At 45.3% G+C, this 144,179-nt stretch overlaps 1 protein-coding gene across 1 annotated transcript; it reads left to right on the top strand.

Annotated features, from left to right (window-relative positions):
* The first annotated feature begins 62,065 nt into the window (after positions 1 to 62,065).
* On the top strand, positions 62,066 to 143,204 carry C3H8orf74 (chromosome 3 C8orf74 homolog). Its single transcript, XM_029596154.1, has 4 exons — positions 62,066 to 62,455; positions 92,689 to 92,881; positions 125,097 to 125,500; positions 141,945 to 143,204. The coding sequence occupies exons 1-4, from the start codon at positions 62,405 to 62,407 to the stop codon at positions 142,170 to 142,172; spliced, it is 876 nt and encodes a 291-aa protein (XP_029452014.1). The 5' UTR covers positions 62,066 to 62,404; the 3' UTR covers positions 142,173 to 143,204.
* Positions 143,205 to 144,179: the final 975 nt, after the last annotated feature.

The raw sequence follows: 144,179 nt of genomic DNA, 5'->3' as shown, positions 1-144,179 counted from the left end.
TTCAAATTGTCCACATTGGAAAAAAGTCTACACATTCTTTTTACCCACAGGCTTCATACCAATTTTCAAAAGAAAGACACGTGCATACTTTCTCTTTGAAAATAGCCTATGTTCCTAAATCTCTCCTAGCCTCTCTTCTATTCCAGAAGCCATCCCATACACAGTTATTGTGAGTTCTATTTCAGACTGCCTACAGGAACCAGTATTCGCCTGCGGCTCCTGTTACTGAATACTGAAGACTCTCTATCGCATAAGAAGACATTACAGATATCTACAAGTGTGAGTGTATCATCTACCACTGGTTATATGTCCAGCATACCCTGTCTACTCACTACTTATAGTCTCTCCTTACAGCTCAGCAACTCAGAGATCGTATTCCAGGGCATATCAGCTCACTACTGCCACCTCTGGTGGTTCTATTTCCAGTCTAATAAAGAACTATCTGTGTTTGTCTCAATACTCCAGGATCTGTGTTTGTCTCAATACTCTCAGGATCTCCACTTGAGGGCGCTGTCATCTGCCATCAGCCCAGGGATTCACTATTTCTAAGTGTTACTCCTTACACTAATAGAGTGGTATCATCATATGCCACTCTGTGGGAGCCAACCCACATCAGACCATATCAGATAGCTAACTCCCCGTGAGGATCATACAGATTGCTGGCTCCTCTTTCTACAGGAACAAAGCATACACGTTGCCTACTCCTCCCTTCTGGGGGAGCAGAGCACTAACAGATTGCTAACCTCTCCTCCTACAGGAGCCAAGCCTATCAGAATGCCAACTCCTCCTCTTGGGAGGAGCTGATCGATACCAGATCGCTCAATCCGCCCTCCTGGCGGGGTGAGCGCTAACAATTTTATTCTCCCTAACACTCTCCCAGTGACATCAGCCTCAGGACCCCAGGTAGCTCACCACAATGCCCTCAAAGATCTCATCGAGCTAGGAAGGGCAAGGATAACGTCTCACAGCTAGTAAGCTGGTTGTCTTTTCTCACAGACGTTGATACAAAGAGTTAAACTTGTGCAATGTGCTTCCTAGTGATATTCTAGCTGGCCTGCTGGTTTGTAAGGTTTATTTTCTCCCTTTCTTTTGGGTTTTGTTTCCCCCCTTAGATAACTGGAGGGGTGATTATAAGTGCTTCTAGCCTCCTGCCTTTTGTCTGTTTTGACTGAGTAGAGTTATTGTTTCCTTATATGCAGTTGTTTGCATTGCAATTTTCCTTTGTGTTTATGAAAAAAAAATAAAAAATACAATTTTAAACACCCAAACAAACCCAAAACACATACTGCCAAGAGACGTGTTGAAGTCTTTTTCTGCATCGAAACTCACAAAGCTCTACTGCCTGCTCCCTTCAACACCTGCATGGTTGCCAAGAATTTCATGTTAGGGATAAAGCCAGACTGATCCCATTTTACAAAATTAAGAATAATCTCAACAAGTCTTTGAGCTAGAATCTTAGCTAAAACTTTTGAATATTTATCCTTGTATACTGCAAAAAAAAAAAAGAATTGCTGGCAAGAGCAATAAATCCCATTCCAACTTAGTAAGATTGACTAACACTGTGCAGAAATGTTCCTTAGCTGTGATTAACTAGCATAGGCATCAAATGCTTTAGTGTGACCTGATTGACTGGCTCATGTGCTTTTTATAGAGTTAGGCCCTTTCCTTAAGACTCAGACAGGCTTATATTTGTGACCGCTGAACTGAAAAGTGGAGCAAGCTTTGTTGCAAATCAATATATTTCTGTCTAGGCTTTTTCTGATCTAAAATATCTAAAACTATGAAGAAATCACAAGACTCACTGTAAAGTGAAATCACTCTTTTAATGATTAAAGGAAAGTTCTCTCCAGTTTATTATGCTGGCAGGGGAACGTGCCTACCTGACTAGACAAGTTTTAAGCTGGAATGGGTCCTGAGATAAGTGGCCTGAAAAAGAGGGTACCAGTTGTTGGATGCATATAAATTGTACCTGCAGCCAAAAAGAAGAAGTAGCTGGGGTGCTACTGAGACCATCAAGCCACTGAGTACCAAAACAATTGATAAGACAAGAAAGGGTCCAGCCATACCCCACATGTCTCACATCCCCTTAGCCTGCCAGAAAGCACCTGAAGTATATCTTTATTTTTAATTTTTTTTTTATATAAATAAAATATTTATATTATTATATTTCTAGTGAACCTGGTGTCAGTTTCTATATGTATTGTTTTGTATGTACCGGAAGATCAGAAGATGTATTTGTAAATGGAGGTATTGTTTATTTGGTATAAATGAAATGTGTGCGCAGTCAGTTGTATGCTACAGATATGACTGCATAAAATAGTGCTGTCTAGTATTAAATAGTTAGTGCAAGTAATACGAAACATAAAAACTGCCATACTCGGTTAGACAAAGGGTCCATCAAGCCCAGTATCCTGTTTCCAACAGTGGCCAATCTGGTACCTGACAGGATCCCAATAATTGATAGTTTCCATGCTCTTATGCCCAAGGATACACCCAGGAACTTGTCCAAACCTTTTTAAAATCCAGCTATACCAACTGCCTTTACCACATCCTCCAGCAATAAATTCTACAGCTTAATTGTGCATTGTTTGAAAAAAGAATTTTCTCCAATTTGTTTGCTTCTTTCCCCCCTCCCGTGTGGGAACTCTGGGAGACCATGGGGCCACACCTAGTCCATGAGCTTCCCTGTGTGCGCCCGAGCCCAAGAGCAAACTAGGATGGGGGCTACACATTTATAAATGTTTTAGTAGCAAGTCTAATGGCTTGGCTTCTCTAATGAGAGTGGTGAGAGCTAGGTTATGTTTTCAGGCTGGTAATGTATTTTGTATTAATTGATTATATATATTTGTTGTATTAATGACACTGGGAAAAAAGTTTTAACATAATTCCTGTTGAGTTCGATTTTTTAGATGTTTTAGACTTAAATAGGCATGCTGATTTCAAAACTGCAGTTAGTTTTCTTCTATTACGTCAAGTTTTTTCTCTACAGCCTATCTTAGGCCTGGATTTATCAAAATGCACTAAATTTCGCATACGATAGGAAAAGGGGTGTGTTTTATGGTAATAGGCTGTTTATCGCAAAGTGCGCTATCTTAGCGCTTCGCATAGGTATTACCGCAAACTGCGATAACTCATTAAAGATGAACATTTCATCGGGACAATGTCAGAACTCCAAAAGAATGCTTGGTTGTCATTCAAAAACCTTGTCAAGGACTTTCTTGGAAATACACGAGTACAGAATTACACCAAAATTGTCCAGAAACTCTTGGAGAGCTTCAAAATGCTTCGTTGTAACATGAGCATTAGGGATGTGAATCGTTTTAGGACGATTAAAATTATCGTCCGATAATTTTAATATCGTCTTAAACCGTTATGGAACACAATACAATACAGATTCTAACGATTTATCGTTATAAATCGTTAGAATCGTGAGCCGGCACACTAAAACCCCCTAAAACCCACCCCCGACCCTTTAAATTAAATCCCCCACCCTCCCGAACCCCCCCCAAATAACTTAAATAACCTGCGGGTCCAGCGGCGGTCCGGAACGGCAGCGGTCCGGAACGGGCTCCTGCTCTGAATCTTGTCGTCTTCAGCCGGCGCCATTTTCCAAAATGGCGCCGAAAAATGGCGGCGGCCATAGACGAAAAAGATTGGACGGCAGGAGGTCCTTCCGGACCCCCGCTGGACTTTTGGCAAGTCTCGTGGGGGTCAGGAGGCCCCCCACAAGCTGGCCAAAAGTTCCTGGAGGTCCAGCGGGGGTCAGGGAGCGATTTCCCGCCGCGAATCGTTTTCGTACGGAAAATGGCGCCGGCAGGAGATCGACTGCAGGAGGTCGTTCAGCGAGGGTTCCGGCGCCTCGCTGAACGACCTCCTGCAGTCGATCTCCTGCCGGCGCCATTTTCCGTACGAAAACGATTCGCGGCGGGAAATCGCTCCCTGACCCCCGCTGGACCTCCAGGAACTTTTGGCCAGCTTGTGGGGGGCCTCCTGACCCCCACGAGACTTGCCAAAAGTCCAGCGGGGGTCCGGAAGGACCTCCTGCCGTCCAATCTTTTTCGTCTATGGCCGCCGCCATTTTTCGGCGCCATTTTGGAAAATGGCGCCGGCTGAAGATGACAAGATTCAGAGCAGGAGCCCGTTCCGGACCGCTGCCGTTCCGGACCGCCGCTGGACCCGCAGGTTATTTAAGTTATTTGGGGGGGGGTTCGGGAGGGTGGGGGATTTAATTTAAAGGGTCGGGGGTGGGTTTTAGGGGGTTTTAATGTGCCGGTTTTTCGATTTTTCGATTTTTCACGATTTTTAACGATTTTTCACGATATTTTACCCCCCCAAACGGCAACAATACGATTCCCTCCCCCTCCCAGCCGAAATCGATCGTTAAGACGATCGAGGACACGATTCACATCCCTAATGAGCATCAAGGTGTATTTTCTGCATAGCCATTTTGCTGACTTCCTGAAAAACCTTGGTGCAGTCAGTGATGAGCAAGGTGAACGATTCCACCAAGATTTGAAGGTCATGGAGGCATGGTATCAGGGTAGATGGGATGTACATATGATGGCTGACTATTGTTGGAGCATCAGGCGAGATTGTCCACAGATTGAACACTGCCGGAAAAGCTATAAGCATAAATTTTTACCTTAATATGTATGTTTGGTAGCAGAACTTTACTACTTGTACACAATTTGTCATACAGTAACAATATATTGCCTTTGTATGAATAAAATAACTCTAAATGGACAGCTAAGTACCTGAAAAAAAAGAACTTCAGAGCCTGCTTGAAGTACTGTGTTTCCTCATTGGGTGAGTTTATTCTCACTGAATTACCATCTGGACCCTGACGTCAGTGGGAGGGGCTGGAGAGTGCCTCTAAGACCGGCACTGAGCAGCTTCACTACAGGACAGTTAATTACCTGAAAAGAACTTCAGAGCATGCTTGAAATACTATGTTTCCTTATTGGGTGAGTTTATTCTCATTGAATTACCATCTGGACCCTGACATCAGTGGGAGGGGCTAGAGAGTGCCTCTAAGACTGGCACTGAGTGGCGCGCCACCGCCGCCAAAGCCGCGTGCGCCTAAGGGACGCGCGTGGCTTTGCCCGGATTAGTTTGGGTTAGTTTGTGAAGGCTAATAGTTTTTAATATTTCTGTTTAAATTGTTATTTCTTGTGATAGCTGTCCCACCAAGAGGCGAATCTTAGGTTTGGTAACGTGGAAGGGTATCTCTGGATATATTCTTTGTATATTTAATTTTTTTAGTACAATATGCCTCATAAACGTAAAGCCAAGGTGAGAGTATACCCAGCAGAACAATCACCTTCGCTACAACAAAGATTTATTCCTGAGTATGCTGTTTCAACATAAGAACATAAGAAAATGCCATACTGGGTCAGACCAAGGGTCCATCAAGCCCAGCATCCTGTTTCCAACAGTGGCCAATCCAGGCCATAAGAACCTGGCAAGTACCCAAAAACTAAGTCTATTCCATGTAACCATTGCTAATGGCAGTGGCTATTCTCTAAGTGAACTTAATAGCAGGTAATGGACTTCTCCTCCAAGAACTTATCCAATCCTTTTTTAAACACAGCTATACTAACTGCACGAACCACATTCTCTGGCAACAAATTCCAGAGTTTAATTGTGCGTTGAGTAAAAAAGAACTTTCTCCGATTAGTTTTAAATGTGCCCCATGCTAACTTCATGGAGTGTCCCCTAGTCTTTCTACTATCCGAAAGAGTAAATAACCGATTCACATCTACCCGTTCTAGACCTCTCATGATTTTAAACACCTCTATCATATCCCCCCTCAGTCGTCTCTTCTCCAAGCTGAAAAGTCCTAACCTCTTTAGTCTTTCCTCATAGGGGAGTTGTTCCATTCCCCTTATCATTTTGGTAGCCCTTCTCTGTACCTTCTCCATCGCAATTATATCTTTTTTGAGATGCGGCGACCAGAATTGTACACAGTATAAAAGGTGCGGTCTCACCATGGAGCGATACAGAGGCATTATGACATTTTCCATTTTATTCATCATTCCTTTTCTAATAATTCCCAACATTCTGTTTGCTTTTTTGACTGCCGCAGCACACTGAACCGATGATTTCAATGTGTTATCCACTATGACACCTAGATCTCTTTCTTGGGTTGTAGCACCTAATATGGAACCCAACATCGTGTAATTATAGCATGGGTTATTTTTCCCTATATGCATCACCTTGCACTTATCCACATTAAATTTCATCTGCCATTTGGATGCCCAATTTTCCAGTCTCACAAGGTCTTCCTGCAATTTATCACAATCTGCTTGTGATTTAACTACTCTGAACAATTTTGTGTCATCTGCAAATTTGATTATCTCACTCGTCGTATTTCTTTCCAGATCATTTATAAATATATTGAACAGTAAGGGTCCCAATACAGATCCCTGAGGCACTCCACTGTCCACTCCCTTCCACTGAGAAAATTGCCCATTTAATCCTACTCTCTGTTTCCTGTCTTTTAGCCAGTTTGCAATCCACGAAAGGACATCGCCACCTATCCCATGACTTTTTACTTTTCCTAGAACCCTCTCATGAGGAACTTTGTCAAACGCCTTCTGAAAATCCAAGTATACTATATCTACCGGTTCACCTTTATCAACATGTTTATTAACTCCTTCAAAAAAGTGAAGCAGATTTGTGAGGCAAGACTTGCCCTGGGTAAAGCCATGCTGACTTTGTTCCATTAAACCATGTCTTTCTATATGTTCTGTGATTTTGATGTTTAGAACACTTTCCACTATTTTTCCTGGCACTGAAGTCAGGCTAACCGGTCTGTAGTTTCCCGGATCGCCCCTGGAGCCCTTTTTAAATATTGGGGTTACATTTGCTATCCTCCAGTCTTCAGGTACAATGGATGATTTTATTTATTTATTTATTTATTTATTTAACAGTTTTTTATACCGACCTTCATCGTAAATTTACCATATTAGATCGGTTTACAATTTAACAAAGGGAAAAAACTAGAGTAACAGATTCACGTAAACGAAAGACAACAATAAGTAGGAATAAGTCAAAGTTACAATCAACAAGGGGGAGAGAACTTGGAAGCTTGTAACAAGCTGGAAAGAAGATAGACCGGTAAAAAATTTTACCATAGAGTGTACAAATTAAAAACTTAAGGACGGTGCTTTAACCTGAATGTCTCAGAGTCCATTTATTTTCTTTGAGAAACGGAGTGCCAGACCGGGTAGGAATGAAGGCCAACTAGTGATTGTCTGGTGGTTCAGGGAAGGCTTGTTGAAAGAGCCAGGTTTTAAGACTTTTTCTGAAAGATAAAAGGCATGGCTCCAGTCTGAGGTTTGATGGGATACTGTTCCAGATCGATGGGCCTGCTATCGAAAAGGCTCTGTCTTTGGTTATAGCGAGGCGTGTGGCTTTAGTAGGGGGAACATTAAGAGTGCCTTTGTAAATGTCTCTAGTTGGTCTGATAGAAGAGTAGAGTTTGAAAGGTATTTCCAGGTCAAGTTGAAGTTGATGATGGATGGTTTTATGGATTAAGGTAATCGATTTGTATAGAATTCTGTAATTTACTGGTAACCAGTGTAGTTTCCTGAGAATTGGTGATATGTGATCGTAGCGGCTGGTACTGGTTAACAATCTTGCTGCCGCATTTTGAATCATCTGCAGAGGTTTAGTAGAGGATTTGGGAAGTCCTAGTAGAAGTGCGCTGCAGTAGTCTATTTTGGCGAACAGTAGCACTTGGAGGACTGTCCTGAAGTCGTGGAAGAATAAGAGAGGTTTAAGTCGTTTTAGAACCTGTAATCTGTAAAAGCAGTCTTTCATTGTAGTATTGACCATTTTCCTTAGGTTTAGTCGGTTATCTAGAATCACCCCAAGATCTCTAACCTGCTTACATGTGATGTGAGAGTTGAGTGGTGTAGGTTGGTGGATATTGTTGTCATTTGAGGAGATGAGGAGAAGCTCTGTCTTAGAGGCGTTAAGGACCAAGTTTAAACTGTTGAGTAGATTGGTGATGGAAAGTAGGCAGTTATTCCAATGGGTGAGCGCTTTTGAGATTGATTCTGTTATGGGGATTAGAATCTGTACGTCGTCTGCGTACAGATAATGAATTAGGTTGAGATCTGTTAACATTTGGCAGAGGGGGAGGAGGTATATGTTGAAGAGGGTTGGGGATAAAGAAGATCCTTGTGGTACGCCAAGATTAGATTTTGTTAGGGGTGACTCTTTATTATTGATTTTGACTTTGTAAGTCCTATTGCTGAGGAAGGACTTGAACCAATTGTACGCAGATCCAGAGATGCCGATATCTGCTAGGTGATCCAACAGGATGGTGTGATTGACGGTGTCGAAAGCCGCCGAAATAGAAAGGTGGAAAGGTGGAAAGGTGGAAAGGTTTTAATTGAAAGGTAGAAAGGTGGAAAGGTTTTAATGATAAGTTACAAATTTTTACTAATAGGTCTGAAATTTCATTTTTTAGTTCCTTCAGAACTCTGGGGTGTATACCATCCGGTCCAGGTGATTTACTACTCTTCAGTTTGTCAATCAGGCCTACCACATCTTCTAGGTTCACCATGATTTGATTCAGTCCATCTGAATCATTACCCATGAAAACCTTCTCCATTACAGGTACCTCCCCAACATCCTCTTCAGTAAACACCGAAGCAAAGAAATCATTTAATCTTTCCACGATGGCCTTATCTTCTCAAGTGCCCCTTTAACCCCTCAATCATCTAACGGTCCAACTGACTCCCTCACAGGCTTTCTGCTTCGGATATATTTAAAAAAGTTTTTACTGTGAGGTTTTGCCTCTACAGCCAACTTCTTTTCAAATTCTCTCTTAGCCTGTCTTATCAATGTCTTACATTTAACTTGCCAATGTTTATGCTTTATCCTATTTTCTTCTGTTGGATCCTTCTTCCAATTTTTGAATGAAGATCTTTTGGCTAAAATAGCTTCTTTCACCTCCCCTTTTAACCATGCCGGTAATCGATTTGCCTTCTTTCCACCTTTCTTAATGTGTGGAATACATCTGGACTGTGCTTCTAGAATGGTATTTTTTAACAATGACCACGCCTCTTGGACATTTTTTACTTTTGTAGCTGCTCCTTTCAGTTTTTTCTAACAATTTTTCTCATTTTGTCAAAGTTTCCCTTTTGAAAGTTTAGCACGAGAGCCTTGGATTTGCACACTGTTCCTTTTCCAGTCATTAAATCAAATTTGATCATATTATGATCACTATTGCCAAGCGGCCCCACCACCGTTACCTCTCTCACCAACTCCTGTGCTCCACTGAGAATTAGATCTAACATTGCTCCCTCTCTCGTCGGTTCCTGAACCAATTGCTCCATAAAGCTATCATTTATTCCATCCAGGAACTTTATCTCTCTAGCGTGACCCGATGATACATTTACCCAGTCTATATTGGGGTAATTGAAGTCTCCCATTATTACTGCACTACCAATTTGGTTAGCTTCCCTAATTTCTCTTAGCATTTCACTGTCCATCTCACCATCTTGACCAGGTGGACGGTAGTATACCCCTATCACTGTAGTCTTCCCTGATACACAAGGGATTTCTACCCATAAAGATTCAATTTTGTATTTAGTCTCATGCAGGATGTTTATCCTGTTGGACTCTATGCCATCCCGGACATAAAGCGCCACACCTCCTCCCGACTGCTCCTCTCTGTCATTGCGATATAATTTGTACCCCGGTATAGCACTGTCCCATTGGTTATCCTCTTTCCACCATGTCTCTGAGATGCCAATTAAGTCTATGTCATCATTTACTGCTATACATTCTAATTCTCCCATCTTACTTCTTAGACTTCTGGCATTAGCATACAAACATTTCAAAGTTTGTTTTTTGTTTGTATTTTATTCTGCTTTTTAATTGATAGGGATAAGTTAGAATTTTTTAGCTCAGGTGGGCTTGGAAAATCCCATAGGTGGGAATGTGGGAGGAACACAAGTTTCACCAGGGGAAATATCACCAAGCCCACCCCTACCTCGCCAGCTGATTATAGCTTCCCCACAAACTCCTTCGAATGTTGCTGGAGTAGGAGGAGAAATTCTCGCTCCATTACCCCAGCATACTGGGAACATTGAGGGTAGTTTGGGGAAAGCTAGATCTTCGACTCCAGATTTTAAATTAAATCTGGATGAAGGAAACAGCATCCTAGCGGGGATTGGCGAAAAATCAGCTGTAACATTAGATTCTTTGGCAGATCTAATGAAAAGATTGGCATATAAACATTCAAGAACAATCAAAGTTATTACAGCATGTGGACTCTGTTACTCAAGATCATCAACGGATCCTTTCGGATCAGTGCATACAGATTATTTCTTTGGAAGGGGAAGTTAGAGGTTTAAAAGATCTAACCACTACTATTACTCGTGAAAGATCTGCCACTTTGAGGAAAATAGAGTACTTAGAAAATACAGTAAAACATTTGAATATTAGGTTATTAAATTTCCCTAAATTAAGAGAGGAAAATTTATTGACAACTTTTAAAAAATATTTGGAAAATTCCTGTTATAAAGAAAATAATTCAATTACCTTATAAGCAAAATGAAGTAAAAAATACTGAATCTAAGCAACCTATAGATTTCCAGAATTTAACCCAATATTTGGAAGAAACACAGGATGAGATTTTGGATCGGATTACTTTATTAGTAACATTTCAGACCCAACAGGAAATGAATCTGGTTATGCAGGCATATTTTAAAAACATGAGTATTGAATTCTTAGGTGGTAAGGTCAGGGTATACCCCGATCTTGCCAGAAGTACTCAGATTAGACGCAAAGCTTTTCTTTCTTTAAAGCCTAGCATCATGGCATTGGGGGCAACTATGGTTGTAAAATACCCATGTAAATGTGTAATAAAACAGGGAAATGTTCTTATCCTCTTGGAGCTTCATAATGTGACCCCTAGCTCTACAACTTTCTTTCCATTGGAAAAGGCTTGATTCCCATGCATCATATATATCCTGGGGCTTGAGATGACGTCAGCGGCCTCAGCAGGTAGGTTCCCAGATGGAAGGAGGGAACTGCAGGGAAGCCTCCAAACCGCTCTCCCCTCACAACACATTTAGATAGACAAGGTTTGATGGGACACAGCCAACATGGATTTACCCAAGGAAAGTCTTGCCTCACAAATCTCCTACATTTTTTTGAAGGGCTGAATAAACATGTGGACAAAGGTGAACCGGTAGAAGTGGTGAATTATGGATTTTCAGAAGGTGTTCAACAAAGTTCCACATGAGAGGCTTTTAAGAAAACTAAAAAGTCAAGGGATAGGAGGCGATGTCCTTTTGTGGATTGCAAACTGGTTAAAAGAGAGGACACAGAGAGTAGGATTAAATGGTCAGTTTCACAGTGGAAAAAGGTAAACAGTGGAGTGCCTCAGGGATCTGTACTTGGACCAGTGCTTTTTAATATATTTATAAATGATCTGGAAAGGGGCACAATGTGTTATGCGTGCCACCCGTGGCAGACCCTCTCACCTTCTCATACGGACTCCAGCTCCTGGTTCCTCTTCACTGATGGCGGTGGGCCGCCAGCTCCGACCTTGGGTCACCTCTGGTGCCTCCGACTCTGCCATGGTTCCCAGTGTTGCCAGCCAAGATGTCCTTGTTCGTTGGGCCTCTCCGCGTGGCCTGCGGAGAGATGCCGCCATCGGCGCCACTCCCATCGCTAGTTCTTTTAAAGGACCCGCAGTGGGAACCTGGCTGTGACCCCGGATGCTGACGTCAGACTCTTTAGTGTATATAAGCTTAGGCCTCGCTCCATAGCATTGCCTTTGCAACAGGTCTCCTCGTACTCCAAATACTCGTTGCTGATAGATAATCTTCTCTACTTCGTGTTCCTGATTCCTGTGGTTCCCGGTTCCTGTCTTCCTCGTTCCTGCCTTGTCTATGTGTTGGACTGACTCTTTGGATTTTGACTCTGCTACACCTGACTACTCTTTAGCCTATTTCCAGCCCCGGACCTCAGCTACGCTCGACAATGCCTGCCTTCTCCATGCCGACCACTGCCTTGCTTGATTATGCCTGCCTTCTCCATGCCCTGACCATTGCCTTGATTGACTATGCTACAGACCTCTCCGTGTCCAGAGTCCTACATTGCTTGCCATGACCTCCGCTTGCTGCCGGCTCTAATTCTAGCCTGTCAGTGACACCTCTTCTCGCCTATCACCTGGACGTGGATTTACAAAGCTCCAGCCTTTCTTTGCTTGAGCGTCTCCAGTTACCTTTCGTTCCTTTGGCGCCTGAGTTCCTGTACCAAATCCAGTCCAGGGTAGGACTACGTCATCTATCGGCTGCTGTCTCTGGGCTGAACTACTTCTCTTTACTAACTAACCTCGAGGCCCACCTAAGTCCTGCCGGCCCTGGCACCCAAAGGCTCAACCCGAGGGGAACGAGGGCTGGTATAGGTGAAGCTCCAGCGGCCTCTAACTTCAGCCCACTCCACCTGCCGATGGTGGGGACCCATAGGTCCCTACCTATGGGTTGCGTCAACCCCACCTCGGCCCAAAGGTCCACCTCCGACACAACACAATGAGTGAGGTGATCAAATTTGTGGATGACACAAATTATGCAAAGTAGTTAAATCTCAAGTGGATTGTGATGAATTGCAGGAGGACCTTGAGAGACTGGAAGATTGGGCTTCCAAATGGCAGATGAAATTTAACGTGGACAAGTGCAGAGTGATGTATATAGGAAAAAATAACCCTTGCTGTTACAACCCAGAAAAGAGATCTAGGCGTCATAGTGGATAATGCATTGAAATCGTCGGCTCAGTGTGTTGTGCCAATCAAAAAAGCAAACAGAATGTAAGGAATTATTAGGAAGGGAATGGCAAATAAAACGGAGGATGTTATAATGCCCTTGTGTTGCTCCATGATTACTGTATGCAGTTGTGATCACTACATCTCAAAAAGGATATAGCTGCACTAGAGAAGATGCAGAGAAGGGCGACCAAAATGATAAGGGGCATGGAACGGCTGACCTATGAGGAAAAGCTAAAGAAGTTAGGGCTGTTCAGTTTGGAGAAGAGACAACTGAGGGGGGATATGATAGAAGTCTACAAAATTATGAAAGGTCTTGAACAAGTTAATGTAAATTGGTTATTTACTCTCTCAGATAAGGACCAGGGGCACTCCATGAACTTAGCAAGTAGCTCTTTTAAAACAAAGAAAATTCTTTTTCACTCAGCGCATAGTTAAGCTCTGGAATTCATTGCCTGAGGATGTGGTTATAGCAGTTATTGTAACTGGGTTTAAAAAAGGTTTGGATAAGTTCCTAGAGAAAAAATCCATAAACTGATATTACAGTAATTAATAAGCAATAGTAGCTTGTGATTTATCTAATGTTTGGGTATTTGCCAGTTATTTGTTACTTGGATTGGCCACTGTTGGAAAAAGGATACTGGGCTTCATGGACCCTTGGTCTAACCCAGTATGGCATATCTTATGTTCTTATATTAAACCATACTTCTGATGGTCATTTGTATTCAGATAGGAATTGGGCATCCATCTGCCATTTGGAATTGGGCATCCAAATGGCAGATGAAATTTAATGTGGATAAGTGCAAGGTGATGCATATAGGGAAAAATAACCCATGCTATAATTACACAATGTTGGGTTCCATATTAGGTGCTACAACCCAAGAAAGAGATCTAGGTGTCATAGTGGATAACACATTGAAATCGTCGGTGCAGTGTGCTGCGGCAGTCAAAAAAGCAAACAGAATGTTGGGAATTATTAGAAAAGGAATGGTGAATAAAATGGAAAATGTCATAATGCCTCTGTATCGCTCCATGGTGAGACCGCACCTTGAATTGAATACTACAATTCTGGTCACCGCATCTCAAAAAAGATATAATTGCGATGGAGAAGGTACAGAGAAGGGCTACCAAAATGATAAGGGGAATGGAACAACTCCCCTATGAGGAAAGACTAAAGAGGTTAGGACTTTTCAGCTTGGAGAAGAGACGACTGAGGGGGGATATGATAGAGGTGTTTAAAATCATGAGAGGTCTAGAACGGGTAGATGTGAATCGGTTATTTACTCTTTCGGATAGTAGAAAGACTAGGGGGCACTCCATGAAGTTAGCATGGGGCACATTTAAAACTAATCGGAGAAAGTTCTTTTTTACTCCACGCACAATTAAACTCTGGAATTTGTTGCCGAAGAATGTGGTTAGTGCAGTTAGTATAGCTGTGTTTAAAAAAGGATTGGATAAGTTCTTGGAGGAGAAGTCCATTACCTGCTATTAAGTTCACTTAGAGAATAGCCACTGCCATTAGCAATGGTTACATGGAATAGACTTAGTTTTTGGGTACTTGCCAGGTTCTTATGGCCTGGATTGGCCACTGTTGGAAACAGGATGCTGGGCTTGATGGACCCTTGGTCTGACCCAGTATGGCATTTTCTTATGTTCTTATGAACCTACCTGGACATTATAAATACTATCTCCATTTGTGAGTACCAGGTCTAGTATCAATTCTCCCCTCGTGAGTGCCATCACTATTTGTATAAGCAGAACACTTTGAAGGGCATCCCCAATCTCTTTACTTCTGCCGCAGGGATACCCCAGTGCACATTCAGTGCACATTCAGTAGATTAAAATGTCCAACAAGCAACACTTCACCCTTCCTTCTCACCTTTTGGATGTCTTCAGCCAAATCTGTGTCCAGCTATTCTGTCTGGTTTGGAGGACTGTAGACCATACCAGTGTAAATGGATAGTGCCATCATTTTTTTCCAAGGCAACCCACAGTGCTTTTTTTTTTACCCACACTCCCTGCATTTCTGTTGCCAGGTATGCTGCCATAGTTCCACTGGCCTTTCTCTGTTTGCTGTAGCATGTTTCTAAATGGTGAGACACTGGGCTCAGGCTCTTGTGTTGGTGGCTCTTCCTGTCTTTCTGGGAGCAGATCCTTTCCTTCTCTTGTGGGTGTAGTAGCAGTTGTTGTCTGTGTGCACTGCAGAGTGCTTCCAGAAGGTAACAGTGATGACTCCAGCAGCAGCGGCGACACACTCTCAGTTGGCTTCTCCATCTCAGCTGGCATGTCATAGATGTGGCTGAGGACTTCAAAATCTTCCGCCTTCCCCTGCTCCTCATCTAGCACATCTGATATATCTCTATTCCTGATTCTCCAGCTGGCATTATCTGTTGAGCCTGAGCTGAGGGTGCAGCTTGAGTAAGTGGGAACTGAGCTGTGTTGCTGCATGTGAAATAAACACAGATAATAACAGTCCAGATAAAAGAGACTCTATTTCCCTAGCACTTTCTAAAATGGCCTCCACCATTCCTCTGCCTCCCCTCCAGTCATTTTGAAATCAGAATGGTATAATGTCATATACTCATGACTCTCCAGAAAACCATTCCTGAGCATTATTCTTATATCCAATGAGACATCACCTGTATAAAGTGTGGCTTCCAGTCCTTCCTATTATATATACTTATTTTGTAGTATGCTATTATTGCACAGTTTAGTTACTATAAATAATGCTTGATGATATAAAGTGTTATTGTTTAGATATGACAGGTCTATTGGATGAGTTGAGTTTTCAACAAAATTAGGACAATTGTGATGAGAGTATAGACATTGAAAAAAAAATAAAGAAAGGTATTCTATTGATGTGAAATTGATTGAGTGTATGTACTTGCTTTTACATTCTCTGAGCATTCCTGTGTCCTGATCTTCAGGCAGCTTTCAAACACCTCTGGGCCAAAGGCATTATGTTACCGTTCTTCCAGGTTGGTGAGACATATTTGAAAAGGCTGCCTCCATCTATTTTGTGGCTATGCGGGACCTTCTCTGTAATCTAACTAGGGATTTTTCTTGAGGTCCCAATATCTGTGTCAACACTGATGCATAGAGTGCTTAGCCACTCTATGGGGGCAGACACCTGGTGATGCTGTACCAGATTTTGTCCTTGGTAGCCTTAGTCCTCTTTTGTAACTCCCTGCTACACAGAACACTGTAGTGCTGTATATCCTTTTTTCCAGGATAAGGTCGCTCTCCTGCAGAAGTACCTGATACTCTGCCTAGGTGGTAAAAATCGGATGATGGGTGCTGCCTGTGGCAATTCCAAACTTACCCGTGTGCTTATCCTTATCCCTGCTCTCCTCCCTTCTCCCTTCTCCTTACCCGTGTGCTTATCCTTATCCCTGCTCTCCTCCTTCTTGTCTTGTCTCCCAAACTCCTGCGTCCTTTTTTGGGCTGGCTGCCTGTTGCAGCTCTCTACCCACCTCTTATTATAGCATATGTGCTATCTTCCCACCTCTTATTATAGCATATGTGCTATCTTCCCACCTCTTATTATAGCATATGTGCTATCTTCCCACCTCTTATTATAGCATATGTGCTATCTTCCCTGACTCCTCCCATTACTTCTCCTCCCCAGCCCTGCTGCCCTGCCCCTGCTGGCCAGACATCCTCTTGAACAGTCTCTAACCATACACACTCATAGCACATCCACTCAGCCCCTATATTTAGCACTCTCCTTTCATTCACCAGCCATGTCCAGATGCTCATCTTTTACACGCTGTAATCCTACAAAAAGGAGACTAACAGGAACAAACCACAAACACTAGCAACCAAGCTTTCACACACAAAGACCACAGACAAAACACAAGGGAAGAGAAGTCAGGAGAAGCACTTGAGACAAGACACAGCAGTCAGAACTCACAATTACCAATCTTCTCTCTCTTTTTGCTCCTCTCATAGAAACATAGAAACATAGAAACATAGAAATGACGGCAGAAGAAGACCAAATGGCCCATCCAGTCTGCCCAGCAAGCTTCCCTCATTTCTTCTCTCATACTTATCTGTTTCTCTTAGCTCTTGGTTCTAATTCCCTTCCACCCCCACCATTAATGTAGAGAGCGGTGATGGAGCTGCATCCAAGTGAAATATCTAGCTTGAGTAGTTAGAGGTAGTAGGGGTAGTAACCGCCGCAATAAGCAAGCTACACCCATGCTTATTTGTTTTTACCCAGATTAGCAATGGCCAGAGCTCATCTTCTGCCTTACAGCACTGACAAGGAGCGTCAGTGAATACAGGGTTTACATAAAGAGTGGAATGCGTGCTCCTGGGCATGTGCAAACTTAAATTAGTCCACATTGATATAACAAGGGCCACAGTGGGGGGGAAGGGGGGGGGGGAGTCATGTGATGCTGTGAGAGTATATAGACATGGGTCTCTACAGCTCCTGGGCCCCACTCCCTATATCCTCCTGCATCGGTCTCCCTAAGTTGTTGAAAGTGACCTTAAAGATTTCAGTGCTGACCACTTACTTGCTGCAGCTCGGTAGGAGTTTTTCTGGGATTCCAACAGAAGTGTACGGTGACGAAAACGCTCTGCAAAGTCAAGCTAAAATCAGCTTGACTTTGCAAATGGCAAAATGACTGGCAAATGGCAAAATGACTGGCAAAATGGCAGAGCCCTCAAGTGCGACCCCATTGCCGCCGAGTGCTGGGGGTGAACCGGACACTCTGGCGGCTGTCATTCTGGCAGCTATGGACGAAAAGCTGGGCAATCTGCACTCACAATTTGATGACATCCAAGGCTTGCTCACTAAGAACTCCTGGCGACTCACTGAATCTGAGTTGCGTATCGAGGCGATGGAAGCGAGAGCTTAGGCCCTGAAGCAAGACCTAACCACGGTCCAGGCAGAAATGGCTAAGCATGAAGCCAAATTGTAGGACTTAGAAAACTGCTCCCGTCAGAGCAACCTCCGTTTTATCAGGTTCCCCGAAATACTTATGAAACAGGACCTGCGGGGTCTCTTAAGAGCAATGGCTGCCATTGACATTGAACTCCCTGGACATCCTGGCGGGCGTCCAGGTTCAGCGTGCACATTGCATGTGGCCGCAGCCTAACGAGAAGGGGAAACCCAGGCCGGTCCTTGCTAAGCTCCTCAGTTTTAGAGACAAAAAGGAAATTCTGTATCTGTTTTGACAACATTGGACCCTTGAATATGGGCACAAGATCTTGGTGTTTCTGGATTATTCACTGGCGTTCTAGGTGCAGGGCAGGGCTTTTGAGCCATTATGCTCTCAGCTTGTGAAACACCAAATTAAGGTCATGCTCCAGTACCCAGCACAGCTTAAGGTAAACTTTAATAATTCAACCTTTTTTTATGACTCAGCAGCAGAAGCACAAGCTTTCTTTCACGCCAAGCTGAAAGGAACAGAACAACAAGCACCCCAGACTACTTGATTTCAGCTGCGGCCTTAATTCATTGTATGGTGCTAACTGTGGGATAGAGATTCCCAAATGCATAGTTCAGTTGATGATAGATATGGTGATGGGACATATTTACTCTTTTTTGTTACATTCTTTTTGCTGAGTAGACTGCCCGAGTTGGATGAGAGGGGAGGTGATGGGGAGTTTTCTTTTCTTGGATAGGGAGTGGGGCCCTAGCGCATGAAACACAGGTATCCCATACAAGCTCATGGTGGAGCTTTGAATGCTGGATTGGTTTAGGACATTGGGGAGCTGTTGGGAAGTGAGGGGGGGGGGGGGGGGAGCTGCGGGTGGAGAGGGGTGGCGGGGAAGAAGGTGGCGGGGTGGGAAGTAGAGGGGTAATTTTTCAGCCAGTCTTGTCAGTTGTCCCGATGTCCTTGCTGGTCTTTTGTTGCCTGGTTGTTCTTTGGGGAGGGGAGACAATATGGTTGGGGCCTAGGCTGGGGGGCCTTAACCGATGTTTTGGTCTGACGAGAGTATTCTCTTTAGTTATTGGATACTTGGGCCTTGGGGGGTAGATGACTACTACAACACGCTGTGCCACATGGAATGTGCGTGGTATAGGCATCCATTGTTAAACGTTTTAAAATACTGCAAGCTTTACAGAAATGAGGGATACATATTACAATGTTGCAGGAGATATAACTAGATGCCAATGAACATAGTAAATTGTACAGGCAATGGGTGGGTAAAGTGTATTCCGCCCAATTGTATATAAACAATTGTATAAACAGTTTATAATGTTTGTATAAACATTTGTATAAACAGTATATAATGTATAATTATATAATTGTATAAACAGTATATAATCTAAATATATGTTTGTTCACTTGATCAAAGTTAATCGATATACAATTGTTCCATTGCAATTTTCTGCCTTTTTATACCCCTAGTCAATGTTATCTAAAGTTACAGGCTGTAAACTAGTTCTACCCCGGTTTGATCTTCTGTTTGCTGCATTGAGTTCCATATAAACTGCATTGAGTTCCATGTAAACCGATGTGATGTTCCCAACGAATGTCGGTCTATAAAAACTTTAAATAAATAAAATAAATAAATAAATAAATTGGGCATGAAAAAAGCAGGGGTGACTATATTGATTGGCAAAACTATTCCTTCCCAGGAGACCAGGTTTTTTGCTGATGATGGGGGCCGTTACGTTATCTTAAAAGGTGTTTTATATGGTAAACCGATTATGTTTTGTAATGTCTATGCTCCAAATGTGTTTGTAAATGGTTATGAATCAAAGGATTTCTCATTGGGTAGGGGGACATGACAGGGGTGTCCCCTTTCTCCCCTGCTATTTATCCTTTCTCTGGAGCCTTTTTTATGTAGGATTTATGGTCATAGTGGGATTGTGAAGATTCCCATATGAGACTGTTCTAGAGCTCACTTCAAAATGTCTGTCTTTGCGGATGATATTCTCCTACACAAAGCCGACCCCCAAGCATCTCTATCAGCTTTTCTGTCTGAGGTGGAAATCTATGGAAAGCTAGCAGGTTTTAAATTGAACCTAGTCAAATGTGAGGCTCTCCTGACTGATAGAGATGAGAGCTACAATTGGGAGGGACATTTCCCGATGCGACGGGTCACGGATTCATTTACATATTTGGGCATTATTTTGACCATTGACCTGTCTAATCTCTACAAGGTCAATTTTCAGAAATTGCTCCAATCCACCCAGTCAACGTTACTAGCTTGGCTTGATTTCCCACTTTCTATTTCGGGGAGAATAAATTTGTTCCAAATAATTCTCTTACCTAAATGGTTGTATTTGCTTCAAACTATTCCCTGCTATCTTTCTAAACGTGAGGTCTTTCAGTTCGAATGTTTTCTTTGGCGTTATGTTTGGAAAAATAAGAAATCCGGTATCCCTTGGATTAAATTGCACCATAAGTGGGATCAAGGGGGTTTAGGCTTAGCGGATTTAAATCTATATAACGTGGCCTACAATCTCCATCATGAGGCAGACTGGCTGTTGGGCACCAGTTTTTATATTCCCATTGAATTTGAAAGAGAACGTTTCTTCTCATGCAATAATTTGGGCTATCTTTTACATTCTCCCTTGATGGATATTCTGAAACACTTAAGAAATGGTCTTCTAGCTACTCCTTTGATTTTATCATGGTGTTATTTCTGTGCTTCTTTAAAATTAAAGATCAATGTCTCCCAGTTTCTATCATTGGTGGGCAATGCAGAAATCTTGCCGGGGAACTCCCAACAGACGTTTCAGATATGAACAACCAAGGGACTTTACCTGATTGCTCATTTCTTGGATGAAGAGTGTGGATTTAAAACAATTCCTGTCTTTAGTGGAGGAATTCAGATTAGAAAACAAGCACTACTTTGCTCACTTACAGGTTAAGAGCTACATTAGGTCACTGCATGTGGAGGACCGGGGGGGGGGGGGGATAAGCGAGTATTATCCGACATTTTTGAGGTTGAAGATCCTTTGAGACATTCTACAGGGTGGCCCATGGAAAAGTAGCCCACCTCCAATACCAGTGCATTGGTAGCAGGCTACTTTTCCATGGGCCACCCTGTATTTCTTATTTTTACAAATGTCTCTTAGATCTACGGCCACCCATTATTTTGTATTTACTAACTTAATTATGTAACTCTATCCTGTAACCTTATCTTTTGACCTCATCTTGTAACTTTCTCCGAACACATTGTATTTACTAACACGCAAATACCAAAAATTGTAAACTGTTATGATGGCAAAACCGAATGGCGGTATATAAAACTCAATAAATAAAAATAAAATAAATAAAATTGATTTTAGACCTCCTGGAAGTCTGAGCTCCCCATAGATCTGATCGAATCTCAATACGCTCTTTGTTTTAAGTGTATAGCATCTCTTATTCTTCAAACATACTCCCCGATCTCTTACGACCTGCTGGAGGCGCCAGCCGTCTGGAAACCACGACCTGCAGGAGGCGCCTGCATCCAGACCATCTTCATTCTTCAGGGAGTCTCCTAAGTCCCAGCGGCCGTGCCCCTACGGGCTCCTCCTGGGGGAGTCACGAGCTTCCAGGGTGAAGTCTTCAGCTCTACCTCTCCAACAGGCCTTGCCATCTGACGGTAGAGACCGACAAGGGTTAACTCCCCTCTCGGCAGTGCTGACTCTAGTTTGGAACAGGGGTCCACTCTCCAAATCGTAACACAGTAATTTTTCCCTGTCATTTGCAAGAGTTTTAGGGAAAAAGGTGGGCAGTTCTATGGTCTGATTGAGATGGAATTGAGAAACCACTTTTGGTAGAAAGGATGGGTGAGTTCCGAGATACCTTCTGGTGATGAAACTGTAAATGGACCAAGGCCTATAATTCACTGACTCATCGTGCAGATGTTACTGCCACGAGGAATACCACCTTCCATGTGAGGTATTTAATGTGTGCCGAGTCCATGGGTTCAAACGGGAAAACCATGAGCTGTTCAAGAACTACGCTGAGGTTCCATGGAACTGGAGGCTTGGAGATCGGAGGGCGAAGGTGAGTTAACCCCTTGATAAAACAAGATAGTAAGGGGTGATTGGAAATAGGAATATTGTTAAGTGGTCTGTGATATGCCGCTATGGCAGGGGTCCCCAACCACCGTTGGGGGTTTTTTGTCGGGCCGTGGCACCGCCAAGCACCGGCAGGTGTGTCGCGTGCTCCCGGTCTCTCCCGCTGCTCTTCCTTCCCTGCTGCCGTTGCCGCCGGGCTTTCAGCACGTTCAAGCCCAGTGGGAACGGCAGCGGTACAAGAAGCTGTGGCACACGCGGTTGGCCTTTTCTTCTTCCCGCGCCTGCCCACCCCACCCCGTGACCCGGAACAGGAAGTGATACACAGAGCGGTGCGCGGGAAGGAGAAAGGCCGTGCCGCGTGGAAAAGTAGCAGCAGCAGCAACAGTATCGGCCCCCGAGCAATCAAAGCAGACGATAATCGGGAAATGAGACAGGAGCATGAGCCTCCCGGGGCTGATGGGATTCTTCTTTCCTTTGGGGGCTGGAGGAGGAGGCTGCTGCAGCTACCATTTGTGCTCGGGGGGGGGGGGGGGGGGGGGGAGAGGAAGTGAGGGAGAGAAAGAGAGTGAAGCAGCCAGCCAGCCAGCCTGCCTGTGTGTGATTGAGTGAAACTGGTCAGAGAGCTGATGTGTGTGTATATGTGAGAGACAATGAAAGTGATTGCTCAGGGAGATGACTGATGTGTACGTGAGAAAGAGAGAAAAAGCATGAAAGTGAGAAATCTGGGTATGTGAGAAAGCATGGGCGTAAGAAGCCTGGTGTTGGGTGTGTGTGCGTGTGCGTGTGCGTGTGTGTGTGTGTGTGTGTGTGTGTGTGTGTGAAAAAAAGCATGGGAGTGAGAAGCCTGTGTGTGTGTGTGTGCATGCATGAGAGAGAGAGACTGGTTGGTAAGGTGACAGGGTGTGTGAGAGAAAGAGACTGGTGTGTGTGAATGTGAGAGAAAGAATGTGATTCAGGGAATGAGAAGCCTGTGCACGTGGAGAGTGAGCATGGAAATGAGAGAGACTGGTGTGTGTGTGTAACAGAGAGAAAGTGATTATGGGAATGAGAAGCCTGTGCATGTGAAGAGTGAGCATGGGAGTGAGAAAGCTGGGTGTGTGTGAGACACAGCATGGGAGGGAGAAGCCTGTATATCTGAAAGAGAACATGGGAGTGGGAAGCCTGTGTGTGTGTGTGTGTGTGTGTGTGTGTGTGTGTGTGTATGCATGAGAGAGATCAGGTGACTGGTGTGTGTTTGTGTATGTGTGTGAGAGAGAAAGAAAGTGATTATGGGAATGAGAAGCCTGTGCATGTGAAGAGTGAGCATGGGAGTGAGAAACCTGGGTGTGTGTGAGACACAGCATGGGAGTGAGAAGCCTGTATATCTGAAAGAGAACATGGGAGTGGGAAGCCTTTGTGTGTGTGTGAGAGAGAGAAAGCGATTATGGGAATGAGAAGCCTGTGCATGTGGAGAGAACAAGAATGGGAGTGAGAGACTGGTGAGTGTGTGTGTGTGTGTGTGAGAGAGAGAGAGACAGAGACAGAGAAAGTGATTATGAGAGTGAGAAGTCCATATATGTAAGTAGAACACGGGAGTGGGAAGCCTATGTGTGTGTATGGCATGAGAGAAACTGTTCAGGAAGGTGACTGGTGTGTGTGTGTCAAAGACTGTTTGGGAGATGACTGGTGTGTGAGAGACAGAAACTGGTCATGGGGGCATGACTAGTATGGTGTGTGTGTGTGTGAGAGACATGGGCACTAAAGAAGAGGACCATGAATATAGAGCTTAGCTTCTACTGCTACTTCTGGTGTGTGCCATGGCCTGCATGGAAGGGGAGTAGGAGAGCTGCTGGAGGGGGTAAGTAAAGGTGGCTTTTTAAGTTTTATTTTTCTTGATTGACTGCCATTTTAATTATGTGATGTCTGCTTTTTTGAAATATTTTATTGGTGTTTGGAGAATGTTTAATAGTTTTTATGAGTTTTTAATTGTTGGATGTTATTCTGTTCATAGCTGTTTTGAAACATTTATTCTGCTTATTAGTATAGTTTTACAATTATTTCTGTGTGGGGATGTATAGCTGCTTGCTAGTTCCTAATAAGAGGTGTATTGGTTTTTAGGACCTGATTTAATATTTGTAATGTTGCCTTTTCATAGATAGGGTTGCTTCTGTTTGAGTGTATTCTATAATACAGGTGTAACTGTGTGCGGATTTATTTATTTATTTATTTTTAATTTTTATATACTGAGGTTCTTATAGAGACTACAAATCACTCCAAATTAGTTTATGTGCATTACTACAGATCCTGGGAGTATGTTAGGTCGGTTCTGTGTCTGTTACTGAGATGAGATATTTTACTAGCATGTAGGCGTTTGTATCAGTCTTATTTGTTGTGTTTTCTCAAGAGGACATGCATTGGTGGTAAACTGCTGTCTTTTCATAAGTAGGGCTATTGAGCCTGGAAGTAGAAGGAGTTTGAGTTGCTGTTACTGAGATGACACCAGAACCAGAATATCTTTTTTGTAGGGTGAGTTGTATGGGGAATGTCATAATTCTGCTTTACATCCATTATTGTGGGTCAGGGGGGTTCCCGTGAATGCAAACTGTACTTTTACATCTAGCCCCATGACGATCATGGGTCAGTGTGTCATGCATGTGAAAACCTATGGTGAGTTGAGTCACATTCACATTATAAATGTTGTTATTAAATGATGAGTATGCACTAAAATCCAACCCCTTCCATAACCCCCCCCATATGACCAAAGCCCCACCCTGCCCCACCCCCACCCCGCCCTGCCGGGCCATGGAAAAATGGTCTTACTTGAAGCCGGTCCCTGGTGCAAAAAAGGTTGGGGACCACTGCTTTAACCAATAAGCTTTGATACTGTTGATGCAACTCCATCATTACTCTCTGTTTCAACGGCAAGGGGAAAAGGGGAATTGGATTCATACAGCGACCAAGGGCCCCGACTTTTATGGTCTGGGGAAACAAGTATGGGGGTAACTTGCTTATGTGGCGGTTACTACCCTTAACCAATAAGCATTGATACGGTTGATGAAACTCAAACATTGCCTTCTGCTTCAACAGCAAGGCATAACGGGGAGTTAGATTCAAATAGCAACCAACGAGGGCCCTGACTTTTATGATGTGGGAAACTGATAAGCATGGGGTAACCTACAAGGCACAGCAGATATTACCATAAGCTTACTGGGCAGACTGGATGGACCATTTGGTCCTTTTCCCGCATCATTTCTATGTTTCTATATTTTCAGTAGTCTATTTAAATCAAAGTTCAGGAGAAGGAGTAGATCCAAGACGGCCACGCTGGTGAGATGCGCTTGAAATCGGCTCCATCAGGTTCTTTCTATTTCCTTACTATGCTTCATTCTGCAAGGAAGCAAAGGGCTAAAGAGCGTGAACCTTCATTGTTTTCTCCCAAAGTTAGCCCGATGGACTCTCACGTGTGGCGAGGATGGACTCTGGGTGTTGGATCGCTGGAAAGTGTATGGGAGGAAGCATTACCCGACACTTTCCCTTAATACTCCATCTTTCTTTCCCTGGAGGAACGGACTGCCCTGGCTAATTCTGCTGAGGTTAGATCATGGGGCCCGAAACAGGAGATGGCGTTCCATGGTGATGTTGACGCTGGAACCCATGCAGTATTGAAGAGCCCCATGGGACCTGCCTCGGGGCTAACTGACATTCTAGCCTAAGCTGTGGATTTAGCTGGAAGTGCTGCTCAGCTACAATATCATGAAGAGGCTCTGGAAACTCCGGTTTTTCAAATGGACGAGTTGGTGAGACCCACATATATAATTTTAGACGCTACTTGGGAAACAATTCAATTTCTTAATATTAATATTACTCAGCAGTTAAAACCTTTTGCTGGTTTCTTGAATGTTTTGGATAATCATATGAAAAAGGTTGAAAATGAGGTTGTAAGCAATCAGAAGGTTTGTGATAATTTTAGAAAGAACATTATTGATTTAAAAGATATACAACATATTATGTTAAAAGAGAATTCTGGGATTAATATCAGGATGGAACTTTTAGAAAATCAAATATGTGCTAAGAACCTCCATCTTATCAACTTCCCGAAGGATCCTTTAATCTCTTCAAGAGACATGTGGAAGTGATATGTAATGGAGGCTCTTAAAATTCCTGAGCAAACTCTCCCTCTTGTTTCAAAGGTTTATTATATTCCACCTTTTAAAAAAGGCAGTGAAGATCAATGAGGTGTTCAAACTCTTACTACTATTGGATCCCAATTGGATGTTACTATTATTTTGGAAACCTCACAGAAGGACTCAGTTACTCCTGCCATACTTATTGTCTCTTTTCTTCTTGAATCCAATAGAGAATAGATTCTTAAAATGTTTTTTCACCATCGCCTAGAGAATTTCCTTGAAATGAAAGTGTGTGTCTTTCCGGACTTGGCCAGACAGAATCAAAGGAAGAGAACACAATTTTTGTTATTAAAGCCTAGAGTATTAGAAATTTGGGCATCTTTTTTTCTTAAGATGCAAATGTGTTATTACATATCAGAATGCTTCATATATCTTTTTCTTGCCCTCAAAACTTTCTTCTTTCTTGAGTGATAAATTTCCTCCAGTTGTTAGCTCTTCTCCTATTGCTTAATTTATAGCAGGCTTTAGGATTCTGTTCATTTTGTTAGGTCCTCGCTTTTCACTGGTTTATTTCCTTTTGTTAAGTAATTTGAGATTGTAGGATTGGATCCCTGTATCGTGGACTTTAACATAAGAGTTTATTGTTTATTTCTCCACTGATTTTTGCTTTGATATATTTTTTTCTATGTCTCTTGTGATTGCATACAAGTGGTTTCTTGAATTGTAATTGAAATGCATATTGTTAGATAAGGGGGCTTTGAAAGGCCTTGCATTCTGTTGAGAAGGGGTGTTTTGTGTGCCCATGGGCCTCAGCCCGACCCCAGACGGATCCAGGGCTGAACCAAAGGTTGACGGCATGTCCCAGCATGGCAGAACGGTCTAACCCTCTGCCAGGACTGCAAGCTCCCAAGGCCAACAACAGGATGATGTTGGAAGTTGAATGGTCCTCCAACCATTCCGAGCCCTTTCAGACCAGATGCTTGGATCGGCATGGAGGAGCAGCAGGCCTGGCCTGAGGTCGAGGGCAGACGGGCCTTGACACGAAGACATGACAGCAGGATCGATGCAATGGCATCACGGACGAGGACTTGACACCAAGGCTGATGCAGTCGGCATCAGAGACAAGGGCTGGCACAAGACAAGACACCAAAGTAGCTGACGACATGACACCAAAGTCGATGCAATGGCATCGCGGACGAAGACATGACACCAAGGCTGATGCGAAGACATCACGGACCAATGGTCGATGTGACGGCATCCCAGACCAGGGTCGATGTGACGGCATCAGGAACAAGACGTTGACTTGATACCAAGAGTGATGCAACGGCATCCAGGACAAGACGAGGAACTTGACGAAATCCAGACGAGACGAGAAGCTGGGCGGAAGGACATTGGCACTGTCTCTCAGGGCGCCCTACTCAGTTCACCCGCAGAACTGAGTCGTGGACCACCCTGTCCCAATGCGCGCCCTACACAGCCTGAGGAGGCTGGTCACGGACCACGCTGAGAATGGGACAAGCGCAGAAAAGGATCCAGTCAAAGCAGAACTCCAACGACGGAGCCGATGTCGTCCGAAGCTCTACCAACAGCTGGCAGGACAAGAAGGCTCAAGAGCATAGGACCCCAGTCCACCTGCAGGCTAGACCCCACTCAGGAAAGACGTCATCCGAGGGACTACCGACCTACAGGACCAGAAGGCTCAGGAGCGCTGAAGACGGAGACCCAGGAGCAGGACATCAAGGAACTTGGAACATCAGGAAGCAGAAGACCAAGACGAGACACCAGGACACCTGGATGGGGACCTCAGGCAACGAAGATATGGCATGACATGACGAGAAAAGATGAAGAACTCCATGGAGAAGACGAAGAAGACCTGATGGAGCTCTGGCAGGCAGGAGCCTCCAGAGTGAAGCAACTCCGATGCAAGGCGAAGACTGAATGATGGAGCAGCCCTTTTATAGAGCTGGTACAGAAAGTTCACTTCCTAGGTGGGGCCAGCACACTTCCTGTGCCTGGCCCTTTAAATCTTGAAGAGAGGCGCGCACTAGCGCCTAAGAGAGAGCAGGAAGCTGTGCAGGACCGAGGACAGTGGCCTGCACAGCGTCATCGCGTACAGAAACAGGGCTGGCCTGAGGAGCAGGCCCGATGAAGGCAGCGGCTCCAGCAGCTGCAGGAGACCCCGGGGGCGGCTTCAGCCGCTACTCCAGCCCAGGGCTTGCGGCCTGCAGCCCCAGAGGATGCGATGACAACGGCGGCTTCCAGCCGCGAAGAGAGGCAGGGAAGTCCGTGGCTCACCGCAGTGAAGAGGAGACTTGATGGGCGGCCTCCAGGCCGCGTGAGCAAGGCGAGACCGCGGCTCCAGCCGCGTTGAGGGTCCGACTCCGGCGGCGTCCGTGCCACACCGGGCAGAAGAAAGCAGCATGGGGTGAGTGCCTGCTCATGGGGGGACCCGCGGGCAGTGATTCATAACACATATAAATAAAAAAAAAATTTTAAAAATGCAAAGTCCATGAAGGTTCTTCTACTGCATCACTGACATCCTCCTCCTTGCCAGAAACCATTTTATGTACCATGTAGAGATGGTGTCCACCTATATCTGCCACAGGTTGATCCATCATTGACAAGTCCAAGGAGAAAGATTATGAATTATTACAGTGAAGTACTGATGGGGCTTAAACAGGGAGCAGCATCAGGAAGGGGAACAAAACTCTAAACATTAGGCAAGCCTGGCAAAACATGAAACAGCTGAGAGGCAGCAGATGAACCAATCCAGGGATTATCCAATGAGAATTAGGGCCCAATGAAAAAGGCAGAATGGTTTCACCAGAAGTAGGTCTTGTCAGACAAATCTAATCAATCTATTTGACTGGGTAACCAGAGAGTTAGATGTAGTGCATTTGGATTTAAGCAAGGCCTTTGACACAGTTCGGCAGAGGCAACTTATAAACAAACTGAGTACTCTAGGTATGAACTTTAAAATGATTGATTGGGTTAGAAACTGGTTGATTGGGAGGTAACAATGGATAGTGCTAAATGGAGTTCACTTCAAGAAAAAGGAGACTAACAGAGGTGTGCAACAGGGCTTCATCCTTGGTCTGGTTCTCTTCAACATTTTTGACAGCAATATTGTAAAAGGGCTATTGGGAAAGGTTTTCCTAGCCATGTCTTCTCCAGCCCTGACTATCATGCTACTGGAGAAGTGGAACTTCTGTATACACAGAGGTCAAGACTTATTATCCGCACCCTTGGGCCCAGACTCCAACTTAGTAAGTGACCCAAGTGCTGGAGCTTAACAGGAAAGAAGACTTTTTTAATTTAAAAAAAACTGTAGGTCATGGATCAGTTGGATTGGCACCAGCATACTATATCTCCCCATAAACCAGTGGAGTGCGTACTAGCAGACAGGGGGTGGCATGGCACTCTTTACATTACTATGTTAATGTGCTAATATACAATCTATACATATATAACGTGCTTAGGAGGAAGTGGTGTCTGTCTGCAGCAGTAGACCTGAAGGCTCATTTGTATACTTCTCCCAATGGCCCCAGCAGATGATTCCAAAGGACACCAAGAGCTGTCTAGGTTTCAGCTTCACAGCTCCCATGCTGTTTCCAGCTAGAGAAAATGGAAGGCTCATTTGCACACTTTTCCCAGCAAACCCTGCAGAGGATTCTAGAAGACACTGTGAGCCTACTAGGTTTCAGCTTTCACAACTCCATACTTTTTCTAGTGCTAGAGGATCTGAAAGGTCATCTGCATGCTTTTCCAAGCAAAGGATGTCTTTGTTTTATCTTCTACAGTCCCCTGGACTGTGAAAGAGGAAACCTTGATCAGGGGTTATAAGCTGCAGAAGATAATAATAAACCACTACAGAATCCTACCAAGAATGTTATGGCTATATATTAAATAAGAAAAAGTAAAAATTCCACTAAAAACCTGTCAACCTTAGAGCAAACCAAAAATGTTAAGGTATGAGCTTCATAGTAGCACTCTAAGACTTCATCTATAGGTTAGATGACTGACATTGCAGATGGTGCTATCAGACTAATCATAAGGTCAGGGTAAGTTTTAGTATTGCTCAACTCTTCACAAAAATTTTTTGAAATTTTTGATGCATATAAAATAAATTTTAAAATAAAGTCCACACATCTTTAGAAGGTCCTCATTGATAATCCTCGTTGAACTTTGCTTGGACTACGTTAGACTTAGGGGTTGATTTTAAAAGGACGTGCTGATTTTATAACATGCGCGTACATGCGGGCCGGATTTTAAAATCCACACATGCATGTGCGAGTGGCACATGACTCACACACACGGGGGGGGGGGGTGAATTTACAAAGCAACACACAGTGATGCAATCGGTCTTTCCCCAGTTCCCTCCCAGTCCGCTCCAATTAAGGAGTGGACTGGGAGGGAACTTTCCTATAACTAACGCTATCCTCCCTTCCTTTTTCCCCTCTCCTCCTTGTCCCCTAAACCTACCCTAACTATCCCTAATTTTTTTATATTAATACTTACTGCTCCTCCAGAGCAGAAGTAATCTGCACACGCCGGTTGGCTGCCTGCGCATGCTTCCCCAGGACAGCAGCTAATGGCACTGTCCCAGCCCACCCCCTGCCCCGTCCCGTCCCTCCCTGCCTAGACCATGCCCCCAGACCACTCTTTTTCCCTCAGCCGGCACTTCTGCGCATACCGGAGTTTACGTGCATGGCCAGGTCTGTTGTAAAATGCGCGCAGCGCACGCAAGGCCTAGCCACATACCTATAACCCAAAATTTACATGCGTATCCCTTTGAAAATGTACTTGTCAGTGAATACCTGGAACTCTCTGGTAAAGACTGGAACAGAGTAAACCCAGATTAAAAGTATAGTCCAATGCTGGGTTTACTTTTAATGTGGGTTTACTCTGTTCCAGTCTTTCCCGAGGAGTTCCAGGTATTCACTAAGGGCCAGATTTTATAACATGCGTGCGGGCGTAGATTTGTTCGCGCAACGAACAAATCTATGCCCGATTTTATAACATGCACGCGCTGCCCTACACATGTTATAAAATCCAGGATCGGCGCACACAGGGGGTGCACAATTGTGCAACCTGCGCGCGCCGAGCCGAGCAGCCTGCCTCCGTTCCCTCGGAGGGAACTTTCCTCCCGCCCCCCCCCCCCCCCGCACCTTCCCCTCCCTTCCCCCTATCTAACCCGCCCCCAGCCCTAACTAAACCCCCCCTGACCTTTATTGAAAATGTTACGCCTGCCTCTGGGCAGGCGTAACTTGCGCGCGCTAGCACTCCATCCCCCGGCCCGGTGGCTGTTCTGGAGGCCTCGGTCCTGCCCCCAGAATGTCCATTTTTTCAAGCCCCGGGACTTTCGCACGTCCTGGGGCTTGCACGCGCCACCGAGCCTATGCAAGATAGGCTCGGTGCGCGCAGAGGGAGGCAAGGGTAGGTTTTCGGGGGTTGCACGCGTATGTTACGCCCAACCCTTTGAAAAACTACCCTAAGTCTAACGAATTTCAAGCAAAGTTCAACGAGGATTATCAATGAGGACCTCCTAAAAATTTCAAAAAATGATTGTGAAGAGTTGGGCAATACTAAGACTTACCCTGACTTTATCATTAGTCTGATAGCACCATCTAGAACATCAGTCATCTAACCAATAGATGAAGTCTTAGAGTGCTACTATGAAGGTCACACCTTAACATTCTTGGTTTGTTCTAAGGTTGACAGGTTTATAGTGGAATTTTCACTTTTTCTTAATTGTAATTTAACTTTTTATTTGGAAAATCGAAAACATATATGCCAGTAAGTTTCATACAGCTACATCCCCGCAGAGACTGTCAAGTTATCCAAACATTTTTATAACTTTCTTATTTGATACTAATTCCACTTGGGGTTCTTCTTTATACGTATGGCTATGTATTAAGCATAATAACCAAAGGCTGTGAAAAATGGACAAATTACTTACTATCACATACTGTTTGCTTGCCTTGCAGTGTCTACTAAGAAATGAAAAGATTCTAGGTTTAAACGATATTAATTCTTATTGAGATAACTGTCCCTTTGGAAATCAGGCTGGCCACAGAAACAAGGCTGCTTCCTCTGCTTTGAAACAGGTGCAAATGTGCCTGTGGGACTTCCACGTAGGGCTTTCATAATGAAAGCCCTACATGAATGTTCCCTGCCTCTTTATGGATATAGATAAAAGTGCATGTGCTGTTCAAGGTACAGATACTTTTATCTGCAGAGGGGGGATGGAGGGTGGACATTTTTCAGCAGGGCTTTTCTCACCAATAGACATCTGCTTACATGATGGAAAAGCTTTGAAAATTACCATTTATGTACAACTTAGGGTTGAATTGTACTGCTTTAAGTAACAATGTGCTATTTGGAAATTAGAATAATCTTAGAATGCATCACATTCCTATTTTTGGAGCAAAGCAAATATCTTAAATGAAGAGCTGACAAGTTTAATCCTTTTCCTATCACTTTGCAGCAATCTGTGCCTGGTAATCGAGAAGATTAAAAAAAAAAAAACCCACCGTGCATCTTTAGTAATTTCAATTACACAGTGAAAAATTTCTCCTCAGGCTCCTCCTGCCAAAAAATGCATTTTCTTCCTGAAAGATTATAGATTCAAAATGCTTTTATGCAGCACTAGAGATGGCATCATAACAAAAGAGTCTGGTCTAGGGCATTTATATGACTGACATTGTGCTTCTTTATTTATTTAAAGACATTTGATATTCCATCTTTTACCAAGAATGGCCAGTGAGTTTAATACAGATGAATTGCAATTGCAATAATTTACAATGATTTTCAAATTTACAGTGGAATGGCATTGGGAATCAAGTCCTAATCAAATGTACAAGGGGGTTTGATTACTGGCCTTTCTTCATCCTGCAATATTTGGGTGCATATTTAGCTATCCCGTGAAGATATGTATTCATGGCGTGGGTAATTCTGCAGCCTCCAACAAAGTCATATGCAACCTGTTATTAAGATAACCTCAACTCACCAAATACTGAGTGTGCCCATGGAAAGAAGTACTGTTTGCTGTAGGTACTTATTTTTTAACATATTTATAGGCCAATATGGCTTTTAAAATTGGGCCTTTTGAGAGCAAAATTCAGGGGCATCTCCACTGGTAAAACAGTACTTTACTCATGGAAATGGATTACTATAAAACTGCCAACCCAAAATGAGGTAAAATTATGCACTAACAGGCCGATACAGTAAAGATCACGGGAGAATGGGTGCTCCGTGTTGAGCTCCCGCTCTCCCAACGTGCGCCCAGCCACCTCTTCTGGGCGCACAATCCTATATTTAAATGAGGGGTTGCACTAAAAGGAGGTTGCACTAAAAGGAGGCACTAGGGACCATTACGCGCCCCTAGCACCTGCTTGGCCCAGGAGAGTTGACTTTGTCAGCGGGTTCAGGAAACCGATGCTCAATTTTATGAGCGTCGGAGTTCCAAACCCACTGACAGCAATTGGTTAGGAAAATGGATTCCAGTAAACTTGAGCGTCCATTCTCCTAACTGGACAGGCCGTCACTTTTTTTTTTTTTTTTGTTTACATTTTTGGCTCCTCCAACTTAATATTGATGGGATATTAAGTCGGAGGGTGTACAGAAAAGCAATATTTTCTGCTTTTCTGTATAGTTTTCCGGGCTGCTCATAAATTAATGCCTGCCCTTTATGAGCATAAAATGTGCAGGTGACTACCTAATAGCCTCATCAACATGCATTTGCTGTGCGTGCATGTTATAAAATTGTTGGGGCCGCACGCACATACGCGCCAGATTTTTTTCTCGTGGCGACGATCCTGGCCTTCCCCAGTTCCCTCCTAGTCTGCTCCAATTAAGGAGCAAACTTCCCTATCCCCTACCCTAACCTCCCTTCCCCTTCTCCTCTCCTCCCCAACCCCTAATTCCTACATTTTTCCCTTTTGGTTTTTTTTCCCTTGAAATTACTTCATGCGCGCGAGGCTCCAGGACAGCAATGAATATTGCTGTCCCGGCCCACAACCCTGCCCCTCCCCGAACACGCCCATGGGCCCACCCCTTTCAAGGGGCCCGGCACTTGAGCGCATACCGGCCTTTACGCGCTTGGCCGGGTTGCTTGGAAAATTCTCCCGGCACGCGTAAGGCCTGGCCACGCACGTAAAGGCCAGAATTTATGTGCACCGGGCATTTAAAATCTGGCCATTAGTTTTCAGGGGGTTTTCGAGGTGCTAAACCCCTTACAGAATAAGGGGAAATAGACGCCCCTTGAAAACACGTGGCCATATGCGTGTTGAACAGTGCGCATGGCTGAGCACACTTTACAGAATTGGCCCGTGTGAGTGGATAGTTTTGCTGGGGTAATTTTCAAAGTGAACATACAAATGCAAGTTCCCTTTGAAAATTGCAAGAACTTATACATGTATTTGCCGACTTTTCTACATTAGCTGTTACAAAATTACCCCCTAAATGTATTTTAGAGGGACTATGGAAAATGTGTAGAACATAAAAAGAGGATGAAAAATAACATATTCTGTTTGCTGGCTGATTTTTAAATAGAATAATAATTGCTTATAATATGTGCATATTTTTCAGGTGAAAAATGTATTGGAAAAGGTTGTACATTAATCAGCACTGTATTCACTTTGTGTCAGAAACGTAGTGCAACCTATGGCTCATCAGTCAAACAAATAAAACATTTATAATATGGGCTTCTTGTTATAGGGGGACAGAGCAAAATCTCTGTTACGCCCTCCAGTGTCTTTCTCTTCAAATACCAAGACGCATATTTGATTTGGTGGTTCTCAAAGAAAATCTGTCTCTTTATTAAAGGAATTAATGGTGTTCAAAATATTTACAGCAAATTATCCAAGTGCTATTCTCTGCTCTCATACAGATAGGCAGAACAAGGTTACAGATGAAATTCACAGTTAGTGCAACCTACCCACATGAATTTTATGTACTCACTTGTTAGCAGACAAATCTCCATACTGGCATAACTTCTTGCACAATCCTTGACTGTAGGAGATCTTGGATGCTGCAGAGATCTTTGTTGGCAGTAGCTCCTTGCTCCTTAAATATCATTTCACTTTTCCCTGAAAGTCACTTCCTTTCTGACTTTCAAACAATTTAACTTAATTGGAGCTAGGAACTATCTTGTCTTTAGGAATAGCTCCCCTCAGTCCAGTCTCAGAACTGTTTCCTCTTTGGAATCCAAATCTCCACCCCATTCTCTCTGCCTTCTCTAAGAGAAATTTCTGAATTCCTCCTTTTTCAGGACTAGCTCTAGACCTGAAGAGGGCTTGCTCTGCAGAGGGAAAACAGGAGTTACTTTTACTTCTAGCTACTTCTCCAGCACTTTCCTCCAACAGGTTCTGCGCTACCAATTCACAACTTTCTCTCAGTACTGGAACATACCTTATATTTGCCTCATTAAGACAAATCATTCTATAGTAGCAACAAGGGGCCTATGCAGTGTCAAAATATGCAAGAGGCATGCAGTCTGATTGTCTTCCCTGGGATGAAAATACAGGATGTCAAAACTCTCTTAATTTCTACGGGTTCCTGAGATGCAGCTGCCATCTTGGACAAATTGATTCTAGGGGTAAGACTCACTTAAGAACTGTTTACTGGGATAAGAGGGAATGAGATATGAGGAGAGCTGTTAGATGACTGTCTTGAGAGTATATGGGAAGGGATGACTAGGAGAAACTAGAGAGATCCTAAGAAGTAAAAGGCCTTTTTAAACAAGCTGACAAAGTTTCTTTGGCATATCATATTTTAGTGTTTAAACCTTGAATTCCTATGTCTTTGAGCAATTGCAAAGTGTGAGAGGTCTCCAAGGAATATTTTCCTTTCAAAAAGCATTTTTGTGCGATAAGCTGAAGTGCCTTGAGCTTAGCAGTTTTTCTCTGAATTCCCTAACTGTGCTTCAGGTAGAAAATTGCAATAATTCTCCTTTTTTCCTGGAGCGATGCCAATTATTATTGATTTCATGCCAGGGAATTTGCCAGTAAAATAACCTGTGCTGTCCAAGCCACTCAACAGTCCCCAAGGAGAGGAATGTGTAAAATAATAACAACTTCAATACCTGTTTCAGAGTGTAGCTTGAGTTAAGGAGTCTTTCTTACAGATTCCTATTATCTGTAATATTCTTGGAGAAACCTGGATTCTTAGCCAATTCTGATTAGAAGCGGTAATCAAATTGAAATAAATCTATAAATTACACAAAGGTAATGAGAGACCTGAGCTTTTAAGAACATATACAGTCAGTCCCTAAATATAACTTGCAAAACACACAGGAAGAAAGGACATGAAAATGGAAATATATTCAAATCGTCGTCATCTTTATTTGTGGCACCCCTTTCCAGCCAAGACATTCAAGTCATGTTACATATCGGTGTGGTGACATAAGAACATGACATACTGGGTCAGACCAAGGGTCCATCAAGCTCAGCAACCTGTTTCCAACAGTGGCCAATCCAGGCAATAAGAACCTGGCGAGTACCCAAAAACTAAGTCTATTCCATGTTACCGTTGCTAGTAATAGCAGTGGCTATTTTCTAAGTCAACTTAATTAGTAGCAGGTAATGGAAAAAGTAATGGAATGAACAAGACTTTGAAGTGATGACTTATTATATTGATTTAACATCTCCTGCTCACAGGTCTTCTGAGGTTTTCCCTTAACACCTCATACACTACACCCTCCTCTGTTCACAATACTACTGACACCTCCAGCTTTTTCTAATCGATGCTCATCCACTTAGCACATGAAGTCTTTTAAAGGCCTCTGTGATTTCTGCTGTCAAGACTGGTAGTAGTTATACCATCAGTTTAAAAAAGGTATGGACAAGTTTGATGAAGACTGAGAGGTGATGATCAAAATGATAGAGTGTGCAATTGTGTCCATATGTTTTCATCTGAAATCTCCCCGAAGCAGATGACATCATTTGTTGAAACACTACTGTCTCACTCACATAGAACCTTTGAGTAGAGACTTCGTTCTAGACTAGAGTGAGTTTTGCCACTTAAAAATTCTTCAAGAACTTTTATGGTGAATAATTATATCTATGTGTGTATTCTGCAGTGAAAACATTTAGCACAAATTTTATGACACCACCTTTCTATTTAAAACCTTTTTTCTTAACTAAAAATTAAGGCCCGGATTTTAAAAGCCCTACGCGCGCCGGGCCTATTTTAAAAAGGCTGGCCACGCGCGTAAAGCTTGGGGCTGAAGAAAAGGGGCAGGGTCGGTCCGGGGCGGGGCTAAAGGCCCCAGCACAGCAGCCATTTGCCGCTGTGCCGGGGGATTGCATGCTGGCAGGCTGCCGGCTCGCGCAACCTCCGCCTGCTTTGAGCATGTGCAAAAGATAAGATCATTTTTTGGGGGGGAGGGGTTAGGATAGGGCTAGGGGGCGGGAAGGTTAGGGAAGGGGTAGGAAGGATAGATTAGGGGGTAGGGAAGTTCCCTCCCAGGCCGATCCTAAATTGGAGCGGCCTGGGAGGGAACGGGGGAAGGTTGCGGGCCTCGGCGCACCAAGTTGCACTAATGTGCACCCCCTTGTGCGCGCCGACCCCCAGTTTTATAACATGCGCTCACCTGTGCGTGCATGTTATAAAATTGGCCGTCCATATGTGTGTGCCGGGTAGTGCGCACACGTCTTAAACTCTAACTTAAATTTATCCCATTTTGCACTTATGGTATTGATATAAGCGAGGGTGCTTTAGCACTTTTCACTTTATAGTGTGTACCAAAGAATGATTGAACAAAGTCATCAGTAAAGCCACAAGAACAACTCTGAACTTCCTTAATGTTCTAGGATGTATCCTTTCTGAAGAAATTTCTTGTCTACTTTCAGTTTTGCGAATTCCATGCAAACGCACTTGTCTGTAAATGGAGTGGTATTTGGAGAAGAGATATCCGTGGTCTCAAACTCTCATGTACATCATCATCGTTGGGTAAATTTTATGTCCAATAAAAGTTATCACAACCTACGAAGAATCCCAGGTGTCTGATTTATGAAATAGTATTACCCTAAGCACAAATTCAGAGAACATCCTTGATAAATCAAATCCAGTATCATCAAGTAGAATAGAACTTCATATTTCTTGTGAAGGAAAGTTAAAGCTAATCGGTTCACCTTAATTCATAGCTCTATAACCAGTGCTGCAAGGAAGCAGACCAGGTACTGAGTATCAATAGGAAATTTTCTGCTGGTTCACGGTATTACCAGCAAGACACAAAAATAGGGTACAGCCCCTCTCCTTCAGTCAACCAACAGGACAGCAGCAGGGGAAGGGCTCATGAAGGAGCTTTATGTGCTCTCTAGTCTCACTTCCTCTTCTCATGTTCCCTATAATCTCCATCTCAACACCAATAAGATTCTTGTAGAGAGTCTTACAGGGCAGTGTATTATTTGAGTTTGTATGAGAAAGTTGATTATAGTAGTTTTAAAAAGTTCTTTGAAATTGAAATATGATTTATTCTACTTAGTTTCTTTCATCCCCTCTTCCCCCTCACTCATGGACCCCATCTTAAGCTTTGCTTCTGGGACAAAGATTTTATTTTTGACTTATTCAACAATTAGGTAAACTGTTGATTCTTTACCACTTTACTTAAAGCTTCTCACCATTAAGCCCACCTACAAGCCTCCTAGTTTCTTCCTAGTTTAAACTTCCTCAGGTGTGGCCTTTTATGTTGTTTTTGCTCTGTCTTGTCTGTCTGTCTTGAATAGATTGTATGCTCTAAAGAATAGGGACTGTCCATTGTGCGTCTCTGTACAGTGCTATGTGCATCTGATATGTGCTGTACAATTGACTAATAATAATAATGAATAATAGGTTTTTATTATGTGAGTCACTGCATATGAAGGTACGTTTAAAGGTGTTAAAAGCAGAGTGCTTATTTTTATAAAACAGAATCACTACTAGGTGAAGGAACAACTCAGTGGTAAGCATCTGGCTTCAGACTCTAAGGAACAGCTGAGAAAGTCCCAGTTTGTCAAGGCTTGTTCCAAAGCAATCTCTGCAAAACTCAGAAATTGTGGAGTTGACAGATCAGGACTCTCTGGCTATTGAGGATCTGAAGCTGCAAGGATAGGGAGAAACCCCTTTAAAGTTTATCATGCTCTATTTTAGAAGCACAGGACATTTTGGGTGGGGAAGACCCAAGGAAATGATTGCTCAATGTTCTTATCTAACATACCATATGTTGCACTTGTAATAATGTTGCAATACCACTGGATGCGGATGGCATTTTGGGAGAGCTGAGCAATGTGACGTGTTAATCCTGTTGGGTTTAAGGGATGAAGTGTTGGTCCCCTTAAGACTGTGGGGTTATGTGATTGGTGGAAGAAGGTTTAGCAGGAGGTGTGAAAATTAGCCCTCTTCCATGTTGAAGTTGGTTTGCGAGGGATCTCCAGGATGTAGTGGCCTGGAGTAGCCCACTCATAGGAAGAGGCCTGAGGCCATGGAGTGGAAGGTGTCTTTCCTCCCACTGAGAGAATGTCCAGGAGAAGAGATGTTTCCTGCCCTTGAGGAAAAAGCCCAGAGGACAGAGAAAAGGGGTTGTTCTGAGATGAGGAGTGTACCATGAAGGACCCAAGTCATGAAGGATACCAGGGAGAACTGCACCTTGCTGGAGGGAAGATGTAGAGAGATCGGAGTGGAAGGCTGAGTGAAGAGGGAGTTGTGAGTAAATCCTAAGGGGGTAAAACTCACACAGGTTTGAAATGAAGAGGAATCTGGGAGTGTGGTACCTGTCCCTTGTGGTTTGGAGGGGTTGAAAGTATTTAATGGAGTGAAAACAGGAGAACAGTCTTTATATTCCTGTAAAATGTTTGGAATGTGGAGCTGAGGGATCTAGTTGAGAGACTTATTCTGTGGGGTACTCTATGGTATACTATGAAAAACATTAACTCTATTTGTATTACATGAATTCTGAGTATTTGGCATTTATATGACTACCCTATGCTATTCCTGTATATAGTGTCTGGTTTAAAACCAGAAATAAAGTTAAGAGTTTGTGTTTATCTAAAATGAATGTGTCTCAACTTAATGCTTTATTGCTGCCAGCAGTACAGGATAGTGAAAGGACCAGAGTTCATGAAGGGGAGAATGATGGAGGTTCTCCCTGAACAGACCAGAGATTTGTAAGCTACCCTTGCTGTCTCCATCAGATTCCACTTCACCATCTGCATGACCCATACATTGGAACCTACTAAATACATTTGGGAGATGGACCCGCCCATGATTTTATGTTCCCCAAGGTGATGTTACACAAGTGAAAATGAAATGTGGAGCTTGTAGTCCTGCAGGGAGTTTGGATCAGTCCTGGTTTTTGAACTTGCATCTCATTTCATTCTGGTATTTGTAGTCTTTGCTTCTGCTATCTGAAATCAGCGCTGCAGGTAGTGGAATGTGTCAGAATGAGTTTTCTCAAGACCAAGACTGGCCTATTATCTCCCTCCAGGAATTGGGTGACTTAGTAGCTATGAACACTCTTTTTCTGTTAGGATTATTATTATCAGATCAACTGTCATAGATCTGATAATAATAAACCAAAGCAATTCAATTTGAATGAAAGGCACTATGTAAATGAAAAAAAACACTTTGGGGTGGATTTTAAATGCCCTGCGCGCAGATTTACGCGCGCAGGGACCTCGCACGCCGGCGTGCCTATTTTGCATAGGCCGCCGGCACGCACAGAGCCCCGGGACGTGCATAAGTCCCGGGGCTTTGTAAAAGGGGCATGGCGGGGGCGTGCCCGGAGCAACGCGGCGTTTTGGGGGCGTGTCGCGCGTGACGCAGCGTTTCAGGGGCGGCGACGCGGGCGTGGTTTCGGCCCGGGGGTGTTCCGGGGGTGTGGCCGTGGCCTCCGGAACAGCCACCGGGACCGGAACACGGAGCGGGGCTGCTGGCCGGTTTTCAGCAGGCGTAACTTTGCCGACAAAGGTAGGGGGGGTTAGATAGGGCCGGGGGGGTGGGTTAGGTAGGGGAAGGGACGGGAAGGTGGGGGGAGGGCGAAGGAAAGTTCCCTCCGAGGCCGCTCCGATTTTGGAGCGGCCTCGGAGGAACAGGCAGCGCGCGCTGGGCTCGGCGCGCGCAGGTTGCACAAATGTGCACCTCCTTGCGCGCGCCGACCCCGAATTTTATAAGATACGCGCGGCTACGCGTGTATCTTATAAAATCCAGCGTACTTTTGTTTGCGCCTGGTGCGTGAACAAAAGTACGCGATCGTGCAAATTTTAAAAATCTACCCCATTGTGTAGTAACAGTAAATCATATAGAGTGTCTGCTATGTTATATAGAGTGTCTAACATATAACATATAACACTATGACATAGCAGACACTAACATATAACATATAACATATAACATATGTTATATGTTAGTGTCTGCTATGTCATATAGAGTGTCTGCTATGTTCGGATGGGGGTAAGATGGGAGAGAGAAAGAGAAATAGTGTGTGTTGGGGTGGGGGAGACAGATGAAATGGAGGACAGAAGTGGAGAAATAGGTTCACCTTGGGGAGAGATGGTTTGGGGATGAAGACAGAGGTGCACCATGAAGAAGAATGGAGAAATAGAATTTTGGGGTAAACAGGGTATCAGGTTGCAAATTCTGGTCCTCAAGGTTTGCACACAGAGCTGGTTTTCAGGATCTCCATAATTAATTTTTTTTATATATTTGCATTCATTTTTTATTTAATTCTTTTATTTAATTCATTTTTTATGCTAATTCCGCTCTACCTTTCTTCCTGGCTACTTTAGCCCCCCAGTTCAATGCCCTTGTTTTATGTAACTTTGCTTGTTTCAGCCTTCTTGTTTGGTTACACTTGTTTATCCCCTAAGTTCCATGTAAACCGGCCTGATGTGAATTCTATTCGTGAAGTCCGGTCTAGAAATATATATTAAATAAATAAATAAAATAAATGTTACTCCATTTGAATAAACATAAATAAAGGTTAACAAAAATAATATGTAAGATGAAACTTTTTATTGTACTAACTTAATATATTTCTTGACTACCTTTTAGGGGTGAATATTCCTTTCCTTGGTTCAGAAAAGAATCTATAAAAAGATATCACCTTATATATTTTTTTATTTTATTTGTTAACATGTATTCCCAAATAGTAAAGGTTGGTGGGTAAAGGTCAATTGCTCCTAGGGGTAGGGTCAGGGCAGGGTTAGTACAGTATCAATAAAAATTAGAATCTACTTGCACCCCTGTTCATAACCAGGAAAAAAAAGGAGAGAAGACAGTATTAATGAGATACATATATATAGTGTTGCAAATGAGTGATACTTTTGTCTCAGAATAACATCTGAAGAGGGAAAGAATAGGGATCCTGATCACGATAAGAAGGAGAGGAAGAATCCTCAGGAAGAATAAAATAACCTGTACTGCCCAGTAACTATTCACATTCATGGGAGTCTCCGGGACAGTTTTATGCTTATGGGGACCTGAGAACAAAAGACTTTATGTAGCCCTTCTTTGATCTTTGTTAAATGAATTACGAATGCACTGCTGTTATTAATGTGGTATTATTTAATAACTAGAATAAACAGCATCCAAAATATGCACATGCTTCTTTCATATTTCTTAGTAAGATAAAACATTCATTTCAGTGGTCCCTTTAACATGGGAAGCTGGCGCAGTACATCTCCTGCACTCAACAAGATCACTGATAAAAGATGGTTTAGCTCCATAAAAAGGAACATCAGGAAATTTTCATTATTGACTTGATTTACCCAATTTGTGGTTGCAAAGGGTAGCACATTTTTTTTTGAAAAATTGTATTCAAAGTTGGAGCAGGGGCTGCAAAGCAGGTTTAAAAGCATCAAATTGTGTAATTAAGAGTGTATAATAAAGCATTTGGACCCGCCCAGCTGAACACCATGGACTACATAAGCAGCTTCATTACAATACTGCATAACTCTCATTATCTTTTTCAGCATTCAGTTACATGGGTAACACTGGTGCCCTATAGTAAAAAGTGTGGATAGAATTCTTGGTATGTAGAGGTTATGAGATCAGGGCAAACTAAAGGCAAGAAGCCAAAATCACTGGCTATACACAATTTTTACACCACCTCATTTGCATACTCTCACCAATTCACATTCTCCTCAGCTCTAGGACTCAATGAGCAGGGGCGGATTTTTAATGAGGCAGGGTGAGGCGGCCACTTCAGGCGGCAGAATTTTGAGGCAGCAAAATATACCCCTCTCAGAACGCCACTGTGATGTCTGCCTCACCCTGCCTGCCCCTGCTGTGGCTACCAACCTAGGCCGGTGGCGGCAGAAAAGAGGAGGGTCACTGCTGCGGCCCACCACCACCGGAGGTCAGGCCGGCAGCATGGAGGAGGGAGGAGAGACGCTGCTGCTGCTACTGCTGCTGCCAGAGGCCAGGCCTGCAGTGTGGGGGAGGGATGCCGCCGCCGGAGGCCAGGCTGGCGGCAGCTGAAGGGAGGAGGGATGCCACTGCCGGCCTGATATGGCTGTCTCTACAATAAAAGTCCTTCCCACTGAGATGTATTGACCAATGATTGATGTCTGCCACGCATTAGTTACATTGCATAGCAATATGGTTCCCATCCTTCTGCTTTACTAGTTTTCCATCTAGGCAGGGTCATTAAAGTGGCCACTTGGACAAAAAGTTAGCCCAAGTGGCCACTTTAATAGTGTAAGATGTCATGTGTTGCAATATTTACAAGCAAACATAATTGGAAACCTCATCTCTACCTTTACTGTAATTGACTAAAAGGTGTCTTGACCATACAAAAAGGGATAACATGCATTCCTTAGATGACAACACACTAAGACCTGATTCATTAAGATTGTCTGTCATTCTGTATCTATGAGGGAAAACCTTCATGAATCAGGCCCTAAATGGATGGATAAGGGATGGAACATGATTAACAGTGTCAGTAAGCATATTCTCTAAACTGCATGGGGAGAAGGTGTCTCTTCATTAACACGTGTAATCCACCCTACAATTTAGTCAAGGAAATCAATTCAAGTTTGAGTTTAAAATGGCATTAAAACTATTCCAGTAGAAATACTGCTCTTGGTAATCACTTTCTCTGTAACCCTAAGTATGGGGAGTCACCAGTTATGCTCCCGTTCCTGTTTAGTAATATAGGACATTTTGGGTGGAGGAGCCCAAATATTGTCTTTGTTGTGAAGTGTTTGGGAAAGAAATGTTGTTGGTTGGTGTGATACTGAGCAACTGATGTTTAGTGTTTATTCAGTTGTGTTAACCCATCTGTGTGTTAAGGGGTATGGTAAGGTGTCCCCTTAAGAGAGATGAAAGGAAATGATTGGTTGGGAAGTGGTCTGGGAAGGTATTAATTATGGGTCAATTCAGGGGGAATTACCCTTTCTGAGTGTTGAGTGGAGGAAGAGAGGGACCTCCAGTATGTAGGTAGCCTAAAGTAGTCAACCTACAAGCTGGTGGGCCCTGGATACCTCCCAGTCAGGGAGTGAAGACTTGCAGGGGCTTTTCCTCTCAAAAGAAGAGGCCCACAGCCAAGGAGCTGAAGAAGAGGCAATTCCTCTCCCTGAGGAAATGGCTGGGAGCTAGAACCTGATGGCTCCAAAATGAGGCTTAACCAAAAAGGATGGTCAGAGTATGGAGGAGACCAGGGTGACTTGCACGCTACTGGAAGGGTGAAGTTGGGAGGATGGAAAAGAAGGGCAGATTTCATGGAGGTGTAAGTACAGAGAAGGTGTATAGAGTGAGAGGCCCCAGGAATCAGAGATGTGAACCCCATGTCCCACATTGATGTTTAAAAGGAAGAGGAATCTGAAGAGTATGATTTATCAGTCTCTTTGTGAGGGGTGAAATTACATGTGGAAAGAGGGGGTATCTGAAGGGTGGGAAATTTCTGGTACTAAAGTATCCAAGGATGTAGGCCATACATTCTATCAAGTAGTGTTTGGAGAATGTTATGAGAATAATGGAGGAACGAAAATGCTTTGAGGTGGGAGTTGGTGTTCCAAGCACTGGGGTACAATGTTTTGTTCTTTTGATGACATATTGGTCGACCTCGTATCACATTGTTAGACCTTTATTTTGAATCCAGTCTGTTATTACAACTGTTCTCAGCTCTCTACTAGTGTTGTATAGAAACTGTGTGTTTGTCAGTGTTATGCTACTTAAAGTTTTAAAAAGGGGGGCTACTTCCTCTGCACTCTGTACAAGAAGCAAGAAGTTTTTCATTCTCCATTTTTTTGTGAACACTATTAAAGGTGTTCCATGTGCTTTACAGATTCTGCTTGCCTTACTTGCATTTCTGCTATCTGCTATCACCCATGAACTCCGATTTATTCAATATTGTCTATCTACCCTATATATGTTATGTCTATAGTTGCTGGATGGGATTTCGATATCAATAAAAGTTGAGTGTTTGAAGATTTCCTTGACCTGTTTTCATTTTTTCAGGTCTCCAAGGGCAGAGGGGCCAACAAAGGTAAACTACCCTAGAGGGGCAGAGTTCATGGACGAGAGAGAAAGATATATCTCTTTCTGACCAAATCAAGCGAGAGAGAAAAGCAGCCCTCTGCATTTTTCAAGGTTCACTTCACCATCTGCATGACCAATTTTCTGAACCCACAAAACAAATCAGAGATTGATTTAGGTTAGATCCTCTTGATATTTTATGTACTTCATACGAGGGGCTACATAAGCATTTAAAACAGAGATTTAGCTAATGTATGGCTGAGCTATTTCTACATGGTATAATAAGCACTGATATCATGGGAGAATACATACATTTATATTTACAATTGGACTTACCTCATTGAAAATAGCCCATGAATTTTATTTTGCTCTACTCCACAGTATGCAGGAGAATTCTTCACACTGTAGGACTGGTGCGTACAATCTAGGACAAGTGAAGCTTTCACCCACTGTTCCACTTCTTATCTTGAGCTATTTCATGTTGACTACATGGAAAGAAGGAACTCTTCAGTTGTCCCTGAATCTAATAAATGTTTCCAAATGGTCTCTTTTTACCTAGGACAGTCACATTCTCTATTTGTATGGTGAGTGCATTTGCTGGAAATATGTAAAAAGAAGTCTGTCCTCTAGCCACTGGTGACAGCAGACTAGATTAGGATGACTACAAAGAAGATTATCATTGAGCACCATCTGTAGCAGAGATAATTACCTAATACGGAATAATAAGGTTTTCCTTATTATTAACATCGACATTTTCCCTGTTAGCCTAAAACATATATTTTTAGATAGTTTTTAAAGTTGATAGTGTAATCACAGAAAACGTTTTTGACCTCTTGTATGAACACCAAATATGCACATTTGGGTTAAAAGACCCCTTGTTTTCATATAAAGCCTACTCCCAGAGGATTGTTATGCAATTACACAATGAGGAATTTGTGCAGAATTTTCCTCCCATGAAGAATCCTGTATTTATCATGCAGAATTTGGCATGGGGACCAGGAGCTGGCAGTGTCCTGCAGAGGACATGTCAGATTTTACAGGGCCTGGAACAGAGGCTGTAGTGACAGTGTAGGCTGTGCTGGCTGGAAAACAGATTAGGCAGCAGAGGCCACCACACAGTTCAGAAAACCTAAGGTGCACCTGTGGCCAGAAAACAGAAGAGAGATCAGTGGTAGCCATGGGGATGGAAGATAGAGAAGGAAGCAGTGAGGGTGGAGCCAGGCACAGAGCAACTGTGGTAGAGGTCAGAGAGAGAGAGCAGTGGGACTTACAGAGGGAGAGTGAGACAGTAAACTGTGGATCAAACTGGGGGGGGGGGGGAGGGGGCGAGAGAGCTAGGAGTCTAGCATGGTGGGATAAGGGAGAGAGAGAGATGGGGGTGTTGGGGGTGAAGAGGGAGACAGCTGGTGGTCTTGTTGAGAGAGATGAGGTGAAGGAGAGTGAGCTGGAGGTCTTGCTGGGGGAGGTCAGGGAAAAGAGAGAAAGTGTGTTTTTGTGATACAAAGGAATATGAACCTGGGGGAGAGGGAGGACAGCAGAGAAAAAGACAAAAAGCTGAGGGGAGGCAGATGGATAGAGCTGGGAAGTGAGGAGAGAGAGAAAAGCCAAGGAGAAGGTTGACACTTGGGGAGGGGAGGCAGGAAAGAGAAAACTGAGCAGAGGGTTGAAGCTTTTGGAGGGAAGAAGTGGGGGGTAAAGGGTTGACACTGGGGGAAGGAGAGAGTGAGCTGGGCAAATCAAGCTAGAAGAAGGAGAAAGTGTGTGTGTGTGTGTGTGGGGGGGGGGGGGGGGGGGGGGTCAAGCCTGCAGTGGAAGTGAGTGGGCCTTATAATGGGGAATTTCTGCACAAAATAAAATAAAAATTATGCATCTCTGAATGATAGCTTTCTTCTGTACTGCATTTTAAATTGTTTCTTAAAGGAAATAATTAATTATATAGTGTTATTTGAACAAATAAAGCATGCAGAATTTGTAATATTTTTGTGTAGAATTCTACTAGTGTAAATGGATAGACTTGTTACTGCTACCTTTAAAACAAGCCACTTTTATGCTTGTGCCAGACCAGAGAGATCAGCTTTTGAAGCTGACTCAGGAAAACTCAACTCATTTATCCAGGCCAGCTTTTGGATGGTGAGGTCGCAGCTAGAGCCTGATCTGCTGGCAATGCTCATATTAAGGGAAGGCTGTGATATAAAAACTTTGTTTGAGAGCCTCCAGGGAGGGAGCCTATGGCGATGCTGCTACAAATCCTCTGGGATACCAGTGCCCTGGAACCTGTACTGCTACTGCTGAAAATGCTGGCGAGAGCTAATTTGCTTTACTATATCCGGAAAACAACTTATACAAGTAAGTTTGTGGCCTACACAGTGGATAAAATGTATCAATTTGGAGACTGCTTGGTCTGAATAATCCTTGCTTCCTGACTGCCTCCCATATAGTGCAGTGCAAAGTGGGTTTTACTTGTAGACCTGTGTATTAACAGAATTCAATGGCCACAATATAACAACTCTTAACACAATAGCAGGAGCGGCTGCAGCAAATCAGAATTTCAAAAGCAGCTTGTGGCTGAAAATGAGCACTCAGCAGAGGCGTGACCCTGAATGCATTTTTATTAGCAACCCAGCAGTTAGTGTAGCTGTGTTTAAAAAAGGATTGGATAAGTTCTTGGAGGAGAAGTCCATTACCTGCTTTTAATTAAGTTGACTTAGAAAATAGCCACCGCTATTACTAGCAACAGTAACATGGAATAGACTTAGTCTTATTTGTACGATTGATCGCACCAAATTAGAATCAAAGACAACTGTTCCTCTTGGTATGATATCCCCACTGGAGTTCCACATAGCTCTGCTCTTTCTTCCTTATTGTTTACCATTGATTTAGCCTCTACGGGCAAGCTACTCACGGGACTTGGTGTGGGATATCGTATCTATGCAGATGATATTCAGTTTTATTTTGAACTCTAACCTTCCTGGGATGACACATCATGAGTTCTATCTCTTTACATGTCTACAGTTAAATCTTGGATGACACATAAATTATCTTTAAATTTAACGAAAACTGATCTTTTGGCATTACACCATACATACCTCTACTTCTGATATTCCTGTCATTCTATGGTGCAACAATGTGCTCTTGTTCATCTCACATCATGTGACATAGCAGAGTCATGCATATGGGGAGTGGAAATCCGAATGAACTGTATTCCATCAGAAAAAAATCAGCAGAACCAGGGATCATGATTTGAAGCTCCAGGGAGGAAGACTCAGAACCAATGTCAGGAAGTATTTCTTCACGGAGATGGTAGTGGATGCCTGGAATGCCCTTCCGGAGGAAGTGGTGAAGACCAGAACTGTGAAGGACTTCAAAGGGGCGTGGGATAAACACTGTGATTCCATAAAGTTTAGAGGATGTGAATGAAGAGTAGGTGGCTCTCGGGAATGAAGGCTACTACCTGGAAATAATACCCTTATTCAATAAACATACACACTGTTAATGCGACTCCAACATTTCTCTAAGACTCCAACATTGCTCTAAGCTTCAACGGCAAGAGGAAATGTGGAAATAAGGATTTGCATTCACAAAAAAGTGGGGAGTAGCTTGCTTGTTACAGCGGTTACTACCCCAAACCAAATAAGCATGGTATTTCACTTTCAATGCATATCCAGCATAGCTCTCTGCTTCAACGGCAGGGGAGAAAGACTGATACTTCACGCATATCCAGCATAGCTCTCTGCTTCAACGGCAGGGGAGAAAGACTGATACTTCACGCATATCCAGCATAGCTCTCTGCTTCAACGGCAGGGGAGAAAGACTGATACTTCACGCATATCCAGCATAGCTCTCTGCTTCAACGGCAGGGGAGAAAGACTGATACTTCACGCATATCCAGCATAGCTCTCTGCTTCAACGGCAGGGGAGAAAGTCTGATACTTCACTTTCAATGCATATCCAACATAGCTCTCTGCTTCAACGGCAGGGGAGAAAGTCTGATACTTCACTTTCAATGCATATTCAGCATAGCTCTCTGCTTCAACGGCAGGGGGAATGAAGAAAAGTGGATCTACATACAGACAACAACCAACAAGGACTGAATTACATAGTCTGGGTAAACAAGCATGAGTGTAGCTTGCTTATTGCGGCAGTTACTACCCCTAACTAATTAAGCTAGATATTTCACTTAGAAGCAGTTCCAACATTGCTCTCTACATTAATGGTGGGGGTGGAAGGGAAACAGAACCAAAAGGTTACTAAGAGCCAAGAATAACAGATAAGTATGAGGAAAAAAAAAAGTGTGAAACTTGCTGGGCAGACTGGATGGGCCGTTTGGTCTTCTTCTGCCATCATTTCTATGTTTCTATGTAAGTCCAAGAAAGCACTGGAGCACAAGTGCACTCTGCACAAGTCATTGCTAATACCAAAAGCGTATACAAAACTTTACTTGGTCAACAGCAGCAATTACGAATTGGAAGTAGAACGTCAATTGAGTGATGTCTTATTTTACAAACGGTTGCCCCATGATCCTACGAAAGATCTACAGGAGAGAATAAAAAGGGCAGTACAGGAAGCCGTTGATTTAAAATACATTATATTAAAAGAATCACAATTTTTGACAGTGGAATACCCCATCATTCCAGTATTTTACATAGTCCCTAAGATTCATAAAACATTGGTGAATCCCCCAGGATACCCTATAGTCTCTGGGATTGGTTCAGTGCTTGAGCCACTTTCCAAGTTTGTGGATGTGTTTTTGAAACCTTTTGTGCCACTCATCAAATCTTATGTAAGAGACTCTTCCCACCTGATTACACTATTAATGAATGTTTGCTTGCCTACTGACTCATGTTTTTTGGTTACATTGGATATAACATCCCTGTATACTAATATTCCTCAGGACGAGGCTTTAACAGTGATTGAGGGTGTTCTTAATACTCGGACAGGACACACACGGGTATCCATGGACTTTTTGGTTGAACTACCAAGGATAGCTCTCACATGTTATTATTTTATGTTTAAGACTAACTATTACCAACAGATTAAGGGCACAGCAATGGGGGCGACCATGGCCCCCAGTTTAGCTTGCTTATATGTAGCAGACTTTGAGGAACGATACATTTACACATCGGCATGGCGGCCATTTATTGTTCACTGGTTTAGGTATATCGATGATATACTTTTGATTTGGCAAGGAACAGATATTCAGTTCTTCATGTTCATAGACTGGTTGAATCAGTTGAACCCTAATTTACAGTTTAATTTTTTGATCAATTCCCACCAAGTTCTGTTTTTAGATGTTCTCATCACATATCAGGATCACCAATTTCACACATCTATTTATCGCAAGGAAATTGATCGGAACACACTATTAGCGTACGTTAGTTTCCACCCTCATCACCTTAAGAACAACATTCCCATGGGTCAATTTTTAAGACTTAGACGTCTATGCTCCACAAGGGCGGACTATGTAATCCAAGCAAAGAGATGATAATGAGGTAAAGTTTTGGAAAAGGCATATAAACGTGCCCAATATGTCAACTAGGGATGTGAATCGTTTTTTGACGATTTAAAATATCGTCCGATATATTTTAAATCATCAAAAATCGTTAGGGCCACGATACAATACCAATTCCCCCGATTTATCGTCAAAAAATCGTAAATCGGGGGAAGGGGGAGGGCAGGAAAACCGGCACACTAAAACCCCCTAAAACCCACCCCCGACCCTTTAAATTAAATCCCCCACCCTCCTGAACCCCCCCCCCCAAATGCCTTAAATTACCTGGGGGTCCAGCGGCACACTAAAACACCCTAAAACCCACCCCCGGCACACTAAAACCCACCCCAACCCTTTAAATTAAATCCCCCACCCCAAATGCCTTAAATTACCTGGGGGTCCGTAGCGGCGGTCCGTAGCTTAAATTACCCCCGGGTCCGTAGCTAAATCGGGAGAAGGGGGAGAGCAGGAAATCCGGCACACTAAATCGTGGTGTCTTCAGCCGGCGCCATTTTGCAAAATGGCCGCCGCCATTTTGCGGCGGCCATTTTGCAAAATGGCGCCGGCTGAAGACACCACGATTTAGTGTGCCGGATTTCCTGCTCTCCCCCTTCTTCCGATTTAGCTACGGACCCGGGGGTAATTTAAGCTATGGACCGCCGCTACGGACCCCCAGGTAATATGCGTGAAGTATCAGTCTTTCTCCCCTGCCGTTGAAGCAGAGAGCTATGCTGGATATGCGTGAAGTATCAGTCTTTCTCCCCTGCCGTTGAAGCAGAGAGCTATGCTGGATATGCGTGAAGTATCAGTCTTTCTCCCCTGCCGTTGAAGCAGAGAGCTATGCTGGATATGCGTGAAGTATCAGTCTTTCTCCCCTGCCGTTGAAGCAGAGAGCTATGCTGGATATGCATTGAAAGTGAAATACCATGCTTATTTGGTTTGGGGTAGTAACCGCCGTAACAAGCAAGCTACTCCCCACTTTTTTGTGAATGTAAATCCTTATTTCCACATTTCCTCTTGCCGTTGAAGCTTAGAGCAATGTTGGAGTCTTAGAGAAATGTTGGAGTCGCATCCCCTAGTTGATGAGGGGGTCTGGAACCCTCGCTGAATGACCTCCTGCAGTCGATCTCCTGCCGGCGCCATTTTCCGTACGGAAACGATTCGCGGCAGGAGATCGCTCCAGGGCCCCCGCTGGACCCCCAGGAACTTTTGGCCAGCTTGGGGGGGGGGCTCCTGACCCCCACAAGACTTGCCAAAAGTCCAGCGGGGGTCCGGAACGACCTCCTGCGTCGAATCGTATTGGTCTATGGCCGCCGCCATTTTGCGGCGGCCATTTTGCAAAATGGCGCCGGCTGAAGACACCACGATTTAGTGTGCTGGATTTCCTGCTCTCCCCCTTCTCCCGATTTAGCTACGGACCCGGGGGTAATTTAAGCTACGGACCGCCGCTACGGACCCCCAGGTAATATGCGTGAAGTATCAGTCTTTCTCCCCTGCCGTTGAAGCAGAGAGCTATGCTGGATATGCGTGAAGTATCAGTCTTTCTCCCCTGCCGTTGAAGCAGAGAGCTATGCTGGATATGCGTGAAGTATCAGTCTTTCTCCCCTGCCGTTGAAGCAGAGAGCTATGCTGGATATGCGTGAAGTATCAGTCTTTCTCCCCTGCCGTTGAAGCAGAGAGCTATGCTGGATATGCATTGAAAGTGAAATACCATGCTTATTTGGTTTGGGGTAGTAACCGCCGTAACAAGCAAGCTACTCCCCACTTTTTTGTGAATGCAAATCCTTATTTCCACATTTCCTCTTGCCGTTGAAGCTTAGAGCAATGTTGGAGTCTTAGAGAAATGTTGGAGTCGCATCCCCTAGTTGATGAGGGGGTCTGGAACCCTCGCTGAATGACCTCCTGCAGTCGATCTCCTGCCGGCGCCATTTTCCGTACGGAAACGATTCGCGGCAGGAGATCGCTCCAGGGCCCCCGCTGGACCCCCAGGAACTTTTGGCCAGCTTGGGGGGGGGGGCTCCTGACCCCCACAAGACTTGCCAAAAGTCCAGCGGGGGTCCGGAACGACCTCCTGCGTCGAATCGTATTGGTCTATGGCCGCCGCCATTTTGCGGCGGCCATTTTGCAAAATGGCGCCGGCTGAAGACACCACGATTTAGTGTGCCGGATTTCCTGTTCTCCCCCTTCCCCCGATTTAGCTACGGACCCGGGGGTAATTTAAGCTACGGACTGCCGCTATGGACCCCCAGGTAATTTAAGGCATTTGGGGTGGGGGATTTAATTTAAAGGGTCGGGGTGGGTTTTAGGGTGTTTTACTGTGCCGGGGGTGGGTTTTAGGGTGTTTTAGTGTGCCGCTGGACCCCCAGGTAATTTAAGGCATTTGGGGGGGGGTGTTCGGGAGGGTGGGGGATTTAATTTAAAGGGTCGGGGGTGGGTTTTAGGGGGTTTTAGTGTGCCGGTTCACAATTTTAACGATTTTAACGATACTCTAAACACCCAAACGGCGACGATACGATTCCCTCCCCCTCCCAGCCGAAATCGATCGTTAAGATGATCGAGGACACGATTCACATCTCTAATGTCAACAGGGATTTACTTTTTTTACCACATACCCAGGACACATCTCCCACGGTTAACTATATTTTACCGTTCTCCACCATTAGTAATGACATGTCTAAAATTATTCGGAGACATTGGGGAACTCTGGCACTTGAGACACAACTACCAGTCACTCATATACAGTCTGTCTCACACAGATCAGTAACCTCCATAACCAGTCTCTCTTCCTCACACACACACACATCAGTCACCTCCCTGACCAGTCTCTGTCTCTCACATGCACACACCAGTCACCTCCTTGACCAGCCTGTCTCTGACACATACACAAGTCACTTCCCTGACCAGTCTCTGTCTCACACACACACAGTCACCTCGCTGAACAGATTGTCTCTCTCATACACACACCAGTCACCTCCCTGACCAGTCTCTCACATACACACACATGTCACCTCCCTGACCAGTCTGTCTCACACACACCAGTCACCTCCCTGACGTTTGTCTCTCACACACAGACACCAGTCACCTTGCTGATCATGCTGTCTCACACACAGGCACCAGCCACCTTGCTGACCATTCTGTTTCTCACACACACACATCAGTTCCCTGACCAGTCTCTGTCACACACACACACACACACACACACCAGTCACCTCCCTGACCAGTCTGATTCACATACACACACACACACACCAGTCACCTCCCTGACCAATCTGTTTCACATACACACACACACACCAGTCACCTCCCTGACCAATCTGTCTCTCTCTCACAGAAACACATCACCTCTGTCCAGTCTCTCTCTCAGTCACACACATGCTCTCTCATTTACATACAAGCTCTCAATCATACTCAAAATCTCTTGCTCCCATTCTGTAAAAGGGAATGATCTTGCTCCCATTCTACCACCACCCACAAAGCTGCCACTCACACACCCATTCTACCACACACACACAAAGTTGACACTCACGCACCCAGGCACCCATTCTACCACACACACACACATAGCTACCACTCATGAACCCATTCTACCACACATAATGCTGCCACTCAAGCACCCATTCTACCACACACCCAAAGCTGCCACTCACGCACCCATTCTACTACACATACACAAGCTCTCACTCACGCACTCAGGCATCCAATCTACCACATGCACACACAAAGCTGCCACTCACGCATCCATTCTACCACAGGCACACAAAGCTGCCACTCACACACACACACAAGCTCACGTGGAGCCTCTTCTCATTGCATGGCCCAATAAGCCTCGCCTCCACTCTTCAGCCGCTGCCAGCTCTTCGGCCCCACTGGCCTGGCCACCGGCAGCAGCACTCCCCTACCAACGGAATCAGCCAGTCCGCCCCTAGGGAGAAGGGAAGCACAAGTGGGGCAGTGGGACCCCAGGAGCTGCAACACACCGGTTGAGAATAGCTGCCCTAAAGGATTGGATAGAGTTCTAAAGGTTATGTCAGTGAGTCACTGGAGGAAGTGTCGTCAACGTGGTAGGCAGTTATGGACTGTGATTTTCCCTGGACTCCTGGAAGGGAGAAAAGAAAATTAGGTCTTACCTTAGTTAATTTTCGTTCCTGTAGTACCACGGATCAGTCCAGACTCCTGGGTTTTGCCCCCCCTCTAGCAGATGGAGACAGAAGTTTACAAACAAAAACTCCGCCTATATCTAGGCTGGTGCCACCTACAGTCTGGCAGTCTTACTTAATGTCAAAGCAGATGAAGCCCCCAAAATCACTACAAACGAACTATATACAGGAACCTACCAACCAAACTAACTGCTCAACTATCCCCCAAATGGGACCAGAACCAGAGCCATCGATAACGAAGAAAAGAGACAACAGAGACAGAATGGACAGAAAGAAACCATACCGTCCACAGACCGGATTCTCATACCGAACAGTAGACTCGCCGGGCGGGATTCTGGACTGATCCGTGGTACTACAGGAACGAAAATTAACTAAGGTAAGACCTAATTTTCTTTTCCCTGTACGTACCCGGATCAGTCCAGACTCCTGGGATGTACCAGAGCTACCTTAACTAGGGTGGGATCCGGAGAGTCCCGCTCTGAGCACCCCTGCCCCGAAACCGCTGGTACCCGGTGCACGCACATCAAGGCGATAATGACGAGCAAAGGTATGCAACGACTTCCAGGTTGCCGCTTTACAAATGTCTTCCGCCGAAACCTGACTGCACTCCGCCCAGGAGGCAGCCTGAGAACGCGTAGAATGAGCCTTAAGTCCCACCGGAACAGACTTGCCCTGCAGCAGATATGCGGAACCAATGGCCTCCTTCAACCAGCGCGCAATGGTAGTCTTGGAAGCCGCCTGACCGCGTCGAGGACCGCCCCACAAGACAAAAAGATGATCCGATCTCCGAAAAGGGTTCGTCACCTCTAGATAACCTAAAAGGGCTCTCCTCACGTCTAGCCGCCGCAAATCTCGATAATTCGGAAGCGACTTATCGGCCTCAGAAAACGCAGGCAACTCCACAGACTGGTTGAGATGAAAAGCCGAGACCACCTTAGGCAAGAAGGAAGGCACCGTACGAAGCGACACCCCCGAATCCGTAATCCTCAAGAAAGGTTCCCGACAAGACAAGGCTTGAAGCTCCGACACCCTCCTTGCCGACGCCACAGCCACCAGAAAAACCACCTTCAATGTCAAGTCTTTCACTGTAGCTCCGCGGATAGGCTCGAAGGGAGCGGAACATAAGGCCTTCAGCACCAGATTCAAACTCCACGAAGGACACGGAGAACGGAACGGAGGACGTAACAGCTTAGCGCCCCGGAGGAAACGAACGACGTTCGGGTGCGCAGACAATGCCACCCCGTGGACCTGCCCGCGCAGCAAGGCAAGTGCCGCCACTTGCACCCTAAGCGAACTGCAAGACAAGCCTTTCGCCAAACCATCCTGGAGGAAAAGCAACACCTCTGGCACCGAGGCCCGCGTAAGCCGAATAGCCTGTGCCAGGCACCATGTCTCAAAGATCGTCCATACTCGCACATACGCCAGAGATGTGGAAGGCTTGCGCGACCGTAACAGCGTTGTGACCACCGCATCAGAATAACCCCTTCTTCAACCTACGCCTCTCAAAAGCCATGCCGCTAGACAGAAGCATTCGACCTGGTCGAAACAAACGGGCCCCTGATGTAGCAGGTCCGGCACATACGGAAACCGCAGGGGAGGCCCCAGCGCCAAGTTCTGAAGATCCGCGAACCACGGCCGCCGCGGCCACTCGGGTGCGACTAGAATCACGGGCGACGGGTGAAGTTTGATGCGCCTCAGCGTCCGACCGATGAGGGGCCACGGAGGAAACACATAGAGGAGCACCCCTGTCGGCCAAGGCAACGCGAGGGCGTCAACTCCCTCCGCCCCCGTCTCCCGGCGACGGGCAAAAAACCGCGGCGCTTTGGCATTTTTGAACGTCGCCATCAGATCTAGCACAGGTGTTCCCCACCTGGCACAAATGCTTCGAAACGCCACGTCCGCGAGTTCCCATTCGCCTGGATCCAGCCGATGTCGACTCAGAAAGTCCGCCTGGACGTTTTCCACGCCCGCAATATGCGACGCCGCAATGCATTGCAGATGCCGCTCGGCCCAAGCCATCAACTGCCGCGCCTCGGCGGCCACCGGCAGGCTTCTGGTGCCGCCCTGCCAGTTGATGTACGCTACCGTTGTCGCATTGTCCGACAGAATCCTGACCGCCTGACCGCGAACCAACGGCAGGAACTCCCGCAGGGCGAACCTCACCGCCCTGGTCTCCAGCCGATTGATGGACCACGCCGCCTTCGTCGAGGACCATACGCCCTGCACCGAGCTCCGGAGACACACCGCGCCCCAGCCGTACAGACTGGCGTCCGTGGTGACCACCGTCCACGAGGGCAGAGCCAGCGAAATGCCCTTGGTCAAGTTGTTGTGACAGAGCCACCAGGCCATGCTGGCACGGGCCGAAAGTGGCAGCGGTAACGGCAGCTGAAACTGTTCCGACACCGGGTTCCAGCGGGAGAGTAAGGCCAATTGTAACAGTCGCATATGCGCGAACGCCCAAGGAACCAATTCCCGCGTGGACGTCATAGACCCTACCATTTGTAGATAGTCCCAGACAACCGGCATGGGCTTGTCCAACAAACGCCTGGCTTGACACTGCAGCTTGATTCTGCGCTCCTGCGTCAAATAAACCATGCCCTGACGCGTGTCGAACAAAGCCCCCAAAAACTCCAGGGATTGCGACGGTTCTAGCCGGCTCTTGGCTCGATTGATCACCCAGCCGAGACTCTCCAACAACTCGATCACTCGTCGAACCGCCAACCGACAGAGACGCTCGGACTTCGCCCGAATCAACCAATCGTCCAGATACGGATGAACCAGACACCCCTCCTTGCGAAGATGAGCAGCCACCACAACCATGATCTTTGTAAAGGTCCGCGGGGCTGTCGCCAGCCCGAATGGTAGTGCTTGAAACTGAAAATGCTGTCCCAACACCGCAAATCGAAGGTAGAGCTGGTGATCCGCGCAGATCCCGATGTGAAGATACGCCTCTGTGAGATCCAGAGAAGCGAGGAACTCCCCTTGCCTCACGGACGCGATGACCGACCGTAGAGTCTCCATGCGAAACCTGGGGATCCGCAAGCACCTGTTGACGCCCTTGAGGTCGAGAATCGGACGAAACGTGCCCTCTTTTTTTGGTACCAGAAAGTAAATGGAATACCTGCCGGTGAGTAGCTCGTGGAACGGTACGGGTACGATCGCGCCCAGGGCTAACAGATGTCGGATCGTGCCCCGCAACGCCAGTCGCTTCTCGGAAAAACCGCCGGGCGACACCATGAAACAAGGCGGGGGCCGCCATGCAAAATCTAACGCGTAGCCGCGATTTATCACGTCCAGCACCCACTGATCCGACGTGATTTTGGCCCACTCCCCTGCAAACTGCATCAGCCTGCCGCCGATCACCGGCACCGGGGCGTGGGCCGGCAGCCCATCATTGTGGCAGTTTCCCGCCCGGCGTTCCGGACCCGGTCCCGGGTCTACCGAACCGGCGCCCTCGAAAGGACTGCGTGTACGTCTGCTGCCTAGCCGCATTGTGGCGAAAAGACGAGACCGCCCCTCGCGCATTATGGGGCCACCGACCCCCACGGAATCTACCCGGCGTGGCCGGCGTCCCCCGACGCGGCCTGTCCTCCGGCAAACGATGGATCTTGTTCTCGCCCAAAGACTCAATCAAATCCTCCAGCTCCTTACCAAAGAGTAACTTCCCCTTAAATGGCAGTGAGCCTAACCGAGCCTTTGACAAAACGTCCGCCGCCCAATGGCGGAGCCATAACAAACGCCGCACCGAAACCGCCGAGACCATCACCCGTGCCGAAGAACGGAGCAAATCATGAAAGGCATCCGCGCTATAGGCAATCACTGCCTCCAAACGAGCCGCCTGCTGCGCTTCCTCCGGCGACAAACCTTCGTTAGCAGAAAGCTGCTGGGCCCACCTGAGCCCCGCACGGAGAGAGAAACCGCTACAGATCGCTGCTCGTACTCCAAGCGCGGAGACTTCAAAAATTTTCTTAAGCTGCACCTCCAGCTTACGATCCTGCAAATCCTTGAGTGCCGTCCCTCCCGTTACCGGGATGGTAGTCCTCTTGGTGACCGCCGCCACCGCAGAGTCCAGCTTCGGAATCTTAAGGAGCTCGAGCGCGTCCTCCGTCAGGGGATAAAGCTTGTCCATGGCCTTAGCCACCTTCAACCCCAAATCAGGAGTGTCCCACTCCTTAAAAAGCAAATCGGACACCGAAAAATGCAATGGAAAAGCCGTCGGTGGTCCCCTCAGCCCCAACACGACGGGGTCTGTGCGTCCGAGGCGCGACTCCGGTCGTGGCAAGTCTATCGTCAACTCACCGAGGATCGCCGGGATCAGCGGCGCTAATTCGTCGCGCCTAAATAAACGCACCACCTTAGGGTCATCGCCATCCGACGCGCGGAGACCACTCAACTCACTAGCTCCCTGATCCCCCTCCCCGTCAACGCCACGCGGTTGCGCTTGTGGATCCGGCTCCTCCGGATCCCCAAATTCGGAGTCCGTCTCGGCATCCCCCCGCGGAGCCCCCAAACGGAGCGGGCGTGCTCCCCCGGGGGATCCGAGACAGGAGAGGGCCTGGTGCTCCGTTTAGGCTCCGGCCCCCGCCCCGAATCCGGCGCTCCCCGCGATCTTTTTCTGGCCTGCCTGCTTGCTTTAAAAGCTCTATGCATTACCAGAACAAACTCCGAGGAGAAGGAGTCAGAAGAGCTGCGATCCGGATCCTCCTCCGGATCGCTCACCGCCGGAGACTGGTCCCCCTCGGAAACCCTCCGCTGTGGGGACAGTGCAGGAGGAGCGTCCTCTGCTCCCCCCGGCGACGGTGGCGCCGCACAGCCAGGCCCCACCGAGCCCAAGATGGCGGATTTTCCCGCCGAAATCGCTGCCTCCAAAATGGCGCCCGTTCCTGCGCTCCGCGGGAACGGACCTACTGCTCCCGATCTGTGTCCCGAAGCCTCCGGCTGCCGCGAACCGGGTCCCGCCGAAACGCCCTCGCCGCCCGAGACACAGCCGGAACAAAGGCTGTCCCGGGAAAGGCGACGGGCCGCCCCGCAGGCCCTGCACACTGGACGCCGCGGCATGCTCCACAGAGGAGCCGAAACAAGACAGAGAGAGAAAAAAAAAAATTCAATCCCCACCCGCGGCGCCGCTCCCCCTCCCCCGCACGCAAACGAGCCCGAACCGGGAGAGAAAAGAGAGACAGGCAAGAAAAGATAAACAAAAGTTTTTTTGTTTTTTTTTTTTACCGTTCGCCGCCGGCTCCGGGACCACCTGGGGGGAGTGAACCGAGCTCCCCGGTTTCACCCCCAGGCTAGAACGCTGGCAAGGGCCCTCAGCCCACCCTCAGCGCGCTCCACTCCCCGGAGGAAAAGCCCCCGCGGGACCTCACCCCCCAGGAGGAGACAGGCTCGGACCTGCAGGCACCCCACTGCGGTCCCAGCGTCAAGGAAAGAACAACCTAAAAACACCCTATCTAACCAATCACTTTTTTTTTTTTTTTTTAACTAGGCCTCAGCTCAGACTGCAGGTTTTGCACCCTCTCCACCTGCTAGGAGACAGAAGAAGACTGCCAGACTGTAGGTGGCACCAGCCTAGATATAGGCGGAGTTTTTGTTTGTAAACTTCTGTCTCCATCTGCTAGAGGGGGGGCAAAACCCAGGAGTCTGGACTGATCCGGGTACGTACAGGGAAGGTTGTTTTTTTCTCTTTTTCATCCAGAGATACACAGACAGAGTTTTGTGTAATTAATATATTAAGTTTGGTGTGTTTTATATTATGTATGTTGTTCTGTACATTGCTTAGTGCTTTAGCTTAAGCAATTAATACATTTTAATAAAAGGAAAAAAGTAAACCTAAGGTTGGAGTGGTATCAGGAATGGTAAGTCTCAAAGCAGTGACTCTCACAGCTCAGATCTTCAAAATTAGCCACAAGGCTAGTTAATCCTGGAACACCTTAGTAGTAGCTATCTAGTCTACCCGGCAGGGGTAGCCCAAGCCCCTGGAAGTTCTTAATTAGATCATTTTTTGGTGTGTCCCCAGACTGGAAACTGTATATAAAGAAACTTTTTTGACACACCTTCACTGGTCTAAACAATCTTCTTAGCTCTTGCCTATGGAAATGCTGCTTGGCTAGCCCTGACTCTTGATCCATCCCAAGGTGCCAATGTTCTTGCCCCACCCAGGTCTTCATGTACTCTCTGGGAACACAAAATCCTGGCTATGGCCCGGCTACGGGCTCAATGAGTGGGGAACGACTGTGGCATCAGACAAAAATCCCACTTGGGCTCCTGGCATGGTGGGTTGCCTTCCTCAAAGCAGCTTCCATCCTTAGACTTAGACTGCTGCTTAATAAGGCCTCTGGCCTTCTCTGGATTTCTTCCTTACCCCTCTAGTGGGGAACCCCTGTGACAACAGGTTCCATGGGGATCCAGTTCATACCCAGATGCAGGAGAGATTCTTATTCCAAGGTGCTAAGAATAGAGAAATTGCTTTGGAGAAAACAGGACACCAGTCAGGTAGTGTGCTCCTTTTTGTGTTCAGGGGAGAAGAGGTTTTTCCTGGCTTTAGGGGGTCTAAGTGAGACAGAACCCATTTCGAGAATTAGGATAGGTCCCTGCATTTTTCCCACCTACTCAAGAAGTGTGAGAATTTAGGTAATTTCCTCTAACTACTTGGGACTTTGTTAAAAAGTATTTTTGGAAAAGATTGTTTTATCTATCTGCTTGCACTTGAACTGCCTTTATAATTTTTTGTACTGCTGGACTTGTTTTATATTTTCAGTAAAACTCTAGTTTTGTTTGGAATACAACACTTGATGTGTGGACTGTTTTTTTCTGAACCTTACTGGTGAATTATGTCCCTTACAACACAAATCAGCGTTTTATTCTCACTGAATTTGTTAGTGCTCAACAGTTTCTTAAGTGTAGCCCCTGTGCTGCGGAAGGGGGTTTCATGAACTCACTCATTGCGGTGCCCGTACCTACAATTGGAGCAGTACCACCCTCCAGGCGCATGTCCATTATTAATCACAATGGGACAGGAAGCAGCGATTGGATTCGCTAGATTTTCACCTGCAGTGTGTGACATGTCCCGGTGTTGGTGTGAGTGTAATGAGCAGCGCCGCAGCTGCTTTCCACAGTGTCGGCAAGAGCTGAATGTGGAAGCAAAGAATGGATAGAATCATGGCTCATCGTCTGTGACAGAGCGATGAAAATTACACTGCAGAATAAACAGCTGCTTATAAATTTAAAAATAAAGCTCGATCTAGTAGGGAAACCTCCTACGTCTGGCAACACTGCGGGGTCTGACTAAGTGCCGCTTTCCCGCCAAAAAGCTTCCTCTGCCCCCGCCGACTGAGGAAGCTGGAGCCTGGGGGAGACGACGGCGGCGGCTTCTGTCGAACGATAGCTGCTATGACAGTTAGCCACGCCCCTTAGCAACCACCCTACAAGATCATGGCATCCTGGCTGTCTGCGGCGGTGGTGCAGAAGGTCGTACAACTCCAGGTAACGATTCTTAGCGATTGCTGGCCCCTCCTCCTTTCCCCCCTCCAGACTGAAAATGAACGAACCTACAGATAACGAACTGACAGCTCAAGTTGTTTCTGGTTTTAGTGTTAGCATGCGAGCAGGACGCTACCCACTAGAGGACGCCACAGTTCCCTCACTAAGCCGCTGAAACGCCGCTGTCCCTCTCCTCATACAATGCTTGCGCCTGCCGCTCCCGTCTCTCTCTCTCTCTTCCCCTCCCGAGATGACCCTGCAAGGCCGAGGAGCTAAAAAACTGTAATGCGGCCTGTGAGTTGCCAACCCAGTCCAGGTCGATTAAGCAGTGATCCAGTCCTGGTTTTGCCTGTTAAAGACTCTCAATGTGGCAATGAACTGTAGTTCCATGCATGCAATGTGGCAAAAACCAAGACTGGATCAGCCTATTTGGTTGACCTGGGCTGATTTGTCTTGGGGCAGACAAGCTGTTGTGCATGCTCCCACTCCCACAGAGCCAGCGGCCTGGACTAGTTCTGCCACTTAGAAATGCCAGGCCCATAGTTCAGCCCTCCTAGCACTGTCATTAGGGCTTCCCAAACCAGACCTAGGGAGCCCACAACCTGTCGGGTTTTCAGGATATCCACAATGAATAGGCATATCTGTGCAGTTTTCAGTAGAAATAAGGATCAGGTGGTGCCATTTTCAACATAGTACAGACCTGCATCAGGCACACTTTTTCCCCGTGACATGATGGGACAAAGGTGTGGCAGAGGCCAGCCAGCAGCATTTTGAAAAAGGCACTGCCAGGTCAGGAGCCCTAGGAGAGTACTCCTTACATTTGCAGGCTATGAAATAGGGAAACCAGGGTTCAAATCTCACTGCCTCTCCTTGTAACCTGTGGCAAGTCATTTCACCTTCAATTGCCTCAGGTACAAACAGATTGTGAGCTTTCTGGGAACAAGCTCTCTTCTATCTCAGAAGCTATCGCATACCTACATCTTGTGAATTACTATTACAGATTGCAGATAGGAACCGGTACTCGCTCCACGAGGGCCTATGTTCCTAAAACCCTCCAAAGACTTTCTTCTATTCCAGAAGCCATCTCATACACAGATATTCTGAGTTCGTATTCCAGACTGCATATAGGAATCAGTACTCGCCTACGGCTCCTGTTCCTGAATATACTGAAGATTCTCTGTTGCATAGAAGCCATTACAGATATCTACAATTCCCAGTACGTACCAGGATCAGTCCAGACAGCTGGGTTATGCCTCCCCTCCAGCAGATGGAGTCAGAGAGAAAACTGAAAGCACCCCCTATATACACTGGTGTGCCCCCTGCGATCCTTCAGTATAATCTCTGACTCCAGCAGATTGAGAGGCATAACCTGCGGTCCTGCTCCGGTCGTTCTATCTATCGGTCGGGGTAAAATTAAAACAATAAAATACACTATAAAAAGTAAGGTAGGACAGGGGGCAAGATCATTGGATGCTTCCTTTTCTCTCCTCTGTCTGCCTGTCGGTTTGTGTGAATGTCTGTGTGAGTGTATTGCGCTGCGTAGCTAGGCATTAGTGTGAGGCAGGCTCGGAGGGTAGTACCCTTCTGATATTCCCGGGTTAGTGTGTCCGCAGCCTGGGGGAGAGCTTACCGGTGGGCCGGTCACCCTCCCCCCCCAAATTCCAGGCCTTAGTCCTGAAGGGGGTTTAAAAAAAAAAAAAAAAAAAAAAAAAAGTTTTTACTTGCAGAGCAGTTTAAGTCCTGTTGGTGACAGGCAGTGTGCTCGTTTTTTCTACTGCCCCGGCCTGCCCGTGCCTGCTCGGACCCCGGAGGGGGTGGCTAGCTCACCCGGCGCGCGTTTTCTGTGAGGCTTTCCTCTCGGAGATTTTTTTGGCGCCATTTGGTCGTGCTGCTCCGTTCGCGGTGCTGATGCCGCGCTCTTCGGTCTGCCTGACCTGTGGAGAGGCGGGGGCGCGACTCTCCCGCGGGGGTCTCTGCCCCCGATGTGTTCCCGGGGGCGAGGGACCCTCGGGGGGGCCGAGCGCTGCCCGCAGCCGATCGTCTCGCCCTTCTCCGGAGCGGCACAGCAGCGCCTCAGGCAGTCGTCCTTCGGCCCCTCCTCCACCGGGGAGGAGTGCGGCGGCCATTTTGAACACGCGGCAGGCTGCCTGTTCAGCGTCGGAGGAGGAGATCTCCCCTCCTCCCTCTCCCGAGGCACAGAGCCCGGGCTCCCAGGCCGATTCGGGGTCTCCTCGGGGCCCCCCTGCATCGGGTGGTCAGAAGAAGAGTCTGAAACGGTCAGTGCCATTTTCTTCTGATTTTGTGCTGTTAATGCACAAAGCCTTTTTACAGGCAGAATCCGGCTGGGAGGCGGAGGCTCCCGCTCCCCCGAAGGTTCCCAAGACCGCCCCCGTCTCGGGGGGGAGTCCACCGGACGTGGGGTCCTCCGGGATCAAAGGTCCCCGCCCGAGGGGGGGTGGGGCTGAGGACCTGGGAGACACAGGAGCCGCTCCGGAATCCCCGGGGGCTCCGGACTTGCTGATGGCCGACGATCCGGGGGCTGTAGCTGGGGATGACCCCCAGGTACTCCGCTTGTTTGGGAAAGAAGAATTAAGCTCCCTTATCCTCCACGTGTTGCAGGAGCTAGAGTTGACGACTCCGCCTCAGGACGCGGACACGTCTACAGGGGATATCGCAATGGCAGGGATTCGAGCTCCTCCGCAGACCTTTCCTTTTCACCACAAGGTCTTACAGATCGTTTCAAAGGAATGGGAGCTCCCAGAGGCTTCTCTGCGGGTAAATCGAGCCATGGAAAGGCTATATCCCTTACCCAAGGATTCCCTGGAGCTTTTGAAGACACCCGCGGTAGATTCGGCTGTCACGGCGGTGGTAAAGCATACAACTATCCCAGTGACGGGGGGTATAGCGTTAAAGGACCTCCAAGACCGCAAGCTTGAGGTTTTATTAAAACGCATTTTTGACGTGGCGGCACTGGGGGTCCGAGCGGCGGCTTGCAGCAGCCTTGTACAGAGGGCCAACCTCCGCTGGGTTCAGCAGCTGCTGACCATGCAGGAGCTCCCTCCGGGCGAGGCTGAGCAGGCGAATTGTGTTGAAGCGGCGGTCGCTTATACAGCGGATGCCTTGTATGACTTGTTGCGCACATCGGCTCGTATTATGTCCTCGGCGGTCTCGGCCAGGAGGTTGCTCTGGCTCCGTCGTTGGTCGGCGGATGCCAACTCTAAAGCGAGGTTAGGTTCCTTCCCCTTTAAGGGCAAGCTGCTGTTTGGCGAGGAGCTGGACCAGCTCATTAAGGACCTGGGTGACAACAAGGTTTACAAGTTGCCCGAGGATAAGCCTCGGCAGCCTCGGTCGTTTGGTAACGCTAGGGCTCGCTTTCGGGGGCAACGGCGTTTCCGTGGGGGAAGAGGGGGTTCCCTTCCCCAGCGGCAGCAGGTGACGAGATCCCAGGCCTGGTCTTCTTCTTCTTCCTTTCGCGGCAGGAGGCCTATACGCGGGGGATCTTCCCAAGGTTTTCCTGCCATCAAGCCCGCACAATGAAGGTGCGCGGGCCCACTCCTCCGTGCCCGTTATCGGAGGTCGGTTGTCCCGGTTCTGGGAGGAGTGGGCCGCAATTACTTCGGATCAATGGGTCCTCGATGTGGTTCGGTACGGCTACGAGTTGGATTTTGTACGTCCCCTCCGGGATCTCTTCCTGATATCGCCGTGCGGCCCCGTAGAAAAACAAGTAGCTATAGCCCAAACGGTCGCCCATCTACAGGCTCTGGGGGGCGGTAGTTCCGGTTCCCCGGGACCAGCTCAGGACGGGTCGGTATTCCATATACTTCCTGGTGCCCAAGAAGGAGGGCACCTTCCGACCAATTCTGGATCTCAAAGGAGTAAACAAGGCGTTGCGTGTGCCCCGCTTCCGGATGGAGACCCTCCGGTCTGTTATTGCGGCCGTCCACAAGGGAGAATTTTTGGCTTCTTTGGACCTGACAGAGGCCTATCTGCACATCGGAATAAGAGAACGGCATCAAAGGTTCTTGAGGTTCATGGTGATGGGGGACCACTACCAGTTTTGCGCCCTCCCCTTCGGGTTGGCCACCGCGCCGCGGGTATTCACCAAAGTTCTCGTGGTGGTAGCGGCTTCCCTCCGCCGGCAAGGCGTCCTGGTACATCCCTATCTCGACGATTGGCTCATTCGGGCAAAGTCGCACGCGGCATGCAACCGGGCGGTCTCCTTAGTAGTGCGCCAGCTGCAGCGGTTGGGTTGGGTAGTCAACTTCGCGAAGAGCAGACTCGAACCGACCCAACAGCTAGAGTTCCTGGGAGCCCGGTTCGACACCTTGGTGGGCAAGGTTTTTCTTTCGCAGCAACGCATGCTCAATCTCATGACTCAGGTACGGCGCCTGTTAGAGCTCGAGATTCCCACGGTCTGGGATTATTTACAAGTCATTGGTCATATGGTGTCTACTATGGAAATGGTACAATGGGCTTTTGCGCATATGCGTCCGTTACAAAGAGCACTTCTATCTCGTTGGGATCCCCGCTCGGAGGAGTACGGGATGGAATTGCCCTTGCTGGAACCGGCTCGCTCCAGTCTCTCTTGGTGGTTGACCCCAGCCAATCTCCTACAGGGGGTGGACCTAGAACCCCCGTCTTGGTTGGTGGTAACGACGGATGCCAGCCTGTCGGGCTGGGGTGCGGTCTGCCAGTCCCGTGCGGTCCAGGGCAACTGGTCGGCACTCCAAGCGACTTGGTCCATCAACCGATTGGAGACCAGAGCGGTCCGCCTGGCCCTGCGTTGTCTCCTTCCACTGGTACGTGGTCGAGCAGTAAGAGTTCTGTCGGACAATGCGACCACAGTGGCGTACATAAATCGACAAGGAGGCACAAAAAGCCAAGCAGTAGCGATCGAGGCGGCGCTGTTGATGTCCTGGGCGGAAAGGCACTTAGAGCGTCTCGCGGCCACCCACATTGCCGGCGTGGACAATGTTCAGGCGGATTACCTCAGCCGGCAGCACCTAGATCCAGGAGAATGGGAGATCTCGTTGGAGGCGATGGCTCTCATCGCGCAGCGTTGGGGAACTCCGCGCTTGGACCTCATGGTGACTCGCCAAAATGCAAAGGCGGTACGCTTCTTCAGTCGGAGAAGAGAGCACGCGTCGGAAGGGGTGGACGCGCTAGCCCTTCAGTGGCCTCGGCACATTCTTCTTTATGTGTTCCCTCCGTGGCCGCTGGTGGGGAAGGTGTTAAGGCGCATAGAGTCCCATTACGGTCCAGTGATCCTCGTGGCTCCGGAATGGCCGCGGCGCCCGTGGTTCGCGGATCTGGTCAACCTGGCAGTCGACGGCCCACTACGTCTCGGTCATCTTCCCAATCTTCTTCGGCAGGGTCCAGTATTTTTCGATCGGGCGGATCGTTTTTGTCTGGCGGCTTGGCTTTTGAGAGGAAACGGTTGAAGAAGAGAGGTTATTCGGACGCGGTAGTGTCTACTCTCCTCCGGGCGCGTCGGTCTTCCACTACGCTCGCCTACACGAGGGTTTGGAAGGTTTTCCATGATTGGTGTGACACGGCAGGGACTTCGGCCGGACGTTCGTCAGTGGCGGATATCCTTATGTTCTTACAGGATGGCTTAAAGAAGGGGTTGGCATATAATTCACTCCGAGTTCAGGTGGCGGCTTTGGGCTGCCTGAGGGGCAAGGTCAAAGGCTCTTCCCTTGCGAGTCATCCAGACGTGGCTCGGTTTTTGCGAGGGGTTAGAAACTTGCGTCCTCCCGTCAGGCTTCCCTGTCCGTCTTGGAACTTGAACTTGGTTCTCCGTGGATTGTGTGCGGCTCCGTTTGAACCTCTTAAGGCGGCTTCTTTGAAGGATCTCACGCTCAAGACTGTTTTCCTTGTCGCCATTTCCTCGGCTCGTCGGGTGTCGGAACTTCAGGCTCTCTCTTGCAGGGAACCGTTTTTGCGCATTTCGGCGTCAGGAGTTTCCCTCCGAACTGTTCCTTCCTTTCTACCTAAGGTGGTCTCCCCGTTTCATGTCAACCAAACGGTGGAATTACCTTCCTTTTCGGACGAGGAGCTACAGTCGGTTCAGGGCCGGGACTTGAGGCGTTTGGATGTCCGTCGGATTATCTTACGCTATTTGGAGGTTACGAATGACTTTAGAAAGTCGGATCACCTTTTCGTCTTGTGGAATGGACCCAGGAAGGGTCTTCAAGCGTCCAAAGCTACGATTGCACGCTGGTTAAAAGGTGCTATTGCGGCCACGTATGTTGGCTGTGGTAAGCCTGTTCCCCCTGGGCTCAAGGCTCATTCTCTGCGTTCTCAAGCGACTTCATGGGCAGAGAATCACTTGGTTTCTTGCCAAGAGATATGCCGGGCGGCCACATGGAAATCATGGCATACTTTTTCCAGGCATTATCGCCTGGATGTCCGGGGACCTCCTACAGAGTCCTTTGGGAGCAGTGTGATTCGAGCGGGACTTTCAGGGTCCCACCCCAGTTAAGGCGGCTTGGGTACATCCCAGCTGTCTGGACTGATCCTGGTACGTACTGGGAAAGGAAAATTAGGTTCTTACCTTTGCTAATTTTCATTCCAGTAGTACCATGGATCAGTCCAGACGCCCGCCCACAGAGTTCTAGGTTTCCGCTCGTATTCTCTGCAATTTTTTCCGTTTCAGTGGTTTTATGACGGTTTCCGCACGATTGTGGTTTCTGGACAGTTATACCAGTGTATCGTGTGTGGTTGTACATTTTTCCTGTTCTATTTGTTGTGTCAGGTTGTTTTATCTGTTTTTTCAAGGATGTTTCTCCGTGATCTGGTCACTTGTTAAAAAAAAAAAAAAAAAAATCAAGGGGGATTCTTGAGGGCGGTGTTGAAAAGGCTTAAGTCAATTACTTCTGCTTTGATATCACATATACTGAAGGATCGCAGGGGGCACACCAGTGTATATAGGGGGTGCTTTCAGTTTTCTCTCTGACTCCATCTGCTGGAGGGGAGGCATAACCCAGCTGTCTGGACTGATCCATGGTACTACTGGAATGAAAATTAGCAAAGGTAAGAACCTAATTTTCCTTTGTGAGTGTACCATCTATTACTGGTTATGTATCCAGCATACCCTGTCTACTCACTACCTATAGTCTCTCTCTACAGCTCAGCAACCCAGAGATTGCAGTTCCAGTATCTGAGAGAGAGCTGATGTGCCCAGCCCTGCTGGGCACATCAGCTCACTACTGCCACCTCTGGTGGTTCTACTTCCTGACTAATAAAGAACTATCTGTGTTTGTCTCCATACTCCAGCCTAGCCGGTGGTCCCTCTCAGGATATCCTCCTGGGGGTGCTGTCATCTGCCATCGGCCCAAGGATTCACCAATTTCCATTAAGTGTTATTTCCTTACACTACTAGAGCGGTATCATACAGACTGCCACTCTGTGGGAGTCATCCCATAACAGATCATTAACTCCGCCTACAGAGTATTACAGATAGCCAGCTCCTCCCCTTAGGGGAGCAGCATTGAACAGATTGCTAACTCCTCCCCTCTGGAGGAGCAGATCTATAACAGATTGCTAACTCTGCCCCCCTGGCGGGGTGATCCATAACAGATTGCTAACTCCTCCCATCTGGGGGAGCAGATCAATAACACAACCCATAGTACAGAACTTTATTATGGTAAATTGGTGCTTAGTGGCCAGGATGTTACAGATAGGAATTTGTTGGTTATTTTCTATATATATATATACCCAGCTTGACCTAGGTATAAACTGTTTAACTCCCTCCCACCCTACCCCTCTGCCCACCCACCCCTAGGTTTGTATTTCTAATGTAGTCATCCTAACTTCATAATAGGCAACCAGACAAATTAGTAAATTGATTATTCCTTAGGTGCACCAATCAAATAACTTACCTAAATGAGTACTATTCAATGCAACTGCTGTGGAGCCTTTATATTGAGGGTAATCATATGGAAACTTAAGGCTTGCCCCTTTTGTTCAAAACTCTCTACCTTGGAAAAGGAGCTGGATGACTTTAAAGCTGAATTAGCTTCAATAAAGAGAGTCTCAGCCACGGTACATTATTCAGGAAATAATTTCCACTTACCACTGAATAACCAAAACTCAAGAAAAAAGAGATTTACCGTGGGCTCAGGTAGGATAAGACCTGTAACCCACAGACACCCATTATTGAAAGCTGTGCAACCCACAACTCTATCCCACCACTCACACAGGCCATTAAGGAACTTAAAAAGTATTACAGTGGGCTCTGGAAGAATAAGACCTGTGTTCCGTAGACACACACTGTATCAAGTGCAACAAGTACAAAATGCCTTCTCTGTATTAAATTCTGAAGAAGTCCTTGAGAAAAAGATTGAAATGTTATCGGAAAAGAGAGAAAAACCCAATGCATACAGAAATTCCAAATCAGAAACCAAAGGAAAAAGCTCACAGTGATGGATGACTCTGTCATCAGAGGCATTAATATCTTCCCTTGCACAAATGCAAAGAGAAAAGTGGATAACAAAACTCAACTAAATAGGTCACAAAAGGAGTCCAGGAACAGCAGTAACCTGAGCAAAGAAAGCTGGAAAGCTATGAGCACAAATGCTCGTAGTTTGGGTAATAAAATCCCAGAGCTGCAAGCCCTAATGGTGGAGGCGGACTTGGACGTTGTTGCTGTCACGGAAACATGGTTTACGGAATATCATGACTGGGATACGGCAATACCAGGCTATAACTTGATAAGGAAGGACAGAGAGGATAGGAAAGGGGGAGGAGTGGCTCTATATGTCAGAAACAATATCCAAGCATCTGAGCTGCAAGGAAGATGGGGCAAAGAAGAAGCACTATGGGCCGACTTAAAAAAAGATGGGGCATCCATTTTTATTGGAGTGGTTTACAGGCCTCCAAACCAAAAGGAAGAGCTGGACAGAGATCTGATTGAAGACATCCACAGGATAGCAAAGAAAGGAGAAGTGGTGATCGTTGGAGACTTTAATATGCCAGATGTAGACTGGAGAATCCCATCTGCAGAATCTAATAATAGTAGAGAAATAGTAGATGCCCTGCAATTAGCTTTGTTCAAACAAATGGTAATGGAACCCACGAGAGAAGGAGCTATACTCGACTTAGTGCTCACTAATGGAGATAATGTCTCAGACGTCCAGGTGGGTGCCCACCTCAGCACCAGTGACCATCAAACGGTATGGTTTAATATCACAAAAAGGACACGGAAAAGAAGCACAAAAACCCAAGTTTTGATGTTCAAAAACACAGACTTTGATGAAATGGGGAAGTACCTGGAGGAAGAACTAAAAGGCTGGGAAAACGAGAGAGATGTGGATCAACAGTGGACCAATCTAAAAGGAGCAATCACCAAGGCAACTAATCTATATGTTAGAAAAGTAAAGAAAAGCAAAAGAAAAATGAAACCTATCTGGTTCTCAAAGGAGGTGGCTGACAAAATAAAGGCTAAAAGAACAGCGTTCAAGAAATATAAAAGATCCCAAAAGCAGGAACACAAAGAAGAATATCTGGTAGAACTGAGGGAGACGAAGAAATTAATCAAGATGGCAAAAAGTCAAGCGGAAGAGAGGATTGCCAAAGAGGTAAAGAGTGGTAACAAAACATTTTTCAGATACATCAGTGAAAAGAGAAAAGTTCAAAGTGGTATAGTGAAATTGAAAGGTGGAAAGGATCAATGTGTGGAGAGAGACGAAGAAATGTCAGAAATATTAAATGAATACTTCAGTTCTGTGTTCACTAAAGAGGACCCTGGAGAAGGACCGACACTAGTTAACAAGAAACTGGAGGGGAATGGAGTAGATGTAACTCCATTTACAGTAGAAAATGTATGGGAAGAGCTGGTGAAACTGAAAGTGGACAAAGCCATGGGGCCTGATGAAGTTCATCCCAGAATACTGAGGGAGCTCAGAGATGTGCTGGCGGGTCCGCTGTGTGACCTATTCAATAGATCCCTAGAAACGGGAGTGGTGCCGAATGATTGGAGGAGAGCGGTGGTGGTCCCGCTTCACAAGAGTGGGAACAGAGAAGAGGCTGGTAACTACAGACCGGTTAGCCTCACTTCGGTGGTGGGAAAAGTAATGGAGTCACTGTTGAAAGAGAGAATAGTGAACTATCTACAGTCGGGAGAATTGCTGGACCAGAGGCAGCATGGATTCACCATTGGAAGATCCTGTCAGACAAATCTGATTGACTTTTTTGACTGGGTAACCAAGGAATTGGATCGAGGAAGAGCACTCGATGTCATCTACTTGGATTTCAGCAAAGCTTTTGACACTGTCCCGCACAGGAGACTGGTGAATAAAATGAAAAGCTTAGGAGTGAGTGCCGAGGTGGTGGCCTGGATTGCAAACTGGTTGACGGACAGAAGACAATGTGTGATGGTAAATGGAACTCTCTCTGAAGAGAGAGCGGTTTTAAGCGGTGTACCGCAGGGATCGGTGTTGGGACCGGTCCTTTTCAATATCTTTGTGAGCGACATTGCGGAAGGGATAGAAGGTAAGGTATGTCTTTTTGCGGATGACACTAAGATCTGCAACAGAGTGGACACGCCGGAAGGAGTGGAGAGAATGAGACGGGATTTAAGGAAGATGGAAGAGTGGTCGAAGACATGGCAGCTGACATTCAATGCCAAGAAGTGCAAAGTCATGCATATGGGGAGTGGAAATCCGAATGAACTGTATTCGATGGGGGGAGAAAGGCTGATGTGCACGGAGCAGGAGAGAGACCTTGGGGTGATGGTGTCTAATGATCTGAAGTCGGCGAAACAATGTGACAAGGCGATAGCTAAAGCCAGAAGAATGCTGGGCTGCATAGAGAGAGGAATATCGAGTAAGAAAAGGGAAGTGATTATCCCCTTGTACAGGTCCTTGGTGAGACCTCACCTGGAGTATTGTGTTCAGTTCTGGAGACCGTATCTCCGAAGAGACAGAGACAAGATGGAGGCGGTCCAGAGAAGGGTGACCAAAAAGGTGGAAGGTCTTCATCAAATGACTTATGAGGAGAGATTGAAGAATCTAAATATGTACACCCTGGAGGAAAGGAGGAGCAGAGGTGATATGATACAGACTTTCAGATACTTGAAAGGTTTTAATGATCCAAAGACAACGACAAACCTTTTCCATAGGAAAAAAATCAGCAGAACCAGGGGTCACGATTTGAAGCTCCAGGGAGGAAGATTCAGAACCAATGTCAGGAAGTATTTCTTCACGGAGAGGGTGGTGGATGCCTGGAATGCCCTTCCGAAGGAAGTGGTGAAGACCAGAACTGTGAAGGACTTCAAAGGGGCGTGGGATAAACACTGTGGATCCATAAAATCAAGAGGCCGTCAATAAAGAGTGGGTGGCTAGCCAGAATGACGGCTACTGCCTGGAGACAATACCCTTATTCAATAAACATACACATGGTTACTGTGACTCCAACATCACTCTAAGCTACAACAGCAAGAGGAAATGTGGAAAAAAGGATTCGCACTCACAAAGCGGGGAGTAGCTGGCTTGTTATGGCGGTTACTACCCCAAACCAAATAAGCCTGATACTTCACTTTCAATGCATATCCAGCATAGCTCTCTGCTTCAACGGCAGGGGAGAAGAAAAACTGATACTTCACGCATATCCAGCATGGCTCCCTGCTTCAACAGCAGGGGAGAAGAAAAACTGATACTTCACGCATATCCAGCATGGCTCTCTGCTTCAACGGCAGGGGAGAAGAAAAACTGATACTTCACGCATATCCAGCATAGCTCTCTGCTTCAACGGCAGGGGAGAAGAAAAACTGATACTTCACGCATATCCAGCATAGCTCTCTGCTTCAACGGCAGGGGAGAAGAAAAAAGGATTCGCACTCACAAAGCGGGGAGTAGCTGGCTTGTTACGGCGGTTACTACCCCAAACCAAATAAGCCTGATACTTCACTTTCAATGCATATCCTGCTTCAACGGCAGGGGAGAAGAAAAACTGATACTTCACGCATATCCAGCATAGCTCTCTGCTTCAACGGCAGGGGAGAAGAAAAACTGATACTTCACGCATATCCAGCATGGCTCTCTGCTTCAACGGCAGGGGAGAAGAAAAAAGGATTCGCACTCACAAAGCGGGGAGTAGCTGGCTTCTTACGGCGGTTACTACCCCAAACCAAATAAGCCTGATACTTCACTTTCAATGCATATCCTGCTTCAACGGCAGGGGAGAAGAAAAACTGATACTTCACGCATATCCAGCATGGCTCTCTGCTTCAACGGCAGGGGAGATGAAAAGCTGATACTACAAGCATATCCAGCATAGCTCCCTGCTTCAACGGCAGGGGAGAAGAAAAACAACCAATAAGGGCTGAATGGCACGGTCTGGGTAAAGCAGATGGGCATGGGTGTAGCTTGCTTATTGCGGCGGTTACTTCCCCTACTTCCCCTACTACCCATAACTAATCAAGCTTGATATTTCACTTGGTTGCAGCTCCATCACTGCTCTCTACATTAATGGTGGGGGTGGAAGGGAAATAGAACCAAAGAGCTAAGAGAAACAGATAAGTATGAGAAAAAAATGTGAAGCTTGCTGGGCAGACTGGATGGGCCGTTTGGTCTTCTTCTGCCGTCATTTCTATGTTTCTATGTTTCTATATGCTAAATCCCACCAAATCTGTTAAATAAAAGTCTATTTCTGAGGAGAACACATCTTTTTCCTGAGCTTAGGATCATGAAGTGAAGTGAGAGATGAATTGGAAGTGTCCTGTAGCAGACAGATCCCTGTACCCCTAAACTTGCTTACATATCCATCCGAGAAGAGAGGATGGGTAGATAGGCAGGATAGGCAGGCAAGGAGAACAGGCGGGCGACGAAGAAGGAGATGAAGACTGAAGACCAGGCTGGAATTGAAGGCAGGACAATGGAGCAACACGCTTTATTCTGTAGTAGGTGGACTTGTTGCTGAGGCATCAACACAGAAGTAGCATGGGCCTTTTATAGTCCTCAGCATCTGAGGTTGCCCAGGGGTGCCGTGGGGTTTTTCCCACTGTGGGCCCTTTAAATCAGGCAGCTTTGGACACGCAGGCGCCTAAGGGGAAGCATCAGTGAATATGGTCAGTGGCATCCTGCCGCATGGAGGTCAGGTGATATTTTGCGTGTCAGAGCATGGATTTCTGCCGCTGTGCGAACAGCAGGCGGGCATCAGGTACATTGAGGCCTGCCACCCAACAAGGAGAATAAGTGCAGTCCGTGGGAGCAGCCTGCGAACCGCCAAACTTAAAAGTATCCCCGCTCTTAAGCCCCCTCCCAGAGGCTCTGGGTTTCATGGGCTACTGTAGATGAAATTCTCTTAAGAGATTGCAGTCCAAGATGTTGAAGGCTGGCTACTAAGAATATTTTTCTGAACCATAGTTCTTCCGTGAAATTAGATATTCAATTTTTTTGCCTCTCCAGCAAGAATTGAAAACCTCCTGGACTTCATATACAATATCTTCATCAATGGTCACATCTTATGGCTCGGGCGGTACTCTTGAGGGCCAAGAGAGTATTACCGATTTGAGGAGTGAAACATGAAATATGATGTGGATCTTCAACATGGGTGGTAATCTGAGTTGTTATGTGACAAGGCCTAGTTGTTGAAGCACCGAGAAAGGTCCAATATAATGTGGTGCTAGGTACATAGACTGGAGTAGTAGGTGTAAGTGCTGTGTACTCAGTAAGACTTTTTTGACTACTTTAAACTGAGGGGCTGGTCTTCTATGGACATCTGCTGTTTTCTTGGCTCTGGCTGCAGCTTTCTCAATCAAGTGATTGGTCCATTCCCATAGTTCATACAATTCCTGGGCAGAGAGTTGAGCCGCTGGAGATAGGACTGTCATGAGCAGTGGTAGAGGAGGCAGAGGCTGTTTCCCTTGGACTAGCTGGAAAGGTGAGGAGCTGGTGGACGCATTAATATGAATTTTATGAGAGAATTCGGCCTAGGGTAAGAGAGGGGCCCAGTTTTCCTGACGCTCATTGACATAGGAGCAGAGGAAACTCTGGAGAGTATGGTTAGTATGCTTCGCTTGTCTGTTGCCTGGCTGGTAATAGGCTGTAATGTAGTTGAGGGTGATACCAAATGTCTTGCATATCTGGCAGCGAATTGAACTCCTCTATCTGATAGTATGTGTTGAGGTAGGCCATGCAGGTGAAAGACATGGAGGATGAAGAGGTTTATTTATTTATTTATTTCAAGACTTTTATATACCGAAGTATAGCAGTCTGCCTTCACTCCAGTTTACATGAGAACAACTTAATACAATTTAGTCACATTGGAACAACTTATAATGGAAGAAAAATAATAGTCAGAGGTTTAAAAAAGAGCAACAATTACAAACTGGAAACGAACATTTTTTTGCAACATACAAGTTAACCATTTTTAAAGGGTGGAAGATCATAAGGTGAGTTCATCGTTGGGCAATGGGTACGTGTAGTCTTTGTGTATCGGTTTGACTGTTCTGAGGAAGGGGATAAGATGTGTTGTTGGCTGAGATTGAAAGGTGATTGAAAGGTGAGAGGGGGTGGAGGAGAACATTCGAGGAGCATAGAGTATGTCATGCAAAGTAGTGGAATGAGTTAGGAAGTTGCGTGAAGCTTAACCATCGCCATCTCTGAAAGTTTGGTTGAAATACCATGTTTTGAGTTCCTTTTTAAAGGATTTGATGTCACGAAGTGAACTTAGGTAGTGTGGTAAGGAGTTCCATATTTTGGGTCCTGCGATGGAGAAGGCTCTGTTCCTAGTGTTGGTCAGCTTTGCTATGATAAGAGATGGTATGTCTAGATTCAGTTTGCAGGCTGTTCTGGTAGTACGTTGCGCTTTGTGTATCTGAATCATGTTATTGAGGGCGGAGTTGTCTTCTTTGTATAATGCGTTGTGGACAATTGTCAAAGTTTTGAATTCAATTCTTTGTTCGATCGGTAGCCAGTGGAGACTTTTCAAAACAGGGGTGATATGTTCTGATTTCTTCTTGCCGGTTAGGATTCTGGCTGCGGCGTTTTGTAACAGTTGGAGTGGCTTTAATGTGGATTTTGGGAGGCCAATCAGGAGAGAGTTGCAGTAGTCGAGGCTGTTGAAGATAAGGGATTGCAGCACGGTTCGGAAATCTTGATGGTGGAGCAGCGGTTTTAGGTGTTTCAGGATATGAAGTTTATGAAAGCCTTCTTTCGTTTTGGTTGCTATGTTGTCAATCCAGATGCCGAGGTCCTTTGTAGCGTTTTTCAGGTGGATGCTGATGTTATCAATTTGTAGGGAGAGTGTGGATGTTGTTAGACCTGCGTTGTTTCTTCCTATGTGCTAATTTTGCGTTGTTTCTTCCTATGTGCTAATTTTGGTGCAGAAGAAAGGGGGCGAAATGTGCCATCTTTGAGAACCGATCAATCATCACCTAAATCATGGCGGCGCCGTTTAAGATAGGGAGAACCACAATAAGATCTGTGGACAAGTGAGTCCAGGGTTCCATGGGCCTGGCAATGACTGTGATAGCCCCCCAGGGTCAGCCATGCAGCGCTTTTTGCTGTGCACAAGTGGGGACATGAATCAACATAGGCCTTGAGGTCTTGCTTCATCTAAGGCCACCAGTAGTGTTGTTGAAGCAATTCAAGGGTTCGTGCCTGTCCAGGGTGACCTGCGACATGGGAATCATGGACCCATTTCAACACCTTTGCATGGAGTCTGGAAGGTATGACCATCTTCCCAGGAGGGATGGGTGCCATAGTGGCCAGAAGTATCTTAGTGGGATCGATGATGTGTCTGGGATGTTTTGGGACATCCTCCATCTGGAAAGAATGCAGGCTGACATCTGCCCGTTGATTCTTGAGTGCTGGGCAATATCACAGTTCAAAACTGAAATGAGCAAAGAACAAGGACCAAAGAGCCTAACTTGCATTAAGCTGCTGAGCTTGATGTAGATGTTCGACGTTCTTATGGTCCATGTATTGGGCTCCTTCGAGCAGATGGTGCCATTCCTTGAGAGCTAATTTGACAATCAAGAACTCTCAATCTCTGATGCTGTAATTACATTCAGCTGGTGAGAAATTCTTAGAAAAGAAGGAACATGGATGTATGTTTGCTGAGGATAGCCCCTACTCCCAGGATAGAGGCAGCAACTTCTAGGATGAAGGGTTGAGCAGGATCCAGATGATGTAGGCAAGGCTTATCTGTGAAGGCGGTTTTTAACTTCTAAAATGCCTCTAAAGCCTCAAATGGCCAGTTTTTGCTATTGGCAGCCTTGCAGGTAAGGGACATAAGGGGGACTGCCACAGAGAAGTAATTTGGGATAAACTGATGATAATAATTAGCAAATCTCAAGAATCTTTGTAGAGCCTGGAGCCCCTTGGGCGGGGCCAGTCCCTGATGGCTTTTACTTTGACAGGGTCCATCCGGAATCCAGCTTGTGAAACTATGTAACATCTTGGACTTGTTCAAAAAGACATTTTTCCAATTTAGCATAGATTGTTCTCTCGCAGACATTGCAGGACGATGTGAACATCTTGGCAATGGGAACTCAGTGTCTGGGAAAAGATAATATGTCATCTAAATATATGACCTCACAGGTATAGAGTAGGTCGCAAAGAATCTCATTGACCGTCTTCTGGAAAACTACCGGGGCATTGCAGAGGCCAAAGGCTATGACTAAGTATTTATTTATTTATTTATTTGTTTAATGATTTTTGTATACCGGCATTCATGTCAAAACATATCACGTCGGTTTACATCATAAATCAAATGTCAATTAATACATTTGTATTTAAAATAAGGAGGATAACATCTAAAACATATTCATTTAAAATAAAATAAAATCTAAAACATATCCATATCACAAAAAGCTAAAATGAAACAAAAACTAAAACTGTAAATCAAAGTACATCTTAAAAATATACAGACTGTATCAATAAAAGTTATAATAAAGGAAATAAATATATCAGAATCAATCCTTGTTGTTAAAAGCTTGATTAAAAAGCCAGGTTTGGACTCCTTTTTTAAAACTCCTATTTGAAAATGTCCGTTGCGAGTATTAAATGCGGTTTTTCACTCGTCACCAGCCTTGATAAAAATAAGCTTTGTAAATATTTTGGCGCCTTGCAGTTGGTCGAAAAGGTCTATTATTAGCGGTAATGGATAACAGTCCTTCTTGGTGATGGCATTCAGGCCGTGGTAGTCTATGCACCGCCTGAGGGAGATGTCTTTCCTCGCGATGAAAAAGAATCTAGCCCCTGTCTGGGAAGAAGGACAATAAATCCATGATCCAGATTTTCATGAATGTATTCAGACATGGCCTGAGTCTCAGAGAGGCATAGGGGCTTAGCTCCTGGGATGAATTCAATGTCACAGTCGTACATGCAATGAGCTGGAAATCTCAGCTTTTTTTCTTCAAAAAGACATGTTGGTAATCTACCTACTGTGGAGAAGACCAGGAAGTAAGGTCGTCATAGGACGAGGAAGTTTTATAGGCTACAAACAGTAATCCATGCACCCACGTACCCATTGGATGAGTTGTAGGGTAGCTCAATCAAAGTGCGGTTGATGCTGCTGGAGCATGGTAACCCCAGGGTAATGGGGTGGATGAACCTGGAAATTACGTGCAGATTAAGGTTTTCCAGGTGCAGGACACCGGTGTGTAAGGTCATGGGCATTGTGGTCATGGCCTGGAAGAGGGCCTCCATAAACAGAAGAGATTATTAAGGGAGAGGTCATCCGGACTGTAAGAATTAGGAGTTGGTCCACGAGTTCATTCAAAGTAAAGTTTCCTCCAAAGCTAGAATTCACAAAAGCCTGCATGTAGAACCGTATAGAACCCAACTCCAGGGTTACGGGAAGAATTAGTTGGGGAGCTGGAACAGTAAGGCCTAGGGTCATCTCCCTGCAGGACACTAGGCGTTGAGGTTTCCCGACCTCAGTGGGCATAGGGCCAAAAGATGACCCTGGGCTGTGCAGTACAGGCAGAGGCCCTGCTGTCTGCAGTGGAGCCTTTTCTCTGGGGTCAAGTGACAATGTCCCAATTGCAATGGTTCTTCTGAGGGAGGAGAGGTTGAAGGAATATCAGCTGGAGGTGAGAGCAAGTACTGAAACCGGGGAGCTAATGCAACACTCCTTCATGCTGGATGGGTCTCTCATGCACTTTAAGGTAGATGGCGGTCTATTTTGCCAGTTAGGGCGATGAGCTGCTCTAGTGAGGTAGGGAGATCCCAGGCAGCGAGCTCGTCTTTGATTTTTGGAGAGATACATTTGAGAAAGATAGCAAGAAAACTGTCCTCTCACCAGTTTAACTCATTAGCCAGGATCCAGAACTCTATAGCATACTCTTACAGGATTCAGGAAGCTTTGACAGAGGTGAAGCAAGTCAGAAGTCATAGATGCTGCATGGCCAGGCTCCTCGAAGACATTTCAAAACTGTTCAGTGAACTGTTGCAAGTTAAGCAACAGGGGATACCCCCATTCCCAAATTGGAGATGCCCAAGTTAAGGCTGTTCTGTCAACAAAGACAGAATGTATGTAGTTTTCACCTGCTCACTGGGGAATAGTGGAGCCTATAGTTGAAAGTGCATGTGGCACTGGTTCAAAAATCCTGACATTGCTTGGAATCCTCAGTGTACCGCAGTGAGCTGGTAATTATGGTATGGTATGACTGGAGGCCACGAAAGATAGTGGTGCCAGTACAGGTGGAGGTAGCACTGCAGAAGTGATCAAGGCGTCCAGGCGACTGGATAGCTGATCCTTCGAGGTGGCCAGAAGTTCCAGAGTTCTTTGCTGATTGTGCATCATGTGGGCTGGACCCGGAATGGCCTGCAAGGAAGTCAAGTCCGCTGGATCCATAGCCTCAGCAACCTGTTGTTTCTGTGGACCCTTGGACCAAGGCAAGATTGGTGCAACTTGCAGGGAGGAGCCCTACAGGGTCCCACTGTCTGCAGCCGGACCAGGGCGAAGTAGAGACGTGGCAGGACCTGCACCTATACTAGCCCTCATTCCCCTCGGGTTGAGCCTTTGGGTGCCAGGGCCAGGAGGTGTTAGGTGGAGTCTTGGTTGCTTGAGTCATAGGCAGGCAGAGGTCAGACAAGTCCAAGGTCCAAGCAATGGTCAAAGGCAGGCAGCACTCGGGCATATCCGAGATCAGGCAGTGGTCAGAGGCAGGCAGCAGTCAGGAATATCTGATGTCAGGCTGAAATCATGCCAGGTATCTGTCTGAGAGGAGAGGAAGGGCAGATAGGCAGGTCAGGCAGGCAAGGAGAACAGCCGGGCAGTGAAGAAAGAGATGAAGATTGAAGACAAGGTGGAACTGAAGACAGGATGCTGGAGCAACACACTCTATTCTGGAGTAAGTGAACTTGTTGCTGAGGCATAAATGTGAGCCAGCAAGAGCCTTTTATAGGCCTTAGCATCTGACATCATTCAGGGGTGCTGAGGGGCTTTTCCCACTGCAGGCCCTTTAAATCAGGCAGCGTCATACCTAAGGAGAAGCGCTGGTGGTTGTGGTCGATAGCGTCCTGCCGTATGGAGGTCAGGTGGTGTTTTGCCACTTTGGAGTATGGCATTCCGCTACGGAAAGAGCAGGAGGGTCTTGGGTACGTTGGGGATCTGCAGCTCGACCAGAAGGTTGAGTGTGGCGGTCCACAGGAACAGCCCATTGACTGCCAAATGTAACAACACCCAGGTCTCCTGCATTTTCCTTTCATTTTAAATTTTAGAGAATTTGTATCTTCCTGGTAAGTCTTACTTGGGTCTGGGACTACCATGCCTCTTTCTCTGTTTCTGTAATATTTCTAGACCTTCTTATCATCCAGATTGCATAATATAGAAGGAAAGGCATAGCAGTAGATTAGAAAGATTTGAGAAATGCATTATTGGTCATAGTTAAAGTGGATCCTTCAAATTATATTTTTAAGTATTTTTTTTGTTAATTCTAAGATAGGTAGGCATAAATAAATTGACTGGATTATTCAGCCAGAGGGATGGAAGATCACTGTTGCATTCCTTTAGATTTGACCATCTGTAAAGGTGTATTCACAAAAAAAATCCAGAATGCCTTAAAGGACAAAATCCAGAGATCAGGCCAAGTCCAGCTTAAGCCCAAGACAACAGGGAATCCTGGTCCAGGCGGAGGCCTCGGGAAAGGTGTATAACTAGCCAGGTCTAGGAAGGAACGAGAGGCCCCAAGGAAAAGGTAGGAAGACTACTACATTTGATGGTTTTGAACTGCTGTAAGGCCAGCAGAGGTAAGCAGCCTTTTTCTCTGTATTTTTGCTCTGGAAATAAAACTTTGTATGTGGGAACTAGCCGGAATCTGCCTCCATCTGACCTCCTGGGTGTTTTCCAGGTCATGGTCGCTCCCGGTTACCACACCATCACTGAGCCAGCATTTGACATTGATATGAAATTGAATGAAAATAGTTATCTGTGCCTGATCTGCTTTTTCAACTTTGTTGACAGACCAAAGAAAGTGTAACATTGTTCATGATTTTTAAGTCTCATTCCTTGTCTCACACCTGATGATGCTGATTTTTTTTTTTAAGTAAGCATGCTGACCCCTTTTTCACTTGATGACTTCCAATATCTGATTGAGAGAGGAATAACTAGTAAGAAATGGAGGTGGCGATGCCCTTGTACAGGTCCTTGGTGAGGCTTCACCTGGAATACTGTGTTCAGTTCTGGAGCCCTTATCTCAAAAGGGATAGAGACAGGATGGAGGCAGTCCAGAGAAGGGCTACTAAAATGGTGTGGGGTCAGTATCAGAAAACGTATGAGGAGAGACTGGAAGAGAAGAAGTTCAGGGGTGAAATGATTATAGACCTTCAAATTCCTAAAAGGTTTAAATGATGTGCAAACATCAAACCTTTTCCGTTGGAAAGAAATCAGTAGAAATGAAACTCCAAGGAGGACGCCTCAAAACCAATGCAGAAAATATTTCTTCATGGAGAGGATAGTGGATGCCTGAAATTGCCTTCCAGAGGAGGTGGTGAAAACCAAAAACAGTGAAAGAATTCAAAAGGGCATGGGATAAATACTTTGGAACCCTAAAGGCAAAAGATTGGAAATGAAGAAAAGAGTGCATGGAGTAACCAATAAGCCTTGATTCTGTTGATGCAACTCAAACTTTGCTCTCTTCTTCAACAGCAAGGCAAAACAGGGAATTGGATTCAACAGCAATCAACGAGGGCTAGTGTGGGAAATTGATAAGCACAAGGGGGTAATGGGGAACTGGATACAAACAGCAACCAACAAGGGCCCTGACTTTTATGGTCTGGAAAACATATAAGCATGGGGTAACCTACACGGCACAGTACAAACTACCTTAAGCTTACAGGGCAGACTGGATGGACCATTTGGTCCTTTTCTGCCGTCATTTCTATGTTTCTATGTCTGTCATGTATCTGAAGAATATTCTATTTTCTTGGCCTATTCCTACATTGGGAAATGTTCCAGAAAGGCATCTACTGCCTTTCCTGTCTCTCTTACCTTTGAAGGTTGCACTTTGCCAATTCAATGAAGTACGGAATTTGGGTGTAATATTCGATAAAGAACTTTCCTTCAAACTCTGTTAGGGCAGTTGTTCAAAATCATTTTGAAAACTGCAGTTACTTTGAAAATTCAAACCTTACTTGAAACTGGCTAATTTCCGTACAGTATTGCAATTACTGGTCATTTCTGGATCGGACTATTGCAGTTCAATCAACTCAAACTTGTCACAGACCACTTTGAAAGCATTGCAGGTTGTACAAAACTCTGCAGCGAGAATCCTTACAGGAACAACAAAATATGATCACATTACACCAATGCTGTATTCATTACACTGGCTACCTGCGGTATGGAGAGTGCAATATAAGATTTTGTTAATGATACACCAGGCCTGAATTAGCGAAGCTCCAGTGTCCATTAGTTCATTGTTAAAAATATACCATCTAACAGTGTTTTCTAGACGCACTTAGCCATACAATGATGAGGCTTGCAGAAACTAGAGCCAGGCTTCTTGCAGTCGCAGGGTCTACTCTGCGGAATCGACTTCGCAACATGCTCCATAATGAAGAGTATGGAAAAATTTTAAAGCATTTAAAGCATTTAAAGCATTTTTTATGTAAGGAAGCATTCGGGTCAGACTGATAATCGGACTCGAAAACTCTTGACCACTGTATGGCTACAGCTCATGTTCAGTTTACCATAATTTTATGTTTTTGATTATGTATAATTTTATTGTAAACTACCTAGGACTTTGGATAAAGTGGTAAGTAAATTTTAAACATAAATAACTAAAAAAAAAAAAGTATACTGAGATCCTATCAAAACTGTAAAAAAAAAACAAAAAACTGTAATACTTTTAGAGAAGACTGATAGAATCCTAGTTTCAAAACATTTCTTCCCTGATGTGCTTATGATACAATTCTTTCTAAAATTAGGCTGATAATGTTAATCAACTCATTCTTCCTTTAGAACAAATTAATATATAATATTAAATGTGTAATATATATAACATTTTTATCATATAATGAGCCCCCTTATGGGCAGACCTTCATTAATAAATCTGCAGAAAAATTTGGTGTTTCCTAGCATGTAGACAGATGGACTCAGGACCAGTGGGTTTATGCTCCCCTGCCAGCAGATGAAGATGGAGCAAACTGATGTCACAGTATATATAACCCTGCAGTGACCCCAGCCTACCAGTATTCTCCATCTCCAGCAGATGGTGGACTTGCATCTCCCTAATTGGGATTGCTTTTGAAAGGAGAAATTTGAAATTCTAAATTCAGGAAACGAAAGGCCCGCTCTCCTGTGGTGATACCTAAAGGTCTCTCCCCCAGTTGAGAATTCCATAGGCGATTTCCGTGGTCCCTTCAGAGGTGTGCCTCTGGGTTTCCTGGAGTGGACTTAGCTGCTAGTTCAGCAGAAAGGCAGCGGGTGCAGGAGACCGAGCGCAGCGGTGATGGCAGATGCCTTCCCCTCCCGCAGCCGGAGACCATCTCTGTACTCAGCAGGTAAGTACTGAGCTCAGGTAAGGTGTAAAAAAAAAAAAAGGAGAAAGTTTTACCTGAATCAGAGACAGTTAGAGGGATTTCAGGACTTCCTCTGGTTTCCATTCTCAGCTCGCTGAACTGATGTTTGTTCCCACTCCCATTGGTGTTTTTGGAACTGGGCAGTCAGGCAGCTTGAGCTGCCCCCTGTGGACTAGGCCCCGCACTTAGGCTTTTTTCTTGCACGCCGCGTGGTAGGTCACGGCAGCAGTTTTCGTACACTCTTGTACGTATTCTGTTGTCCTCTATAGGCTGTCGGTGTGCGCAGTGTGTCAGCTCTGTGCACACGTTGTGTGCTTGGTTTTTAGGTGCGCATTTTATGCGCACAAACATTTTACGTGCTTAGCTTGGTGCACAGGTTGTGCGTGCGCCTTGTTGAGCTTTCTTCTAAGCACATAATTTTTGGGCGCATTTCATTTTTGAGTGCGAGCTGTTCTGACTCACATTTACCGCAGTGATGGCGTTGGCAAGCAAGAAGCCTAAGCATCTTCCTATTTGTGTTGCCTGTCATATTAGGTCTTCTCAGCCTGACCTGGCTTCTAACCTGTGTCAGCACTGTTCAGATGCTCAGGGAGCATTGTCTTCCTTGGATTTTGCTAAACCTGGCCCTTACCATTCTGATGATGGGTTGGTCACATCCTTGACTGGGGGTCACCAGATCTTGGTTCTCCCTTGACTGGCTTCTCCACTGGCAAGGGCAGTTCTGTGGGACCAACTCCAGATCCTTCTTGGTCTGTACCCAGCTGCTTTTTCTTGTGTGGAATTTCTTCAAGGCTCACAAACCTTTCTTCACTCACAGTCCTCCGCTTTCCCCATTTCTATCTAGTTGGACATTCAGCCAATGGCTCCTCCCTCTTCCAGTCCTATGCTTAAGCACTGGGGCTCACCTCAGCTCCCTGCAGGTGTTTCCAACATGAATCCAGATGGAACTGCTCCTGATTCCCTGGAAGATGGGGAAATTCCTCCAGGGCTGGAACCGTATCGAACCATGTTGCGGTTCTTTCATAGAGATGAACTGCTGGCCCTGATTTCTCAGACCTCGAAACAGCTGGGTGTTCCTGGTTTGGATGCTATGTCAGAGGCAAGGAAGAATCCCATTTTGGTTTCCTTACATAAAGCCTCTTATTTTTTCCCAATGATGGATGCCATCGAGGAATTAATTAATCTGGAATGGGATGCCCCAGAGGCAAATTTTAAAGGGGGTCAGACTCTGGAAGGACTGTACCCCCTGGATCCAGCTGTGAGAGAGCATTTGCATTTTCCCAATGTGGATGCTCTGGAATGTTCTGTGTCTAAGCGGACGACTATCACCGTAGAGGGAGGAGCGGCCTAGAAGGATGTATATGATAGAAGGATTGAGGCTGTTCTTAAGCAAGCCTTTCAGCCAGTGGCGATGAATTTACAGATTGCCTCCTGTTGCGCCCAAGTAGCGAGATCTTTTCTGCTTCTCTCACAGGAAGTTGATGAGTCTAGAGGAAATTCCAGAGCGGACATGCAACCTGCTGCCGCCTTTTTAGCAGACACAGGCTGTGATTTGGCCTGGACCTCTGCCAGAGGAGTGACTTCAGTGATAGTGGCTAGGCGCCAACTCTGGTTGCAAAACTGGTCAACTGACACAGCTTTCAAAGGCAATCTTACCAGGATGCCCTTTAAAGGCTGGCTCTTGTTTGGGAGCGAATTGGAGAAACTGGCCAGTAAGTGGGGCAAGTCTCTGGTGCCTCAGTTGCCAGAGGATATGAAACAGTTACAGCGCCTCTTTGGTATGAAGGATTGTTTCAGAGGTTCCAGGCGTTTTCATCCCTACAGAGGGATGACCTTTCAGCGGACTCGGCCTTTCGGTAGGTCTCAGTCCTTTCGTCTCCAGCAGCCCAAGAGAGGAGTAGGCTCGAGTGGTGGACCTTCCTGAGCTTCCCAATAAAGATTTGCTGACCCACCTTCCAGAACAGGAAATCTCTTATCAGAGGTGGGTCGATATCACATCGGGCCAGTGGCTCCTGGATGTGATATGCAAAGTGTATGCACTATAATTTCTCATTATTCTTCTGGATGTGTTTATGGTGTTCCTTTGCCACTCCCCGCAGAAGAAGTAGGCAGTGGAGTTCACGCGTCAAAGGCTCCATAGACTGAGGGCTGTGGTTCCAGTGCCCACGTCTCAAGAAAGTATGGGGCAATATTCCATTAATTTTGTTGTACCAAAGAAGGAGGGCTCCATTTGTCCCATCTTGGATCTCAAGAGGGTCAACCATCCCTTGAATGTGACTCATTTTCGAATGTAAACCTTACGCTCTGTAATAATGGTGGTACAGTCAGGGGAATTTCTGACCTCCTTGGATCTGTGAGAGGTTTACCTTCATATTCCTAGTCAATTGGAGCACCAACGCTTTCTACACTTTGTGGTGTTGGGACGCCATTATTAGTTTCAGGCGCTGCCTTTTGGTCTAGCCATCGCTCCCAGAACTTTTTCCAAGATTATGGTGGTGGTAGCGGCGGCCTTGTGAAAAGAAGGAATCCTGGTGCACCCATATTTGGATTTGAGCCAAGTCTCAGGAAGAAAGTTGCCTGGTAACATACAAGGTGATCTCCTTATTGCAGGAGCTTGGTTGGCTGGTGAACCTGACCAAGAGCAATCTTCAACCATCCTAGTCGTTGGAGTATCTGGGGGTCCAGTTTGACACGGGACAGGACAAAGTTTTCCTACCGGAAGTTTGGATCCAGAGATTGATGTCTCAAATGCGTCAGTAGATGAATACCATACGTCCGATGGTGTGGTCCTACCCACAGGTACTCGGCTTAATGGAAGCTATCCTGGAAGTGGTGCTGTGGGCAAGGGTGCATATGCATCCTCTTCAGTGCTCTCTGCTATCTCATTGGAACCTGTAGTCTCAGGATTATGCAGTTCTGTTCCACTTGCCGATGGAAATCTACTCCCACCTCCAGTGGTGGTTGCAGGAGGATCATCTGAGAAAGGGAGTTCCTTTGTCCTCTTTGTCAAGGTTGGTACTCATGACAAATGCGAGTCTCCACGGTTGGGGGGCTCACTGTCTGGAGTTAACAGCCCAGGGGTACTGGAATGCTGAAGAGTCCCGCTGGAACATCAATCGCCTGGAGACCCAGGCAGTACCACTAGCATGCTTGCAGTTCAGCCACAAACTGTGGAATCAAGCAGTTCGTGTGATGTCAGACAACACGACAACATTGGCCTATATTAATTGCCAGGGAGGAATCAAGAGCCAGCAAGTGTCGCTGGAAATAGGCCAGCTGATGGAATGGGCGTGTTGCGTTTGTGCCTGTTCTCGCTCCACCCTCTCTACCTTGGAGGCGACTCCCTTCACGTCTAACGGAGAGATGCTGCCACGGCTTCTCCTTGCTGTACTTCCTGGAATCCCCGGGCTGGCCTGACGCTGCGGATCCGCCATGTCCTTGATGACGTAAGGGCGCGTGCGCGCTCCAGAGTTTGTACCGGCAAGGGCGCGAACCTCGGGGGTGTCCCTCCGTAGTGACGCCATCCGCTTCCACTTTAAAAGGTCTTTACTTGCAGCTACGAATCGAGTTAGCAAGGGGTTTGATTGCAGGGATCATTCCGACCCGCTTCATCCTGCGCTGCTCTGCCTCCACCACCTTACCTAGGGGTACCCGCTCCTTGGGGGCCCCGCTCTCTCTTCTTGATTTCAGATTACTAAGACGGGATCCGGTACTCGCTTCTCGAGGGCCTAAGTGCCTGAATGCTCAGAAGACTCCTTATTATCTGGAAGCGATCGCAGACGTGATCATAGTGAGTTCTATTACAGATAGGAACCGGTACTCGCTCCACGAGGGCCTATGTTCCTAATCTCCAAAGACTCCCTTCTGTCTAAGACGTTATCTCAGGTACGGAGATCGTGAGTCATTATTGCGGATTGCATATAGGAACCTCGCTCCACGAGGGCCCATGTTCCTAAATCCTTTCTCAACTCTCTTCTATATCAGAAGTTATCATATATCTATATCTTGTGCATTGCTATTATAGATTGCAGATAGGAACCGGTACTCGCTCCACGAGGGCCTATGTTCCTAAAACCCTCCAAAGACATTCTTCTATTCCAAAAGCCATCTCATACACAGATATTGTGAGCCTACGGCTCCTGTTCCTGAATATACTGAAGACTCTCTGTTGCATAGAAGCCATTACAGATATCAACAATTGTGAGTGTATTATCTACTACTGGTTATGTATCCAGCATACCCTGTCTACTCACTACCTATAGTCTCTCTCTACAGCTCAGCAACCCAGAGACCACAGTTTCAGTATCTGAGGGACTTCAGCCCTGCTGGGCACACCAGCTCACTACTGCTACCTTTGGTGGTCCTACTTCCTGTCTAATAAAGAACTATCTGTGTTTGTCTCCATATTCCAGCCTAGCCGGCGGTTCCTCTCGGGATATTCTCTCGAGGGCGCTATCTGCCATCGGCCCAGGGATTCACCAAATTACCTAAAGTGTTCATTCCTTACACTACTAGAGCGGTATTATACGACTGCCACTCTGTGGGAAGCCAACCCACTACAGAACACTAACTCCGCCAAGGAGTATTACAATTGTTAGCTCTTCCCCTTGACAGGGTGATCCATAACACATTGCTAACTCCCTGGCGGACTTATTTACAGATTGCCAATACCTCCCTGTGGCGGGATGATGTATTACAGATTCTAACTCGCCCCTGGGGAGCAGTTGCTACAGATTGCTACTCCTAGCAGCAGGGATTGATAACAGATTGTTAACTCCTCCCTTTCCAGGAGGAGACCCATATCAGATTGCTAACTCCTCCCTCTACAGGAGGAGTTCAATAACAGATTGCTAACTCCGAGCAGCAGATACACAACAGGTTGCTAACTCCGAGCAGCAGATTTATAACAGGGCTTAAGGTCATCTGCAGATGATCACGGCCTCTCACATTGCAGGAAAAGACAACATAAGAGCGGACTTTCTCAACAGGGAGAGTCTAGACCCAGGAGAGTGGGTGTTGTCAGCTGAGGCGTTCAGGTGATTGTGGATTGCTTGGGCTTTCTGTTCCTAGACCCGCTGGTGACTTCTTGAAATGTGAAGGTTCCTCGCTTCTATAGTCTCAGGAGAGATCCAGGGACCCTGAGAATAGTCTCTCTTGTACAGGTCTGGCTGGAAAGAGTTTGCTTTATGCCTTTCCTCTATGGCCCTTGCTTGGCAGGATAATTCGCAAGATTGAAGGCCACAGGGCGCTAGAACTCCTTGTGGCACTGGACATGCTCAGGCATCTGTGGTGTGTGGATTTCTGATGACTCCTGATGGAGGCCCCCCTTCGTCTTCCGCCGCACATGGATCTGCTTCAGCAGGGACCAGTTCTTCATGAGAATCCGACTCAATTCTGTCTTACGATTTGGCCCTTGAGAGGGCTTGCCTGTTAAAGCATGGTTCTTCCTCTGTGGTGATTGCCACTTTACACTGCACTTGCAAGTTCTCCACTTCCTTGGCTTATGTGCGGGTTTGTAGAGTTTTTGAGGCCTGGTGAAAGCAGCGGGGTGTTCTTCCTCATTCAGTTAAGATCCCTCGCATTCTTGATTTTTTAAAGGATGGATTGAATAAAGGCTTGGCCCTTAATTACTTGAAGGTGCAGGTTGTGACTTCTGCCTGTTTCAGAGGCTTGTGAATGGTGTTTCCTTGTCATCTCATCCTGATGTGGCCCGTTTTTTGAAGGATGTGAAGCACCTTAGGCCTCCCTTGAGGTTACCGGTTCCATTGTGGAATTTTCATTTGGTGCTGGAGTTTTTGGCGGGCCCTACGTTCTGATGACTGCGAAGCCTTTCTTTACAGTTGTTGACTTTGAAGATTGTGTTCCTGGTGGCTCTATGTTCTGCGCATCAGATTTCTGAGTTGCAGGCTGTTTCTTGTCAGGAGCCGTTCCTTCGGGTGACTGCGGAGGCATTACAGCTGTGTTCTGTTCCATCCTTCTTGGCCAAGGTAGTCTCGGACTTTCATTTGAATCAGTCCATCTCCTTGCCATCCCTGGATAAGGTCAGGGATGCGGAGGAGTTTTGCCTTTTCGCTCCTTGGATGTTAAGCATCTTGTCGTGCGGTATCTGGAGGTCTCTGAGTCTGGTGGGAGTATGCAGGGTGCTCCGGCTTCATGGGCCACCATAGCTCGTTAGATTAAGGAGGTGGTCATAGCCGCATATGTGGATGCTGGAAAGCCATTGCCTACTCAGGTTAGGGCTCATTCCACTAGGGCTCAGGTAGTGTCATGGGTGGAGGTTAGTTTGTTGTCTCCCATCGATATCTGCTGAGTTGCGATGTGGTCCTCCTTACACACTTTTTCCAGGTTTTATTGTCTGGATGTACAGGCCCAGGAGGATGCAGCCTTTGCACGTATGGTGTTGCCTGGACCGCGGGCAGCCTCCCACCTTATTGGGGAGTAGATTTGATACATCCCACTGGTCCTTAACCCATCTGTCTACACTCTAGGAAATGGAAAAATTACTTACCTGATAATTTTGTTTTCCTTAGTGTAGTCAGATGGACTTAGCTTCCCACCCTCGGCTGCCAAATGCTTGTGTCAACAGTCCTCCTGTGAGGCTCCAGGTCCCAAGGGATTATTGGTAAGTGTTCTTCAAGTTCCTAGCTTGGGGCACCTAGAATCTTATGTGAGTTCAGTGTTTATGGTTGGTTGAGTACAGTTCTGGTTATCTGTTTTTAATCATGTTTTTAATCAAATTATTTGCTAGTCTCTCCACAGTTGCTTTTGAAGAGAATACTGGTAGGCTGGGGTTACTGCAGGGTTACATATACTGTGATGTCAGCTTGTTGTGTCTCCATCTGCTGGCAGGGAAGCATAAACCCACTGGTCCTGCGTCCATCTGTCTATACTACGGAAAACAAAATTATCAGGTAAGTAATTTCTGCAGTTGGCTCCTTACTGTACATAGCATCCAGCATAAAATGAAAGAAATCACATGATTCCATATCCTTGCATCTAAAATCTTAAAATCTAAGATTAGTATAGGAGATTAATCTCTCACTAAGGATTTCACCTCGAACCTTGTTTCTAAAGTCCGTTTTCCTATTCTGGGCCTATGGTACAAAGTCTTTATTGAGTGGAAGTAGGATTGCGACGTGGTACTCCAGGATTTATGGCTCTGGGATCTGATCGCTAAATAGACCAACAACCATTTCTAATTTTAAATGACCAAAAGATGCTACTCCAAACTGTTTGACTTTTATTTCTTGCATTTCTCCACAGAAAGCGGTAGGCCGCAAGTTTCTGAGAGAATCACTGAAATGGGATGATTTTGATGATGTGGGAGATTTGAGAGAGAGTGTTCTTCTTGATGTGCTCTATGACAGCCTCTCCTTTGCAGCAGACAAAGGGTTCCCATGGTCTGCAGTGGCCCTGTCTGGGAAGTTATCGGAAGAACTTATGAATGAATGCAAAGGTACTTTACTACTAGAAGTAAACAATCCTTTAATGTAGTGTTTAAGTTTTTTTCTCTCCTCACAATTTCTCCTTTTTTTCTTTAAGAAAAAATTAATGATGCACTCAAAAAGGGTTTGTAAAATAAAAAGATGGGAATTAAATCACTACACTGCTTCCTGTTGTAACCAGCAGTTTATTTATAAAATCTGCTCCTGGGGAAATTCTACACCAAAAAATAAAAAATTTGACACACAATGAAGATCCCTTTCAAACAGTCTGTATAGGCTAAAGTTTGCAGGTAGCTTTATTCAGTATTTTGAAAGTGGATTTATGCACATAAATCCTCTTTGAAAATCAAAAGTGTGCACAGAACCACACCAGGGCTTATAAGCATGACCTGCTTGAGAGTAGGGGTAATTTTTTGCATGTGGATTTACATGCATATGTTCGAAAAACAAAAGTATGCTCATAAATCCTGATCTCATCCCAACTCCACCCCTCAGAATGCCTATGTAGCATGCACAGTAGTTTGCACAAAATCCTATTCTGCAAATATCTGCTGGGGCTATTTTGAAAGAGTCACCTATGTGTATAAATCGCATTTTATGTACTTAAATACTTTGGAAATAACACGATTTTGATGTACAGCAATGCTGTCCGCTGGGGTGAATGCGCCAGAGTTAATTAACTCCCGTGCGACCCCAGTGGACGCTGTCATTTGGCACTGAAGAGCCAAAGAAAGAAGAGGAACCAAAGAGGATTTCCCAGGCCTGGTCTACGAGGCCTTGGCCTGACCCTGGGTTGAGGCCCCAGTGCCAGAACCCGGCCTCCAGGTCAAGATGCAGCGTCGGGCCTGGGCTTGGACTCCGACATAGGCCGAGGCCCAGGTGTGGGACCCGGCCTCTGAGTCAGGTCACAGCGTTGGATCTGGGTCCAGGCCTAAGCCCTGGCATCGGGACTCAGCCTTCAAGTCAGGTCATGGCATCGGGCCTATGTCTGGGTTGAGGCCCCGGTGTTGGAACCTAGTCTTCGTCGGATACCCGATGGATCAGGTAAGTTTTTTTGGTTTTTTTTAACTTTCAGGGATCTTGGCCGATGCCCCAACATTGGCCCCTGCCTTCACTAAGACCCCAGCATTGCACTTGAGCCTAGGACATGGCCCCTGCTTTGTGCCTCGGGCTAGGCCCTAAGTGAGGCCCCAGCTTCGGGCCTAGGCCAAGTCGCCATCATTGAGCTTGAGTATAGGCTTTGGGCCTCAGCCTGTGCCCTAGGCGAGGCACTGGCTTTGAGCTTAGGTCTAGTCCCAATGCATTCGTTTAAAACAAAATGAATGAATTAGCCTTATTCGTCGCATTTTGCACTTTTATTTTAAATGAATGCACATCCCTAAAAAATGACAAATATTCCAGTTGGGAGCAGGAGAAAGCTAAGGGAGCAACCGCCAGCACCTAGCGCATCACGTGACCTCTCTCAGAAATTTCATAGCGGGGATAGTTCTACGGGTCATGATTTTTCCAGCCATTATTACTTATAGGGAAATTCCCTCATTTCCCTAGTGTGTAGACAGATGGACTCAGGACCAGTGGGTTTATGCTACCCTGCCAGCAGATGGAGATGGAGGAAGCTGTTATCACAGTATATAAATAGCCCTGCAGTGACCCCAGCCTGCCAGTATTCTCTGTCTCCAGCAGATGGTGGACGTGCATCTCCCTGTGTGGATTGCTTCAAGCTGGTTGGAAGGAGAAATTTGAAATTCTAAATTCAAAAAAGAAAGCCCCGCTGTCCTTCGGTAATACCTAAAGGTCCCTCTCCCAGTTGAGAATTCCTGAGGTGATTTCTGTGGTCCCTCAGAGGTGTGACTTGGTCCAGTAGCTGGGATTCCTGGCGTGGACTTAGCTTCTAGTTCAGTTGAAAGGCAGTGGGTGCTGGAGGCTGAGCGTGGCGGTGACGACAGATGCCCTCTCCCAACGCAGCTGGAGACCGTCTCTGTACTCAACCGGTGAGCTCAGGTAAGGTTAAAAAAAAAAAGACAGTGTTCACTTGAATCAGAGACAGTTAGAGGGGTTTCAGCATTTCCTCCGGTCTCCATTCTCGGTGCGCCGTACTGATGTTCATTCCTGCTCCCATTGTGGTTGGGGAACTGGGCAGCCGGACAGGTTGAGCGGCCCCCGGTGGGCTAGGCTCTGCATTTAGGCTTTGTTCTTGCTCACCATGTATTAGGTCTGCAATGGCGCCAGTAAACAAGAAGCCTAAGTGACTTCCTATTTGTCTTGACTGTCATATTAGGGCTTCTCAGCCTGACCTGGCTTCTATCCTGTGTCAGCACTGTTCAGATGCTCAATGGGAGTTGTCTTCCTCGAATTTTGCTAAGCCAGGCTCTTCCTATTCCGATGATGGTCTGGTCATGGCTTTGGCTGGGGGAACACCAGATCTTGGATCTCCCTTGATGGGCTCCTCTGCTGGCGGGAGCAGTTCTATGGGACCAGCTCAAGTTCTTTCTGAGCCTGGTTTGGACCCGGCTGCTTTTTCTTGGGTGGAAATATTTTCAAGGCACAGTCCTCCACTTCCCCCAGTGGTTCCTCCCTCTTCAAGTCCTATGCTTAAGCGCTGGGGCTCTCCTCGGCTCCCTACGGGTTTTCCTAGCCGGGAATCTGAATGGCACTGATGGTGAGGTTGATCCTAATTCCCTGGAAGATGGGGAAATTCCTCCAGGGCTGGAACCGTATCGAACCATGTTGCAGTTCTTTCATAGAGATGAACTTCCGGCTCTGATTTCCCAGACCTTGAAACAGCTGGGTTCCCTGGTTCGAATGCTATGTCAGAGTTGAAGAAGAATCATATTTTGGTTTCCTTAAGTAAAGCTTCTTGTTTTTTTCCTGTGATGGATTCCAGTGAGGAATTGATTGATCTGAAATGGTATGCCCCAGAGGCAAATTTTAAAGGGGGTAGGACATTGGAAGGCCTATAGCCCTTGGATCAGGCTGTGGGAGAGCATTTATGTTTTCCCAAAGTGAAAGCTCTGGTATGTGCCATTTCTAAGCGGACAACTATCCTCGTAGAGGGAGGAGCAGACTTAAAGGATGTGCATGACAGAAGGATAGAGGATATTCTTAAGCAAACCTTGAGGTGGTGGCAGTTAATTTACTGATTGCCTCCTCTTGCACCCTAGTGCTTCTCTCTCAGGAGGTTGATGAGTCTGGAGGGAATTCCAGAGTGGTTATGGAACCTGCTGTCACCTTTTTAGCAGATGCAGGCTGTGATTTGATCTGGTCCTCGGCCAAAGGAGTAGCTTCGGTGACAGCAGCCAGGCGTCAACTTTGATTGCGAAATTGGTCAGCTGACGCAGCCTCCAATGCCAATCTTACCAAGATGCCCTTTAAAGACTCACTCTTATTTGGGAGCAAGTTGGAGAAACTGGCCAGTAAGTGGGGCGAGTCTCCGGTTCCTTGGTTGCTGAAGGATAAGAAGCAGTAACGCGCCTCTTTGGTTTGAAGGGTCATCTCCGGGGTTTCAGGAGTTTTCGTCCCTACAGAGGAACAAATTTTCAGCAGACTTGGTCTTTCAGTAGGACTCAGTCAGTCCTTTTGTCCCTGACAGCCTGAGAGGCGTGAGCTCAGGTGGCGGACCTTCCCAAGCCTCCCAATGAATGTTTGCCAACCCATCTTCCACAGCAGGAAATAGGGGGACGTCTCTCTCTTTTTTATCAGAGGTGGGTCAAGAACATGTCAAACCAGTGAGTCCTGGAGGTGATACATGACAGGTATACACCAGAATTTCGCAGTATTCCTCAGGACCTGTTCATGGTGTCCCCTTGCATTCTCCGCAGAAGAAGCAGGCAGTGAAGTTCCCACTTCAAAGGCTCCTCAGACTGAGGGCTTTGGTTCCAGTACCCACATCTCAAGAAAGTATGGGGCAGTATTCCATCTATTTTGTTGTGTCCAAGAAGTAGGGCTCCTTTCGTCCCATCCTGGATTTCAAGAGGGTCAACCATCATTTGAAGGTGATTCATTTTTGCATGGAAACCTTGCGCTCTGTAATAATGGCGGTGCAATCAGGGGAATTTCTGACCTCCTTAGATCTGTCAGAGGCTTACCTTCATATTCCCATCCAATTGGAACATCAGCACTTTCTACGCTTTGCAGTGTTGGGGCGCCATTTTCAGTTTCGGATGCTGCCCTTTGGTCTAGCCACAGCTTCCAGAGCATTTTCCAAAGGTATGGTGGTAGTAGTGGAGGCCTTGCGAAAAGAGGAATCCTGGTACACCAGTATTTGAACAACTGGCTGATTCATGCCAAGTCTCCAGCAGAGAGCCGCTTGGTGACACACAAGATAATCTCCTTGTTGCATGAATTCAGTTGGGTGATGAATCTGACCAAGAACAATCTTCAGCCATCCCAGTCCTTGGAATATTGGGGGTCCGGTTCAACACGGCTCAGAAAGAGTTTTCCTACCAGAAGTTTGAATCCAGAAATTGATTTCTCAATGCGTCAGTTGATAAACACCATACAACAGACGGTTTGGTCCTATCTACTGGTGCTCGGCTTGATGGCGACTACTCTGGATGTGGTGCTATGGGCAAGGGCGCATATGTGTCATCTTCAGTGCTCTCTGCTGTCTCATTGGAACCCGCAATCTTAGAACTATGCGGTTCGGCTCCACTTGTCGGAAATTTGTTCCCACCTCTGGTGGTGGTTGCAGGAGGATCATCTGAGAAAAGGGGTTACCTTGTCCTCACCGAACTGTTTGGTACTCACAATAGATGCAAGTCTCCACAGTTGGGGAGCTCACTGTCTAGAGTTAATGGCCCAAGAGCATTGGAATGCTGAAGATGCCCACTGGAACATCAATCGCCTGGAGGCCCGAGCAGTATGGGTAGCATGCTTGCAGTTAAGCCACAGGCTATGGAATCAAGAGGTTCACGTGAGGTAAGACAACACAATGATGGTGACCTATATCAATTGCCAGGATGAACCAAGAGCCAGATGATCAACATAAGCCTTGATGTCTTGCTTCATTTGGGACCACTGGTTCTGCTGTTGAAGTAATTCAAGGGTTCATGCCCACCTAGGGTGTCCTGCAAAATGGGAATCATGGTCCCATTTCAAAACTTTCTCTTGCAATCTGGAAGGTACTGCTCTCATCCCTGGAGGGATGGGTACTATAGCAGCTAGGAGTATCTTAGCAGAATCAATGATGTGCCTAGGAGTTTTTGGAACATCCCAGTCTGGAAGGAGTGAGACAGGGCGTCTGTTCATTGCTTCTTGCACACTTGGCAGTATAACTCAAAATTGAAGCATGCAAAGACCAAAGGACCTGTTGAGATTATGCTGCTGAGCTTGATGTAGATGTTCAAGGTTCTTGTGGCACATATATATAATGACACAGTGTTGAGCCCCCTCAAGAAGATGGCACCATTTCTTGAGGGCCAATTTGACTGCCAAGAGCTCTCGATCTCCAATGCTGGAGTTGCGTTCAGGTGGGGAGAGCTTCTTAGAGAAGAATGAACACAGATGAAGTACCCCTTATGGAGTGTGTTGGCTGAGGACAACCCCCAGGGTAAAGGCATCTACCTCTAAAATGAAGGGTTGTGTGGAATCTGGGTGACATAGGCAAGGCTTGTCACAAAAAGGCATTCTTTAACTTCTGGAAAGCCTCAATAGCCTCAGGTGGCCTATCTTTGGTGTTGGTACCTTTGTGGTAAAGGCAGTAAGGGGGGCTGCCTCGGAGGAGTAATTTGGAATAAACTGGCAGTAATAATTAGAATCTTTGTAAAGCCCAGAGCCCCATGGGGTGAGGTCAGTCCATTATGGCTTTTACCTTAGCAGGGTCCATCTGAAACCTGACTTGTGAGAATATATCCCCAAGGAAGGGGAACTTCAACAGCAGAACCTGAGAGATCCATCTTTCTTCGTGATGAAGAAGAACCCAGCACCTGCCAAAGAAGAGTAGGGCCAGATGAAGCCATGTTTCAGATTCTCTTGAATATAGACCGACATGGCTTAAGTTTCTGGGAGTAATGGGGTAAACCTGGCCTCACTGGGGTGTGGCTCCTGGAATAATAGAAAAAACACTTCCCCACTAGCGCCTTCTCAGCCAGGATGTTGTGTCCTCGCTGGTATCCCAACGATGAGATGAAATTGGTAATTACTAGATTGCTATGCCTCTGTTCATGGCTATCTGGGGTCATTAATCAGCGCTGACTCTGTTCGCCTTCGGGGTGCTTGGCTTCCTGGTGCTGTAGAAATTTTTGGGCCTCCTCCATCGTATTCAACCACTTCGTTCCTTGCACCGTGGTCACCCGCAAGCATGCTAGATATATCAAAGCAGGCTTGAGACCCAGAGCGTAGAGCTTAGAACAGATGGGTGCAAAGGCCTGATGCTTGGCAGTAAGATTAGTGGAGACATCCTGGAATACTAAAATTTTCCGATTAACATGGAAGAGGGTCTTGCCAGACTGCAGAGACACAATATTTCACTTTTGTGGGAAAAATTGATAATCTTGGCTATGATCACCTGCTGTCTGGTGCTATCCTCCCGCCTGGGCCCCAGGCGATACGCGCGTTCCACCCGCAATGGGCCGAGGGCGGTTGAGAGTTGGAGTTCCTGGGTCAGCCATTTCTCCAAAAAAGATGCTAGGTCACAGTCTAATATGGACTACAGAAGGCCAATAAACCGGAGATTGGAAGGCCGGGACCTATTTTCCAAGTCTTCAATTCGATCCTCATGCTTTGCAATATGTGCCTTTAAGCAGGCAATTGCTTCCACGTGATCTCGGTGGCCATCTTGCTGATCTGATATGCGTTGTTCAGGTCTGTCAAACGCGGTTCCAAGCCTATTATCTTGGAGGAAAGGTCAGACAGCTGGGCAGAGATGGACTGTAAGTCATGGCGCAAAGCTTCTTGAACCGCTATCTTAATGTCGGCAATTGCGGCGTGCGGCTGTGTGTCAGTGAGTCCCAGCTCCTCCTCCCTCAGTGCAGCATCCGACGGTTGGGCACGCTCTTTCTCTCCTTGCCAGGGTTTGCGTTTCGGGCTGTCATCGCCATCTCTTTTAAAGTGCTGTAAATTCGGGAGGATCTGCCTTAATTCTTAAGTCCCCGGAGGAAAATTATTTTCAGTGTTTGCGGCAGTTATTTGGGCCTGGACGGGGAACCGGAGAGCGGAGAGGGAAGGAAAAACGCCCTTACTCGTCACAGCATCACGTGATCTCCAGTCCAAACCTTTTTTAAACCCAGCTACACTAACTGCACTAATGACATTCTCTGTCAAAAAATTCCAGAGCTTAATTTTGTGTTGAGTGAAAAAGAATTTTCTCCAATTAGTCTTAACTTCATGGAGTGCCCCCTAGTCCTTTTATTATCCGAAAGTGTAAATAACTGATTCACATCTACTCGTTCAAGACCTCTAATGATGTATCTTTGAAGGATACTAATGAAACAGGAGAGTTGGCATCCCAACAGAGAGGTTCTAATAAAAGCAAAAATAGCCCATGTGCCCATAAGTAAAGAATCACCTGAGCCAAAGAATTCCAAATTATCCGTATTGACTGAAAAGCAGATTGCTAATACAAACAAAAAACACACTTTGAAATGTCTGTATGCCAATGCCAGAAGTCTAAGAAGTAAGATGGAAGAGTTAGAATATATAGCAGTGAATGATGAGATAGACATAATTGGCATCCTAGATACCTGGTAGAAGGAGGATAACCAATGGGACAGTGCTATATCAGGGTACAAATTATATCGCAATGATAGAGAGGATCAACTTGATGGGGGTATAGCACTTTATGTCCGGGAGGGTATAGAGTCCAACAGGATAAAGATCATACAAGAGACTAAACGCTCAGTAGAATCTATATGGGTAGAAATCCCAAGTGTGTTGGGTAAGAATATAGTGATAGGAGTTTCCTACTGTCCACCTGGCCAAAATGATCAGACAGATGATGAAATGCTAAGAGAAATCAGGGAAGCTAACCAATTTGGCAGTGCAGTAATAATGGGAGATTTCAATTACCCCAATATTAACTGGGTAAGTGTAACCTCAGGACATGCGAGAGACATAACATTTCTGAATGGAATAAATGATTGCTTCATGGAGCAATTGATTAAGGAACCAATGAGAGAGGGAGCTATTTTAGATTTAATTCTTAGTGGAACACAGGATTTGGTGAGAGAAGTAACAGTAGAGGGGCCACTTGGCAGTAGTGATCATAACTTGATCAAATTTGAACTAATGACTGGAAGGGAGACAATATGTAAATCTACAGCTCTAACACTAAATTTTCAAAGGGAAAACTGATAAAATGAGGAAAACCCCCGAGTGTACAACAGTTGTATGTTGTACACTTTTAACCTTTGCAGCTGCAAAGGTTAAAAGTGTACAACAGACAACTGTTGCGCTCGGGGGTGGACTCTTGTCCTGGAGCAGTGGAGAACGGCTCCCTGGTAGGGACCAAGAAGCACCTGCCCCCAGGGGGCGGAGTACTGGAGGAGACTGAGGCTAGGATAAGCTTCACCACTGGAAGCCCGCGGTCCCCCCGGGTGGAGCCCGTAGGGACCTGGGCTGCTTGGACTTAGGTGGGCCTCACAGGGTCTCCTGGAGAGGTGGTAGACAGGCATGCCCACGGCCAGCAAGGGAGCGTGGTCGGACTTGAGACTGAGGTTCAGATGGAGCAAGGAAGACCAGAACAGCATAGGCGATGATAAGGCAAGGGACAGAGCCAGAATCAGGAGACGTCAATCAGGCAGGGGTCAGAATCCGAGGGTCAGTCCGAGGAGTAGTCAGGCAAGGCAAAGGTCAGGTTCTGGAGGTCAGACGAGGTCACAAGGCAGGCAGAGGTCAGGATGCAGGCAGCAAACAGGAAGATCGAGGAACAGGCCGAGGTCAGTAGCAAAGAGACAGTCCGAGGGTACTACCTGGGGAGACGAACGGACAGACGCAGGAACAGAAGGACGCTGGAACAGTAGGATGCAGAAACAAGGCTGGAACAGTAGGATCCTGCAACAAGACTGGAACGAGACTGGAACAAGGCTTAGGATGCAGTGACAATCTAGCACACAATACAATGCCGACCCAATTGCCAAGGCAAGGAAGTGCAGGCAGGAACTTCCTTAAGTAGTTCCTTCAATCAGGGCACGCCGCAGAGCTAGGACCCACCCCTGGCCCTACAAGAGGACGGGCGGTCCACCCGCACGCGTGCATAGGGGCGTGGTCAACACCACGGGAGGCGCCGAACTCCGGCATGAGGCCTGATGTGCAGTGGAAGGCCCGGCAACTGCACACCGCAGGACACCGAGGCCTGGAGGTGCTCCGGCTGCCGCTGGGGAGGCCAACCTGAGACTTGCAGAAGCGCCAGAGAGGTGAGTAGGCCCGTGCGCAGGCCGGATGCGGACGTGGCGCGCAACAACAACATTGTTTAAAAATACAATCTTAGAAACTTAGTCCAGATGTATTCCACTCATTAAGAAAGGTGGAAGGAAGGCAAAATGATTAACAGCATGGTTAAAAGGTGAGGTGAATGAGGCTATTTTAGCCAAAAAAAAACATCCTTCAAAAATTGGAAGAAGGATCCATCTGAAGAAAATAGGAAAACGCATAAGTATTGTCAAGTTAAGTATAAAGCATTGATAAGGCAGGCTAGATGAGAATGTGAAATGAAGGTGGCCATATTGACAAAATCTCAAAATAAAAACTTTTTAAAATATATCCAAATCAAGAAACCTGTGAGGGAGTTGCTTGGACCGTTAGATGACAGAGGGGTTAAAGGGGCTATTAGGGAAAATAAGACCATTGCAGAAAGACTAAATGAATTCTTTGCTTCTGTGTTTTCTAATGAGGATGTTGGGGAGATACTGGTTCCAGAGATGGCTTTCAAGGGTGATGAGTCAGATGAATTGAACCAAATTACTATGAACCTGGAAGATGTAATATGCCAGATTGTCAAACTAAAGAGTAGCAAATCACCTGGACTGGATGGTATGCATCCAGGGTTCTGAAGGGACTCAAAAATGAAATTTTAGATCCATTAGTTAAAATTTTTAACCTATCATTAGAATCATCTATTGTACCTGAAGACTGGAGGGTGGCCAATGTAACCCCAATATTTAAAAAGGGCTCCAAGGGCGATCCAGGAACTATAGACCAGTGAGCCTGATTTCAGTGCCGGGAAAAATAGTAGAAACTAGAGATGTGAATCGTGTGATCGATCGTTTTAACGATCGATTTCGGCTGGGGGGGGGGGGAGGGAATCGGATCGTCGCGGTTTTGTTTTTGTAAATATCGTGTAAATTGGGGGAGGGCGGGAAAACTGGCACACTAAAACATCCCTAAAACCCACCCCGACCCTTTAAAATAAATCCCCCACCCTCCCGAACCCCCCCAAAATGCCTTAAATTACCTGGGGTCCAGAGCGGGGGTCCCAGTGTGATCTTTTACTCTCGGGCCTGCGGTGCGTTGTAGAAATGGCGCCGGCGCTACCTTTGCCCTGTCATATGACAGGGCAAAGGTAGCGCCGGCGCCATTTTGTTTTTTGTCCCCCGACATCAGGAGCGTAGGAGATCGCTCCCGGACCCCCGCTGGACCCCCAGGGACTTTTGGCCAGCTTGGGGGGGCCTCCTGACCCCCACAAGACTTGCCAAAAGTCCAGCGGGGGTCCGGGAGCGACCTCCTGCACTCGAATCGTTTTGCCGTACTGCAAGAGGTCGTTCCCGGACCCCCGCTGGACCCCCAGGGACTTTTGGCCAGCTTGGGGGGCCTCCTGACCCCCACAAGACTTGCCAAAAGTCCAGCGGGTGTCCGGAACGACCTCCTGCAGTCGAATCGTGTTGCCGTACGGCCGGCGCCATTTTGCACAAAATGGCGCCGGCTGTACGGCACAAAATGGCGCCGGCCATACACTGTATGGCCGGCGCCATTTTGTACGGCAAAACGATTCGAGTGCAGGAGGTCGCTACCGGACCCCCGCTGGACTTTTGGCAAGTCTTGTGGGGGTCAGGAGGACCCCCAAGCTGGCCAAAAGTCCCTGGGGGTCCAGCGGGGGTCCAGGAGCGATCTCCTACTCTCCTGACGTCGGGGGACAAAAAACAAAATGGCGCCGGTGCTATCTTTGACCTGTCATATGACAGGGCAAAGGTAGCGCCGGCGCCATTTCTACAACGCACCGCAGGCCCGAGAGTAAAAGATCACACCGGGGACCCCCGCTCTGGACCCCAGGTAATTTAAGGCATTTTGGGGGGGTTCGGGAGGGTGGGGGATTTATTTTAAAGGGTCGGGGTGGGTTTTAGGGTTGTTTTAGTGTGCCGGTTTTTCCGCCCTCCCCCTTCCCCCGATTTACGATTTTTGACGATAAATCGGGGGAAGGGGGAGGGCGGAAAGACATGGTTTAATGGAACACAGAAAGCATGGATTTAAGAACATAAAAAAATTGCCATCCTGGGTCAGACCAAGGGTCCATGAAGCGCAGCACCCTGTTTCCAACAGAGGCCAAACCAAGCCACAAGAACCTGGCAAGTACCCAAACACCAAGAAGATCCCATGCTACTGAAGCAATTAATAGCAGAGGCTATTACCTAAGTAAACTTGATTAATAGCAGTTAATGGACTTCTCCTCCAAGAACTTATCCAAACCTTTTTTGAACCCAGCTACACTAACTGCACTGGCAACAAATTCCAGAGCTTAATTGTGTGTTGAGTGAAAAAGAATTTTCTCTGATTAGTCTTAAATGTGCTACTTGCTAACGTCATGTAATATCCCCTGGTCCTTCTATTATCCGAAAGTGTAAATAACCGATTCACATCTACTCATTAAGACCTCTCAGGATCTTAAAGACCTCTATCATATATCCCCTCAGCCGTCTCTTCTCCAAGCTGAACAGCCCTAACTTCTTCAGCCTTTCCTCATAGGGCAGCTGTTCCATTCCCTTTATCATTTTGGTTGCCCTCCTCTGTACCTTCTCCATTGCAACTATATCTTTTTTGAGATGTGGCGACCAGAATTGTACACAGTATTCAAGGTGCGGTCTCACCATGGAGCAATTTGGGAATTGATATGCCACTACTTCAGCATAGTCTTGGACTAAGCTGGATCTTGAAAAGAGACACTTTCACATTCCAAGTCTCAAATGAAGAGAAACCATATATCCGCTGTGGCATACTGTCCACAGTCAACAGTTTATATGATCCACTTGGGTTTGTGGCTTCAGTCACTATGCAAGGGAGGTTTTTATTAAGAGAACTTCATCACAGACGAAGGAGCGGGATGCCCTACTGCCTCCAGAGAAGAAATAAGAATGCAAAATTTGGAAAGATTCCCTCCGAGATCTTGAGTAACTCCAGAATCCATACATGTATACATTTGTATCTCTGTCTGTATCTCATTACAAAGAACTTTGTGTCTTTTCAGATTCTTCCATAAAAGCTATAGCCACCGTGGCCTGTGTGAAGATGACAGATGCAGAAGGCAGGTCTCATGTAGGATTTATCCTGAGCAAGGCTAAATTAGCTTCTCATCCTAGCCACATGACTTGAATTATGTGAAGCAGTGTTGGCAGTGGAGATTGCAGAGCTAATACTAAGTGAAATGGACAGTCAGCCAGACACAATCAAATTCTAGCCAGACAGCAAGGTAATGCTGGGCTACATATACAACCAAACCAGAAGGTTCTACTTTTAAGTAAGCAACAGGGTTGAGCACATCAGGAAATAAACAAAACCAGAGCAGTGGCATTATGAGCCCACTGATAGCAGACCATACTACAAGATCCGTCTCAGTAGTTCATCTGATACAAACAACAATTTGGTTATTATAAGTGTGGAAAACAAAGCAACTGCCAGACTGATCTTCAACCTTCCTAAAAGAGAACATATCTCCCCAGTACTGCAACATTTACACTGGCTTCCCATTACTCACCGTATAAAATACAAAATTCTAACCATTATCCACAACCTACTCTATAATCCCAACTCTGTATGGCTTTTCTCTATTCTACACATATATAAACCAACAAGACAACTCCGATCTACAGACAAATGTCTACTGGAAATTCCGTCAGTTAGATCTACCAGCTTAGCACTAACAAGAAGAAGAGCCTTTTCAGTTTTTGGTCCATCTTTGTGGAACTCTATACCAGACAATATCCGAATGACACCTAACCGAAATGAATTTAAAAAGATGGTCAAAACCTTTTTATTTAATGATGCATACAATTACAGTACTATCACCTAAACGATTACCCTGATTTATCCATATCTGTTTGATACCTGCTAACCAAGAATTACTTTATTTTGTTTATTTTATTATGTATGTGAATAATGTTTTATGCTTTATATTGTGTATGTAAACCTGTAAACCGCCTAGACGGACACGTAAGTGACCCCATGTGCGGTATATAAAAAACTTTTAAATAAATAAATAAATAAAACATAACCATAGAATGTGTTTACCATCCTTTTTAGAGCCAAGTCACACTTATATTAACCAAATTGTTGTGTGGCACACCAACCTCTGTGGAGCAGGCAGTGTGGACATGGAGAGGCCTTATATGGTCAAAAGAATAGCTAAGGAAGTACTGAAAAGCCCCACAGTCTCTCTTCCAAATATTAAAACAAAGGGAGAGAGGGGACAGAGACACATATGAACCTGTCATAATAGACTAGCTCGTTCAAGTGCAGGATAAGGGAGATGTCAGTGTGATGTGAGCAACCGGCTAATTTAGTTAACTTGGCTATCACATGTGTATTCCATAGTACCTTCACTGCTGCTACTGCCTCAGAGTAAGTCATATCCAGTGCTCAGTGCACACTTTTATCCATTTCACTCAGCCTGAGGGTAGGACAGAGGCTGGAAGGACTCAAAGGAAGAGGTATTGTGTGCAAAGTGTATATTGCACATAGTGGGGCCCTCCTATCCATGCCCTGCATGCTACCCATTGATGCCCATACTCCAGGGCTCATGTTGTAGCTAGGAAGAGGCACACATTCTCAGAAAGCAGCTCGTTTTCAGCATTCAGACAGGTTAATCCCCGATCAGTGGGTTATCGCCTCTGCCAGCAGACAGAGACGGAGCAAAGCTGATGTCACAGTATATATACTCTAGCACAACATCGGCCCACCAGTATTCTCCGTCTCCAGCAGATGGCAGACATGCATCTCCCTACTGGGGATTGCTTGTTTAAAAAAAAAAAAGAAGAGCGAGAAGAAGAAAAGAAGAAGGATATTAATCACGCACCACTTTTCCTGAGGTGATACCTTGTGGTCCCTCCTCCAGTTGAGTTCTCCTGAGGTGATATCTCATGATCCCTCCATCAGTCAAGTGCCTTGGTCCAGTAGCCAGTTTTCAGATGTGGACTTAGCTGCCAGGAGAGAATCAGCTGAGAGGCTAGCAGTTGCAGGAAGTCTGCCTCAATGATGGGTTTGGGGAGTCGCGGCAGTTTTGGCAGATTGAGCAGCCTTTTGGCTAGGCCCCGCTCTCAGGCTTCTCTGAGACACCAACCGTTGCGCACTTCTTGCATAAGTCTGCCACAAAACAGTGACTGACATTCGTTCGCGCCTGCACGTCCAGCAGGATGTAGGAATGGAACCAGAGGGGGATCTGTCAGAAGTTTTGCCTGGTTTTGAGGCTCCCCTAACAGGAATTTCAGCAGGGGAGAACATCTCTATGATGAAATCCATGATGGACCACATCATCATGGGCCTTGACAAAGGACTGTCATTCATCCTGATCCTTCTAGATATCTCCGCAGCCTTTGACACCGTGAACCACACCATTCTACTAAATCGGCTTTCAGAAATCGGATTATCAGGATCCGCACACAAATGCTTCTCCTCCTTCCTCAGCAACAGGAGTTTTAAGGTAAACATTAATAATAAAGAATCTTCAGACGTCAAATCAACTTTAGGCGTACTGCAAGGATCTTCCCTGTCCCCCACCCTCTTCAATATCTATCTCCTCCCCCTCTGCCAGCTGCTTACAAACTAAAATTAATCCACTACCTCTATGCAGACGACGTACAGATTCTGATCCCCATAACAGAATCACTCTCTAAAACGCTCTCATACTGGGAAAGCTGCTTTCAAGCTATTAACTGCCTACTCTCCGGTCTTAACCTAGTTCTCAATGCATCTAAGACAGAACTCCTTCTCATTTTCCCCGACCACTCAGCCCTAACCCATCCGACATCATCCAACACCCAGATCTCACAAGTAAGGGACCTAGGAGTCATCCTCGATAACCACCTGAATCTAAAGAAATCCATCAACAACACCTCCAAGGATGGTTTCTATAGACTCCAAGTTATGAAAAGGCTCAAACCTCTCCTCCATTTCCAGGATTTCAGGACCGTGCTCCAAACCACGCTCTTTTCCAAAACAGATTACTGCAATGCTCTCCTTCTCGGACTCCCTTTCTCCTCCATCTAACCATTACAGATGCTCCAGAATTCGGCAGCCAGAATCCTAACCAACACCAACAGAGGTTCGCACATCACTCCCATACTACAGAACCTTCACTGGCTGCCAATAAAATATAGAATAATGGACAAAGCCCTCACCACAATTCATAAAACCATATACAATCAGCAACAACTAGACCTCCAGATTCCTCTCAAATTATATTCATCCTCAAGACCTATAAGAGAAGCGTACAAAGGTACCCTGCAAGTTCCCCCAACAAAAGCCACGCGACTATCATCCACCAAAGAACGAGCATTCTCTACAGCGGGTCCAACTATCTGGAACAATATGCCCACTGATCTCAGACTAGAACCTTGCCTTCGAACTTTCCAAAAAAAACTTAAGACCTGGCTCTTCCTCCAGGCCTTCCCCTAACTTTCTAAGCCATTAATTGTCAACCGGACAGGACTCTGCTTTACCGGCCAACGCCCCGCCATGTTTAGACATTATAATTAAGCCGCCATTTCTTTTGTTTCATTGCCTTTTCTAGTTCTCTTCAGTTACACTGTCCTTTACCTCTGACTAGCCTAGCCTCCAAGTTATCTACCCTTGTTATATGTAACTTCCGCTTCTAGTGAATTGTTCTTGTTTAAGTTATACCCTTTGTTACATGTAAACCGATCTGATATGAAATTTTTCATGAAGGTCGGTATAGAAAAGTGTTAAATAAATAAATAAATAAATAAATCTCAGTGGGCGCCTCTCCAACTCCCCCTGGTTTTGATATGGATCCTTTCGCCTTTTTTCTTGGGTGGAATTTTTTCAAGGGCTACAGTCCTTTCTAATGTTCAGTGGAACCGGCCAAACTGGAAGTTCAGGATAGCAGATTCAGGATAGGAAGTTTCAGGATTGTGGAGTCCCGCAAGTCTGGTGCTGTGGATAAGTGTTGGAGTACGTCCCTGTCTACTGCGGGTTCCACTGATGGGAACTTCACTGGCTCGGATGATGAGGACGATCTTTATGCTCTGAAACTTCCTCTGGGTTTAAAGTCATATGGCTAGGTCGCTGGTTCTGATCTCCCAGACATTGATGTTGCTGGGAGTGCTGAGTGTTGGCTCCATGTCTGAACCAAAGAAGAATCCCGTTTTAGTGCCTTGATTGGCCTTGAATGGGGCACTCCGAAAACAAATTTTAAAGGGGGACAAGCCTTGGTAGGGCTATACCCCCTGGAACTGATAATGAGAGAGAGCAGTTGCGATTTCTGAAAGTGGATGCGCCGGTGTGTGCAGTCTCCAAGCAGATGACCTTTCTTACATAAGGAGGAGCGGCATCGGAGAGTGCACAGGATAGGAGAGTTGAGGCTATCCTTACGCAGGCCTTGAAGCAGTGGCAATGAATTGCAGTTAGCCTCTTGTTGCTTCCTGGTGGCTTGTGCTTGTTTGTTTCTATCTCAGGAAGTCAATAAGACTGGTTTGAATACCAGGACAGTGATGGAACTGGTTGCCGCCTTTTCAGCGCATTTGGGCTGCGCCTTGGTCTGTTTCTCTGCCAGAAGGGTGGTTTCGGTGTTAGCGGCCACGTGTCAGTTGTGGCTGAGATTTGGTCGGCTGCTACAATTTCTAAGTCTAATCTTAAGACATTACCCTTAAAGCATCACTCTTGTTCTGGGAGTGAGTTGAATTAAATTCCAATAGGCGGGGCGAGTCCCAAGTTCCTCGTTTACCAGAGGATTAAAAGAAAGTGCTGCACTCTTTTGGCATGAGGGGTCCGTGTTAGGGATTTCAGACGTTTCGACCCTACAGGCAGTATAGTTGTGGGAGTTTCTTATGTCTCTGGATTTGTCAGAGGTGTATCTACATATTCCCATTCGGCTGGAGCACATTGCTTCTGCAGTTTGATGTTTTGGGCGATATTATCAATTTTTGTGTGCTACCTTTGGCTTGGCCACCGTGCCCAGGGCCTTCTCCAAGGTCCTGGTGGTGGTAGCGACAGTGTCGAGACAGGATGGTATTCTGGTCTACCCGTACCTAAAAATTTGGATAATTTGGGCCAAGGACATGAAGAAAGTCAATTTATAAGTTTGGTGGTGAACTTGGCCAGGAGCAAGTTACAGCCATCTCAAACACTAGAGTTTCTTGGTGTTCATTTCAACACGAAGCAAGGCAAGATGTTTCTGCTGGAGGCCCACATTCAGAACTGGATAGCGCAGGTGTGGCTATTGACAGAAGTAATTCACTCGGCAGTATGGTCTTACCTGCAGGTGTTCGATTGATGATAGCCACCCTAGAAGTGGTTCCGTGGGTAAGGATGCATATGTGTCCTCTTCACCGCACACTGCTTGCATGATTGAGTCCACAGTCAGGACTTCTTGATACAGCTTCAGTTACCAGTGAAGATTAGAATCCAAATGCAGTTTTGGTTGAAAGCGGTTCCTCTAAGGAAGGACATTTCCCTACGAACACCGGACTGACTGTGAGCTTCCAGGATTGGGATGCTCACTGTCAGGAGTTTATGGTGCAGGGGCACTGGACTGCAGAGGAGTCTCTCTGCAGCATCAGTCATCTGGAATAATGTGCTATACAGTTGGCATGCTTGCAGTTCGTTGACTGCTGGCAGGATCAAGCGCTCCGTGTAATGTTAGACACTGCAGTTACAGTGGCTTGCATCAGTTGCCAGGAAAGCACCAAAAGCCAGCAAGTGTCTCAGGAAATAGTCCAGCTCTTGAAATGGGTGGAAGTACATCTTCAGGAAATCTCCACCTCCCACATTTTGGAAAAAGACAATATAAGAGCTGGATCCAGGAGAACGGGAATTGTCAGATGAAGCATTCTAGCTCATAGTGGGCCACTGGGGCCTACTGTTTATAGACTTGCTGGCGACATTGCTCAATGCGAAGGTTCCTTCCTTTTTCAGTTGCAGGGGATATATGAAGTCCTTGGGCATCAGAGCACTTGAGCAGAAGTGTCCAGAAGACAAGCTGTGGAATGCTTTGTCCCCTGCCCATGTTGGGCAGAGTGATTAGAAGGTCAAAGGGCACATGGGACTGGTGCTTCTGGTGGTTCCAGTTTGGCCTAGGAGACTATGGTATGCAGATTGACGGAGGTTCCTGGTGGACTCTCCTTTCCGGTTGCCAGTCCACAGGGACCTGCTACGACAGGGACCTATTCTTCGTGTAGATCAATCTCTTTTTTGGTGTGGTTCTTGAAAGGGCTCAGTTGCTGAATTTCCACTGCTGTGATTTCCACCTTGCTTCGAGCATAAATGTTAACCCCCCTCTTTAGATTATGTTTGGGTTGGAAGGTATTTGAAGCTTGGTGTGAGGAATAAGGCATGCTTCCTCGTTCAGTTAAGACCCACTCATTTTGGAATCCTCACAGGATGGGTCACCTAAGAGCTTGGCCCTTAAATTCTTGAAGGTGCAGGTGATAACTCTTGCCTGTTTTCAAGAGTCAGGTGAATGGTGGACCCTTGTTGGTCCATACAGATGTGGCCTGATTTGGTAGGGGAGAGGCTTCTTTGTCCTCCCTTGCAGTTGCCAGTGTCCTCATGGAGCCTTAATCTGGTTTTAGAATTTTGGCAAATTTCCACTTTTTGGCGAAGACAGTGTTTCTCGTGGTAAATTGTTACGCACATCGGGTCTGAGCTGCAGGCTCTGTCTTGCTGGGAACTGTTCCTGCGGGTGACTCCAGGGGCGGTCTAGCTTCCAACTATTCTGTCTTTTTTTGGCAAAAGTGGCCTCGGATTTTCATTGAACCAATCAATTTCCCTGCCAGTGCTGGACAGGGAGAGAGATGAGGATGAATATCATCTGTTGTGGACCTTGGAAGTCAAGAGGCATCTGATGCGGTATTGGAGATTATTAAAACCTCTCAGGAAGACTGACTGCCTGTTTGTTCTCCATGGTGGAGGTAAACAGGGTGAGTCGGCAAAGTGGGCTACATTAGCCCATTGGTTTAAGGAGGTTATCATGGCTGAGTATATGGATACTGAGTAGCCGTTGCCTAAACAGGTTAGGGCTCATGCCACTAGAGCTCAGGCAGTGTCATGGGCGGAGCTTCAATTGTTGTCTTCTGTCGAGATTTGCCAAGCTGCGACATGCTCCTCCTTACACATTTTTTTCAGGTATTTCCACTTGAATGTGCAGGCCCGGGAGGACACAGCCTCTGCATGTGCAATGCTGGTTGGACTGTGGGCAGCCTCCCGCCATGTTTGGGAATAGCTTTGAAACATCCCACTGAGAAATGAGAAATTACTACTTACATGATCATTTCCTTTTCTCTGGTGAAGACAAGTTAATCCACCTTCCCATGGTAAAACTTTGTTAAAAACTTTTTCCGACTGCCAGCCAGCTAAATTGGTGCCGTTCACCTCTTTAAAAACAAAAAAAGTGTAGCTGCTGACTATACTGCAAATGCTGCAGTAGCGCAGCTATAGTGTAAGCCCACCATCTTCCGGCCTTCTTCAGTCCCATCTCTCTCTTGATGTATTAAGGAGTGGATGGCAATCAAAAAACCAGGAAGATAGTGGGCCCGCACTAGAGTCGAGAGGACCAGGCGCCGGTCATGCAGTGAATCATCAGCCTCTCCAAGCCTCCATCAGGGACTTCGTGCCTGATTTTCCTGCCACGGCTGAAGAGGCCCTGTGGGACTGCTATTGCTTCTCTCCTGCTGTGGCTGAGCAGAAGAGGCCCTGTGTAGCTGCCATCATTTCTCCCCTGGTGCAGCTCAGCAGAAGAAGCTCTGCGAGGCTGCTGTCATTTCTCTCCTGGCAAGGCCGAGCAGAAGAGGCCCTGTGGTGTTTCCCTTGTTTCTCTCCTGCCACGGCTGAGCAGAAGAGGCCCTGCAAGGCTGCCATCATTTCTCTCCAGCTGTAGGCTCAGCAAAATAGGCCCTGCAGGGCTGCCAACGATCCTCTCCATCCACACCAAACAAAAGAGACCCTGCAGGGCCACCAGCATTTTTCTGCAGCCAGCAATAGAAAGATGAGGCCCTGCTGAGGAAGAGGGAGAAGTCCACAGAATGCCTATGTTTGTGAGAGTGAGAGACTGCCTGTGGGTTTGTGTGAGTGAGAGAGATTGCTTGTATGTGTGTTTGTGCATGTGGGAGTAAGAGACTGCCTGTGTGTATGAGAGAGAGAAATTGTCTGTGTATGTGTGCTTGCTCCCCTCCAATCTTTTACAATTTCATGGTGACTGGAAATTAAATTTTTTTTATCCTTATTTGTTTTATTTAAAGGGTGATATTTGATGTGTCTGCTCTTTAGAAATATTTTATTGGTGTTTAATAATTACAAAAAAAATTATATGCATTTATTAATCTATCATCAGCTGATTTGACACTTATTCTTTTTATTGGTATAGTTGATTTTTTATATTTCTTGATTGTATTTGATGTTTAACATGGAATGGTAAGGTTTCTTTTTTCCATTGTTGCACTACATAAAGGGCTGGATTTTCAAAGCTCTCCGCTCGTAAATCCAGTGGGTTATGCGCGCCGGGCCTATTTTATAAAGGCCCGGCAACGCATGTAAAGCCCCGGGACACGTCGAAGTCCCAGGGCTTTAAAAAAGGGGCGTTCCGGGGGCGGGGTGGGACTGGGGCAGGGCCAGAGACACCGGCACAGCGGCCATTATTTGTGTATTTTAGCCCCTGAGGCAGCCCCAATGTGAGGGCAGAACTCGGCCTGAGTCGGGCTCACCTTAAAAAGAACACGTCTCCATTAATAAAAGTTTCTAATCGAACATTCTGTGGCGTCTAATCCATTTTGTTGCCCTCACAGCTTTTTTAGATAGCCTGCCCTCCTGCTTTGTTGGTCCATCACTAATGGAGTGAAGGAACCACTGATGTCATCAGTGACATTAGCGGTTGCCTAATAAAGTGAGTGTTATTTTTATGTTAAAAATTAAAGATTTGGGTCATTTTTTGTATTTTAAACATGGTGTTTTAGATGGCAAGCCTGTGGGGAACGGCTGCCACATTAGTTTGGTCTCCTGGGAAGCAATATGGTGAACCCAGCGCCAATTAACTTTTCTTAATAAAAATTTGAATTTTTGCCAGTGGTAATCATGAGAAGAAAAGTCATTTACATGAACAACATCTGAATTTTGGTTTTGCCACAGTTATTTTAAGAGTTATTCATCCCGTTGTGCACAGGGACTCCCAGGGACCTAAAAGCAACATAAAACTTCTCTCAAGCTATCTTTGGCAGATTTGGTCACCAGACGAGGTGATGCAAAGTGTTCAGAGATCCTTAGTTTGGCTAGAAATGTTTCACATTTTGAATTATTAAATTAAATAATTCCAAAGAGGCCTGTGGTGGATTTTAGCAGGTATGTTTGACAGTGTGGTGTTTGTGAAGCGTGTGAATGATGTCAAAGTGGTTTTAAGAACATAAGAGCATGCTATACTGGGTCAGACCAAGGGTCCATCAAGCCCAGCATCCTGTCTCCAACAGTGGCCAATCCAGGCCATAAGAACCTGGCAAGTTCCCAAAAACTAAGTCTATCCCATGTTACTGCTGCTAGTAATAGCAGTGGCTATTTTCTAAGTCAGCTTAATTAATAGCAGGTAATGGACTTCTCCTCCAAGAACTTATCCAAACCTTTTTTAAACCCAGCTACACTCACTGCACTAACCACATCCCCTAGCAACAAATTCCAGAGTTTAATTGTGCTTTGAGTGAAAAAGAACTTTCTCTGATTAGTTTTAAACGTGCCACTGCTAACTTCATGAGGTGCCCCCTAGTCCTTCTATTATCTGAAAGAGTAAATAACCAATTCACATTTACCCGTTCTAGACCTCTCACGATTTTAAACACCTCTATCATATCCCCCCTCAGCCGTCTCTTCTCCAAGCTGAAAAGTCCTAACCTCTTTAGTCTTTCCTCATAGGGGAGCTGTTCCATTCCCCTTATCATTTTGGTAGCCCTTCTCTGTACCTTCTCCATCGCAACTATATCTTTTTTGAGATGCAGCGACCAGAATTGTACACAGTATTCAAGGTGCGATCTCACCATGGAGCGATACAGAGGCATTATGACATTTTCTGTTTTATTCACCATTCCCTTTCTAATAATTCCCAACATTCTGTTTGCTTTTTTGACTGCTGCAGCACACTGAACCGATGATTTCAATGTGTTATCCACTATGACACCTAGATCTCTTTCTTGGGTGGTAGCTCCTAATATGGAACCTAACATTGTGTAACAATAGCATGGCTTATTTTTCCCTATATGCATCACCTTGCACTTATCCACATTAAATTTCATCTGCCATTTCGATGCCCAATTTTCCAGTCTCACAAGGTCTTCCTGCAATTTATCACAATCTGCTTGTGATTTATCTACTCTGAACAATTTTGTATCATCTGCAAATTTGATTACCTCACTCCTCGTATTTCTTTCCAGTTGAAACTGCTTGGTACTAAGCCATTAATGTCTTTAAAAGCCAGAATAGACAACTTGAATTTGGTTCTCCAAGCCACTGGCAACCAATGATATTTTTTCAGATAAGGTGTCACATGTTGGTTTATTGGGATTTTAGCCACAGTTCGGATTGCAGAGTTCTGGATGTATTGCAATAAGCAATACATGATTTGAGGTAAGCAAATACAGAGAGAGTTGCAATAATAAAAGTAGCTCTTTTGTGTGCATGTGTGATGACACGTTTTGGATATCCACGAGCTTGAAACCTTGATGCTAGTAATTCTGCTTGATGATGAAATTCATCCTCATCTGAACACAGCTTGCGGATGCGGAAGAATTGGCCTACTGGAAGGCCCTCCTAGAATCATTTCGGATGATGTCTATCAAAATGTAGAAAGTTATTTCTATCTGTAGGCTTTCTAAATAATGTGGACTGTAGCTTGGATCCTTGCTTGATGATCTGTATATCCAAATATGATATACTTACTTGATGATAAGTAAGTGTAAATTTAAGATTGGGATGAGATGTATTTAACCATGAATGAAAGGAGAGCAACGATGCCTCTGTATTTGTCCAAATGAAAAAAATGTCATCAATGTATCTTGACCACAATATAATGTTAGCAAACTGCGGTGTGATGTATATGGTGGATTCTTCAAATCGAGCAACAAAAAGATTAGCTACGTCAGGGGCTACTGGAGATCCCATGGCAACTCCATGTGTTTGCAGGTAATATTGTTTTTCAAAAGAAAAATAATTATGAGACAGAATGATTTTTGACAATTTGATTAGAAAACTAGAAGGAATCCTATGCAGTCGAACTCTTCTTGTGAGTATCTCTTTGATAAGAGATAAAGCTTCTGCTTGTGGTATGTTAGTATAGAGTGCCTCTATATCTAAGGTAACTAATCATGATTGTTGTGGAAGATGTTGCAATTTAGCTAATTTTTGTAGCATGTCTGAAGTATCTTGCACAAACGATCTAGCCAATTGAACCTCTGGTTGCAAAAAATAATCAACAAATTGTGCCAGGGGTTCCAGAATAGAACAATTTGCTGATATAATAGGATGACACGGAGGTTTGTTCAATGTTTTATGTATCTTGGGAACCCCGTAGATAACAGGGGTTCTGGGGTGTGATACTTTTAGAAAATTAATCTCTCTAGTTGTCAAAAAACCACACTCTTGAGCCTCTGTAAGAAGTTGTATTATATCCTGTAATATCTCAGTAGGGTCTGATTGGAGACACTGATAGAAGCTCATATCCTGTAATTGACGGAGAATCTCCATTCTATAATCAGACTGATTCAGTATCACAACTGCTCTGCCTTTATCAGCTGGTTTGATGATAATATCTGGATTTGGGCCAGGGTGGATAAGGCTAGATGTTCTTTTTTAGATTGTAAAAAATGTGATGCTTGTTGCTTTCAAGTGTGGCAAGATCTTGTAATACCAAGTTTTGGTATGCCTTGATCTGTTCATCGATTGGTCCTGGAGGGATCCACCGAGATTTATTTTTGAAAATGGATATATCTGGAATGCCTGATGGAATATCTTGAAAATATAACTTAATCATTAGTGTACGGAAAAATCTATATAATGAGATACGACAGGTAAAAGGATTATGCAGATTGGTTGGAACGAATGAAAGCCCTCGATTAAGAACTTGTTCTTCTTCCACAGTAAGTATATGGTTAGATAAATTTACTACTGCTGATTGAGATGAGATTGGGACCGCATGAAAGGTTTGTGCCACTGTGTGTCGTCTTCCTGGTCTTGATGTTGTTTCTTTCTCCTTCCTTGTTGACGTTTTGATTTGGAATTGTAACGTCTTTTGTCTAAAAAAGTGTTTTGAGGTCTGTGATCTTGCTGTTCATCCGAACCACTAGAGGAATCATCTGAGCCAGAGAAAGCTACTTTCCTTGGCTTCTGTGTGTCTTGATCTTTTTTGTCTTTTTTGTTCAACCAGAAATAAATATTCCCCTCCGCGTAATCTTTCTTACCTCTATTGAACTTACTTATTTTGCTCCGCTTGATGTCTGCTTTGAACTTCTCCATGGATGATTGCAGATGTTCTAATGCTGGTTGAGTCGTATCTGGTGTTGCACTTTGTTTATATTCGTCCTCTACCACTACAATTTCTGCTTTAATGTCTTCTATGGTAGTTTTAGTGTACTCAATGATGAGTAGCATGAGATCAAGGGAGCACTTGTTAAGTATTGCTATCCATTTTGAGAAGAAATCTGGTCTGTCTGCAAACATTAACGGTTCCTTATTAATTCTAAGTCCTCTGGGTATAAGTTGTTGTTTGATGTACTTGATGAGAGTGACCCCATGTAATTCTACTCTTAAACTTCTCTTATTTAATTTAGTTAAATCACCCAATAGATCTGATGTAGATGGTGCTGGAACAATGGTGTCTGAAAAAAGGGGATACTTCCTGAGCTATGTGTGCTACATGCTCTGTTGAATAGCTAAATATGTCCTTCCACTCTATGATAGCCATAATGGCAGCTATCGTAAATACTACTTAATATAAGACCCAATAGAAATAGCAGGAAACAAAAATCAAAAAATAATAAGACGTGCTATATAGGAGAATCCTGAATATGATCAAGTATGTACCTTCATACGTAGCTGTAAAAAATATATAGCTATCGTGTCTGTAAGCCAGTTACTCTAAGGCTTTAAAAATCATTAGGTACCTTGATCTTTTGCAAATGGTGATTTTTTGTCACTCGTGTGGTGTTTACAAATGTTGATAACCTTGACTTGTTTGCTTGCCCTTACTTTTCCACATCATATGGTAAAAGATTTTTCATGTGTCACGATATGCCACTTATCTTATGTTGTCCGATTGACTCAGACAGATGTAGTTGAACTCTGGCAAAAATTATATAGCCGACATCTAGATGTTTCAGAGCAAAGAAGCTCCTTCTTCACGGGCTTGAAACTGCCAGGGTATCCGGCTGCAAAAGGCTGCTCTATAACATGGCTCTGCTGACTGTGAATCTGTGCAAGGAAATATCGTAGGAAAAAAGAATCCCCTTAGTTATTGAAAAACACTTAACTATTGGAAACATAGAGTGAAAAATAATACATACTTGCTACGTGACAGGGCAGCAAAAAACTGCTCTACAGTAGAAGTTTTTCCAAAGATACTGTGAATGGTGCGTTGTACACTGCGATTAAGTACACTTGCAAAGAAACCCCATTGTTCCCTGTTGGGGATACTTCAAGCGGTGGGATGCTATCACTCATGAACACTGAAACGAAGTACCGTATTTTCCGGCGTATAAGACAACTGGGCGTATAAGACGACCCCCAACTTTTCCAGTTAAAATATAGAGTTTGGGATATACTCGCCGTATAAGACTACCCCTCTTCCAACGCATGCCAACATTTACAGCAGGAGGGAGTGACTCGAGGAGTGAGGGCGTGCTGCCCGATTGGTCGGTGCTGGGCAAAAGGGGCTTGCTTCGGCAAGCCCCTTTTGCCCAGCACCAGCCAATCGGGGAGCGAGGGAGCGGAGAATGAACTTTTTTGTTTTTTTTTTGTAGAAAATGAAATTGCATCTTACTGATTGTTTTCAATTTCATATCTTCAACAACCGGTACATATCTTATACACTCATGTAAGTAGCAAGTATCTTTCTTTTCATACCAATCTTAAAAATGTGAAGCCAGATTACATGAACCAGATGAACTGTTCATTTCACCTTCTTGTAGTTGTCACACCACTGGTATTGCCAAGTTACTGTGTCTTAAAGCTCTGAAACCGAAGCAAATTTTTTCTTCTAAGGTGCTAAATCCTGAACTTTGCTGCAGTGTAGACTTTTCTTTAGCTTTAATCGCTGGAATGATTGAAAATAAAAGCTTGACTATTCACACTTTAAAAAAACCCAAAAAACATTTTTACAGCATCCGGTGAGGGGAGGGAGTGACTCGAGGAGCGAAGGTGCACTGCCTGATTGGTTGGTGCTGGGCAAAAGGGGCTTGCTTTTACAGCATCCGGGGGAGTGACTCGAGGAGCGAGTGCGTGGGGAATGCACCGGACGCTGTAACTTTGGATTACCGGCGACAACTACGGTATACGCCCTATAAGACGATACCCGGCGTATAAGACGACCCCCGACTTTTGAGAAGATTTTCAGGGGTTAAAAACTCATCTTATACGCTGGAAAATACGGTATTAAAAAATGCAGAGAACTTCTTAAACTTGGAAAAAAGATAACTGAAGTAGCTGTCTGTCCATCTTGTGCTGTATAAAACCAGGGATACTCACTGCGGACTGAAGAGCGGCACTCGACGGAAAAGAAGTGATTATACCTTTAACGGGCGCGAAAGATGCTGACAGCGGCGCCATATTTAAAGGGAATTCCTTCGTGTCAAAATGATGACGGCTGCATGATGTCAGAAATCTGAATATCTCGTGGAAAAAATAAATAAATTTTAAATCAAAGAAAACCATTCTATTTTGTCATTCAGACCTGAGGGTTCCAAGGTATTAAGACGATGTATCCAGGCATTTTCCTTTTGATTCAATACATTAACTCTGTCACCTCCTCGCCAGGATGCTTGCACATGTTCAATTATTGCCCATTTAAAATCACTGAATGTGTGTCCATGGTCAATGCAATGCTTAACTACTGGAGCCTTAAGATCATGATTGTTGATCCTACATTTATGTTCAGTGAGACGTGTCTTGATCTTACGTTTGGTTCGTCCAATGTAAACCTTTGGACAGGAACGCTGGAGAGCATAAATGACAAAATCGGTGTTGCAGTTAACATCGCAATTGAGCTTAACTTGAAGTCCTGTAGTGGGATTGCTCCAACTAATGCCTTGGTGTGCTTGTGTACAAAAGGAACATTTCCCACACGGAGTTTGTCCTGAGGTGACAGGTGGTCTTAATTCTGGATTTGATGCTTGAATGACTCGTTGTCTAATGTTCTGGCCTCTTGAATAGACAAACATGGGTGTTTTGTGAAATATTGGGTGCGGACTGAGAACATACCAGTGCTTGAGGAGGATCTGCCTGACCCAAAGTGTAAGTTGTGAATGTTGCAGTACGCAGGTGAGGTCAGAAACCATAGGTTTTTGTTTATATTGTAGCAATGAGTCCCTGTCAGAGAAAGTAGCTCTTTTGTGTGCATGTGTGATGACATGTTTTGGATATCCACGAGCTTGAAACCTTGATGCTGGTAATTCTGCTTGATGATGAAATTCATCCTCATCTGAACACAGCCTGCGGATGCGGAAGAATTGGCCTACTGGAAGGCCCTCCTTGAATCGTCTTGGATGATGTCTATCAAAACGTAGAAAGTTATTTCTATCCGTAGGCTTTCTAAATAATGTGGACTGTAGCTTGGATCCTTGCTTGATGATCTGTATATCCAAATATGATATACTTACTTGATGATAAGTAAGTGTAAATTTAAGATTGGGATGAGATTTTCTCTGACAGGGACTCATTGCTACAATATAAACAAAAACCTATGGTTTCTGACCTCACCTGCGTACTGCAACATTCACAACTTACACCATGGGTCAGGCAGATCCTCCTCAAGCACTGGTATGTTCTCAGTCCGCACCCAATATTTCACAAAACACCCATGTTTGTCTATTCAAGAGGCCAGAACATTAGACAACGAGTCATTTGAGCATCAAATCCAGAATTAAGACCACCTGTCACCTCAGGACAAACTCCGTGTGGGAAATGTTCCTTTTGTACACAAGCACACCAAGGCATTAGTTGGAGCAATCCCACTACAGGACTTCAAGTTAAGCTCAATTGCGATGTTAACTGCAACACCGATTTTGTCATTTATGCTCTCCAGTGTTCCTGTCCAAAGGTTTACAATGGACGAACCAAACGTAAGATCAAGACACGTCTCACTAAACATAAATGTAGGATCAACAATCATGATCTTAAGGCTCCAGTAGTTAAGCATTGCATTGACCATGGACACACATTCAGTGATTTTAAATGGGCAATAATTGAACATGTGCAAGCATCCTGGCGAGGAGGTGACAGAGTTAATGTATTGAATCAAAAGGAAAATGCCTAGATACATCGTCTTAATACCTTGGAACCCTCAGGTCTGAATAACAAAATAGAATGGTTTTCTTTGATTTAAAATTTATTTATTTTTTCCGCGAGATATTCAGATTTCTGACATCATGCAGCCGTCATCATTTTGACACGAAGGAATTCCCTTTAAATATGGTGCCGCTGTCAGCGTCTTTCACGCCCGTTAAAGGTATAATCGCTTCTTTACCGTCGAGTGCCGCTCTTCAGCCTGCAGTGAGTATCCCTGGTTTTATACAGCACAACATGGACAGACAGTTACTGTCAGTTATCTTTTTTCCAAGTTTAAGAAGTTCTCTGCATTTTTTAATACTTCGTTTCAGTGTTCATGAGTGATAGCATGTTCACCGCTTGAAGTATCCCCAACAGGGAACAATGGGGTTTCTTTGCAAGTGTACTTAATCGCAGTGCACAACGCACCATTCACAGTATCTTTGGAAAAACTTCTACTGTAGAGCAGTTTTTTGCTGCCGTGTCACGTAGCAAGTATGTATTATTTTTCACTCTATGTTTCCAATAGTTAAGTGTTTTTCAATAACTAAGGGGATTCTTTTTTCATACGATATTTCCTTGCACAGATTCACAGTCAGCAGAGCCATGTTATAGAGCAGCCTTTTGCAGCCGGATACCCTGGCAGTTTCAAGCCCGTGAAGAAGGAGCTTCTTTGCTCCGAAACATCTAGATGTCGGCTATATAATTTTTGCCAGAGTTCAACTACATCTGTCTGAGTCAATCGGACAACATAAGATAAGTGGCATATCGTGACACATGAAAAATCTTTTACCATATGATGTGGAAAAGTAAGGGCAAGCAAACAAGTCAAGGTTATCAACATTTGTAAACACCACACAAGTGACAAAAAATCACCATTTGCAAAAGATCAAGGTACCTAATGATTTTTAAAGCCTTAGAGTAACTGGCTTACAGACACGATAGCAATATATTTTTTACAGCTACGTATGAAGGTACATACTTGATCATATTCGGATTCTCCTATATAGCACGTCTTATTATTTTATATTCAAAACTTGACATCGAGCTCAGCAAACTCTTGGCAGATGGGTGGAATGGCTTGATGGAAGCTACCCTGGAAGTGGTGCTGTGGGCAAGGGCGCATATGCGTTCTCTTCAATGCTCTCTGCTATCTCATTGGAACCTGCAGTCTCAGGATTATGCAGTTTGGCTCCACTTGCCGATGGAAATCTACTCCCACCTCCAGTGGTGGTTGCAGGAGGATCATCTGAGAAAGGGAATTCCCTTGTCCTCTCCGACCTGGTTGGTACTCACAACATATACGAGTCTCCACGGTTGGAGGGCTCATTGTCTGGAGTTAACGGCCCAGGGGCGCTGGAATGCCGAAGAGTCCCGCTGGAACATCAATCGCCTGGAGGCCCAGGCGGTACCGCTGGCATGCTTGCAGTTCAGCCACAGACTGCAGAATCAAGCAGGTCGTGATTTCGGACAACGTGACAACAGTGGCCTATATACACAAAAGAATAAAAGTAATACTTATCTGACTTGGAGATGAAATCAGCAGAAGGTTCTTGGAAACAAAATAGAATTGTTAATATTGTTTTTGCACTGCTACCAGAAAAGAAAAATTTGGAAAGTATTTACAATTTCTACTTGTTGTTTACTTGTCTGATTGACAAATGATTTTTTGAAGTATTATTCCAATAATACATGCTTCAGAACTTGAATCCTTGTAAGGTTTACTACAAGATTACTTCTAAACATTTTCTTTTTAGTAAACATAAACTTATCAAACAAGTATAAACATCAGCAATTGTTTATTTCCAAGGTACTATAGGTAACATCCTCCCTTAGGACGGTTACCCTAAATTTCTCCCTGCTTCCCCTCCCTGCCCCTGGGAGACTTTGCTGGGTGGGTTCTGGACCCCATTCTTGTGCAGCAACTTTTAGCATCCCACCAGCCTCAGCCACGACAGTGGGAGAAGATCTCTGCCACAGGGGAGTGCTATTTAGCTAAAGGTTTTGTTATTCTTGCCTTTGCTTGCCCCTGATAGACTTTGCTTCCTTCCTCTTGTGTCTTTTTCCCCTCTCAATCTTGTCTGCATTATGTTCTGCTTAAGTAAGCAATATATTTTGTAAATATATTCTTGTCAGAAATATTACTTGGCATATCCTTTATACAGAGTTCTACAGATCTGCAGTTATCAGTTTTGTATAGGACACCATCACAGCTCAAAGGTTCTACAAAGGCACTTCTATCTCATGACAGAAGTGTCAGTTAAAAGTTATCACTTGCACAAAAGATCCTATTTTTTCACCACTCCCCAGTTACTCAGTATCCATACCATTAGAGCACCAATATTGGTTTGTGATTTTAAGATCACTATTCAGACTGGATACTGATTAAATAAATATAGAGGCCTATATTTAGTAGGCCATTCAGTGGATAAGTTATCTGTCTAAGGTCAGCCGGGTGACTTGTCCCGTATATTCAAGGGATAAATGTCCCACTGAATATACTTGCTAAAATGTATCCAGTTACATGTAGCCATAAAACTTAAAAACATAAACAGCTATGGTTGAATGTAGGTTTGGGTTTTTAAGTTATCTGGCCTCCAAAAAAAATACAAGATTTAAAGGTGCCTATGGCCTGATTTTTTTGTAAACCCCTCCCTCCCCCATCTATTATAAAAGTTGCGTTATCAGGCCTTGCATCCCCCACCCCAAATCTCTAAATATAATGGAGCTGTTGCCCCCCCCCCCCCAGACAAACCCCTTCTTCCCAGAATAACTGGTAAGGCCAGGCCCTTCCTCCTCCCCCATTTAACACTCCGCCACACACCAATCCCCCACCAACCCTTTCCCTCACTTGCCGTGGTAAAAAAAATCCCTGCTGAGAGAGGGGTCCACACTTGCCCGCTCCTGGCGTGATCCAGCGCAACTTCTGTCAAAGTTGATCTGGAAGCGTAAATTACACCAGGTTTCTGCTTCCATCACTAGAAGTAAATACCCTTAATACCCTTTTACTTCGAGGCAAAGATATCCAGGTAAGTAGCAAGTTATCTGGGAACCCAAGGCTGGATAATTTAGCCATATATATATGCCATATTCGGCTAAGTTAGCTGAATAACTCCTCTCCGGCATGCCTCAGTAACACGTCCTTTTTATCTGGCGAAATTATAGACGAATAAGATGTTATCTAGCTATAATTTAGCTGGATAAGTGGCTGAATATACCAGTTGTGCCATTAAGATAGATAACTTTTGACTTACCCGTCTAAATGGCTTATGAATATGGACCTTATAATGTATTTAAATCACTGACTTGTTCTAAAATTAATTTGAAAAACGTGTTTTATTTTAGGGCTATCTGTTTCAGAAGCATTGAGCTTATTAAAGGATAAACTTAAAGCATATGAATCTCAGCTGACTCGCCATCAACTGCTTATTTTGTTTGACTACTTCATCAATACATTCATCAAGCACTACCAGCTCTATCAGTTTGTACTGTGTCAAAGCCAAGATCTCCATCGGACAGCAATCAGTTTAGAAATCTATGCCCCGCCACATCCTCTTCCATTAAATGAAGGTTGTGACGTGAATGTCTACCTGTATCAGCAACAAGTAGCAAACCTCTCAGCTGCTGAAATCCAAAAACGCACCGATTTGTTGCTCTTCAAGGAAAAACTGTATTTGCATAATGAGAAGATGCTGGAAAACATTTATAAACACCTGAGAATGCAAGATTCACAAATTCTAAATAGAAAGGTAACGTTTTAGCATCTTTGTAAGGTAACAGTGATATTTTGATTCTTTTGTAGTCAAATATTTGGCTTAATTGTAAAATGGGTAACATCTGGCCATAGTCACAGGGCCAGTGGAAGCACTGGGTGGACTAGGCAGCCACCTACAATGTTATGCTTTTGGCAGCAAGACTGGGCCAATGTCAGATCATGTTGGCCTTGCCCATCCCTTCAGCCTGAGACGAGAGGAAGACAGACTGTGATGGCTGGATGTGAACTGAGGGGGCTGGGCACCTATCTCCAACCCCCCCCACCCCGATATCACACCTGTACTTGGGGATGGTACTTGAGTGTTCAGATGCAGCAGAGAAAAACTGCTTGCACACTCAGCAGGATAAGGGAGCAAGGTAAACACATGGAGGAGGAGAACTAGAGACAGATCAGAGGACGTCTTTGAGGCAGCTGTTTAATTGTCTGACCCAGTTCTGGGCCATTGGTCCGAGTTTGGAGCACTGCAGGGTGCAGTGCAGTCTTGCTGGCTTTCCCCTCTTCCTCCTCCACCTTCCTTGCTGGCTGTGAGTGTGTGACTCTGCACCTGGAGCTGAGAGAGAGAAAGAGAGATGGGGACTGCTGGGCATGGGTGCTCTGGGAAAGCCAGGGCTGTTGGGGATGGAAGGCTACTGGAAAAGATAGGGTTGCTGGGCCTGAGGTGATAAGAGAAAGAGGGGCAGCTGGAGGAGAGAGAAAGCAGGCAGCCCGGGGTCAGGGATGGAGATAGGGCTGCTGTGTCAGTCGTTTCTAGTATGTAGAGGTGTAATGGGTGGGGCAACTAATACCCTTGCCCGGGCCCTGCATAACCAATTGCCATTGTGGAAGGTTGGAATCTGGCCATCCAGGATTCTAGCCATCTTAGCTTCAAGGGTATTTATTTTTAAGCACTAGATTATTCATGCTTTTGTGGGGGACAATTTTTAGGAGTATCATCTTGCCATTTGACTTGCAGATGCTAAGCTAATTTCAAGAATAGGTGTCTGTGCTTGTTAGTTATTCCTAACAGAGGAATTGTGCCTTGTCTGAGATCTCTACTTAATGTGTGCTCAGATATCAATTTCTAAAGAGAGACAAGTTCTATTACCCTTTTTATTTTACCATGAGTTTATCCATTTTTTGTTCTCTGTTTAAATAGCTTTAAAAATGCTGTTTCATGAATGACTTGAGTCTAGAAACTACTATATGAATCAGGGAACAATACATAATGGGAATTATTTATTCTAGTTATTTTTTCTGATTAAATTTAAGGTATCTCCATTGTGTTCTTGAATCTCAAAAAGTTCCTGAGAAGTGATATAGTCTGCCTAAATATATAATTGGCAACAAGATGAATTAGTAAATTGATATTTCCTTAGGTGTTATCCATCAAATAGATTTACCAAAATGAGGACAATCCAATGTAACTATTGTGGAGCTTTTGTTCTGAGGGAAATCATCTGGAAACTTAGGGCTTGCCCCATTTGCTCAGAACTCTCTTCCTTGAAAAAGGAGCTGGTTGAAGTTAAAGCTGAATTAGCTTCAATAAAGAAAGCCTCACCCACTTTACATTATTCAGGAATTAATTCCTCATTATCACATAAACACCAAAAGTCAAAGAAAATGAGATTTACAGTGGGCTCAGGTAGGATAAGACCTGTGAGCCACAGACACCTGTCCTTGACAGCTGTGCAGCCCACAAGGCTACCCCCCCCCCCCCCACACACACACACACACACTCACACAGGGCATTAAGGAACTCAAAAAACAACAGGATTACAGTGGGCTCTGGTAGAATTAGACCTGTGATGCGGAGACACACACTCTATCAAGTGCAAAAAGTACACAAATCCTTCTCTGTATTAAATACTGAAGAAGTTCTTGAAAAAAAAAAGATTGAAGTGTTATCAGAAAAGAGAGAAGAAACCCAATGCATACAGAATTTCCAGATCAGTAACCAAAGGAAAAAGCTCATTGTGTCGGGTGAAGTGGATAACAAAACTCAACTAAAGTCACAAAAGGAGTCCAGGAAAAGCAGTAACCTGAATGAGAAAAGCTGGAAAGCTATGAGCACAAATGAGCAATAAAATCCCAGACCTGCAAGCCCTAATGGTGGAGGCAGACTTAGACGTTGTTGCTGTCACGGAGACGTGGTTCACAGAATCACATGATTGAGATATGGCAATACCGTTAAGGAAGGACAGAGAGGATAGGAAAGGGGGGAGGAGTGGCTCTTTATGTCAGAAACAATTTCCAAGCATCTGAGCTGCAAGGAAGATGGGGCAATGAAGAAGGACTATGGGCCGACCTAAAAAAAGATGATGGGACCTCCATTTATATTGGAGTGGTTTACAGGCCTCCAAATCAAAAGAAAGTGCATGACAGAGATCTGGTTGAAGACATCCAAAAGATTGGAAAGAAGAGAGAAGTGGTGATTGTTGGAGACTTTAATATGCCAGATGTAGACTGGCGTATCCATTCTGCAGAATCTAACAATAGTAGAGAAATAGTAGATGCCCTGCAAGGGGCTTTGTTCAAACAAATGGTAATTGAACCCACAAGAGATGGAGCTATACTCGATATAGTGCTCACTAATGGAGATTATGTCTCTGATGTCCAGGTGGGAGCCCACCTCAGCACCAGTGATCATCAAATGGTATGGTTTCATATCACACAAAGGATATGGAGAAGAAGCACGAAGACCCAAGTTTTGCAGATAGCTAAAGCCAGAAGAATGCTAGGCTGCATAGAGAGAGGAATATCAAGTAAGAAAAGGGAAGTGATTATCCCCTTGTACAGCTCCTTGGTGAGGCCTCACCTGGAGTACTGTGCTCAGTTCTGGAGACCGTATCTCCGAAGGGACAGAGACAGGATGGAGGCGGTCCAGAGAAGGGCGACCAAAAAGGTGGAGGGTCTTCATCGAATGACTTATGAGGAGAGATTGAAGAATCTAAATATGTACACCCTGGAGGAAAGGAGGAACAGAGATGATATGATACAGACTTTCAGATACTCGAAAGGTTTTAATGATCCAAAGACAATGACAAACCTTTTCCGTTGGAAAAAAATCAGCAGAACCAGGGGTCACGATTTGAAGCTCCAAGGAAGAAGACTCAGAACCAATTTCAGGAAGTATTTCTTCACAGAGAGGGTGGTGGATGCCTGGAACGCCCTTCTGGAGGAAGTGGTGAAGACCAAAACTGTGAGGGACTTCAAAGGGGCATGGGATAAACACTGTGGATCCATAAAGTCTAGAGGATGTGAATGAAGAGAGAGTGGCTTGCGGGAATGACAGCTAATACCTGGAGATAATACCCTTATTCAATAGACATACACACGGTTAATGCGACTACGACAGTGCTCTAGGCTTCAAAGGCAAGAGGAAATGTGGATAAAAGAACATAAGAAACATAAGAAATTGCCATGCTGGGTCAGACCAAGGGTCCATCAAGCCTAGCATCCTGTTTCCAACAGAGGCCAAAACCAGGTCACAAGAACCTGGCAATTACCCAAACACTAAGAAGAACCCATGCTACTGATGCAATTAATAGCAGTGGCTATTCCCTAAGTATAATTGATTAATAGCCATTAATGGACTTCTCCAAGAACTTATCCAAACCTTTTTTGAACCCAGCTACACTAACTGCACTAACCACCTCCTCTGGCAACAAATTCCAGAGCTTTATTGTGCGTTGAGTGAAAAAGAATTTTCTCTGATTAGTCTTAAATGTGATACTTGCTAACTTCATGGAATGCCCCCTAGTCCTTCTATTATTCGAAAGTGTAAATAACCGAGTCACATCTACTCGTTCAAGACCTCTCATGATCTTAAAGACCTCTATCATATCCCCCCTCAGCCGTCTCTTCTCCAAGCTGAACAGCCCTAACCTCTTCAGCCTTTCCTCATAGGGGAGCTGTTCCATCCCCTTTATCATTTTGGTTGCCCTTCTCTGTACCTTCTCCATCGCAACTATATCTTTTTTGAGATGCAGCGACCATAATTGTACACAGTATTCAAGGTGTGGTCTCACCATGGAGCGATACAGAGGCATTATGACATTTTCCATTCTATTAACCATTCCCTTCCTAATAATTCATAACATTCTATTTGCTTTTTTGACTGCTGCAGCACACTGAGCCGACGATTTTAAAGTATTATCCACTATGATTCCTAGATCTTTTTCCTGTGTGGTAGCTCCTAATATGGAACCTAACATCATGTAACTACAGCAAGGGTTATTTTTCCCTATATGCATCACCTTGCACTTGTCCACATTAAATTTCATCTGCCATTTGGATGCCCAATCTTCCAGTCTTGCAAGGTCCTCCTGTAATGTATCACAGTCTGCTTGTGATTTAACTACTCTGAATAATTTTGTATCATCCGCAAATTTGATAACCTCACTCGTCGTATTCCTTTCCAGATCATTTATATATATATTGAAAAGCACCGGTCCAAGGATTTGCATTCACAAAAAAAAGCGGGGAGTAGCTTGCTTGTTACAGCGGTTACCAGCCCAAACCAAACAAGCCTGATACTTCACTTTCAATGCATATCCAGACTAGCTCTCTGCTTCAACGGCAGGGGGGATGAAGAAAGGTGGATTTATATTCAGATAACAACCAACAAGGACTAAATTGCATAGGCTGGGTAAACAAATAAGCGTGAGAGTAGCTTGCTTATTGTGGTGGTTACTACCCCTAACCAATTAAACTAGATACTTCACTTAGAAGCAGTTCCAGCACTGCTCTCTACATTAATGATGGGGGTGGAAGGGAAATAGAACCAAAAAGTTACATTAATGGTGGAGGTGGATGGGAAATCGAACCAAAAGGTTACTAAATGCCAAGAGTAACAGATAAGTATGAAAGAGAGAGAGAGAAAAAAAAGTGTGAAAGCTTGCTGGGCAGACTGGATGGGCCATTTTGTCTTCTTCTGCCATCATTTCTATGTTTCTATCTTAGCTATAAGCAAAAAATAGGATGACAATCTAAGCTATCATTCAAATAAGTATACAACTAGCTCAAGTTTTATCATCTCATCAACTTGCTTTACCCTCAGGGTGTAAGGGAAGTGCTGCATTTTAATTTTTATATGCAAATTATATTTCTATTGATTTTATGGGACTGATGATTGATTAAAAATTGGTATTAGCATGATAAGTTGGAGTGTATGAAACTAGTTGTATGAAGATCCCTTATAGAGCCACATTAATGAGAACATATTGAAATATTGCATTCTTGTTGGGACTTTATTTGCTTTTGAGGTTTGCAATCTGAGCCTTCATGTCATAACATGGACTCAGATGACAAATGCTGAAATGCACAGCGCATTAATCACTTTCTGCAGTGATAACATATACTTGGTAGAGTCTGGTGAATTATAAGCTCTGGGCATGGCAACTGGGATGGTTTCTAACACCCTTAAAACTTCAAACTTTCTTGAATGTGCCTACATAGTTCTTAACTGCTGTATTTCAGTTTATAATGTTGTTCTTCCTAAATTATTGATACCAGCTTTCTCTCTTCTTCTGACTTTCATTTCATTTTCATTTAATAAAATTTATTAATCGCCTAACACTGAAAGGCCTAGGCGATATACATAATATACATACATAATGATAAAAACAAAAACACAAATAACACAAACAAATGTGTAAGGTTTCATAGAAACCATATCAAGTTATCAAAAATCTAACATTTAGAGACTTATCCCTACAAGGAGATTCACTGAGTAACATTCCTTATGGTAGATCTAACAGGGAGATTCAACAAACAACACTCCATGAGTTCACTTTAACAAATTAAAGACATTCACATTGTATTATACAATATTAAATGCGCGAGTAAGCAAATTACTCTTAAATGCCATCTTAAATTTTTTAACATCTTCCAACGCACAGATTTCAAAAGGGATGAGGTTCCATTGGACTGGAGCCGCTATAGAAAAGGAAGTTTCTCTAGTATTAAAGAGTCGTGCCTGTCGAACTGAGGGATCTCCAATAAGAGACTTAAAGGATGTTAGCAGATAAGGATCACTTGGTCCAATCAGTCTGCCCATTTGTTCCATGCATTTTTTTTTTTAATTCTATTTTTGTTATGATCTTATCAGATCCGCTTGAAAAAACATTTTCTCATATTTCTCTTTCTTCAGTTTCATATGATTACCCCTTGTCCTTGAGCTTTTCATTCTGTGGAAAAAAATGCTACCTTCTGGTGTATTATTGAAGCTTGCTAAATATTTGAATGCTTGTTTTATATTAGCTCAAAACAGCAGTGGCATGATTGCATTATGCTTCCAAGAAGGCTCTGAGATAACCTTTATGGAGTGGTGGTTACAATCCTAAACAGCATCAATATGACTGCATTGGGCCTCCAAGAAAGCCCTGGAATAACCTACATGTAGCAATGTTTAAGACCCTAAACAAACAGTACAACAGCATCGGGCTTCCAAGTCAGCTGAGATGACTTGTATGGGAAAGCCAGATATTTTTTCATCTTGGTTCTTGAGGGACCCTGAGGAGGCAGGGGAGGGTAAGAAAAGAGCAGACCAAACTATGAAAAACACCAGGTACCCAGATTCATTAATAATTGGATTTAAGGTGTTCATGCCTTAGCCAGCATAATTATGGAGAAGAGGCCTGAATTGCATGCGGGTTCATGGATGTATTCCGACATGATAATTAGAGCCCACAGGTAGTGCCGGACTTTCACCTTAAACAGTCAATTGTCCTTCCAACATTTTTTCCCAGGCCACATGTTCACAAAGGTGGACAAGTGTTGTACAGTTTGGATTGCAAAAGAACCTTGGCTTTCAATATTTATATTATTTATTTATTTTAAAAGATTTATAGCCACACTCATACAAAAGTAGCCCGAGGCAGGTTACATGGTAAACATACATAAGTGAAAACATTATTATTATAACCCTGCTGTTTATTTTATACCATAAATCCAGTGATAAAAGAGGCCTAGGGCACGTGCCTTTAGATACTTGTTTCAAAGGCCTTAGAAAATAAAAACATTTTAAGTGCCTTTCTAAAAGTCTTTGTTGTGATTCTGCCTGTTATGCAGTCTCCCAACCACCAGAGGCCCTTGGGGAGCTGCTCTTACCCTCTCTCAAGTCATAGCCACCGTGATCCCATGACTCAGCAAGGTCCAGATTGTTTAACTCTGCCTCTGGTTATGCTCAGGGCCTTGTCATCAAGTCTACTTGGATCCCTGCTTGGCCCTACATCTCTGAATGCCCTGTGGCTTTCCTAAACTTTCTACTCAAGTTTTGCTCTGTGGCTTCCCTAAGCCTTCTGCTTTAGTTTTGTTCTCTGGCCTCCCTAAACCTTCTGTTTTTGTCTTGCTCAATGGCCTCCCTAGGCCTTTTGTGTTACTTGTCTGGTCTAGGCTTTTTCTTGTCTGTCCTGTCCTGTTCTATTTGTTCCAGCCTGTCCCAGTGTCCCAGCTTGCTTCAGTGTTCCAAGCCTACCTCTGGTTGCAGCCTTGCTTCTGTTCCAGTCTCCAGTCCAGCCTGTTCCAGTCTCCTCAGTCTTCAGCCCCTGTCTAAGTACTGCCGGCAGCCAGAACCCAAGGACTCAACCTGCAGGGGAGGTGGCTGGTATAGGCCGAAGATTCCCCAGCTTAGTTCTGGCTTGCCCTATAGGCCTGGACTATTCCGGTGGGGGTTCCCCAGCCTTGCTGGATCCTCAACCACAACAGTCTTGGAAAATGTAATAGCATGTAGCTGTTCTGGAAGATTGTTCCATAAATAGGGATCTGTAACTGAGAATGCTGTATTTCTAGTAATGTCCAGGAGAGACACTCTTGTTACAGGGACTTCGAGTAAGTTTTTATTTGCTGATCATATTTGTCTCACAGGCTTATAAAAATGAAGAATAGTACTGAGCCATATAGTAAAATCTATAAATAAAGTTAAAAAACAAAAACACCGGCAGCTGGGTGCAGGAAACGGACACTCAACTGACAAGCGTCCGTTTCCTGAACCCCCTGGCTGTGTGGCGTCAGTTTTCCTAACCAGCGGACGGCCGACACCGATCGGGTTCTTGTTAGCAAGGAGGTGCTAGGGGCGCGCAAGCGCCCCTTGCACCTCCTTGCTAACTCGACCCCCTAATTTAAATACCCAGTAAGGCTGTGATGGTACATTAAAAACCAGAAATGAAGGGGGAATTTTCACTAAGCTGCCTAACAGCAAGATACATGAGTACCTTTTTTTACCTGCCTACCTTTCAGTGAATTTTCAAGGAGAACCTATCCAGGTTATGGTTTCTTTTTGAAAATTTCCTTGCAGATACTTCAGTACTTTGCCTCTTCTATTTCTGTAGGAAAAGGAACACAGGGCACAAATCCTCATATAGATTAGAAAATTCAGTTCTGCACATTAAAAGATGAATTTTAAAAGCCTGAGGTGCCCCTTTTAAAATCCCCCAATTTACGCAATAGAAGCGGGATTTGCGAGGACATGCGTGCGCCCACTTAAAATTTGGTGCACATCTGGGTGAGGCCAGACTATTTTATAACATGCCCAGACCCTTAAAACCCCTAGTATGAGGGTTTTCTTTTTTTAAAATTTACACCTCCTCCATAGCAGAAGTAAATTTACGCAGTACTAGACAAAAGGCTGGTGAAGATGGTTTCTGGCCTTTCTAAAAATATTAGGGGCGGATTTTCAGAGCCCTGCTCGCCTAAATCCGCTCAAAACCTGGCGGATTTAGGCGAGCAGGGCCCTGCGCGCCGGGAAGCCTATTTTACATAGGCCTACCGGCGCGCGCAGAGCCCCGGGACTCGCGTAAGTCCCGGGGTTCTCCGAGGGGGGCGTGTCGGGGGCGTATCGGGGGGCGGGCCCGGTCGTTGCGGCATTTCGGGGGCGTGTCGGCAGCGTTTTGGGGGCAGGTATGGGGGCGTGGCTACGGCCCGGGGCGGTCCGGGGGCGTGGCCGCGCCCTCCGTACCCGCCCCCAGGTCGTGGCCCGGCGCGCGGGGATTTACGCCTCCCTCTGGGAGGCGTAAATCCCCCGACAAAGGTAAGGGGGGGGTTTAGACAGGGCCGGGCGGGTGGGTTAGGTAGGGGAAGGGAGGGGAAGGTGAGGGGAGGGCAAAGGAAAGTTCCCTCCGAGGCCGCTCCGATTTCGGAGCGGCCTTGGAGGGAACGGGGGTAGGCTGCGCGGCTCGGCGCGTGCCGGCTATACAAAATCCATAGCATTGCGCGCGCCGATCCAGGTTTTTAGCAGATACGCGCGGCTCCGCACGTATCTACTAAAATCCAGCGTACTTTTGTTTGCGCCTGGAGCGCAAACAAAAGTAGGCTATTCGCGCTCCTTTTAAAATCCGCCCCTTAGTGTGTTACCACTTAGGGTGAGGTTTAATGACATTTTCCCCTTATTTCAATCCCTCTCCTCCCCTCCCCTGTGCCCATTAGTCTCCCCTCGTCTCGTCCTCTCTTCTCCCCTAGTCTCTTACATATTCTGTCTTGAATTCAGGAAGATAGAAAATTATTTTTCTTTGACTCGCACCATCGCTGACAACATCTCTGATTTCACCACCTACTCATCTGCTAACCTCATTTCCTCCTCCTCCAATTGGCCTTCATGACCATGGATGATGCTCTGACCCTCACCTCTTCCTCCTCTGCTTACTTCACCAACACTTCCTTTGACTGGCCCACATAGGCTTATCAAATACCTTTTCAGCATCAAGTGGTATGATGGGACAGCATAGCTGGAATCTTTGATGCTATGGAAGATTTAAATTAACCACCTCACATTATCAAACCCCATGATGACTTTTATTTTAATCTTATTATGAACATTATTATTAAAACAATGATAATGGTGACAGCATATATCAGACTAATGGCTCTAACATTTGTATTGCCAATCAGATATTAGAAGACAAACAAACAGGGAGTAGCTGTATAGCTGTAACTTAGAGCAGTCACATCTCCTCTTCCTTCCCCCTCCCTAGACTTATTAACTCTATGAACATCTTTTTCTGGAATTATGGGTAGCATTTAGGGAAAATAAGCATTTTGATCAGTTGGATTCTGCCTTGAAGCAGTTCTCCATGAGTTCTGAGACACCATATTTCATACATGATGACAGAAAAAGACCATTCAGCTTATCTATTTTGCCCACCCAAACAACTGCTCAGTTCTACAACCCCTACCATTCCCTCAAGAGATTCCCTGTGCTTATCCTATCCTTTCTTGTATTCAGATACTGTCCTTGTCTCCACCATCTACACTGGAAGGTTGTTCCATGCATCCACCACCCTTTCTGTAAAGTAACATTTCCTTAGATTATTCTTCAGTCTACTCCCTTTCATGCTCCCATGACCCCCTCATTCCAGAGTCTCTTTTTCATTGAAAAAGCCCCACTTCCTGTGCGTTGATAATTCTGAGGCAGTTAAGTGTCTCTATTGTATTTCCCGTCTCGCCTTTCCTCTTGGGTGTAATATTTAGATCTTTAAGTCTGTCCCCACGTGCTTTACAATACAGATTACTGACCATTTTAATAGCCACCCTCTGGACTGATTGTATCCTTTTGAAGATGTGGCCTCCAGAATTGTACATGGTATTCCAATCCAAATCAGGACTCAAAAATGAATCATTTTTTTCCACTGATTTTTCTCCATTTTTGTTCATTATAATAAACACTGATAAATTTCAGGAATAAATAAAATAAAAACTGAGAACAAGCAACCTTAGTTGTATAAATAGATGCAATTATGTTTATTTGGGATACCACAGGGAGAGTCACATAGCAGTATGAGGAATATGAAGTTCACACTTAAAGCATTGGCGATTGCAAAGAAATGTATCCTGGTTAAATGGCTTGCACCAGAAGCTCCCTCTAAAGAGCAATGGGCTGCAGGCCTGTTGGAATTGATGCTTTTGTATCATAAGACATAGTCTCTGGGACCTAAGAAATCTAAGAAATGTATAGAAGTGTGAATCAACTAACAGAGATTATTCAGGATAAAATTAGACTTTGAGATTCCATCTCCAGAAGATTCTACAAATAGAAGATAACATTATAGTTAATAATATTTTGGACTTTCCTAGCTTACAACTTAATTAGAATGGTTGCTATATTCGGGTTGTGATAAGAAATTTGGGATGTTCTGAGTTATGTATACACCTGGGATAGTTGGAAAGATTGGTGCTGCCAAATTCTCACCTGACTTCTCACTGGGGGAGAGGAATGAAGGAGGGGGTAGATATGGGGTAAAGGGTTGGAAAATCTGGAAATAAACCACATCATTCTTCAAAATGCATTATGGCATTATTGCACGCGTTAAGGCATTTTCGTGCCATAATGCATGGCACGATGCAAATTTTTAAAAGGGGAGGGATTGGGGAGGAGCTGGGGGTGGGATTTCTGAAAAAGTGGACTGGCTTTCCGAAACCATAACACCAAAAATAACTACACCTTTTTCAATAGCATTAAGCTGTGTGATATTATGTGTTATGCCCATAATGCTTTGAGTCCATCAAGCTAGGCTGAGAGAACACTGTACAATTCTCATCTTTGTGTGAGTTTCCCCACTCCAAAGGACATCAAATCTTCACAAGAGTGTACTGTTCTGTTCGTACATCTCACTCTGCATCTAAAAGTGGCCCCTAACCCTACACTACCTACCTCGAGTTACTAGGTGGGTGAGTTACTAGGTGGGCCTCCTATAGAGATTATAAATAGCTAACTACTACAAGGGGCTTGTAGAGAGTCTCTCTCTCTCTTTCTTTCTCTCTCTCCCTCCCTCCCTCCATCCCTCCCTCCCTCCCTCCCTCCCTCTTATTAAAGTCTTGATGAAGATAGGCATGTAAATGTTTTTTGATTGTTATTAACATTCTATAAGCTAATAAAAAAATTTAAGTAATTTAAATTTAAAAAATTTAAATAAAATAGTAGTGATGGAAGTACAGAGAAAAATGGGGCTATACTGTTGTACCAGGATATAGATTGGCCTGACAGTCTTTATTTGTCATTTTATATGTTTCCAATGGAAATGACTGTGAACACTATCATAGAAACATAGAAAATGACGGCAGAAAAGGGCCAAACGGTCCATCCAGTCTGCCCAGCAAACTTATGGTAGCATCTGCTGTGCCATATAAGTCACCCCCTTACTTAGCTTCCCAAACCATCAAAATCAGGGCCCTTGTTGGTTGCTGTCTGAGTCCAGTTCCCTGTTACCTTTTGCCATTGAAACAGAGAGCAATGTTGGAGTTGCATCCAATGTATCAGGTATGTTGGTTAAGGGTAATAACCGCCACACCAGCAAGTTACCCCCATGCTTATTTGATTTCCTAGACCATAAAATCCAATGTCCTTGTTGGTTGCTGTCTGAATCTAATTCCCCTTTTCCTCTTTTCCCCCTGCCATAAAAGCAGAGAGCAATAATGGAGTTGCATCATGGTATGAAGGCTTATTGGTTATGGGCAGTAACCACTGCACCAGCAAGTTACCCCCATGCACTCTGTTCTTCATTTTCATCCTCTAGCCTTTAGGGATCCACAGTATTTATCCCATGCCCTTTTGAAATCTTTCACCGTTTTTGTCTTCATCACCTCCTCCGGAAGGGCATTCCAGGCATCCACCACCCTCTCCGTGAAGAAATATTTCCTGACATTGGTTTTGAGTCATCCTCTCTGGAGTTTCATTTTGTGATGCTTAGTTCTACTGATTTCTTTTCAACAGAAAAGGTTTGTCGATTGTGCATCATTAAAACCTTTCAGGTATCTGAAGGTCTGTATCATATCTCCCCTGCACCTCCTCTCCTCCAGAGTATACATATTTAAATCCTTTAACTTCTCATAAGTCATTTGATGGAGACAACCCCCCCCCCCCACCACCACCACCACCACCACCACCATTTTTGCTGCCCTTCTCTGGACTGCCTCCATCCTGTCTCTGTCTCTTTTGAGATACAGTCTCCAGAACTGAACACAATATTCCAGGTGAGACCTCACCAAGGACCTGTACAAGGAGACTATCACTTTCTTTTTCATGCAGGTTATTCCTCTCTCTATGCAACCTAGCATTCTTCTGGCTTTAGCTATTGCATTGTCACATTGGTTCACCATCTTCAGATTGCTAGACACTATCACCCCAAGGTCCCGCTCTTGCTCCGTGCACAACAGCCCTTCATCCCCCAAGACATACAGCTCTTTTGGATTACCAATTCCCAGATGCATGACTCTGCACTTCTTGGCATTGAATCCCAGCTACCATATTATGACCACCGTTCAAGCTTTCTTAAATCACATCTCGTTCTCTCTACTCCTTCCGGTGTGTCCACTCTGTTGCAGATCTTAGTATCATCCACTAAAAGACAAACTTTACCTTCTATCCCTTCCGCAATGTCACTCACAAAGATACTGAACAGGACCAGTCCCTGCACCAATCCTTGCAGCACTCCACTTAACACCATTCTCTCTTCAGAGTAGGTTCCATTTACCATCACATGTTGTCTTCTATCCGTCAACCAGTTTGTAATCCAGGCCACCACCTTGGCGCTCACTCCCAAGCTTCTCATTTTATTCACAAGCCTCCTATGCAGGACCATATCAAAAGCTTTGCTGAAATCCAAGTAGATCACATCGAGTGCTCTTCCTTGATCCAATTCCTTAGTAACCCAATCAAAAAAGTCAATCAGATTTTTCGGACAGGATCTTCCTCTAGTGAGTCCTCGGAATGTGTATTAGGTCTGCCAGGATCTTGTGACCCAGACTGGCCACTGTCGGAGACTGGGCTCGATGGACCTAGGTCTGAACAAACATGTAAAGTCTGTGGGCAGTTACCACATTACCCCATATAAGAACAAACTTTTCCCTTTTTGAAAGTGATATCACCAAAACTATCCACACACCTGCTAATTTGTTGCAAATTTTTTTCTAAGGAAATATATGCACACATTTTTGAAAATACAAACTTATTCATATAATTCCAAACCCCACCCCAGCTCCACCAACAAGAGCGCCTCTTCAGTCAGCTGAGAGAAGTATGTGCAGACAGGCCCCGTGTGCATACCTTCACCTGCACATTGAGCAGGCATTTTTTAAAAGCACATTATGGAAATGGCTTTGAAAATGACCTTTCCTATGGCTTTTAGAAGTATTATGTTATTTTGTGTTCTAAGGGCCAGATTTTATAACATGCCCACGGGCGTAGATTTGTTCGCGCAAACCACACTGCCGCGCGCATGTTATCAAATCCAGGGTCGGCGCGCGCAGGGGGGTGCACAATTGTGCAGCCTGCGCGCGCACCGAGCCAAGCAGGCTGCCTCCGTTCCCTTTCGGAGTGGACTCGGAAGGAACTTTCCTTCTGCCCCCCCCCCCCCGCATCTTCCCCTCCCCTTCTCCTATCTAACCCGCCCCCCCCCCCCCCCAGCCCTAACTAAAACCCCCCTGACCTTTATTGAAGAAGTTACGCCTGCAAACTTGCGCGCACCAGCTCTCCATCCCCCGGCCTGGTGGCTGTTCTGGAAGCCTCGGTCCCACCCTCGAAACGCCTCCGGGCCGGCGCCGCGTCCACGGCCCAGCCCCAGAATGCCCATTTTTTCAAGCCCCGGGACTTACGCGCGTCCTGGGGCTTGTGCGCACCGCCGAGCCTATGCAAGATAGGCTCGGCGTGCGCAGGGGGAGGCATACGCGCGCAACCCTTTCAAAATCTACCCCTATGTATTCATCTATTTTTGTTGTTGGATTTTGAAGGAGAAGCCTTATCAGCAGTTGCCCTTAGTTTCTCTTATGAACATAAGAAATTGCCACACTGGGTCAGACCAAGGGTCCATCAAGCCCAGCATCCTGTCTCCAACAGTGGCCAAACCAGGCTTACAAGTACCTGGCAATTACCTAAACACTTAAGTAGATCCCATGCCAGTAATAGCAGTGGCTATTCTCTATGACAACTTGATTTAAAAGCAGTTAATGGACATCTCCTCCAAGAACTTATCCAAACCTTGAAATTACAGTGGAACTGACTGTATAACTTTGTGTGGATAATGGTAAATGCACCTCTCTCTGTATATCTTTAGATAACTACTCGCAGTTACTTTGTCTATGATTGCCATTTTTTTCTTTTCCTCGCACATTTTTGGCTTAAGTTTTCTATTATTTCAGGATTTTATGGGACATTATTATTGCTTAATCTTCATTTTCTTTATTTTGTGTCTGTTATTCCTGTTGATTTATGTCATTTCAGTTTCAGATGTTTTCTTGATTTAATTTTGTAAATTCTTATAAATAGAAAATTGTTTTAAAAAGTTGTATAGTCCAGTAACTTAACTTAAAATTATTTTTTTCTACATAGCTTGTCTGAGAGTTTTAAACTTAGTGTGTTCTCTGATTTTTATCTCCTTTCCCTTCTTTTCCTAGTTCTCCTTTCAGTCTAATTTTTTATTCCTTGTGTCTTCTGTTTTCACCCTTATTCCCTCTTCCATCTATCTCTCTAGTATTCTTTCTTTGATCTCATTTCTCTCCATATTCTTTTTTTCAGTTTCTCTGGCTTCATTATGTTCTTCACTTCCATCCCTATTCTCCCATTTATCATCTCATCTCTTACACCTCCATATCATTCTAATTGTCTCTCTCCCTCCACTTCCTTGTCTCTTACCCACTGCCCACTCTGAGCCTGCCATCTACTTTTTGCTGATTCTCAGCACTCCCTCTCCCTCTCTGGCTCTTCTCTACCTCCCAGTCCATTTACTCTTCTACAACTCCCAGCCCTCTGTCCCCCTACATTTCTCTCCTTGTTCTTTTATAGAGGCACCAGGAGGTATAAGTGCTGTGCTGTTTGACCCTATTATTGTCTTTTCTCCTCTTATCTCTGCTGTTCACGCTTCTTTTCTAAATAGGTGGTATATAGGCCGTGAAGAAAGAATGATGGATTGCTTCAGGAAAAGGGAGGGCAACACTTGTACTCTCCCCTGATTGTCCTTCAGTTTCACAGCAAGCATTGTCAGGGCCAATGGTGTTAGCCCCATGCTTTCATACAACTTGAGAGCTTCCCAGACTGTCTGGTTCTCCTCCCTTCTCCTAGTTCTCTCAGCCAGACTTTCTAGCCTGCAGTAGCAGGGAAGCAATGGCGGTGCTGTCACCATAATTCTATTGGTCTTCAGACAGGCTCCCATTAAAGAAGCATGGGGCTGCATGGCTTATACCAGCCTAAAGATGCAACCAGCTTCTTAGTATTGAACAGTTAAGTGAAAAATTGTTGGTATTTAAATTATTCTTTTCTTAGGTCACTTCATTTTACTTTTTTATGAAGGGATTGTTGGTGGAAGTCTATTGATCCTTTGCTGCTTGTATTATGACTTTGAATATAATTTTGAATTATCTGATGAATTCCAACTTATAAATAAGGATATGAATCATAGAAAAGTGAATAACTATATAATGAGCTCTTTTTTAACGCAAGATGTATTTTTTTTTAGCTTTTAGAAAAGTTGGTGAAAGAAGTAATTGGATCCCAAATTAAAGTTGTTGATGTGATTTTGAAAGAAGAGATCAAGACCTGTTTTGAGATCTTAGAGCTGAAGCTCCAGAAGAAGATTCTGGTTCCTCCCAGTCCCTTTCCAGCTGCAGCGCACCTTGCTACCCCTAAAGGAGAACTTTCTAAGACTTTAAAAAATGCATCCAAACCCAAAATGGGAAAAAAATAAATCAACTACATGAGTTTTTAAAACATACTTAAGAGCCTTCATTTTCACTTATTTTATTGTGCCTGGGAATTTCAATGTTATAACAAAAGGCAGCAGTGGAAAAATGACTTTGATGTAAAACACAGGAGAGAAATCAGTGGAAAAGTCATTTTTCCACTGATTTCTTTTTTGTTCTAACATTGAAGTTCCCTGGCAAAATAAAATAGATCCCTAAACATACCATAGGATCTTGATAAATATGTTTTTACATTTCAAATAAGCATTTTCTGTCTTGTATAAACAAAAGTGTATAGTTTATATACTTGAATTCTATATTGTATAACAAATATATTTGCTTGTTTATTTTTTATTCAAAAAGCCCCTGCAATTTCTTTAAAAAAAAAAAAAAGAAACAGATGTTAAAAACATTTATAAAATTACTCATATAAAGCAACTATTGATGTCTGTTGTTGCTCAGAGAAACTCTGGCACTGAGTTTCAAAGTTTTGGGCCAGCAATTGATATCTGTTATAAAATAACCTGACTTATGCGGTGGAATCTGGATTTGTGTGCCTACACGTGTGCCCACTTAAAATTGGGTGCACATATGTGCATGGCCAGGCTATTTTATAATGTGAGCGCAAGTTAGGAAATGGCTGCATATCTGGGCATGTACTGATGCACTCGCGCCACAGTGTGCCCGTGCGCCAGTTTGATAGTTTCCATCCCTGTGTTATTTGCAAATCTGATCACCTCATTTGATGTCAGGTTCACCAGTCTACAGTACAGCTCACCCTGTACTAAACAGCAAAACATTGACTCTAAGTAACCTGTGCTCTGTTCCTATGGCTACCTTTCCTTCTCCTGACTCTCTTGCCATGGGCTTTCAGTTTCAAATGAAAGTGTGTGCCATGAGGAAACAAAACACAAGGGCTAACCATGAGATCAGATCACAGTTCTTAGAGTTACTGTGTGAGTGTTCTCACGCATCTTCCATGCAGGGTGTAGTGACACTGCTTCCGTGTTAGGACCAGCTATGTGGCCCCCATTTGTCTTATGCTCTGCCACAGTGCTGATGAAATTTCCCTGTTGCTTTCAGGCAAAGAGACCCAGTATGGGAGGCTGGAGAGAGAGCGGGTAACCTGGAAACTTAGGTTATCTACTTTCTGTTCCAGTTCTGCATAATTTTAGCCAACAACGACCAATCTGAAAGTCTAGTTTAATCTGCAGCTGATGGCTCTGAAAAGTGCATATGCCCATATGTAGGGGAGGTGACCTTTCCATACTTATGAATATCAAAAATTGAAAAGCTTGAAAGTAGTCACTACTAGTGCCAACAACTATAAGCAACATATCAAATAAGATTGCTCAGTATGCTGCCCCGGCATTAACGGAATGGGCCAATAAAAAAAAAAGTAATTAAATAAAAGGTTTTTTTAATGTCCATATTCAGCTGCTATGCGACTCGGCTAGTTAGCCAGATAAACTTATCCTGCTAAGTCCATATATTCAGTGGCCTGGCCACATTGCTGTATATATATCTGGCTATCTTAAAGTTAGCCAGATAAATGTACCAGAGCCAGATAAATGTATCAGAGCCAGATAAATGTACCAGAGTTAGCCAGATATGTAATCCAGCTAACTCAACTCCTCCCAGTTATGCCCCCCAGGAATGCCCCTAACTTATCTGGCTAAACTCTAGCCAGCTAAAATGTAGCTGGATAAATGCCCAAATCTTCATTTAGATGACTAAATGCTTTTGACAGCTAAATGCTTTTGAATATGGACCTCTTCATATTTGGGAAATGGGCATTGACAAGGTAGGCTTTGCTCACCCTGCTCAATTGCCTGTGTCAAGCACCTTTAAAAATGTCTTACTGCTGGTTAATTTTTAATGGTTACATAAGATTTCAATAACATTCACAAGAGGTTGTAGGACAAATAATAAGAAATTTTAAAAAGACCTGAAAACTTGGCTATTCGAATGTGCCTGCTGTCTGACTGGTACATCCAACTCGCCCTGACTTT

This window comes from Rhinatrema bivittatum, chromosome 3 (assembly GCF_901001135.1).
Source record: "Rhinatrema bivittatum chromosome 3, aRhiBiv1.1, whole genome shotgun sequence".
Lineage (NCBI taxonomy): Eukaryota > Metazoa > Chordata > Amphibia > Gymnophiona > Rhinatrematidae > Rhinatrema > Rhinatrema bivittatum.
This window is presented reverse-complemented; position numbering and strand designations above follow the sequence as displayed.

Excerpts from the sequence above, each read along its gene's own strand:
- C3H8orf74 (XM_029596154.1), top strand. The coding sequence starts at position 62,405 with ATGGCATCCTGGCTGTCTGCGGCGGTGGTGCAGAAGGTCGTACAACTC. Across the intron at positions 62,456-92,688 it reads AGAAGGTCGTACAACTCCAG|AAAGCGGTAGGCCGCAAGTT; the intron begins GTAACGATTCTT and ends ATTTCTCCACAG. Across the intron at positions 125,501-141,944 it reads CACAAATTCTAAATAGAAAG|CTTTTAGAAAAGTTGGTGAA; the intron begins GTAACGTTTTAG and ends ATTTTTTTTTAG.